We start from the raw sequence: 144,179 nt of genomic DNA, 5'->3' as shown, positions 1-144,179 counted from the left end.
CCATTTGAGAGGTCTGTGGTCAGTTTGAACTAGGAAGTGAGTCCCAAAGAGGTATGGTCTCAGCTTCTTCAGGGACCAAACCACAGCAAAGGCCTCCCTCTCAATGGCACTCCAACGCTGCTCCCTGGGGAGTAACCTCCTGCTAATGAAAGCAACAGGCTGGTCAAGGCCATCATCATTTGTTTGGGACAAAACTGCCCCTATCCCATGTTCAGAGGCATCAGTCTGCACAATGAACTGCTTAGAATAATCTGGAGCTTTGAGAACTGGTGCTGAGCACATTGCCTGTTTCAGGGTGTCAAAGGCCTGTTGGCATTCCACAGTCCAGTTCACTTTCTTGGGCATTTTCTTGGAGGTGAGTTCAGTGAGGGCTGTCACAATGGATCCATATCCCTTCACAAACCTCCTGTAATACCCAGTCAAGCCAAGGAATGCCCTGACTTGAGTCTGGGTTTTTGGAGCTACCCAGTCCAGAATAGTCTGGATCTTGGGTTGGAGTGGCTGAACTTGGCCTCCACCTACAAGGTGGCCCAAGTAAACCACAGTTCCCTGCCCTATCTGGCATTTGGATGCCTTGATAGAGAGGCCTGCAGATTGCAGAGCCTTCAAAACCTTCCTCAGGTGGACCAGGTGATCCTGCCAGGTGGAGCTAAAGACAGCAATATCATCAAGATAAGCTGTGCTAAAGGACTCCAAGCCAGCAAGGACTTGATTCACCAACCTTTGGAAGGTGGCAGGGGCATTCTTTAAACCAAAGGGCATAACAGTAAACTGATAATGCCCATCAGGTGTGGAGAATGCTGTTTTCTCTTTTGCTCCAGGTGCCATTTTTATTTGCCAGTACCCTGCTGTCAAGTCAAAGGTACTTAGGAATTTGGCAGCACCTAATTTGTCTATGAGCTCATCAGCTCTTGGAATTGGATGAGCATCTGTCTTGGTGACAGAATTGAGCCCTCTGTAGTCCACACAAAACCTCATCTCTTTCTTTCCATCTTTGGTGTGAGGTTTGGGGACTAAGACCACTGGGCTAGCCCAGGGGCTGTCAGAGCGCTCAATCACTCCCAATTCCAGCATCTTGTGGACTTCCACCTTGATGCTTTCCTTAACATGGTCAGACTGTCTAAAGATTTTGTTCTTGACAGGCATGCTGTCTCCTGTGTCCACATCATGGGTACACAGGTGTGTCTGACCAGGGGTTAAGGAGAAGAGTTCAGGAAACTGTTGTAGGACTCTCCTACAATCAGCTTGCTGTTGGCCAGAGAGGGTGTCTGAGTAGATCACTCCATCTACTGTACCATCTTTTGGGTCTGATGACAGAAGATCAGGGAGAGGTTCACTCTCTGCCTCCTGATCCTCATCTGTTACCATCAACAGATTGACATCAGCCCTGTCGTGGAAGAGCTTAAGGCGGTTTACATGGATCACCCTCTTGGGGCTCCTGCTTGTGCCCAGGTCCACCAGGTAGGTGACCTGACTCTTCCTTTCTAGTACTGGGTAAGGGCCACTCCATTTGTCCTGGAGTGCCCTGGGAGCCACAGGCTCCAGAACCCAGACTTTCTGCCCTGGTTGGAACTCAACCAGTGCAGCCTTTTGGTCATACCAAAACTTCTGGAGCTGTTGGCTGGCCTCAAGGTTTTTGGTTGCCTTTTCCATGTACTCTGCCATTCTAGAGCGAAGGCCAAGTACATAGTCCACTATGTCCTGTTTAGGCTCATGGAGAGGTCTCTCCCAGCCTTCTTTAACAAGGGCAAGTGGTCCCCTTACAGGATGACCAAACAGAAGTTCAAAGGGTGAGAATCCTACTCCCTTCTGTGGCACCTCTCTGTAAGCGAAAAGCAGGCATGGCAAGAGGACATCCCATCTCCTTTTGAGTTTTTCTGGGAGCCCCATGATCATGCCTTTTAATGTCTTGTTGAATCTCTCAACCAAGCCATTAGTTTGTGGATGGTATGGTGTAGTGAATTTATAAGTCACTCCACACTCATTCCACATGTGCTTTAGGTATGCTGACATGAAGTTGGTACCTCTGTCAGACACCACCTCCTTAGGGAAACCCACTCTGGTAAAGATACCAATGAGGGCCTTGGCTACTGCAGGGGCAGTAGTCGACCTAAGGGGAATAGCTTCAGGATACCTGGTAGCATGATCCACTACTACCAGGATATACATATTTCCTGAGGCTGTGGGAGGTTCTAGTGGACCAACTATGTCCACACCCACTCTTTCAAAGGGCACCCCCACCACTGGAAGTGGAATGAGGGGGGCCTTTGGATGCCCACCTGTCTTACCACTGGCTTGACAGGTGGGGCAGGAGAGGCAAAACTCCTTAACCATGTTGGACATATTGGGCCAGTAGAAGTGGTTGACTAACCTCTCCCACGTCTTGGTTTGTCCCAAATGTCCAGCAAGGGGAATGTCATGGGCCAATGTTAGGATGAACTCTCTGAACAGCTGAGGCACTACCACTCTCCTAGTGGCACCAGGTTTGGGGTCTCTGGCCTCAGTGTACAGGAGTCCATCCTCCCAATAGACCCTATGCGTTCCATTCTTCTTGCCTTTGGACTCTTCAGCAGCTTGCTGCCTAAGGCCTTCAAGAGAGGGACAGGTTTCTTGTCCCTTACACAGCTCCTCCCTTGAGGGTCCCCCTGGGCCCAAGAGCTCAACCTGATAAGGTTCAAGCTCCAAAGGCTCAGTTCCCTCAGAGGGCAGAACTTCTTCCTGAGAAGAGAGGTTCCCTTTCTTTGGCTGTGTTGCAGTTGGTTTCCCAACTGACTTTCCTGTTCTCTTGGTAGGCTGGGCCATTCTTCCAGACTCCAGCTCTACTTGTTCACCCTGTGCCTTGCACTGTGCTCTTGTTTTCACACACACCAGTTCAGGGATACCCAGCATTGCTGCATGGGTTTTTAGCTCTACCTCAGCCCATGCTGAGGACTCCAGGTCATTTCCAAGCAGACAGTCCACTGGGATATTTGAGGAGACCACCACCTGTTTCAGGCCATTGACCCCTCCCCATTCTAAAGTAACCATTGCCATGGGATGTACTTTTCTCTGATTGTCAGCGTTGGTGACTGTGTAAGTTTTTCCAGTCAGGTATTGGCCAGGGGAAACCAGTTTCTCTGTCACCATGGTGACACTGGCACCTGTATCCCTCAGGCCCTCTATTCTAGTCCCATTAATTAAGAGTTGCTGTCTGTATTTTTGCATGTTAGGCGGCCAGACAGCTAGTGTGGCTAAATCCACCCCACCCTCAGAAACTAGAGTAGCTTCAGTGTGGACCCTGATTTGCTCTGGGCACACTGTTGATCCCACTTGGAGACTAGCCATACCAGTGTTACCTGGATGGGAGTTTGGAGTGGAACCTTTCTTGGGACAGGCCTTGTCTCCAGTTTGGTGTCCATGCTGTTTACAGCTATGACACCAGGCCTTTTTGGGATCAAAGTTTTTACCCTTGTACCCATTGTTCTGTGAAGAGGCTCTGGGCCCACCCTCCTGTGCAGGTTTTTGGGGGCCTGTAGAAGACTCTTTACTATTTTTAGTTTTGGTTGTCTCATCACCCTTCCCCTGGGGAGTCTTTGTGACCCCTTTCTTTTGGTCACCCCCTGTTGAAGTCTTGGACACCCTTGTCTTGACCCAATGGTCCGCCTTCTTTCCCAATTCTTGGGGAGAAATTGGTCCTAGGTCTACCAGATGCTGATGCAGTTTATCATTGAAACAATTACTCAATAGGTGTTCTTTCACAAATAAATTGTACAGCCCATCATAATTACTTACACCACTGCCTTGAATCCAACCATCTAGTGTTTTCACTGAGTAGTCTACAAAGTCAACCCAGGTCTGGCTCGAGGATTTTTGAGCCCCCCTGAATCTAATCCTATACTCCTCAGTGGAGAATCCAAAGCCCTCAATCAGGGTACCCTTCATGAGGTCATAAGATTCTGCATCTGGTCCAGAGAGTGTGAGGAGTCTATCCCTACACTTTCCTGTGAACATTTCCCAAAGGAGAGCACCCCAGTGAGATCTGTTCACTTTTCTGGTTACACAAGCCCTCTCAAAAGCTGTGAACCATTTGGTGATGTCATCACCATCTTCATATTTAGTTACAATCCCTTTAGGGATTTTCAACATGTCAGGAGAATCTCTGACCCTATTTATGTTGCTGCCACCATTGATGGGTCCTAGGCCCATCTCTTGTCTTTCCCTCTCTATGGCTAGGATCTGTCTTTCCAAAGCCAATCTTTTGGCCATCCTGGCTAACTGGATGTCCTCTTCACTGGGGCTATCCTCAGTGATTTCAGAGGTGTTGGTCTCTCCTGTGAGGGAACCAGCATCTCTGACTATTATTTTTGGAGTCAGGGTTTGAGGGACCCTGTTCTCCCTAGATAGGATTGGTAGGGGGGAATTGTCCTCCAAGTCACTATCCTCTTCCTCTGAGTTGCCACCCTCAGAGGGGTTGGCCTTTTCAAACTCTGCCAAAAGCTCCTGGAGCTGTATTTTGGTAGGTTTGGGGCCCATTGTTATTTTCTTTATTTTACAGAGTGACCTTAGCTCCCTCATCTTAAGATGGAGGTAAGGTGTGGTGTCGAGTTCCACCACCGTCACATCTGTGCTAGACATTTTGCTTCTAAAAGTTGGAATACTTTTTAAGAATCTACAACTGGTTCTAGAATCTAATTCAAACTTTTACAAACTTTTAAACTCTAAAAAGAAATGCTAAACAGGATCTAACACAAGGCCCTAGCAGGTCTTTTAAGAATTTAGAAAACTTTTCAAATTGCAAAAATCAATTTCTAATGACAATTTTGGAATTTGTCGTGTGATCAGGTATTGGCTGAGTAGTCCAGCAAATGCAAAGTCTTGTACCCCACCGCTGATCCACCAATGTAGGAAGTTGGCTCTGTATGTGCTATTTCAAAGTAAGGAATAGCATGCACAGAGTCCAAGGGTTCCCCTTAGAGGTAAAATAGTGGTAAAAATAGATAATACTAATGCTCTATTTTGTGGTAGTGTGGTCGAGCAGTAGGCTTATCCAAGGAGTAGTGTTAAGCATTTGTTGTACATACACATAGACAATAAATGAGGTACACACACTCAGAGACAAATCCAGCCAATAGGTTTTTATATAGAAAAATATCTTTTCTTAGTTTATTTTAAGAACCACAGGTTCAAATTCTACATGTAATATCTCATTCGAAAGGTATTGCAGGTAAGTATTTTAGGAACTTCAAATCGTCAAAATTGCATGTATACTTTTCAAGTTATTCACAAATAGCTGTTTTAAAAGTGGACACTTAGTGCAATTTTCACAGTTCCTAGGAGAGGTAAGTATTTGTTAGGTTAACCAGGTAAGTAAGACACTTACAGGGCTTAGTTCTTGGTCCAAGGTAGCCCACCGTTGGGGGTTCAGAGCAACCCCAAAGTCACCACACCAGCAGCTCAGGGCCGGTCAGGTGCAGAGTTCAAAGTGGTGCCCAAAACACATAGGCTAGAATGGAGAGAAGGGGGTGCCCCGGTTCCGGTCTGCTTGCAGGTAAGTACCCGCGTCTTCGGAGGGCAGACCAGGGGGGTTTTGTAGGGCACCGGGGGGGACACAAGTCCACACAGAAATTTCACCCTCAGCAGCGCGGGGGCGGCCGGGTGCAGTGTAGAAACAAGCGTCGGGTTCGCAATGTTAGTCTATGAGAGATCTCGGGATCTCTTCAGCGCTGCAGGCAGGCAAGGGGGGGATTCCTCGGGGAAACCTCCACTTGGGCAAGGGCGAGGGACTCCTGGGGGTCACTTCTCCAGTGAAAGTCCGGTCCTTCAGGTCCTGGGGGCTGCGGGTGCAGGGTCTCTCCCAGGCGTCGGGACTTTAGGTTCAAAGAGTCGCGGTCAGGGGAAGCCTCGGGATTCCCTCTGCAGGCGGCGCTGTGGGGGCTCAGGGGGGACAGGTTTTGGTACTCACAGTATCAGAGTAGTCCTGGGGTCCCTCCTGAGGTATTGGATCGCCACCAGCCGAGTCGGGGTCGCCGGGTGCAGTGTTGCAAGTCTCACGCTTCTTGCGGGGAGCTTGCAGGGTTCTTTAAAGTTGCTGGAAACAAAGTTGCAGCTTTTCTTGGAGCAGGTCCGCTGTCCTCGGGAGTTTCTTGTCTTTTCGAAGCAGGGGCAGTCCTCAGAGGATGTCGAGGTCGCTGGTCCCTTTGGAAGGCGTCGCTGGAGCAGGATCTTTGGAAGGCAGGAGACAGGCCGGTGAGTTTCTGGAGCCAAGGCAGTTGTCGTCTTCTGGTCTTCCGCTGCAGGGGTTTTCAGCTGGGCAGTCCTTCTTCTTGTAGTTGCAGGACTCTAATTTTCTAGGGTTCAGGGTAGCCCTTAAATACTAAATTTAAGGGCGTGTTTAGGTCTGGGGGGTTAGTAGCCAATGGCTACTAGCCCTGAGGGTGGGTACACCCTCTTTGTGCCTCCTCCCAAGGGGAGGGGGTCACAATCCTAACCCTATTGGGGGAATCCTCCATCTGCAAGATGGAGGATTTCTAAAAGTTAGAGTCACTTCAGCTCAGGACACCTTAGGGGCTGTCCTGACTGGCCAGTGACTCCTCCTTGTTTTTCTCATTATTTTCTCCGGCCTTGCCGCCAAAAGTGGGGCCTGGCCGGAGGGGGCGGGCAACTCCACTAGCTGGAGTGTCCTGCTGGGTTGGCACAAAGGAGGTGAGCCTTTGAGGCTCACCGCCAGGTGTGACAATTCCTGCCTGGGAGAGGTGTTAGCATCTCCACCCAGTGCAGGCTTTGTTACTGGCCTCAGAGTGACAAAGGCACTCTCCCCATGGGGCCAGCAACATGTCTCGGTTTGTGGCAGGCTGCTGAAACTAGTCAGCCTACACAGATAGTCGGTTAAGTTTCAGGGGGCACCTCTAAGGTGCCCTCTGTGGTGTATTTTTCAATAAAATGTACACTGGCATCAGTATGCATTTATTGTGCTGAGAAGTTTGATACCAAACTTCCCAGTTTTCAGTGTAGCCATTATGGTGCTGTGGAGTTCGTGTTTGACAGACTCCCAGACCATATACTCTTATGGCTACCCTGCACTTACAATGTCTAAGGTTTTGTTTAGACACTGTAGGGGTACCATGCTCATGCACTGGTACCCTCACCCATGGTATAGTGCACCCTGCCTTAGGGCTGTAAGGCCTGCTAGAGGGGTGTCTTACCTATACTGCATAGGCAGTGAGAGGCTGGCATGGCACCCTGAGGGGAGTGCCATGTCGACTTACTCGTTTTGTCCTCACTAGCACACACAAGCTGGCAAGCAGGGTGTCTGTGCTGAGTGAGAGGTCTCCAGGGTGGCATAAGACATGCTGCGGCCCTTAGAGACCTTCCTTGGCATCAGGGCCCTTGGTACTAGAAGTACCAGTTACAAGGGACTTATCTGGATGCCAGGGTCTGCCAATTGTGGATACAAAAGTACAGGTTAGGGAAAGAACACTGGTGCTGGGGCCTGGTTAGCAGGCCTCAGCACACTTTCAATTGTAAACATAGCATCAGCAAGGGCAAAAAGTCAGGGGGCAACCATGCCAAGGAGGCATTTCCTTACAAGAGTGAAATGTTGTGCGAAGCAATGAATAACAAAGTTCTGCAGAGAAGGACAATAGATAAGACTAATAAAACATCTCCTCTAAAATGATGCCTCGCTAAAATAATTAAAGGAATAAAATGCCAAGTGACTCGGTGAAGGGTCACAAGCCTCAGGCCAAAACTAAACTAAGCAAAATAAGTGTGAGGATGTGCCGAACAACTAGACTCAAGACAATATTTCCAGAGTTTTTTTATATGTTCTAGACTGAGCATGAAAGACACCACAAGAGTAGAATATACATTTTATGGAATATACAGCATACTGCATGGTGATCTATTACATAGAAATATTTGGATAACATCTACAGTTGAAGGTATCTCTGAAGTTTAAATGGAAATTGCCATAGTTCTGAATTGGTATAGTAATTGCACAAAGGAAGGAACATTTAAACATGTTTGGCATCGATGTAGAAATTGCTGATCCAGTATTATTATCACAGGCAGTGTTTGGGCAAAATTTAGAACATCTTGACAGTTTTGGCACTATTTAGTGGACACAATGGCGGTCATTATGACATTGGCGGTAAAAGCCACTTACTGCCGTGCAGAAGACCGCCACCACACCGCCGCGGAATTCCGCCACAGCTATTATGACCCACAGCTCGGAATCCGGCAAAATTCAGACACCCACACAAGTCTGCCACACCAAAGGTCAGCGATAAACTGGCGATAACAAAACCTCCACTGTCACGCCAACAGAAATACGCCCACACTATCACGACCCACGAATCCACGCGGCGGTCTTTCAACCGCGGTATTTCATTGGCGGTACACACCGCCGCGCTCTAAATACACACACATATACAAAACACAGCCACATTGGACAATTCGAAATACACACACCTGATACACATACACACACCACTCCCACACACTCAATACAATATAAAACACACACCCACATCACCCACAAACCCTTATGACAACAAATCACGAACGAAAGCCAGAGAGAGACACCACCAGCAACAACACTAGCATCCACAGGCACACAACACCATCACCCACATAACTTCCACGCACCTCACACATCACCCCAATACATATCAGCACACTTATCACCCCACACACCTCCCCACACATCACCCACACCACCCCATGGCACGGCAAAGACACCCCAGGTTCTCGGAGGAGGAGCTCAGGGTCATGGTGGAGGAAATCGTCCAGGTAGAGCCACAGCTATTCGGATCACAGGTGCAGCACACCTCCATTGCAAGGAAGATGGAGCTATTGCGAAGAATAGTGGTCAGGGTCAACGCAGTGGTACAGCACCCAAGAAATCGGGAGGACATCAGGAAGAGGTGGAACGACCTACGGGGGAAGGTGCGTTCCGTGGTCTCCAGACACCACCTGGCGGTTCAGAGGACTGGCGGCGGACCCCCACCTCCTCCCCCACAACTAACAACATGAGAGGAGCAGGTCTTGGCGATTCTGCATCCTGAGGGCCTCGCAGGAGTAGGTGGAGGAATAGACTCTGGTAAGTCAAAGCTTTACTATTACATCCCTCACCCTACTTGCATGCTATCACATACCCCCAACCTCGCCCTCACCCCCATCACTCCTGCTCCTCACAAATGTCCCAACATCACAAACCACACATCCCAACACCAAGCCCTGCATGCAACACCAAAGCATGGACACCCATCACTAAAGCATGCCCACTGCACATACCCATACACCCCCCTAAACCATCACCACACAAGGTCCCACACAGGAATGCTAGCACTGGGGTACACGGTCACCCACCCATTGCACACCTTGACACACACAGATGCAATAATCATGCCTTTATACCCCTGCAGGACCCCTACCAAACGTCACCGGACAGGAGGGTCCACACATGTCCACACCACCAACAGAAGAGGCCCACAGTGATGACAGCACCTCTGTCCAACTGGATCTAGATGACCAGCCCGGCCCATCGGGGACCTCGGGACAGTCGGTTCCCCATACACAGTCACAGGCCAGTACAGAGTTTCCCCCCTCTGGAAATACCAGCACAGCACCTACCCAGCGGGCCCATACCTCCGTCCCCAGGACACGTCAATCAGCAGTGTGTCCACCACTACAGGGAACCCAGGCTAACCCACCACCCTAACAACAACAGGGACCTGGGGGAAGTGGTAGTGGGCACACGGTCCAGGGGACGGAGGCCCAGGAACACAGGGGAACTGGGAGGGCTGTTGTGCGATAGGGGGCGGACAGGCCCAGGGAACCCACTCTCCACGAGGCCCTCTCCTCCATCATGGGAGCCTACCACCACTCCCAGGAGACAATGGCAACGGTACTGGCCAAGTTTCAGGAGACCCAGCGCCTGCAGGAGGAACAGTATATGGGTTTCAGGGAGGAATTCAGAACCATCAATTCCACCCTGGGCACCATCGTAGGGGTGCTGAAGGAAGTACTCAACACCAGGAGGGACACTGTGGCACTACAAGGGGCCCCTGACACTAGCCTGGACGATGAACTGCCCACCACCTCCGCCGGTGCTAGTGGACAGGAGGCACTGCCACAGGACAACCACACCAGCACCCCAGCCCCTGCAGAGGGAGAACCACCTCGCAAACGGTCCCTGAGATCCAGGAACAAGACAGAGAACGATGCCAAGACCCCCGCCAAGAAATGAGACCACCCTGATTGTCATCCTACTGTCCCACTTTGTCACCCTGTCCATACTTAAACTGCCCCAGCTCCACTTCCTATGCCCATTTGGGCAATGCGCCTGAGAGACTAATAGACTGGACTCTGCCATGGACATTCCTCCGCCATCACCCCTCACCATTTTGCTACCCCCTCCAATTTTGAGCAATAAAATAAACACCCTTAAAGCACAAAACAATCTGGAGTCAGTCTGTGATTTCGGAATACTGTATTAGTAATAACTGTGGCAAAAAGCTCTTTCATTTGTAATGTCAACATACCTATGTCACACAGCTCTAGTCCATGAGGAATCAAAGCAGATGTCACACTGTGGGACCCAGATCTGTGAAATCGTAAGGGAAAGTGACAACTCAGTGACCATACACTGGGTGAAAAAGACAGACAGTAGAGAGGCAGTAGTGTTTAAGTACATGTAGTAGGCAGGTTTGTATCCTTACCTGTGTTTCACTGGAAATATTGCTGGATCACTGAGTCCCTGTTGTCCATGTCTTATTCCTCTGCTTCCTCGTCTTCACTGTCCACAGGCTCCACAGCTGCAACAACACCGCCATCTGGACCATCCTCCTGCAGAAAGGGCACCTGTCGTCGCAAAGCCAAGTTGTGAAGCATACAGCAGGCCACGATGATCTGGCACACCTTCTTTGGTGAGTAGAATAGGGATCCACCTGTCATATGGAGGCACCTGAACCTCGCCTTCAGGAGGCCGAAGGTCCGCTCGATCACCCTCCTAGTTCGCCCATGGGCCTCATTGTAGCGTTCCTCTGCCCTTGTCCTGGGATTCCTCACTGGGGTCAGTAGCCATGACAGGTTGGGGTAACCAGAGTCACCTGCAAATGGCGAGGGCCAACTGTTAGACACACACTAACCTGGAGGGATATCCCCAGACCCAGACAACCATTCCCACTGACTTGCTTCCAGGTGCTCACCTAATAGCCACACACGGTGCCTCTGGAGTTGACCCATCACATAAGGGATGCTGCTATTCCGCAGGATGTAAGCGTCATGCACTGAGCCAGGGAACATGGCATTCACATGGGAGATGTGCTGGTCTGCCAAACATACCATCTGTACATTCATCGAATGATAACTCTTCCGGTTTCTGTACACCTGTTCACTCCTGTGGGGGGGGACCAAAGCCACATGGGTCCCATCAACGGCACCTATGATGTTGGGGATATGTCCCAGGGCATAGAAATCACCTTTCACTGTAGGCAAATCCTCCACCTGAGGGAAAACGATGTAGCTCCGCATGTATTTCAGCAGGGCAGACAACTCTCTGGAAAACAAGTTGGAAAACATAGGCTGGGACATCCCTGATGCTATGGCCACTGTTGATTGAAAGGAACCACTTGCAAGGAAATGGAGCACTGACAGCACCTGCACTTGAGGGGGGATTCCTGTGGCGGATAGCTGACATCAGGTCTGGCTCCAACTGGGTACACAGTTCCTGGATTGTGGCACGGTCAAGCCTGTATGTGATTATAACATGTCTTTCCTCCATTGTCTACAGGTCCACCAACGGTCGGTACACGGGAGGATGCCGCCATCTCCTCACATGTCCCAGCGGACGGTGCCTATGAAGGACAACAGCGAGCACAGAGTCAAACAACTCAGAGGCACGTACCCACAGCTTACACAGAACACCATTTATACTCAAAAAGTGGCCTGTATGTGTGTTGAGTCTAGGCCTAGGTATGTGTGATGCAGTTGAAAATGAAGCAATGTGGGCCCCTGAAATGGCAGCTGCCTGACCTCTAAAGTGGGACAATGGGATGTGAGGTAACTGCGCTGGCGTTGTACACCGTCACGGTAGGCGGTCGAAGACCGCGGCGCAATGCTGCATTGGTTAACATTGGACCCTATGGGTCCCAGGAGCCGATGACGATGTACACCGGTGGTGACGGTACGCACCGCCGCGGACGTGACCGCCATTTTCTATCTGTTCAATCACTCGATACCTGATCTTCGACAGCAGAGGACCCACACTGCAAGTGCTGCTGTGACCTCGGTCTGGAAGAGACAATTGTTCGAGTGTCTGCGGAAAGGGGCCCTGCCTTCACATCCGAGGAGTTGGAGAAACTCGTGGACGGGGTCCTCCCCCCAGTACACGCTACTCTACGGTCCTCCAGACAAACAGGTAAGTACACTGGGAGAATGATGTATGGGCTATGCCTGTGTGGAGAGGGGTGGATGTAAGAAGGAAGGGAGGAGAGTGCGGCGTGCATGAAACGACGGTGAGTGCATGTGCCACATGGCAAGGGTAGGGATGGGGGCCAATCACTTTGACGGTGCAGTTGGTAATAACTTTCTCTTTCCCCTGTGCAAATCATGTAGGTCAGCGCCCACCAGAAAAAACATATTTGTCGTGCCATCGCCAAGGACGTCTGGACCCTGGGGGTCTACCACAGACGGAGCACCCACTGCCGGAAAAGATGGGAGGACATTCGCCGCTGGAGCAAGAAGACGGCGGAGGCTCAGCTGGGGATGGCCTCCCAACGTGGGAGGGGTGCCCGTCGCACCATGACCCCCCTGATGTTCAGGATCCTGGCGGTGGCGTACCCAGAGTTGGATGGGCGCTTGAGGGCATCACAGCAGCCACAAGGGGGTGAGTACACTCCCATTCTGCTGACTTTGCTCGCAGTGGAGGGGTCTGGGTGGGGGAGGTGGGCTGTGGGTTTCCCTAGGCCAGGGCGAGTTCCGTAGGCAAGGTCCCTCCGTAAGGCAGGCCATGTGGCACCCCACCCCACCTCTGTAGAGTGACAACTACACCTAGTCATGCCCCTGTGTCATCTATGTGTGCAGATGTCGTCCATAGCTTTGTAGGCCATTACCCAGGAATTGAACAGTGGAGCCCAAGAGCGCTGTGTAGTGGAGGGGGCTTCTGTGTCTGTCGTGTCCGCCAACGGTAGCGGTAATGCATGCACTCAACATGTCTTTCTTCTGTCCCCCCCCACTTTTCTGGTCTCCCTGTTCTTGTGTGCATTAGCATCATCAGGCGGAGGAGCAGTGGCACTGGAGCACCAGGGGGCTGCATCCCACATGGCCATGGAGGGCCACACTATGGAATCGGACTTCACCAGTGGGACGGAGGGCGAGGGGAGCTCCACGGCGGGGACAGGAGCTGAGACCAGTGACACAGACTCGTCCTCTGATGGGAGCTCCATTGTGGTGGTGGCAACATCTGTGCCCCCCAATCTACAGGTACAGCCGCCACCCCCCCTTCCAGCACCGTCCTCCCAGCAGCCCCTCAGCCTCCGCCCCGTGCCCGCTCACCCGGGAGGGTGGGCATCACCTTCGCCCCAGGCACCTCAGGCCCTGCCCCGGTCACCCCTGCTGCCCTCAGTGAGGAGGCCATTGACCTCCTCAGGTCCCTCACTGTTGGGCAGTCTACCATTTTCAATGCCATCCAGGGTGTAGAAAGGCAGTTGCAACAAACAAATGCATTCCTGGAGGGCATTCATTCTGGTCAGACGGCCCTCCAGCGAGCTTTTCAGACTCTGACCTCAGCACTGATGGCAGCCATTGTCCCTGTCTCTAGCCTCCCCCCTCCAACTCCCTCCACCCCGACCCAATCCCCTGTACCTCAGCCTATCCCAAGCACACCCACAGACCAGCATGCACACACCTCAACACACAAGGGAAGCTCAGGCACACATAAGCACCACTCATCCAACAGGCACTCACGCAAGCATCACACACATGCAGACATACCAACATCCACTGCCTCCACCGTGTCCCCCTCCTCCTCGTCTCCCTCCTCCCTCCCAGTCTCGTCTACACTCACACCTGCATGCACTACCTCTACAGCCACTATGTCCCTCTCCAGCACACCCACCACCACACCCCGCTCACGTGCAGTCACCACCCCCACTACCATTCACACGTCCCCTGTGTCCTCTCCCAGTGTGTCTGTGATGCCCCCTCCGAAGATACACAAACGCAGGCACCCACCCACCTAACAGCCATCCACCTCACAACAGCCTCCAGCGCATGCACCTTCACCCAAAGTCAGCAAACGAACACCTCCTACAACCAGAAACCTGGCAAGTCTGGGAAGAGCAGCACGGTGGAGAAGACCGCCATCATCCACGCCGCCCAGGAGTCCACCGCCAGCACCAGCCCAGCTGCCCAGGACAGGACCGCCAGCACCAGCCCAGCTGCCCAGGACAGGACCGCCAGCACCAGCCCAGCTGCCCAGGACAGGACCGCCAGCACCAGCCCAGCTGCCCAGGAGGCCACCGCCAGCACCAGCCCAGCTGCCCAGGAGGCCACTGCCAGCACCAGCCCAGCTGCCCAGGAGGCCACCACCAGCACCAGCCCGGCTGGGCCATGAAGGACCACCACCACCAGCCCCCCTGGGCCATGAAGGACCGCCAGCACCAGCCCCGCTGTGCCATGAAGGACCGCCAGAACTAGCCCCGCTGGGCCATGAAGGACCGCCAGCAAAAGCCTCGCTGGGCCATGAAGGACCGCCACAGCTGAGTCCCTGCAATGGAGACCGCCGCCTCAAGCACCGCTGAACAGGGCACCACCGTCTCAAGCACCGCTGAACAGGGCACCGACGTCTCAAGCACCGCTGAACAGGGCACCGCCGTCTCAAGCACTGCTGAACAGGGCACCACCATCTCAAGCACCGCTGAACAGGGCACTGCCGTCTCCAGCACCGCTGAACAGGGCACCGCCGTCTGAAGCACCGCTGAACAGGGCACCGCCGTCTCAAACACCGCTGGCCCATGAGCGGCATGGGCACTGACACTACTGAGTCCGTCACGGGGAGAATGAAGCACTCTGGGCACCATGCCCCCTCCAGAACCAGTGGAGAATCACATCCACTACCTCTGTCCTTAGCAGGATGAAGCACTCTGGGCACAAGGCCCCCTCCAGAACCAGTGGAGAAAGGCATCCACTACCTCAGTCCTTAGCAGGATGAAGCACTCTGGGCACAAGGCCCCCTCCAGAACCAGTGGAGTATTACATCCACTAGCTCTGTCCTTAGCAAGATGAAGCACTCTGGGCACAAGGCCCCCTCCAGAACCAGTGGAGTATCAAATCAACTACCTCTGTCCTTAGCAGGATGAAGCCCTCTGGGCACAAGGCCCCCTCCAGAACCAGTGGAGAAAGGCATCCACTACAGATACTGTGGCTTTGCACTCCCAGGACGGAACAGTGGGCAAGCCAGCCACTGTAGAGACTTGAGAGAATGTGGCTTTGTACTCCCCAGGATAATGCAGTGGGCAGCCCACCCACTGTAGAGACTTGATAGACTGTGGCTTTGCACTCCCCAGGATGGAACAGTGGCCAAGCCACCCACTGTAGAGACTTGAGAGACTGTGGCTTTGCACTCCCCAGGATGGAACAGTGGGCAAGCCACCCACTGTAGAGAATTGAGAGACTGTGGCTTTGCACTCCCCAGGATAATGCAGTGGGCAACCCACCCATTGTAGAGACTTGAGGGACTGTGGCTTTACACTCCCCAGGATGTAACAGTGGGCATGTGGCCCCCTCATGGATCTGGCGTTGTGCACTCAACTGGCTGAGGTGCCCCCTCTTTCCCTCCCTCTGAGGTGCCTGTTTAGTTGCTCTCTGATGCCCCTGCAGTGTTCTCTCCGTCATGGTCGGGGATCTTGTGTGGGCCTCGCCCATACCGTGTGGGCCCAGTGTTCCATGGACTTAATTGGAGCACTACCTGCACTACTATGCTTGGTATATATTTTGTAAATGGTGTATATATATATTTCTGCCTACTTGATTTTAATATATTACAATGGTTACACTCATTTTCTATTGTCTTTGCATTCTTCCGGTGGGTTTGGGGGGTGTACCTGTGATGTATTAATATGCATTAGTGTGTGTGTGTTGTAGGGGGTGGGGGTGGGGGTGTTGTGTGTTGCGTGTGTGTGTCCCTGTTTTTTGCCTCCCCCCTCCCCTGTGTCATAGGTGCAGTACTCACTGTGGTCTTCGACGCCGGCGTTCGTGCTCCTGGTAGAGGAGCAGGAAGACTATCGCTGGTAGAATTTGGAGTTCCGGGTCCATGGTGTCCTCGTTCCTCGTGGGGTGTGTAGAGATGAGCGTTTTCCCTTCGGAATTCCTGTTTCCGCCGTGTTTTTATCCACGGTGAATCCGCCCCGGAAAAGGTGGTGGATTGGCCTGTCATAATAGTGTGGGCTGTACATTGTCTCCCGCCTGTCTGTTGGCGGTGACCGCCGCGGTGTTTGTTTGTACCGCCGTGGTGGTCGGAGTGTTACAGTGGCTGTCTTTGTTGGCGGTTTCTGCCACGGTCGTAATTGCAAATTTTTTACTGCCGGCCTGTTGGCGGTCTTACCGCCGCTTTAACACCGTCCGCCAGGGTTGTAATGACCACCAATGTCTCCACCAGTTATTACTGGAACTGAACTCTGGCACAAACATACTGCATAATCTATGTTTTATTATCTCCAGGGGGAGTCTTGTATTGCTATGGCATCAGCCATTATCACTGGTATAGGAAAGTTTAATTTGCTCTAACAAGGTGGAAATGTACTGTAAAGAAGGCAATGGCGGCACCACATATGATCTCTCCTCCTCCTCCTCGTCCCATGTCTATCTATCTATCTATCTATCTATCTATCTATCTATCTATCTATCTATCTATCTATCTATCTATCTATCTATCTATCTATTTTTACATATATAGGTATAAATATATGTACATATGTATGTACACACACACACACACACATATATATTACCTAGTCGGCACTAAGCAGGTATAGTTAACACCTAGTTTCTATAGAAAAATCATATTTTATTTTGCTAATAACTTTGGTTCGATTTGATGTATATTCGCAAAATTTCCAAACAATTATGACGCTCACTCTAGTGTCTGTCTGGAAAGTGTGGGGGTGATCTGTCAAGCGGGGGCCAAGAAAAAGGGGTGTTTCAAAATGTTTTTCCCATGCATTTTTCCATGGGGATTTTGAACAGGCATAGCGCCAGAACCTTTGGACCGAATGACACCAAATTTGGAAGAAAGGTAGCTCTTGGTCCAGAAAGTGACCTTTTTGTTAATTGGTATAACTCTGTTCAGTAGTTTTGGAGACATTAAAGAAAAACAAAGAAAAAAAACAAATTTGTATCTATAGGGATGCAAAGGCTCCTTGAACCCTTTTGATCTCGTACTGAGATCTGATTGGTTAGAAAAGGGGCTAGGGTAGGTACAACCTGATCCCTTAGCACTGGTGCTGGGGTCCCACAGAGTTAAAAAACATGTTTTTTAAAAGATTCGTCGAGAGTTGTAGCGGATCCATTACAAATATATATGTAAAAAAAAAAACAAGTGCGGTCTCCCAGGCTTGTTTAGATGAAGCCCCTAGGTGGGCCTGGTCCTGGGGACAGAATATGCGGGCAGCTGCCTGGCCACCCCACAGCCCTGGGGCCCGCCACCTCCCTGGGACTAACATCTAATGAAATGCGTGGGTGCCCAGCCTCCCTGAAGCCCTGGGGACCGCCACCTCACCGGGGCAGAATGTATAATGAAATGCGGGTTGGCCACACCAGGGCTAAATAAATAAGATAGGGTGTCCAATTTGGACCCCCACCCCAGGGACCACAACCTCTCTGGGGCAAATGCAACATTTGAAGGGGGCTGCATGGCCCCCGTCGTGGAGCTAACAATGACCCTCGGGACTGCCACCTCCCCTTCCCCCAGGCCAGCTTGTGCTATGTCTCAGGGTGCCCACCCCCAGGACATTTCTGTTTGCTCTCACTTGGTGGGAGCTTTGACAGCTCTTGTCATGTCAAAGCAAACAGTCCTCTTTCTGCAAGTGAGAGCTCTCTAACAGCTCTTGCTTGTGGAAAGCTGAATTTTCATCTGTTTCCCTGCACATTAATGTGCATGCAGGGAAACAGATGAAAACATTGCTCCCACAAGCAGGTTTAATACAGCTACCTGCTTGTGGGAGCAATGCCGGCTCCTTCAGCAGGTGGGGAGCCGGCTAGCATCGCGGGGTCCTTGAGGCTTCCCCGTGGTCCTGTCACTCTCTCTTCCATTCCAGAACGGGATGGAAAAGGGAAAGAGCGATTGTTATTATAATGGTCTTTCCCTACAATGACTTCAAAGAGTTGGACTAGCAAGATTTTTGGTAAGAATGTTATTGTTACAATTTGTTTGACAGCAGCCCATGGTCACTTCCGGCCTAATGGTAAAGCTCTTAGACTGTCATCAGTAGGCTAAAGATTCACATTATTTTATGGCAGTGTGTCTGTTTATTTTCCAATGTTTTGATTGTTAAACATTCCTAGTGATGTAACATTGAAGTTTTTTTCCACTCAAAATCTTTGGGTTCAATGTCATAGCTAGGTCTGGACACCACATGCTAAGGAGTCACTTTTGGCTTAGTAGTTGGTCTCAGACCCTTACACTGAAGTTTGAGGGTTCAATTGTATGTGTGTCTGTGGTAATTTCCCAGGGTCAAAATCAGCTGGGATGGGAGCGGGGGTGTCATGTGACCTCCCCTCCCCCCAACACGTTTTTAGGAGGCCGGGCCCCAGGGGAAGGGGTCCTCATACCAAAATCGGCTGGGAGACATGCAGTTCTGTTGTCAACTCCTGCTGCTCAAAGGCCTTGCACAGCTTTTGGTGGTGTGGTTAGGGGGTTTGGCTGCAGGGCCTGGCCAGGTCCTGCGGCCAACCGCACCACGTATGGCCAGCCGCCACCATATACAGCCAAAGGCGGTGGTTGGATAAACGTATAGTAATGAAATAAAAATATGTTAAAACAACATTGAAATTCACCTAAAAAACAAAGGTTACAGATGGTATGGTTAGGCTCACATTTTAAATATACAAAACCATAGAAATTCACCTGTTGTAGATAGAGCTACCCTAAGTAACTATAACTCGTGCCCTCGCCATGCACTGCTAATTGCCCCACAAATTACGGCACTCATGACATCTTTGATAACATCATTGATATCTTTGCCACTGTTTGACGAATCTTCACAAAATTCTCTAAAAAAGTGTCCTATAGGTTCTTGTTGCACATGAAATCTTTTGGGATGATCTGTCAAGCGGAAGCCAAGAAAAAGGAGGGAGGTAAAAAAATGCATTTCTAATGTTAATTTCTATAGAGTCTTTAGACACGACTACACCGCGAACCCCTGAACAGAATAACACCAAATTTGGTAAGAAGCTAGATTTTGGTGCACACATCGTGATTTGTGTGATTTAGTGTAAATCCGTTCAGTATTTTTAGAGATATTAAAGGTTAAAAATATAGAAATCCAGGGACATGGAGGATACATGGATCTAACTGTCCCTGGGTTGTTGGCAGCCATTATGGGACTCAGCTTCAGCTGACACCAACGGCCATGCGTGGAGGAGGGTTGGGTGGTTACAGGGGTTTGACCCTGTGAGCAGTCTCTGCTGGCAACGGCTAAAGTCTGTATGTGGCGTGAGGTTGGTGTGGTTAAAGGGGGTGGTCTGCAGGGCCAGACCCTGCGGCCAACCCCCGCTGCGCATGGCCAAAGGCCGGGTGTGGTGCGGGGTTTGGTGGTTATAGGGGTTTGGCCTGCAGCTAGCTCCTGCAGCGTGCTTGGTTGGGGTAATAGGGGATTCACGTAATTGTAGCTCTTGCCCTAATGTTACTATGACTCACGCTCTCACCATAGACTGCTAATTACCCCAGATATTACAGCACTTATGACATCTTTGAGACTGCTGACCACATCCCACTCTGTGATGAAGTGTCACTAATTAACACCCAGCCCTGGGCCCATCAGGGCTTAAATCTGAATTGCCCAGGTTGGACGCAGTAAGCGACACTACCCTTCATCACCCAAGGGGAGGGCCTCAAGGACCTTTGCTGAGCTGAGAAGGTAACACCCACTGAGCTGTGACCTCGTCTGCCAAGCAAGTTCAACTCAGACAGCCAGGAGCCTGCACAAATAGCACATGTCTAGCTTCTGGCTGCCTGACCTGAAAATGAAGAGTGTCTTTCAGACTGACCATTGCTCAGCCTGACAGACACTCTTCTTGAGGGGCAAAAGGCAAGGGGGCATGGTCCCTTAGCCCCAAAGGACAGATGTGTCTGCCCCTCAAGCCTCTGGGCCCCAGTGCCAATGCACCTTCAGTAAAATTGATAGCTACACCTTTATCCATGCACACAATAACAATTACACTATTACTGATCTGCCTTTCCACTGTCCTGACCTCCTGCCTTGTCATTAGGAACGATTTATGACAGAGTTTACATTTTCAAAACATAAAGGGGTATCATTGAGTTCATCAGGCTTTGATCTTGGGATGTATAGTGATCTTATTCTCCATTAACATGGTGGGATAAGGCCATGCCACCAACGAGCATGGAGCCAGAGTGCCAGCGCATGGTGACAGGTTATATTGTCCTGGGGGCACCATTATGTGTCCAGGAGATATTTTGAAGATTTAAATATTCCTCGAGTTTCTTTTGCTCAAATTGTAAACCCTTTCTACTGCTGCTGACCGTAGAAATGAGGGATCTTCAATAGTCATATTTTTGGTGTAGATCCTTAAAATTAATGCAGAATAATAACACAAATAATTCATAATATCATGGGTACCATTATATCAAAGGTTTGAACATTGATGGAAAGTGTATTGCTTTTCTTTTTTCTAAAGATAGTATTGAAGTTTTAAATAACTATTACTTTAATATTGTGTTTTGTTAATAATGATTACGTTTGTTATTTTTATAGTACCTTAATTTTTTTTAATTCTTTGAAAAGTTTTATTAGTTTATTTTTTAATTTTTAATTTTGATTACATTTGTAAGTGTAATGTTTTTGGATTGTTGGCTTCTGTACAGACTTTGGGTGGTTAGTGTTTGAAGTGAATATTTTAAATGTATTTTTTTATTAAACAAATTGTATTATTTTTATAGCTTTAATTACATTTCCAAAAATATATAGGTGGTCATTATGACATTGGCCGTAAAAGCCGCTTACCGCCGTGCAGAAGACCGCCACCACACCGCCGCGGAATTCCGCCACAGCGATTATGACCCACAGCTCGGAATCCGCCAAAATTCAGACACCCACACAAGTCCGCCACACCAAAGGTCAGTGATAAACTGGCGATAACAAAACCTCCACTGTCACGCCAACAGAAATATGCCCACACTATCATGACCCACGAATCCACGCAGCGGTCTTTCAACTGCGGTATTCCATTGGCGGTATACACCGCTGCGCTCAAAATACACACACATACACAAAACACAGCCACATTGGACAATTCGAAATACACACACCTGATACACATACACACACCACTCCCACACACTTAATACAATAGAAAACACATACCCACATCACACACAAACCCTTACGACAACAAATCCCGAACGAAAGCCAGAGAGAGACACCACCAGCATCAACACTAGCATCCACAGGCACACAACACCATCACCCACATAACTTCCACGCACCTCACACAACACCCCACTACATATCAGCACACTTATCACCCCACACGCCACCCCACACATCACCCACACTACCCCATGGCACAGCAAAGACACCCCAGGTTCTCGAAGGAGGAGCTCAGGGTCATGGTGGAGGAAATCGTCCGGGTAGAGCCACAGCTATTCGGCTCACAGGTGCAGCACACCTCCATTGCAAGGAAGGTGGAGCTATGGCGAAGAATAGTGGACAGGGTCAACACAGTGGGACAGCACCCAAGAAATCAGGAGGACATCAGGAAGAGGTGGAACGACCTACGGGGGAAGGTGCGTTCCGTGGTCTCCAGACACCCCCTGGCGGTTCAGAGGACTGACGGCGGACCCCCACCTCCTCCCCCACAACTAACAACCTGGGAGGAGCAGGTCTTGGCGATTCTGCATCCTGAGGGCCTCGCAGGAGTAGGTGGAGGAATGGACTGGTGAGTCAAAGCTTTACTATTACATCCCCCACCCTACTTGCATGCTATCACATACCCCCACCCTCGCCCTCACCCCCATCACTCCTACTCCTCACAAATGTCCCAGCATCACAAACCACACATCCCAACACCAACCCCTGCATGCAACACCAAAGCATGGACACCCATCACTAAAGCATGCCCACTGCACATACCCATACACCCCCCTAAACCATCATCACACAAGGTCCCACACAGGAATGCTAGCACTGGTGTACACGGTCACCCACCCATTGCACACCTTGACACACACAGATGCAATAATCATGCCTTAATACCCCTGCAGGACCCCTACCCAGCGTCACCGGACAGGAGGGTCCAAACATGTCCACACCACCAACAGAAGAGGCCCACAGTGATGACAGCACCTCTGTCCAACTGGATCTAGATGACCAGCCCGGCCCATCTGGAACCTCGGGACATTCGGTTCCCCACACCCAGTCACAGGCCACTACAGAGCTTCCCCCCTCTGGAAACACCAGCACAGCACCCACCCAGCGGGCCCATACCTCCGTCCCCAGGACACATCAATCAGCAGTGTGTCCACCACTACAGGGAACCCAGGCTAACCCACCACCCCAACAACAACAGGGACCTGGGGGCAGTGGTACTGGGCACACGGTCCAGGGGACGGAGGCCCAGGAACAAAGGGGAACTGGGAGGGCTGCTGTGCGACAGGGGGCGGACAGGCCCAGGGAACCCACTCTCCACGAGGCCCTCTCCTCCATCATGGGAGCCTACCACCACTCCCAGGAGACGATGGCAACGGTACTGGCCAAGTTTCAGGAGACCCAGCGCCTGCAGGAGGAATAGTATATGGGCTTCAGGGAGGAACTCAGAACCATCGATTCCACCCTGGGCACCATCGTAGGGGTGCTGAAGGAAGTACTCAACACCGGGAGGGACACTGTGGCACTACAAGAGGCCCCTGACACTAGCCTGGACGATGAACTGCCCACCACCTCCGCCGGCGCTAGTGGAGAGGAGGCACCACCACAGGACCACCACACCACACCAGCACCCCACCCCCTGCACAGGGAGAACCACCTCGCAAACGGTCCCTGAGATCCAGGAACAAGACAGAGAACTATGCCAAGACCCCGCCAAGAAATGAGACCATCCTGATTGTCATCCTACTGTCCCACTTTGTCACCTTGTCCATACTTAAACTGCCCCAGCTCCACTTCCTATGCCCATTTGGGCAATGCACCTGTGAGACTAATAGACTGGACTCTGCCATGGACATTCCTCCGCGATCACCCCTCACCATTTTGCTACCCCCTCCAATTTTGAGCACTAAAATAAACACCCTTACAGCACAAAACAATCTGGAGTCAGTCTGTGATTTCGGAATACTGTATTAGTAATAACTGTGGCAAAAAGCTCTTTCATTTGTAATATCAACATACCTATGTCACACAGCTCTAGTCCATGAAGAATCAAAGCAGATGTCACACTGTGGGACCCAGATCTGTGAAATCGTAAGGGAAAGTGACAACTCAGTGACCATACACTGGGTGAAAAAGACAGACAGTAGAGAGGCAGTAGTGTTTAAGTACATGTAGTAGGCAGGTTTGTATCCTTACCTGTGTTTCACTGGAAATATTGCTAGATCACTGAGTCCCTGTTGTCCATGTCTTCTTCCTCTGCTTCCTCGTCTTCACTGTCCACAGGCTCCACAGCTGCAACAACACCGCCATCTGGACCATCCTCCTGCAGAAAGGGCACCTGTTGTCGCAAAGCCAAGTTGTGAAGCATACAGTAGGCCACCCTCCTAGTTCGCCCATGGGCCTCATTGTAGCATTCCTCTGCCCTTGTCCTGGGATTCCTCACTGGGGTCAGTAGCCATGACAGGTTGGGGTAACCAGAGTCACCTGCAAATGGTGAGGGACAACTGTTAGACACACACTAACCTGGAGGGATATCCCCAGACCCAGACAACCATTCCCACTGACTTGCTTCCAGGTGCTCACCTAATAGCCACACACGGTGCCTCTGGCGTTGACCCATCACATAAGGGATGCTGCTATTCCACAGGATGTAAGCGTCATACACTGAGCCAGGGAACATGGCATTCACATGGGAGATGTACTGGTCTGCCAAACATACCATCTGTACATTCATCGAATGATAACTCTTCCGGTTTCTGTACACCTGTTCACTCCTGTGGGGGGGACCAAAGCCACATGGGTCCCATCAATGGCACCTATGATGTTGGGGATATGTCCCAGGGCATAGAAATCACCTTTCACTGTAGGCAAATCCTCCACTTGAGGGAAAACGATGTAGCTCCGCATGTGTTTCAGCAGGGCAGACAACACTCTGGACAACACGTTGGAAAACATAGGCTGGGACATCCCTGATGCTATGGCCACTGTTGTTGAAAAGGAACCACTTGCAAGGAAATGGAGCACTGACAGCACCTGCACTTGAGGGGGGATTCCTGTGGGATGGCGGATAGCTGACATCAGGTCTGGCTCCAACTGGGTACACAGTTCCTGGATTGTGGCACAGTCAATGGCACAGTCAAGCCTGTATCTGATTATAACATGTCTTTCCTCCATTGTCGACAGGTCCACCAACGCTCTGTACACCGGAGGATGCCGCCATCTCCTCACATGTCCCAACCGACGGTGCCTATGAAGGACAACAGCGAGCACAGAGTCAAACAACTCAGAGGTACATACCCACAGCTTACACAGAACACCATTTATACTCAAAAAGTGGCCTGTATGTGTGTTGAGTCTAGGCCTAGGTATGTGTGACGCAGTTGAAAATGAAGCCATGTGGGCCCCGGAAATGGCGGCTGCCTGACCTCTAAAGTGGGACAATGGGATGTGAGGTAACTGCGCTGGCGCTGTACACCGTCGCGGTAGGTGGTCGAAGACCGCGGCGCAATGCTGCATTGGTTAACATTGGACCCTATGGGTCCCAGGAGCCAATGACGATGTACGCCGGCGGTGACGGTACGCACCGCCGCGGACGTGACTGTCATTTTCTATCTGTTCAATCACTCTATACCTGATCTGTGACAGGAGAGGACCTACACTGCAAGTGCTGCTGTGACCTTGGTCTGGAAGAGACAATGGCTCGAGTGCCTGGGGAAAGGGCCCCTGCCTTCACATCGGAGGAGTTGGAGAAACTTGTGGACGGGGTCCTCTCCCAGTACACGCTACTCTACGGTCCTCCAGACAAACAGGTAAGTACACTGGGAGCAGGATGTATGGGCTATGCCTGTGTGGAGAGGGGTGAATGGAAGAAGGAAGGGGGGAGAGTGCGGCGTGCATGAAACGACGGTGAGTGCATGTGCCACATGGCAAGGGTAGGGATGGGGGCCAATCACTTTGACGGTGCAGTTGACAATAACTTTCTCTTTCCCCTGTACAAATCATGTAGGTCAGTGCCCACCAGAAAAAACATATTTGGCGTGCCATCGCCAAGGACGTCCGGACCCTGGGGGTCTATCACAGACGGAGCACCCACTGCCGGAAAAGATGGGAGGACATTCGCCGCTGGAGCAAGAAGACGGCGGAGGCTCAGCTGGGGATGGCCTCCCAACGTGGGAGGGGTGCCCGTCGCACCATGACCCCCCTGATGTTCAGGATCCTGGCAGTGGCGTACCCGGAGTTGGATGGGCGCTTGAGGGCATCACAGCAGCCACAAGGGGGCGAGTACACTTGCATTCTGCTGACTTTGCGTGCAGTGGAGGGGTCTGGGTGGGGGAGGTGGGCTGTGGGTTTCCCTAGGCCAGGGCGAGTTCCGTAGGCAAGGTCCCTCCGTAAGGCAGGCCATGTGGCACCCCACCCCACCTCTGTAGAGTGACAACTACACCTAGTCATGCCCCTGTGTCATCTATGTGTGCAGATGTCGTCCATAGCCTTGTAGGCCATTTCGCAGGAATTGAACAGGGGAGGCCAAGAGCGCGGCGTAGTGCAGGGGGCTTCTGTGTCTGTCGTGTCTGCCAACAGTAGCGGTAATGCATGCACTCAACATGTCTTTCTTCTGTTGTCCCCCCCCCTTTTTGTGGTCTCTCTGTTCTTGTGTGCAATAGCATCATCAGGCGGAGGAGCAGTGGCACCGGAGCACCAGGGGGCTGCATCCCACATGGCCATCGAGGGCCACACTACGGAATCAGACTTCACCAGTGGGACAGAGGGCTAGGGGAGCTCCACGGCGGGGACAGGAGCTTAGACCAGTGACACAGACTCGTCCTCTGATGGGAGCTCCCTTGTGGTGGTAGCAACATTTGTGCCTCCCCATCTACAGGTACAGCCGCCACCCCCCCTTCCAGCACCGCCCTCCCAGCAGCACCTCAGCCTTCGCCCCGTGCACGCTCACCCGGGAGGGTGGGCATCACCTTCGCCCCAGGCACCTCAGGCCCTGCCCCAGTCACCCCTGCTGCCCTCAGTGAGGAGGCCATTGACCTCCTCAGGTCCCTCACTGTTGGGCAGTCTACCATTTTGAATGCCATCCAGGGTGTAGAAAGGCAGTTGCAACAAACAAATGCATTCCTGGAGGGCATTCCTTCTGGTCAGGCGGCTCTTCAGTGAGCTTTTCAGACTCTGGCCTCAGCACTGATGGCAGCCATTATCCCTGTCTCTAGCCTCCCCCCTCCAACTTCCTCCACCCCGACCCAATCCCCTGTACCTCAGCCTTTCCCAAGCACACCTACAGACCAGCATGCACACACCTCAACACACAAGGGAAGCTCAGGCAAACTTAAGGACCACACATCCAACAGGCACTCACGCAAGCATCACACACATGCAGACATACCAACATCCACTGTCTCCACTGTGTCCCCCTCCTCCTCGTCTCCCTCCTCCCTCCCAGTCTCGTCTACACTCACACCTGCATGCACTACCTCTACAGCCACTACGTCCCTCTCCAGCACACCCACCACCCCACCCCGCTCACGTGCAGTCACCACCCCCACTACCATTCACACGTCCCCTGTGTCCTCTCCCAGTGTGTCTGTGACGCCCCCTCCGAAGATACACAAACGCAGGCACACACCCACCCAACAGCTATCCACCTCACGACAGCCTCCAGCGCATGCACCTTCACCCAAAGTCAGCAAACGAACACCTCCTACAACCACAACCTCTTCCTCCACTCCCAAACCCCCTCCAGCTACCCGTCCCAGTTTGTCAAAAAAACTTTTCCTGTCCAACCTTGACCTCTTTCCCACACCTCCACCACCCCGTCCGTCTCCTAGGTCCCGAACTAGCACCTCAGCCACAACATCTCCGGGACCAGTGGTGCCTGTAGTCACCGGAATCTGGAGTGCACCGGCCACCAGGGCAGCCAGTGTGGCACGGAGCCACAGCACAGACAGTCCCCCACCTGTGAAGCATCAGAAGTTGGCCAGTGCCCGGCGGGAGAAGGGGAAGACTCCAGCAGCCAAAGCCGCTCCCAGGGGTCCCGGTGGGAGTGTGGAGTCAGCTGTGACACCTTCCAAGGTGGGGAAGGGCCACAAGAAACCTGGCAAGTCTGGGAAGAGCAGCACGGCGGAGAAGACCGCCATCATCCCCGCTGCCCAGGAGGCCAGCACCAGCCCAGCTCCCCAGGACAGGACCGCCAGCACCAGCCCAGCTGCCCAGGAGAGGACCGCCAGCACCAGCCCAGCTGCCCAGGACAGGACCGCCAGCCCAGCTGCCCAGGACAGGACCGCCAGCACCAGCCCAGCTGCCCAGGACAGGACCGACAGCACCAGCCCAGCTGCCCAGGACAGGACCGCCAGCACCAGCCCAGCTGCCCAGGAGGCCACCGCCAGCACAAGCCCAGCTGCCCAGGAGGCCACCACCAGCACCAGCCCAGCTGCCCAGGCGGCCACCGCCAGCCCCGCTGGACCATGAAGGACCGCCAGCACCAGCCCCGCTGTGCCATGAAGGACCGCCAGCACCAGCCCCGCTGGGCCATGAAGGACCGCCAGCACCAGCCCCGCTGGGCCATGAAGGACCGTCAGCAAAGCCCCGCTGGGCCATGAAAGGCTGCCAGCCCCGCTGGGCCATGAAGGACTGCCAGCAAAAGCCCCGCTGGGCCATGAAGGACCGCCAGCAGCTGAGTCCCTGCAATGGAGACCGCCGCCTCAAGCACCGCTGAACAGGGCACCGCCGTCTCAAGCACCGCTGAACAGGGCACCGCCGTCTCAAGCACCGCTGAACAGGGCACCGCCGTCTCCAGCACCGTTGAACAGGGCACCACCGTCTCAAGCACCGCTGAACAGGGCACCGCCATCTCAAGCACCACTGAACAGGTCACCGCCGTCTCAAGCACCGCTGGCCCATGAGCGCCAAGGGTACTGACGCTAGTGAGTCCATCACGGGGAGAATAAAGCACTTGGGCACCACGCCCCCTCCAGAACCAGTGGAGAATCACATCCACTACCTCTGTTCTTAGCAGGATGAAGCACTCTGGGCACAAGGTCCCCTCCAGAACCAGTGGAGTATCACATCCACTACCTCTGTCCTTAGCAGGATGAAGCACTCTGGGCACAAGGTCCCCTCCAGAACCAGTGGAGAAAGGCATCCACTACCTCAGTCCTTAGCAGGATGAAGCACTCTGGGCACAAGGCCCCCTCCAGAAACAGTGGAGTATCACATCCACTACCTCTGTCCTTAGCAGGATGAAGCACTCTGGGCACAAGGTCCCCTCCAGAACCAGTGGAGTATCACATCCACTACCTCTGTCCTTAGCAGGAGGAAGCACTTTGGGCACAAGGCCCCCTCCAGAACCAGTGGGGAAAGGCATCCACTACAGAGACTGTGGCTTTGCACTCTCCAGAACGGAACAGTGGGCAAGCCACCCACTGTAGACACTTGAGAGACTGTGGCTTTGCACTCCCCAGGATAATGCAGTGGCCAAGCCACCCACTGTAGAGACTTGAGAGACTGTGGCTTTGCACTCCCCAGGATGAAACAGTGGGCAAGCCACCCACTGTAGAGACTTGAGAGACTGTGGCTTTGCACTCCCCAGGATAATGCAGTGGGCAACCCACCCACTGTAGAGACTTGAGATACTGTGGCTTTGCACTCCCCAGGATAATGCAGTGGGCAAGCCACCCACTGTAGAAACTTGAGAGACTGTGACTTTGCACTCCCCAGGATGGAACAGTGGGCAAGCCACCCACTGTAGAGACTTGAGAGACTGTGGCTTTGCACTCCCCAGGATGGAACAGTGGGCAAGCCACCCACTGTAGAGACTTGAGAGACTGTGGCTTTGCACTCCCCAGAATAATGCAGTGGGCAACCCACCCACTGTAGAGACTTGAGAGACTGTGGCTTTGCACTCCCCAGGATGTAACAGTGGGCATGTGGCCCCCTCGTGGATTTGGCGTCGTGCACTCAACCGGCTGAGGTGCCCCCCCTTTCCCTCCCCCTGAGGTGCCTGTTTAGTTGCTCTCTGATGCCCCTGCAGTGTTCTCTCCATCATGGTCGGGGATCTTGTGTGGGCCTCGCCCATACCATGTGGGCCCAGTGTTACACGGACTTAATTGGAGCACTACCTGGAATACTATGCTTGGTATATATTTTGTAAATGGTGTATATATATATTTCTTCCTACTTGATTTTAATATATTACAATGGTTACACTCATTTTCTATTGTCTTTGCATTCTTCCGGGGGGTTTGGGGGGTGTAACTGTGATGTATTAATATGCATTAGTGTGTGTGTTGTAGTGGGTGGGGGTGTTGTGTGTTGCATGTGTGTGTCCCTGTTTTCTGCCTCCCCCCTCCCCTGTGTCGTAGGTGCAGTACTCACCGTGGTCTTCGCTGCCGGCGTTCGTGCTCCTGGTAGAGGAGCAGGAAGACTATCGCTGGTAGAATTTGGAGTTCCGGGTCCATGGTGTCCTCTTTCCTCGTGGGGTGTGTAGAGGTGAGCGTTTTCCCTTCGGAATTCCTGTTTCCGCCTTGTTTTTATCCGCGGTGAATCCGCCCCGGAAAAGGTGGCGGATTGGCCTGTCATAATAGTGTGGGCGGTACATTGTCTCCCGCCTGTCTGTTGGCGGTGACCGCCACGCTGTTTGTTTGTACCGCCGTGGTGGTCCGAGTGTTAAAGTGGCTGTCTTTGTTGGCGGTTTCCGACACGGTCGTAATTGCAAATTGTTTACCGCCGGCCTGTTGGCGGTCTTACTGCCGCTTTAACACCGTCCGCCAGGGTTGTAATGACCACCATAGTTTTAAGCTTGATGTTATTTGTTTTTCAGAATGTTGGGTTTTTCAGTGATTTGTGGGGAGTAAATTTTTTTTTTTTCGAGAATCTGTTTATTATTCTTTTACAACCATGCTGTAACATTTGACTTTTACATCAGCACTAATATAATAAGTCTGTGCAATTACCAATCATATATATAATTATATCAGGAGAAAGTAGGCATCAAAACAGTCGACAGCTAGACTACCAAGCGGAGTTCTCGAATGCGCTCTGCCGGATCTTAAATAGAGCAGGATTTATTGATACATGACTGCAAAAGAAAATGACCGTGCATTGAAATTTTTAGACTCATGTATAACCTGGAGGACGCTAGATGCCCCACTAAGTCAAACAATAGATAACAACAAGAACAAGTTCAAACGCTGGAGTGCTGTTTCTACAGGTAATAGACTTTGAATTGAGCGCGTCTTAGTGTGTGCAGAAACCCCCCTGCTGCACCCGTTCGTACCAATATACGACGAGAACACATCCAAACTGCAGACACCCGCCGCCTGTATAGGACCCAGCCACACTCTCAAAAGCAGAGACTGAGCAAACAACCCGTGCTCAGGCACGCTCTGCCTCGCGTTCCCACGTCTGGATTGGGGGCACTCCCACCACAGCTGCTAGACTAATTCCTCCACACCTGAGTCCGATCCTGAGCCCTTTAAGCATGCCATCATCGTCTCCCAGCTGTCTGACAACGGATACCTGCGCAAACCTAGTGCATCCTCCCGTCTTAATGCCACTCCCTCCGCACTCGCCCAAATCTCGAATGAGTACTTCCAGGCCCGCTCAGTTGGCGGATCCGCCGACTTCCACCTGCGGGTTATCAGCCGCTTAGCTGTTATCAAGCCTAGATCCAGAAATCTCGCAGCAGCTCTATGTCGCGTGCCCCTGGGAAAGAGACTGAGCACACAGACCTCCCATGTAAACTGAACCGAGCGCTCCGTGCACTCCGACAAGCAGTCTACCACTGCTCTCCAGAAACAATGTAAGGATGGACAGGACCATAGCGTGTGAATCATATCTGCATTAATGTAGTAACAACGGGGGCAAGCTGCATCGCAACGAGAAAAATATCTGTTAATGCGAGCTGGAGTGAGGTATGCCCTATGAATGATATAGAATTGTATCAGGCGAAATCTGGAGTTACGTGGTATGTTAATGTGGCTGGAGAGAACAGAATTCCATTGCGCATCTGTGAATGAGGTGGTCGCATCTGTGTCCCAGGCCGCACGCAGTGTGGCGCACTCTAGGTCTGTGTGCGTGCGTAACGCGTCAGTGAACCACCTAATCAGGTGCCGTCCCTGCCCCATCACCTGTATGTACTGTACCAGCAGATGTGTTGGGGGAGCAGTTGACAGGTCCCCCCATTTAGATGCTAAAGACCTCAACAGCGAATTATATAGTAGAAACTGTCCTGCAGGCAGGCCTGTCTCCTGAACCAGTTCGGGGAACGTGATCAGTTTAGCATCATGTACAGGTCACCCAGCGTATACAACTCCACCACATGCCACGCATGTAGTTCGGGACCTGACATAACTTTGGGGCTGCGAGGAGTACCCAACAGTGCCAAAGCTGGGGCATACGGGACAGTTCCCCCTGTAAGGCGCAGGGACCTTTGGTAACAGCTGTAGGCCACCCTGAGGAAGATCTGCCCCGGCAACGCCGCTCGTGTGAGCAGATGAAATAAATGGGACACCTGCATGAGGGACCAGGGGGCCTCAGTGATCACCGTGTCTGTAAGGTGAAGGCCTGCTAGCCATTTGGACACTCACTGGAGCAGAGAGGCCAAGTAGTACTGCTCCAGGTTAGGGGCCGACAAGCCACCCTTCTCCAACGACATATGCAATTTTCTCGGCGCAACTCTGCAGCGCCCCCATTCCAAATAAATTCCCTCAGCATGGGCTCCAGGCTCTTGAAGAAACTGGCTGGGATATAGTGCAGGAGGTTGGAAAAGTAATATAATAGGCGCGGTAAGACTATCATTTTTAGCAGTGCTATCCTACCCGCCACCGACAGCGGTAGCAGCCGCCAGAAGGCCATCTGGGATTTAATGGAAGACACCATTCTCTTAATCTTCCCATCAATTAGGTCTCCCTCATGGTGGTAAATACAGATGCCTAAGTATCTGAATGTGTGAGGTTGCCAAGGAACAGTATTTCCAGAGAGACAAAGCTCTGGGTTCGAAAGCACGGGGTTAAAAGGGAAGAGGCATGACTTAGACCAATTAACCTTGAGGCCAGACAGCAAGGCAAACTGCTGCAGCAAAGTCCCAACCTCTGGGGGAATTCGCGTGACATCCCTAAAATACAGCAAAAGGACATCGGCATACAGCGATACCACGTGCAGGTCATCTCCCAGGGCAATTCCCCAACAGGAGCCCCTGTCGCGCAGAACTGCCGCCACCGGCTCCATGGCGAGGGAAAAAAGCAGCGGGGAAAGGGGTCAACCCTGCCTTGTACCTCTGCACACATTTACTGGCTCTGATATAATGCCCCCCAGCTTGACCCGGAACTGAGGATTAGCGTATAGAAGCTTAACCATACTAATAAAAAGGGGCCCAATGCCGAACCGCTGTAAGACCCCGAAGAGGTAAGGCCTCTCTAAGGAATCAAAAGCCTTCTCCAGGTCGAGGACAAGGCATCCCGCCCATGGCCAGTCCCGTCTCGCGTAGCGAATGACACGGAACAACCACCTAATGTTGTGTGATGTATCTCTCGCAGGTACAAACCCATTTTGATCCGGGTGCACCAGTCCCGGCGTCATAGGCGCTAGTCGCGTTGCTAGGGTTTTGGCCAGTATTTTAAAATCCGTGTTGAGCAGTGCCAACGGTCTGTACGAGCCCAACTCTGCCGGATCTTTGCCAGGCTTGGGAAGGGACACAAGCATCGCCTCGTTCTGGGATGCCGACAAAAATCCCCTCTGCACTGCCTCCTCATAGACACGGAGTAGCCTGGGTGCAAGGATTGAAGCAAATGCCTTGTAGAAGTCGGCTGGCAGACCATCTGTGCCCGGTGTCTTGCCAGCTGACAGCTCACTGATACTGGCCTGAATCTCAGTGAGGTTGAGAGACTCCTCCAGCGCATTCCTCTGGTCAGCCATCAGGCAAGGAAGCTCCACCCCAGTGAGGAACTCAGCGCAGGACCGCTCGGAGGAAGTCGCAGCTGAGACGTACAACATCCTAAAATGCTGCGTAAACGCAGAGTGTATTTCCACGGGTGTGTGAAGCAGGCGACCAGATTCTGAGCGAATCTCCATAATTGGGCCGTGATAGCTTCTGCCCGACTTGTCTGCTGAAGTGTGCGTTTGCACCGAGTGAGCAGCATAATTCAAGCAACACAGCCGCTCGAGTAGGGATAAGCGCTCGGCGCAGACCTTGGACAACAGGGCCACTTCTGTGGGGCTTCGAGCAGCCTCCCTCTCTGGGCGTAGCAAGCCTCGTTCTATATGGGCAAGGTCATGCTCTATTGAGCGGCGCAGATTCCACTGGGTCCCCATACAGTGGCCTCTGATGAAGACCTTAAAGGCATCCCATTCTAACAGGCCCGAGGAGGCAGTGCCGTCATTATGTTAAAAAAATTCAGGGATCGCCGCATCTAGCAATGCTTTAAATGCTGCATCCTCCAGGAGTTCAGGTCTGAGTTTCCAAGTAGGGACAGCTGGAGAGGAAATATCCCAGCCCAACCGCACAGTCTGTGGGTTGTGGTTGGAGTGCGTGCGTCCTAAATAGTCCGCGTCCACGATCGCAGAGGTCAAGTTTTGTGTACAGAGTATTCTGTCAAGACACACATGCAGGGAGTGCGGGGCAGAATAGTACGAGTAAACTCTGTTTGTGACATTCCGTTGCTGCCATATATCTATCAGGCGCCAGTTTTGGGTCCAGGTGGCCAGCCCCCGCGCAGCTGCCACGGTAGGCGATGTAGGCAATGGGGGGAAGGAAAGATCTAAGTCAATATCTAGCACACTGTTGAAATCCCCTCCAAGTAACCAAGGGTATTCAATCCAACCCGACAATTGATGAGACAAAGGCCCTCATTCCAACCCTGGCGGTCTCTGACCGACAGGGCGGAGGGCAGCGGAAGCACCGCCAACAGGCTGGCGGTGCTTCCAGGGCTATTCTGACCGCGGCGGTAAAGCCGCGGTCAGAAAAGGGGAACCGGCAGTTTCCCGCCGGTTTTCCCCTGGCCCAGGGAATCCTCCATGGCGGCGCTGCTTGCAGCGCCGCCATGGGGATTCCGACCCCCTTCCCGCCAGCCTGTTTCTGGCGGTTTCCGCCAGAACCAGGAAGGCGGGAACGGGTGTCGTGGGGCCCCTGGGGGCCCCTGCACTGCCCATGCCACTGGCATGGGCAGTGCAGGGGCCCCCTAACAGGGCCCCATACATATTTTCACTGTCTGCTCTGCAGACAGTGAAAATCGCGACGGGTGCCACTGCACCCGTCGCACCCCTGCAACTCCGCCGGCTCCATTCGGAGCCAGCTTCCTCGTTGCAGGGGCTTTCCCGCTGGGCCGGCGGGCGGCCTTTTAGCGGTCACCCGCCGGCCCAGCGGGAAAGCCAGAATGGCCTCCATGGTCTCCTGACCGCGGAGCGGCCATTCAGCGGTAACCGCATGGCGGGCGGCGACTGCCGCCCGCCGCGGTCAGAATGACCGCCAAAGTGTGCAGGAAGGAGCTCTGATCCACATTTGGGGCGTACATAGATCCTAGCACTATGGCCCGGCCCGCAAGCCACCCATGCACCAGGGCGAATCTCCCTTGAATATTTATGATTTGGTCTTCTGCTACAAAGGGGACACCCGGCTTGATCCAGACTAGGGCTCCCCTGGCGTAGGTAGAGTGGCCTGTTGCATATAATTGCCCTCTCCAACGCGCTGCAAGCGAGGAAGCTCCGAGAGCGCCAAATGGGTCTCCTGCAGAAAGGCTATGTGGACCGAGTGCCTTTTAAGATATGAATAAATGGAATACCTGCACTTAGCCGTGTGTATGCCGCGCACGTTCCAAGTAATCGCAATATATAGGTTCATGGCAGCATCAGGTCAGCGTGCCTATGCATTACCCGCCCTGCCCTTAAGCGTAAGACTGTGCATTCAATGGCAGATTCCCAGCACCCAGTCAGACATCCTATGTATAGCCTCCAAGATAACCATAACAAAACCAATACCATCAGAGCAGATGAACAACCGGTTCCTGCCCAAACCCAACAACTCTTACAGTCAACAAAATAATCACACATATTAATTCTCCGCTTGTAGGAGAGTGGGGTAGGCCACGTCACACAAAAATGAGCGCGCACTAAGCCAGTCACCCGGCTAAAGTGGATAACAGAGTGGGGGGGCCGGCGGCGAGCTGCGCTCTTAAATAGTGATCTAAAACAATTACGATACTGGCGAAAGCTGCACAGTATGCCCGCTAAGTATCCCATGCTTTAGCAGTCGCGCCATCTGTCATATTGAATAGCATTTCATCTCTATCGACCAGACGCACTGCTCATGCCAAGCGAAGAGTTACATCATTTCCGGCCCGTTCAGGTAGGCTCCTGCAGGGCCTAAAAAAGGTAATACGCAGTACCAGGGGTCACAGCCGGACACTCCGGAAAACCCAGTTCAGAGAGCCGGTCCGGCGTGGCAGAGCGATCGCTGGGAGGCTGTGAAATTTCAGTTTCCGATTCCGCCACCGCCGAAGAAGCATTAATAGCCACCACTGACTGCAGCACCTCGCGCCGCTCCTGTATAAGCTGCTTCAGGTCAGGAGCGTGCGTTGCAGCCTCAGTGGTCACACCGCCTCCCCTACGGCCACGCCTCGCCCGGTTGCGCCTACTCTTCGATGCAGGTGGGTTCCTCTCCGCCTCGCGGCCCGTTGACTCCAGCCATTCCAACGCCGCTTCAGGCGTGGTAAAGAAGTGAGATTTGTTCTCGGCTATGATGCGTAGTTTGGCTGGGAATAAGAGAGAGTACTCCAAGCGCAGCACCCGGAGTCTACGCTCCAAGGGGAGGTAGGAGGCCCGGTCTCTTTGCACCGCCAGAGTGTAGTCCGGAAACAGCATTATTTACGCATCATCCACTCGAGGTGGCGGGGAGGATCTTACAGTATTGAGAATGATATCTCGGTCTGCATAGTGGAGCAAGCGAATTATAAAGGGACGAGGGCCGCTTCCCGGAGGCCTTGGTCACATAGGGATTCGATGAGCCCGGTCCACCGAGAAGAATGGGGTCAGTGTACCTTCCGGCACTAACCCCCGAAGCCAGCTCTCGGAATAGGCCACCGCATCACGGCCCTCCGCACCTTCTGATAATCCAACCACCCGTATGTTATTTCGTCTGGTGCGGCCTTCCACGTCTTCAACACGGCGTTCCAACTCTCCTATGCGTGTCAGCGCGTCCCCCATTTTGGTCTCTAGGCGAGATGTCACCGGAGTCAGCTCATCCACTCGCCCTCTATCCTACTTGTCTTGTCCGCCAGGTTGAGGTGGTCAGCGTGCAGTAGGACAAGGTCACTAGCCACCTTGTCTATCTTGGTTTCCAGGGATGTGTGAGCTCGCTCCAGTCACTGATGTGCTCCACTGCGGCCAGCACAGCATCCAGCTTCTGGCTGTCCTGTGCCGCAGCGTCCTGCGACCTCCTGGCTCCAGTGCGAGAGCGAAGGCGGCCCGTTCCCGCCATATTAAGAATCTATGTGGTCTCCAACTGGCACCACTCCACTAACCAGACGACACACAGCCAGCGTCGCCACTCGGGGGCCCACCTGCGCACCCAGCCAGATCAGGAGGACCAAGCCAGGAAAGCAGCACAACAAGCGTGGCAGTCGTGTGGCAGAACGGGCCTCCCAGGTCAGCCCTCGGCCCTTCTCAGTCAGTCAGATCAATGGCCCAATCTCGCAACACCGCAGTGCAGCGGGGACCAGCTCCTCGCCACCAGCGCCAAAACCAGCAACAAGTCCGCCCTTAGGTCACTCTGGACGCCGTCCGAGTCAATGCTCCACCAGCTCGACGAAGGCTGGGCCCGCTTGCTTGCGCCCCCAGGATGGCGCCGCGCAGCAGCACGAGCAGCTCGAACAACGATGGCCCCGCACACCGCCTCCTTTCGCCGGACTCCGGGCTGCAGTCCTCCAAAATGAGGCCCCCAGGTGCCTCAGGTCGATGCACTGTCCTGAGGCACGCAGCACGATCCAGGCCGCGCGGCGGGTAGGCCCAGGCCCCTCTACCACCATCATAGCGCCCTGTCCAGGAGGCCGTCCCCGCTGCCGCGCTGCGTAAGGCTCCCCAGGCTCTGCGTCGTCCCCAGGGGGGCAGCGGTCCCCCAGACGCTTCCTCTCAACAGGCCTGGCCACCGGGCCTCACCCGCACTCCAGCCGCACGCCACGCCAAGCCTGCGCCTGCCGCTCACCTGAACCCCGCAGGCCGCAGACTCTCGCAGGCCCGGCCCGGTGCAACTCCGCGCCGCCCAAGGGAGCCGGTGCCCAAGATCACGCCGATCCGGGGTGCCGCAGCGCTTCAGCACACCTGCCGTATGGGCGCCGCTGGATGCTGCCGGATGAGCTGGGCAGGACGCGGACCTCTCCTAGCTTGCATCCGCCATCATTGCCGGCTTGGCCATGCCCCCCGTGGGAAGTAATTTAATATAATGCTTTTACATTTCTTTGAAGTTAATAACATTGTTAATATGACTTACACATTTTGTATTTACTAATCAAAAATATATATTTTTTGGTATTTTTTGGGCTGTTGGGTTTCAGGGAGGTTGGTTAGGAAGTGTTAAACTCTATATTATTTTAATTTTTTCGTTTTAAGTATTTGTCTAAATATTTTGTTTGTTACAACTATTTTATGTGTGTTTTTTTTATAATTTTTGTGTTTAATTTTTGTATAAGTAATTTATTCTTAAATGTTAAATTACATTTTGAAAATGAAAACTGTTAGACCTGACAGCCTAGGGTGGTCATCCCCCTTGCCTGCCTCCCTCCAATTTTCTGACACTGTTTTTGCTGGTTTTAGGACTCTGCACACCGCTAAGCAGTGCTAAAGTACATAGGTTGGCTCCCTGAAACATTGTTAAAAGGAAATCTGTTAATAAAATAAGACAGATCAATTTGACAAAGTAATATAGGTTTAATCGATTTTCAGCTGGGAACGACAGGCAGTCTCAACATAGAGGCCATGACTGAAGTTCAAAGTTCTAGTTCAAAAACAGTGGTATTTATACTGTAAAAACCACACAAAAAACTACGGTTACAAGTTCAGCATTGACGTAAGCAAGAACAAGCAGTACAGATAAGATAATAGGGGAGAGGCACTTCTTGACAAGAGCACATGCACGATTACTGGTCCCCTCATGGGTGGGTAAGTAACATTGACGTCATTTAGCATCTCTATCTTTTCTGCACAAGTGAATACATGGTACATGATGCTCACGGTAGCCCTGCCTTGTGCAAATACTTATCTGACCCTTACACAGTTCCTCTCACCAAGATATGAATGACTTGTGGTTTTTAGGACCCTTGCACTAAGGCAGGATACACACTTTTGTTCCACCTTGTTCATGCTAATTGAAGATTTTGAAAGCAACAGTTGGTGCAGCTTTAAAGAAAAACTCTCATTCTAATGTGGCTTGGGCCTCTTGTGTGTTTCAGCACAGCTAACTTAACAATGCAGCATGTGTATAAGTTTTCTAAATAATAATTGTTTGTTTGTCCTAAATATGACCTGCCTTTTCTATTGAACCCACAGTCTGTCTTTTTTTAGCATGCCACGTATTAAGCCTTTCACTACTTACCTTGGTTTACAACTATCCCTAGCCTAAAATGTTTGTATTGGGGTTTGGGTGTATGTATGTGATGTATATGATGTGTTCCTATTCTTCCTACATCATTCCCCCCTCTAGTTGATTATTCAACTACTTTTCCTACCTTCCCATCTACTAATGAAACTAGGGGAATCACCACATACCCACTACTCTGTCCCTCCCAATTTAGCTGTCATCCTTTTGCAACATGCTATTATTACCTGAAAAATAAGACACATCAAGAACATCAACACGATCAAAGGCAACAAGGCCTTGAACAACCCCAACATCCAGGACGGCACCCATTCAAATCAGCCCTCGAACCACCCATCAGGGGCACCCCCCCTCATCGATCATTTTCTTTTGTAGATCATGCAATGTCTGAATGGCGTGAGTTAATGTCCCATTGTCAGCATCGTTGGCTGGCACATAAGTACAACAGGGCAGTCCAATCTTCTTACACACCCCTCCTTCCATAGCCATCATTAAATCAAGTACATATCTGTGTTGCATTACCATCAGCCTAAGGGCTTGGAGTTCTTCCTTGATAGCATTGAACTCATCTTCGGTTGCATTTGTGGTCTTCATCAATTCAAAGTGCGTGTTCTGCAGCCAGCGTGCAGTTGCTTTTGACTGAATAAATGGTAGGATGCTACCAAAAAAGATTTGGGCATCATTAAATAGTCTATGTTCCTGTGGAACGTCTTTCCACACTGCAGTACCAAAATACTCAGCAGCTCTTTTTGTCCGGTAATGGTGAAGCAAGGTTGTTGGACGGCTCATGGGATGGTCATGTAACTGGGAGATGTCCACACCTGGTATCACCAGGGAGGGGTGCGCAAAGTCACTAGGTAGCAGAGGCCATTCCAGTTCGGGGGTAGTTGTATGTGGAGCCGGACTCCACACATCCAGTAGTGATCCATCAGGCTTGAGGTGCTGCCCTGCATATCAGTGTTGTAGGTGGTAATGTTGCAGTCGAGGTTACTCCCCACCTTCACTGTCCCATTCCCTCTGAAACAAAGAGAAAACTGTGTTAATTTAATTGCTATTCTAGGGTGTATGGTAGTTCCTGTCCATGTATATCTCTGTATGTTTGCATCCCATATTTCCTGACATTGGACTATTATTTTAATACAACTTAGTGGACCTTGTGTCTCGGTGCCATTCCATAATGATATTGCTCTACTTGCTCTACATATGACCTTGGCCTCAGTATGCCATTTATCATGGGCAAATACTGATCCTGCGATACTAAGAACTGGCCTGCCTGTGCAATCAGGGGGCAGAGGTTTAGCTAAATAGTTACTACATTCAGATGATGGGTAAGACCTTCCAAAAATACCTTGACGTAATACCCCTTTTTCCCAATCTGGGTGAGACCTTTTTTGCCCTGCATTCTTCATTTTTGATATCTCCTCCATTATCTCTTGTTTTTCTGTCAGGATTTGTAGGACTTCTGGAGTGGTGTCAAATCTAGTTGTGTTAACCAGTGCAGAAACAGGACTAACGTGAGTTGGTTGTAGCTGTGCTCTCATTCTGCATAAAAATAGGTGCAGGAGACAATGTGTAATGTTTGGGGATACCCCTTTTGGGAGATGCAATCTATCTACTCCAGCAGCATGGGGGATTAGAGAGCATACATAACAACTGGTGTTGGACATGGATGTGCCTATACTATGCATGTGCTGGTACCACATATTATCAAACAAAGCAGTATGGAGAGGGTGGTGGTCAATATCATTATCAAAAGTTCTACGCATGCGTGTAATAATTAATATAGGATAAAAAAAATATATATATCCAAGGGCTAAAAACATCAATATCAGTGCACAGAGGAGGAAAAACAAACATAAAATACATAACTGTAAAGAAGAATTGTCTAATATTGGAGCTTTAGAGGGAGGCTTTACTACGGTTGCTTCTCCTGTTCTCCCCCCTCTATTTCCTGCTCAGTGTCCAAAGGAATGGATGGCATGGTCGGGCCAGGCGGATGTCCTGGAGGTGGTACCATGGTTTGTGGCCTTGGACTTTCACTGCTGTAGTCGTGCTGTCTGTCACTGGGAAGGGTCCATTGAATTTGCAGTCCTTCCATTTCCTTACAAAATTTGGAATATATACTAAAGTTCCCGAAGGTGATGGTGTTTGCTGATTGTTTACAGGAGATGCGTGGGCGCGCTTATTGGCTGCACATGTAACCTGTTTAGAGAAGAACTTTGCAACTTTGGTTAGCTCAGACATGTATTCATTCATTTCAGTTTGTACAACTTCAGGTGCACTCTCAGACTCCAACTTATGTCTAGTTGATGGCACAAATGTGCTCATTGTTCTACCTGTCACTATTTGATGAGGAGTCAAATGGTGATCTGATCCTGGGGTATTTCTCAAAGCAAAGAGTGCTAATGGGAGGCAGTATAGCCATTTCTTTTTCAATGTCACACATAGTTTACTTATTGTGTTCTTGAGGAGGCCATAAAGGCGCTCCACAATTCCATTGCTTTGCGGATGTTAAGCTGAGGACAATTTGTGTGTTATTCCTAACAAGGTGGTGAGGTGAGAAAAGATATTATTGACGAAGTGGGTGCCTTTGTCGGATCTGATCCCCTCAGGGACACCCCACAGCGGTATTACCTCACGATCAAAAAATTAGCAGCAGACTTGGCATCACAGTGAACACAAGGTTCTGCTTCAATCCACCTTGAGAATGGGCAGACTACAACTATAAGATAGCGATAACGATTGCATCTGTCAATTATATCAATGTAATCAATGTGCAGTTCCTTAAAGGGACCTTGTGGGCGAAGTATTGTGGAAGCTATTACCTTAGAGGTGGGACTTGGTGAATACTGCTGGCACACTGTGCAGGTGTGTATAAACATTGTAATCAGCTCATGTAAGTTAGGGACAAACCAATCCTGACGTATTTGGAGGGACATGTTGTCTCTAGGAGTATGTGAAGGAAGATGTAGCTGGTTTAGAGCTATCAGTAGCAATGCTTGGGACATGACAGGCTTCCCTGTTGACATTTGTCTGTATATTAAATCTGTTCCTGTCTGTGTGCATCCTCTGGCTTCCCACAACTGTTTCTCATGCTCTGGGGCATTTTCTTGTATCTCTCTTATATGCAGATGAGCTGTCTCTGTGTAATGTCTGGATGTATTCAAAGGGTCTGAAGGTGTCAATGTTTCACTAGCTAACAAAACTGTGGTATGTGTGTCACTAAGAGGGAGTGTTGCTGCATCATTGGCTGCCCAATCAGCCAGGGCATTTCCACGGGACACAAAATCCTGACCATTAGTGTCGGCTGCGCATTTCACTACTGCAACTGCATGTGGCAGTGTTAAAGCTTGTCTCAAGTCCTCTAAAAGGGGGCGGTGCATGACAGGGCTTCCATCAGACTTGAGAAATCCACGTCTGTTTCACCGCATAATGCTGGAATGCACTGTTGTAGTGACATAGGCTGAGAGTATACTGTTATTGTTTCTCCTTCCCCTTGTTTGAGGGCTGCCACTAAAGCTACTAATTCAGCAGCCTGGGCTGAATATTTAGATGGCAAAGTTATCTGTTCGGTTATCTGCAGTGTGTCTGAAGAGTTGTGCTGCATCGCTCTGACCACTGCAGCACCTGTATGTCTTACCCCTGTGTCCTGATCTATTGTGGAAGACCCATCCACAAAATATACAACACTACCTGGAATGGGATCTTCTGCTGCTTGGCTACACTCATCTGGAGTATATGTGGCACAATCATGGGCATCATCGTCAGTGTCTTAAATGGGGTGTGCAAAGAAGGTAGGATTAACTATGTGGCATTTAACCACCTACAAGGATGGTAATGATAATATTATCTTGTAGCCTTATACTGTCCGTGTTGTTAGTGTTGTTTTAGCTTTCTGAATTATTGCAAATACAGCATGTTCAGCATACAGTGTCAGAGGTGCACCCATGACAATTTTCTCTACTGCAAAGGCTGCTGTGGCTAGTGCTTGTTCACAAGGGTAATGGCTTTTCATGACAGAATCAAGTAGGCCTCTAAAATATGCAATTGGTTTGTGGCCTAAAGGATACTTTTGGGTGAGGACAGCCGTCTTCACCTAGCCATTACAGTGGCAAAAAAGAAAAAACTATTTGTTGTAGTCTGGTGTTCCTAACACTGGTGCATTTGTAATCTCTGTTTTTAGCTTACTGAAGGTTTGTTCCATCTCCGTATTCCATGGTATCCTGTCTTTCTGTGTTTTCGCCTGTTTGATAGATGCAAGCAGTGGGGATATTAAAGTACTGTAGTCAAAAACCCATTGTCTGACATAATTACATAAGCCTACTGCATTCCTTTCACAGTCTCAGGCTCTGTCATCTGCCGAATGGATTCTGCTCTCCCGGGCATAATTCGGCGGCTTGATGCTGATAGTAGTTGCCCAAAGTATTGAACTTCTTCCTGGCAGTACTGTAATTTGTCCCTGTCCACCTTGTAACCTCTTTGAGCAAGGGTACACAACAGGGACACAGTGTCCTTTCTACACTGCTCCTCTGCTGGACTACAGATCAGTAGGTTATTGACATACTGCAACACTGTGCTGTCACATTGAAAATTGGTGAGGTCATTCTTGACCGTCCTGTTAAAGACACTAGGGGACTCACAGTACCCTTAAGGTAATCAGGAATGAAGGTACTGTGAACCGCGATAGGAAAATGCAGTCAAATAGTGATTGTCTTGGTGCAGGGGAATGCTGAAAAATGCATTCTTCAAGTCTATGACTGAAAAGTATTTAGCATCTTGGGGTATGTTGGTTAGGATGATGGAAGGGTCAGGTACTACAGGGAATTCTGGTATCACTATGTCATTAAGGGGGCACAGGTCTTGAATCATGCGCCACAAATTTCCCTTGGCCTTCCTTATAGGGTAAATTGGGGTGTTGCAGGGGGATACACCTGGGTATATGACTCCCTGCTCCACCAATGCCTGTATAACAGGTGCAATGCCCTCCTCTTCTTCTATGGATAGAGGGCATTGTCTCACTCTCGGCAGAATTGCTCCTTCCTTCAAAATTATTCTGAATGGTACTGCTGTGCGGACGAGGCCTACATCATAAGGGCCTTTTGTCCACAATTTGGAGAGTACCTGCGCAAGGTCATTATCTTTGATAGGACTGGAGACATTTATTGGTATGACAGGCCTTGTCTCCAGTGTGGTGTGTAGAGGTATACTGTTTTGAAAAACAATCGCTGTCCTTCTCAGTTCATCAGCAAAGAAATGGTCATCTGATATGTCATCCACCTGCATGTTTGGATCATAAAAGATGACACATGCCCACATCGCACCAGTGTGGTCACTTGCCATCAGTGTCCCATAGGTGGGGGACACTTCTAGATTCCAGAATTAGGTCTTTGTCTAATATTTCAAAATAGGGGCCCTGTCGTCTAAAGAGAAAGCTCTTGGGTAATTCAACTAGCTTCCCTGTCATTTCCGGTGTTTCTGCTATGAAGGTGTACACTGCTCTAGTAAAGGCTAAAATGTCTACAGGTCTGGCTCTAACTTGGTTACCATCTGGGGAGTGTGTAACCATTGTCATGATGCATGTACTAGATACTCCAGGTGTTGAACAGATCATAGTCCCATCGTCTTCAAAGTGAATAGTCATGTTCAATTTTGCCATGAGATCACGTCCTAGCAGATTAGCTGGTGCATTTGGGGAGAATAAGAAACATCCATCAACATACCTCCCCCCTATTTCCATCTCCACAGGTTTAGTGAATGTAACCCCCATTACAGTCCCAGAGAACCCTGTGTGTCCATTGATAAATTTGACAATGGCAGTCCCCTCTCATGGATACACGACCTAGTGGCCCCAGTGTCGATGAGAAAGGTGTACTCCTTGTCATTTATGGCTACCATCACAGTGGGTTCCTCGTCTGACCTGTGGGTTACCGATAAGACTGGACACATGAGACTTCTCCTTGGGCACTTTCATTGGGAATATCCTCCCATGTAGTTTTTCTGGAATGGGTTCCCTCCCCTGACAGTTACCCCTCCTTGTAAGTTCAGGTGCTGCAAGGTGGGCTGCACTGTCTGCTATGGCCCATACTGTATTTGGGGCACTGATTGCTGTAACTGCTGAGGCTGTATCTGTGGTAGAGGCTGCAGTTGTAATTGGGGCTGTGGGAGATATATCACTTTGGGACTCGTGGCAGGTTGTGCTACCTACAATGCTACCAGGCGGTGCCATTTGTTGGCCACAATTTGCACTTGTCTGGTTGCTAAGTTCATCTTCCTTTTTAAACCTATAGTCTCTAATGAAATGTCCTGTCATCTTGCAATAGTAGCATGTCTGTCCACTCTGGAATGTGTTTACTCTATTTCCCCCAAACCTTCCTTACCCTCCTCTTCCATTATTCCTGTTATTGCTTCTCTGAGCATACTGGTAGGGTTCCATTGGGGTGCCTGAAGGAGGCACTCCCAGGGACACTGCATCTAACTAGGTGGTGGCAGTGGCAATTCCTTCCTCTGTTTTCTTAGCCAGTTTCTGCTGGACAAATTTAGCTGCTGCTTTCTCTATTTTATCTTTCTCGCTCTTTTCCTTTTCTTATCACTTCTTACAAAAATGTATTATGTGTGCTTGTGTCTCTATCCATGGTTTGGCCTCAAAGGCCACTATATTATCTAATTTATCCTGCACTTCAGCTAGGCGGACCCTTTTTCACTATATTGTAAAATAGTATTGCATTCTGTCCCGTTACATCCCAACTCTCCCCCACTTCCTGTGTCAATTTTTCCTTCATTCTGCTAAGGAATTGGGCTGGGTCCTCATTTGGCTGCATTGTTTGTGCCATAAGGGACCCAATGTCTAGCCTGTCTGGCTACATTTTCCTCAGTTGTTTCCAAACAATTCCCCTTACTCTATTAAAGGGTGCCCCATCACATTTTGGGTTGGTCAATGTCACAACCTTTACTACTGCCTTTGTGAACAGTAGGTCTGTCTCATCTCCTGTAAGGGAACTTAGTAAACTCTTAATGTCCCCTATTGCAAGAGTACTCCCTGTGGTATGTTTTTCCAGAGCTGCTATCCATTTCCCAGCACCCTCAGCAAGTTGTGGCAACTGTTTTTTAAGATTTTCTTTGTCCATCTGGGGCCATGGTATATACCGAGGTGCCTCTGGGCCCTTGAATATCAAGGGCAGTTGTGATAGGACTGTAGTCCTATTGCCAGAAGTGTGACGAGACTCATACTTACGAGCATATTTCTGCCACACTCCTAGACTTTTCTGCAAAGAGGGATAATCCCAGTAAGGATCCCCTGTGCCCTGAAAAATGCACATTTCTGCATTAGCCATGTCTCGGGGTTCAAAGGAACCCTCTTGCGGCCAAGGTGTCATCTGTGATGCCAATCCTTCTGTCCAAGCGGCTAGGTTGTCTGTAAAAGGGACATTATACCAACTATTTTCATACTGAGCTACTATTTCATTGGGCGTCAAATTATTGCCAGGGCATATAGGGAATGCATGTGCCATGTCTTTCCTCAGTGTCATTTTTCCTGCCATATCAAATGTTCCCTTTCTCTCACATGGGCGTGCATGCGCCCCATCAAATACTAATCTCTGTAATTCTCTTGGCTTCTTTTGTAAAGTCTATCCTGTCTTATTGTTTTTTTCCCCTCACAGGCAGATTATGACTGTTCCCTGTTATGGTCCTCAAGAATGGACATTCTTTTAACATGTTCAGTGATATCATCTAATGCCCCCTCTGATCCTTTGTAGGATTTTTCTGAACCCAGATCTTCTTCACCTAAGCTGCTATGTGTGGAGACTGTGTCCTCTAGACCTTCTTGTTCAATCATTTGTGGCCCAGTGAGGGCCCTTGACTGCTTCAAGGACCCTTCCTCCTTTTCCCAAGTCGCTCTTTGGTCTACCCGTCCATCTTCCTGCACTGTGGCCCCCTTGCCTACACTATTCTCCTCTGCTCCTGGGTGCATGAACCTCCAGCACTCTGTGGGAGGACTTTCTGGTGTGTAAGCTAACCTCATTTTTAATGTTGGTACTTGGTTTTTGCAAAACACCTTTCTTTTTTCTAGCCCCATCCATTCTCTGTGCCTCTTTTGACCCCTCATTAGGTATACCTTCATTTGTTCGAATGGGGGACATCTCGTCCTCCAAATGAAGTGTAAATGTGGCATCTACTGTCCCTTTGTATTTAGTACTGTCCCCACCTAACATTTCCCGTGGTGTACTGGCCATTTGAGGACATGGAGATGGGTGGACATATTCTCTATGTTCAGAAAAAGATTCTAATGGTGGGCTATACTCGGGGTCTGTATATCCCACAGCAGAGGAATGTGAAGAGGTGGGTAGTGAGTGTGGGGTACCAGGTTGCATCGTATACATGTCCTGTACCTTTGCACTGCCCAACCTTAATTGCACGTCTTTATAGGGAGGTGGAGGAGCAGAAGGGAGGGTCTGAGGCTTTGTGTTTGACTCATTCATGTGTGTTTCACAAAAGACCCTCCATAGATCTAGTGTGATCTTCCTTTTCTCTAGTTTATTTCCCTTGAATTTACGCTGTAGGAAGGTGGCCATGTGTTCAATTGTTTCATTATCAAATGTGCCCTCTTGGGCCACGCATGCGCAAGTTTTAATGTTGCTTTGTGCCATTCCTTACAGTATTTTCCTATCCTGTCCTTGTCTCCTGAGAACACTTTAACCATGTGTTCTAAAGGAGACCCCATGTCTGTTTAGTGAACTTAATCCTTTGTACTATATGGTTTACACTCTAAATGGACTTCTATTTACTTCCTAAGGTATTTCCAGACTTCACATAAACTATCAGTAGGCTGTGAAGGTGAACATCATATATATATATATATATATATATATATATATATATATATATATATATATATATCCCTAAACTCTGAAAGACTTTGTTCATATATATATATATATATATATATATATATATATATATATATATATATATATTAGGTAGGTGCATTTATGTGTGGTCTAAGTGATTTGTTTGCCTGACACAACAAACAATAATGTTATTGTGATATATATACATGTTTATAAGTTACTCATATCCTAAATTCCACACTGGGAGGTCCCTAATAAATGCATACAGTAGGAGGTCTAATGCTAAATATGAGTCTGTTATTATTGCAGGGAATTTACGTGACTGTTGCCCACGGTTCCACTGACAAATTGCAGTGACTTCAATATATTCACTTTCTGGCCACAAGGTGGCACCACTGTCACACATGAAAAATTTAATGGAATATTTAAGAGGCCTTCAAAGGGGTGCCTCACTCTTGGAAAGACAACTGCAACAGGTTTTGTAGATTTCAAAACAAACTCTTTTATTCTAATTATGCGAAGATCCTGTTCACATCTATCTGAAAGGTAGTTAAATATATTTTTATGTATAGTAGCTGATAATTCTTCTTCTATTTGTATACCCTCAAGATATGTGTATATGTCCCAGTCTATACTGTTTGATAATTCATCTTGCCTCCAATCTTGAGGCTCTATAGTTTCATAATGAGGATAATAGTTAGTAGTGTCAGTATTTGATATGGGGTTCATGAGGCTACTACACTACATTTAACTTGGAGGACAATGTTCTTATATTAGTTCTTTGAATAATTATTTGTAATTGTCTAACGGGCATTTCTCTTATGTCAATGTAGTTTGTTTTAAGGCCTAGAGGTGATATACTATAAATACCTAGGCATTCATAAACTTCTGGCTTAAAAAAAATTGATTCTATGATATTGATATTGCAGGCCTACTAAGGTCAGTTCTGTTGCAGAGGGCGACAGCCTGACCGTTATAAAAATGAATAATTAATTCAGGGATGTGGAATTAATTAGTTTACTTTTTTGGGACATTTGCTCAATCCAGTCAATTACTTTACTTTTGAGTATACTGTTATAACTTAACCTTCATAAGAATAGGAGGTCTAATACTTATTCCTAAATTATACACTAAATAACATAAACTTATCTATTGACATTATTATGTGGCCACTTTTCTATCTATACATGCATATACATACACAGTAATTCTTAATTTCATACTAGGGCAAACAAAATACTACTGGTCACTTCCCTCTGGATTCATAGAGGGGACAACTTTTCACTATTTGCAACTACAAATAGAAACTTCCAGACTTAAGGTCTGGGTTAGGTTGACTTGAGTGTTCTTTCGAACATACACTGATTGCTCAGCCCCAAGTCCAACACTACTCTTGACCACTTTTGACTACTTAGTCAAGCTTCCTGTATCTTCCGGACTTACCACTGGGATCCCTTAATATTGTATCAATTCATACACAACCTTGCATGCAAACACCAAAATTATATACATTACAGTGTCAAAATTGTAAATGTCCTTATAAAATAAAAGGAACAGACGTCGTACTTTGTCCACCTTAACTGCCAAACACCTGAGTACCATCCATCCCCATGAAATCAGAGATTTTTACTTAAATGTTGGCATCTCCCTTACCTCTTTAAAAAGTGCGCAAATCACCTTGTGGAGACAGGCAGGGCCCCCAGTCCAGAAGTTGGTGGGATCAAAGTAGAGCTCCTGGCTTAGCTGGCTAATATTTTAGAGGAAATATGTTAATAAAATAAGACGGATCAATTTGACAAAGTTATATAGGTTTAATCGATTTTCAGCTGGAAACAACAGGCAGTCTCAACATAGAGGCCATGACTGAAGTTCAAAGTTCTAGTTCACAAGCAGTGGTATTTATACTGTAAAAACCACAAAAAACTACAGTTACAAGTTCAGCATTGATGTAAGCAAGAACAAGTAGTACAGATAAGATAATAGGGGAGAGGTACCTCTTGACAAGAGCACATGCACGATTATTGGTTGCCTCATGGGTGGGTAAGTAAAATTGACATCATTCAGCATCTCTATCTTTTCTGCACAATAAGTGATTATATGTTACATGATGCTCACAGTAGCCCTGTCTTGTGCAAATGTTAAACTGACCCTTACACAGTTCTCCTCACCAAGATATGAATGACTTGTGGTTTTTAGGATCCTTGTGCTAAGGCAGGATACACCCTTTTGTTCCACCTTGTTCGTGCTAAGTGAAGATTTTGAAAGCAACAGTTGGTGCAGCTTTAAAGAAAAACTCTCATTCTTATGTGGCTTGGGCCTCTTGTGTGTTTCAGCACAGCTAACTTAACAATGCAGCATGTGTATAAGTTTCCTAAATTTTAAGTGTTTGTATGTCCTAAATATGACCTGCCTTTTCTATTGAACCCACAGTCTGTCTTTTTTTTAGCATGTCATGTATTAAGCCTTTCACTACTTACATTGGTTTACAACTATCCCTAGCCTAAAATGTTTGAATTGGGGCTTGGGAACTTATGTTTGTATGTATGTGAAGTATATGATGTGTTCCTATTCTTCCTACATCAACATGGTAACATTTGTTCATCTCCAATTGACATATTTGATTTACTTGTAAGCCCCTAGTAGAGTACATTACATGTGCCCAGGGCCTGTACATTAAATGCTACTAGTGGGCCTGCAACACTGATTGTTCCACCTACATAAGTAGCCCCTTAACCATGTCTCAGGCCTGCCATTGCAAGGCTGTGTGTGCAGTTTCACTGCCACTTTGACTTGGCATTTGAAAGTACTTGCCAAGCCTTAACCCCCCCCTTTTTCTACATATAAGTCACCCCTAAGGTAGGACCTAGGTAATCCATAGGGCAGGGTGCTATGTAGATAAAAGACAGGACGTGTACATATGTCTTTTATATGTCATGGTAGTGGAAAACGCCTAAATTCATTTTCCACTACTGTGAGGCCTGTTCCTTTCATAGACTAGCATTAAGACTGCCCCATACACTTTTTGAGCGGAAGATTCTGATCTAAATGGGGTAACCAGGTCACATTTAGTAATGCCAGAATAGTAATAGAACATCCTGCTTATTGGTGAGGTTGGATTTTATATTAATATTTTAGAAATGCCACTTTTAGAAAGTGAGCATTTCTTCGCACTTAAAACCATCTGTGCCTTACAGCCTGTTTCCAATCAACGTCTGGTCTGTGCTGGTTGACAGCTCCTTTGTGCATTTCACCCAGACAACCACAAACACAGGACACTCAGTCACGTCTGCATTAGTCTGCATACTGAATGGGTCTTCCTGGGCTGGAAGGGAGGAAGGCCTGACACTTACATTTCAAAGGCCAGTGGCCTCCCTTACACAAAGGACTGATAAACCCCCACAAGGACCCTGGCAGACAGGATTGGGCTTAAAAGGGAACGTGTGCACTTCAACACCACTCGTTGAAGTCTCCCCCACTTCAAAGGCATTTTTGGGTATATGAATTGAGTTTCTGACCCCACCAACTCAGACGCTTCTGGACCTACACCTGCATTCTGACAAAGGAGCTGCTTCACTGCCCAAAGGATTAATCTGGACTGCTTTGCTGAGAAGGACTGACTGCTGCCCTGCTGTTACCCTGCTGCCCAGCTGTCCTCTGACTTTGCTAGGAGGACTCTGCCTTCCCCAAAAGTGCTCTCCAAGAGCTTGGATTGAGCTTGCCTCCTGTTTCTGAAGTCTCAAGGCCAACAAAGACTTCACCTCTACAAGAAATTCCTTGTGCGTCGAAAAATCGATGCACCGTATGCATAAATCGATGCAAAGCCTGCATTGCGGCCATGAAATCGCCGCACAGCTGACCGGAATGATGCAGCCCCGACTTCCTGACTGTAAATTCAACACAGCACCTACCTTACGACTGAAAATTCAACACATTGCCTACCGGATCGACGCAGCACCTGTCCCTTCTTCCTGTGCATGATGAATTTTCAGCGCATCATCCCTGGGCAACAAAATATCCCTGCATTGCAGTGAGGAACCAAGACTGTGCGCTGAAAAACTACGCAAACCCTTTGCAGCGTGGAAAAAAATTACGCATCATCTGTGCCGCATCGGATAATCCAACACCTTATTTTTCCATGCATCTCTTCCTCTGTAGTCTTCATGCGTCATTATTTTTGAGGCCGAATAAGTACTGTGTATGACAAAGAGACAGCTGCTTATTTCTATAGATGGAGACTCTTTTAAACCTTTTAAAAGTGATATTTCAAAATGTGCTTATTGTATCTTTGTCGTTTTGACCTTATGTTATTCAGATAAATGTTATCTATTTTTCTAAACCTGTGTGGTGTACGTTTGTGGTATTTTCACTGTAGTACTGTATGATTTATTGCAAATACTTTACACATTGATTTCTAAGTTACGCCTGACTGCTCAATGCCAAGCTACCAGAGAGTGGGCACAGGATAATTTGGATTGTGTTGTGATTTACCCTGACTAGGATTGCGGTCCCTACTTGGACAAGGGTGTATACCTCTGCCAACCTGAGACCGCATTTCTGACAAAACATTCTCTCAATCTAAATGAATATATGAGGTATGAATATTTGTTTAAATATTTAGATTGATTTTATTTTTTAAATAATTTAATTATGATGTTTTTAACTTTAATAAGTAATACATACCTGAGTATTTAATGTGTTTTGTTTTACATTTATTTACATACATTCTTCCATTTTTTGCTTTAATGTTGAATAGTTTGGGGTGTGGCAATACGAGGGTGCTTGCAGCGGGACCATTGCCATAAGCAATACCGGGGGCCCCCTTTGGGGCCCTCCACCTGTTTTCCGCAAACCTTTTCATGGAGGTGAAACCGCCATGAAAAGGCTGGCGAAGAACTAGGTTATAATCAGCAGGGCTGTGCTGACTTCAGCGCCACCCTGACTGATTCCAACCTGCACTACCGTCAGCCCATCGGGTTTCGAAGATCCCGGCGAGATGGCGGAAGGTTTGCGGGGGTCCAAAGTCCGCCGCACTAGTAATCAGGCCCTAAATCTGACCCAACACAGTCCAGCTCTTCATCAATTGCTGCGTAGTTTGGAGTGGAACTAGTAAATCTGACCCTCTTCCACTGACAATACATGTTAATTTATTTTATTTTAATTTCATAGATTCATGTGAAATTATTTAATATTTTTGAAAATGTAATAACATATTTATTTGTGAAGACATTGAATGGTATTTGTATTTTCATGTAAATAAATGTTTACAAACAATATTTTATTTCTTTTAATTGGTTGTGTTCTCTAAATGTAATTATATTTAGTGTGAAAAAGTTTTTTTTTACCTGTAAATTAAAACATTTCTAAAGAATAATTGCAAAATAAATTAATTTTAATATATAAACTATAGATTTAAAAAGTACTGCATCTTAATTTAAAAATAATTTTAAGTAGGTAAATTTAATAGATGTGCTAGTTATAAAATTTATATTTATTACATTATGTTTTGTTTTTCAATATTGTGAATTCTAATGTTAATTATTGAAAGTAAGTATTGTTGTAGTCTATATTGTGTAGTCAGCATTTATGAACTCTAAATATTTTTATAGGACAATATTTTGGAATCAATTTGTTTGATATTTTATTTATAAGCATAGGGTTTCAAATATTTTGGAGGTCAATATTTTGACCTCAATATTTTGGTGGGTCCATATTTTTGTGGTAGATACTCAGGATTACAATCCACTTTTTTTTTATTGTACCTGTCAATAGCATCCAGTCATTTTACTTTATGTATGAGTAGCGGTTCCCCTTTTCTGATGCCAATTTCTGTTGTTATCCAACTGCTTCAGTTCCATCCTGGTCTGGCTTGGGTGGAGAGCCACCAAATGAGATTTCTAGGGCTGAACGCGGTCACTACTCTTACAATGGTACTGGGTAGCATGAGGCCAAGGTATGGAGAGTAGCTTTATACTGCCATGCAAAAAGAGACCTTTGTGCCTTCAGTGAAGTTGCAGCTGAAGCACTTTCACTGAAGGCACTGGTGTTTGTGGGTGCCCATGTCTGAGTAGCCTGATTGGCAGTTTTCTGTTTTTCAATAAGAAACTCCTAAAGTGGCAGATTATTATTTAAAATAAAAAATGTTTGGCTTTGACACATTGGGAGTTTTCTCACAACATGTGTGGAGGTCTTTCTCTTGTTTTCTGTTTGGGAACAACAGGCCTTCTCTTGATCTAGGCATTTTAGCAGACAAGCTGTCAATCAAAGGTGTCCGCTGTTGGGCCATCTCAGACTCTGCCGTTAAAAACATGTTACTTCCCTTGACCTTAGGATGTGGGAATTGGGACTTTGACATGGATGGAACACCATCATTTTACAATGCTGCTCTGTTAAGCTCTAAGAACCTGATTCACAAAGGTAACTTACACTTTTGAGTAATTTCCACTTTTGTGGAGGTTTAATTCTTTTTGCTTTTCCACAAAATCCAAGTGTATGGTTACAATGAATAAAATAGTAGTAGGTCCAGCACCACACATGGCCAACCACTGGTACTGCATCACCCTCCTATAGAAAATAATTGAGTAAGGACTTAAAATAAAACCCCATAGGAAATCATGTTAAGTTAAATTATTTAAAATAGTTACAGATGTAAATAAATATATTTTAATGTTGAAAATATACATAAATAGTACATATTTCTTAAAATATTTTAATATATGCTGAATATAAAAAGTAATCTAACACTAATTGTATTAAATATGAGAAAATTAATTGTAATTAATTCTATATATCACTTTCAGTGATTATTAATGCATATTATTTTTTGCTTTAGGTGACAATTTATTCATTAATTATTACTTCAGAAAAATAAGTAGTCGTAATTTAATATATTTCCATTTATCATTTTTATTTAAAACTAAGGTGATAGTGTTGTAGCATTATTTTAAATGTGTTCTACCCTTAAAATATATTAAATACATGTATACTCATTTTTAACATAAGATCATTTAACTATCTATTTTTATATGAAATAAACATTTTGTATTTTTACCTATACCTTACCTCAGACAAGCTCTGCAGTCAGGGTAAAGATCTCCTAGTCAAACACCTGGGGGTGTCCTAGGAGCAGGGGTGTGAAACAGAACTTCTCCAACCTTGAGAAATAGTCTACCTATGTCCTATGTCCTCTGTCTCGCTGTGAATTTTTCCTCTGTCTGTGCTAGGTTATGCCTTAGAAGTTCCATCAGTAGGAGGTGCTATAGTTTGTTAAACCATAAAGCAACAGGTTGGGATTCCTGCTTTTTCCAAGATAGTGCTATAAACTCTCCTGGCGGCCAAACTTGCAGTACCAGAGACCAATTGTGTGAGGTCCTACCCCCTAGCTAGTACACACTCATGCTAAAGATAGTGAGTCTTAGTTCTCTTGGAATGGGAAAGCCCATGATCCTTTTGGTGTATCTCAAGACTTCCTTCTAAAAGTCTGGTTGAAAGCTCAAGACCACCAGGTGTGAATGAGAGTTTCTCTATCCCTGATATTTCTCGGTCATGTCTCTATTGCTTAGGGAAAGGTGCTGTGAAGATGCACACAGTCTTGTAGCACTGGTACATTAATTATCTTATATGCTAGCTTCCGCTGGAGGATGCTTTGGAAAGTCTTAGGAGTGCCAACCTATAAATTCCTCATCTGTGACGGTCCCCTCAGATCAGCTTCACATTTGCTAGTAGGGTTAACTCTCAAATAATGTTTTTCTAGGCTGTAAGGTCCTATAAATGTTGGAAATCAAGCCCCTGGTACCTATATAGTTGCAGACTTGCTTTTTAAAGTGGATCAGAGATCTGGTGGCTGTGTTTGCACTGGGAAGATGAAGAGCCCAGTGTTGTGGCTGGCAGTACTGGATCAGGTATTGTTCAAGAATGTCCTATACTGTTTTGAATTGCTCAAAGGACTTAGGGCCTGATTACGAGTTTGGAGGTCTTGGAACCACCATGGTGGCAGCGATGGATACCCCGCCGCAGTGTTGGTGGTCCGACCACCATGCAGTTGCACAAAAGACTGCCGTGGTCCCACCTACACTGCCAGCAACCCTAGACTGAGGCGTTGGCGAGATATGCCAATGCATCTGTCGGAAGGTGGACCACCAGTGTTACCGCCGGACCAATTACAAAGTCGCTTCCTGTCGATGTGACTGTGGCTATCCAACCACCACATCTGAGCTGGTGGAAAGGGAGGGATATTAGGCTGAAACTCACCTGTACTCAGCTTCAAACATCCTATGACACCATGGAGCCAATCATACACGTACTTCCACTGCTTGCGCTGCTCGATGATGCCCAAAATCAATGCTGTCGTGGACACAACCAACGGTAAGCTAAACACTTACCCATTTTTTAATCAACCCCACAGCAAATAGATGCCCCGCCATGACCCTGGCATGGGGTCTCTGATCTGTGGGCCAAACTTATTTTGTGGGCCCCTGTTCGGAGTTGTACTCAATGTATGGCCCAATCACAGCTCTATGATGCCCTCTTTGGCCAGGTCACTGACAGTACACAGCCGTACTCTACAAAAGTTGATATGTTTGCATAACACATTATCAGGGATAATGATGTGTCTATTAAATTGTGTCACACAACAGCAACTCCTCATCAATATCACACCTATTAATCTAAGTGACACCCTCACATTGCTCACATTCCATGGCCTGTTGTGATATAAAAATAGATCTGTACGGATAAGTCATTGAACTGAAACACTCCTTCTCTGCTAAATCTCTGTAATGCACTTCCACATATCACCAACATTTCAAGGTATTGTTAGATAAATGGGATGCAAAATAATTGGTGTGAGAAACATTCAAAGGTCACAATGTAAAGAAACCCTGCAGAATAGGTATGCCTCTACCAGGGGGGGCTAGAAGGCTGGTGCCCTGGGCTAAATTCCACTTTGCACATGCCTCAGAAACCATTATTTGCACAGAAGCTCTGGCTTGATGTATATCACGCACAACCAATAGTATAACCAAGTGCTATGCATATGTTGGAAATTTGTGAGCGCAAGTGATGAAAGCAAATACAGCAGTAACAGCATGGGTCACACATTTAGATAAAGTAGGTGTAAGGTACACACATGAATATGGACACATGCCCTTTAAAATGTATACAAAGGTATGACAACTGAACACCCTCCATGTGTGGAGAAACAAATCTTCAGCTTGCACACATTAAACAAATGTCACATCACAGGGAGAAATGTAACCCAATAGATGTTGACATTGGCCAAGCGAAGATGAAACACTTACCATATAAAATACCACACAATGCAATGTCAGCCCCAATTGGATTACATCCCATCTATCCATCCATTGAACATTTCAACTTGTCCTGGATGACTCCAGCACTGGTTCCAAGGTCAGATCATACCAACCACATCCAATGGATCATCAATCAGGGTGAAACAAACACAACTATTGTCATACATCCCAAAGTATCCATGAACATCGAAATGTGCACGAAAACTAGCAAAAAAAAATTAATTGAAAAAAATAAACACATAGTGAAGGCCAATGGGCAGTCCAATATGCAGTCTAGGACACTGCCATGCCACTAAATGTGTGTCTCAGAACACTGCTGTGGGAACCTCCCCAGGAAGGGGCATCTAGTGGGCAGTCCAGGCACCTCAATGATGTCCTTTGGGAGCAGTAGGGTCGGTTTTGGGATGTGCGAGTTTGGTTTTTGGAGGGGTGGGCCTGACTTTGGGAGGGGTGTCCTCTTTTTTTGGTTTCTTTAGGGTAAGGCTGGATTCAGTGGGGGTTCAGGTTTCACAGGTGAGGACTTGAATGTGGAAGGGATGGGTTGTGGTGTGGACGAAGTCCCTTTGGCTTTGGGAGGGGATGGTTCTGACAGGGGTAAGGGCAAGGGCAAACAATAAGCTCTGGGAAAATGGGTAGGGTGTCCAGGAGGGATGAGGGGTTGGGAGATGAGGGGTTGGGACATGAGGGGTGGAAGTGTCAAGTGTGGGTGTGTGTATTGTTGGTGCTGCTGTCTGTGTGTCTGAAGTTTGATGTTTTTGTTTTGTAGTTGTCTGTTGTGTGGGTGACTGTGGATGTTTGCTTTTATCGGTGGTGTGATCTGGGTGTGCTGGGTATGCTGGGGTGGTGTATGGGTTTCTTGGTGTAGGTGTGGAGTCTGGGGGTGGATGGGTCTGTGGGTGTGGTATCTGGGGGTAATGTGGGGGTGGTGGATGGGTCTGTGGGCGTGATGTATGGGGACATGGTGGGGTGGTAGATGGTTCTGTGGGTATGGTTCCTGGGGGTATGTTGAGGGTGGTGGATGGGTCTGTGGGTAGGGGTGTGGTGTCTGGGGGTATGGTGGGGGTAGTGTTGGTTGTGAGGGGGTAAGTTTCTGGTGAGTGTTTTGTGGTGTTTCTGTTTTTGTGTGCCACTTGGGGTTGTTGAGGTTTGTGCATGCTTCTGTGTGTGTGCTTGGGACAGGTAAGGTAAGGGATATTGGATGGGGAAGAGGCAGGTGGTGGGGTGGAACTTTGGGATGGGTGGAAGGCTGCCAAGAGGGAGGAGGCCAGATCCTGAAAAGATCTCGCTAGGGCAAACAAAGAACTGTGGATGCCTTCTAGGCACGCCACCATCTGTTGTAGATGGATGGCATTCAGTAGTGCTGTCTGATCCACAGAGATGTTTCTGAGGAGGTCAAAAGCCTCCTCACTCATGGCAGTGGGGGGACCAGGGGCTGGGGGTGAGATCCCAGGAGCGAATGAGGTGGCTCCCCTCTTGGGTAAGGGGGCCCGGCCAACTGTGTGGGGTGCAACAGGGAGGGTGGAGAGGGAAGTATAGGTGGCAGACAAGGATGGCGTGGGAACTGGTCCTGTATATCCCACCACCACTAGGGAGTGTCCACTGGAGCTTGATGATGTTGAGTCTGTGTCCTCCCTGGCACTCCTCACCCTCTGGGCCACTGGGTCCCTCCGTATCTGTAGTGTCACAACAGGAGGTACCGTGGCCAGCTGCTTCACCACAAATGTTGGCCCTGTCTCCTCCGCTTGCCTGGGATGATGCTGAAAGGAAAATACAAATAGGTTAATTGCATGTGCCAGAACACACTTGACCAACAGCTTTGATCACATGACATTACTATAAGGTACAATAGGCCCCAGCTACAAGGTCCATCAAAGTGGCTCCAACATTAGCAATGTCACATGCATGTATGCTACATGACCTGTAAACAGTTGCCCACAGTAAAATCAAAATCACAAAGAACACCAATTGTAACACATAAACTGAATACCCATCACATATATCTATTTTCCAATACATTTTTGCATACACACATATGTGATGGAATCAGATATCATCCTATGAGGACAGGTTGATCATGTTTGAAACAGTAATGTAAATGATACTGCAAAAGGGAAAGATACATGTGGCAACATGTAGGCACAAATACTGATGACATCAGTGATGTTTGCTAACTCATGTAACTGTAAATTCCCCACTTATCAAGGGGAAGTATTGCTCAGTCACTGCACCCAAAGTGCACTGAATGCTATGTCACATGTAAGAGGGCCACCATCACATGAGACACAGTAGTGAGGTAGCATCACTCTTGACACACTGAAGACAAGTGGCCTGTTGGGTACAAAGGCCAAAATACTCTCTTGAGCAGATACTTGGCTGAGTACAGTGATTAATCAGCTCATGTTGTTTGATGTTGTGGATGACACACCGAAGACAAGTGGCCTTTTGGGTAGAACTGTCACCCACAACATCAATGAGCTGATGTATCTCTATATTCAGCCATGTGTCTGCTCAGGAGAGTATACTGGTAGTGGACATGACTCTGCTGTGTTCGTGGTCATGAGAACAATAGGTAAGGCACATCAGCATGCACCTACTACCAGACCTACACAAGCAATTACTCTTTTTGTGCTTCGCACATGGGCCACCACCAATATTGATGGAGAGATGCCTTTCTCTAACACACAAAGTTGGCAATGTGTAACATGTATGATTCTGCCCAGGACTCACCCCCTTGTAGCTGCTGCGATTCCCTCAACCATCCATCAAGCTCTGGGTAGGCCACCGCCAGTATGCGGGCCATTTGGGAGTCATAAATGCCAAATAACTGCGGTGCACTGTACACTGCTGGTGACGGTATTTTGGGAGGACAAAACATACGTTTCAATATCAAGGTCTACATGAGGAACATTTAGATGTATGATGTGCACATGTATGTTGTAGACACGTGTGTAGACAACAATGGGGATTATAGTTGGATTTTGGGTAGTAGACAATTGTATTATGAAATATGTATAATGGTTTTTCAGCCAGTAATTTTTGGTCACATGACTTTTGGGTTACTCCTCATATATGTTGCTCTGGACACTGTGACTAATGCTCCAACGTATTTGATTCCACACATAGGTACCCTGGCAGAGGGAGGAGGTGACAACCTCCAGTCTACTGTCCATTTCCAGATCTTCAGACAGTGGAAGAAAGGGATGTTATAAAGAAGTTTCTTCTGAATAGGCAAACAATACAAGACTTATGTAGTTAATTGGAGCCTGATCTCATGCCTCAAAACTAAAATCCAACATGTATAGCACCTATTGTGAGACTCATGGCAGTATTACACTTTCCGGCCACAGGATCTTTTCTATATACAGTGGCTATATCTGGTGGTATGTCACAACCTATGTTCAGTGGTGTATTAAAAGATGTGCTATCAGCAATAATGAAAAACATTGAAAGCTATATCAGGTTCCTCAGACGTGAGGATTTAGCCAAAGTGAAGGTTGACTTCTATGGACTTGGTCACTTCCCACGAGATGGGAGCCACTGATGGCACCTATATTGCATTAATACCACTGCATGCCAGTGAACAAGTCTATCAAAACAGGAAGCACTTCCATTCTATCAACGTACAAGTTGTCTGCTTGCCAGATTTTTACATTTCGGTAGAATCACGGTTCCCAGGTTCAGCCCATGATTCGTTTGTAATTTGGAACAGCAACATACCCCAGCTGATGTCACAACTACAACTGGAGAGGGCCTGGCTGGTTGGTAAATAACATCTGTCCTAACTTTGTGCAATGTCAGGTGCTATAATCAGGAAGTGTGTGACTCATCATAGCACTTATGTCTCATCACAAAACAGGAGACTCAGCATATCCCAAACGTCCTTGGTTGTTAACACCATTGAGGAATCCAACTACCCCAGGGGAAGTCTGCTTCAATGAACCCCATGAAGAACATGGCGGCCAGTGGAGCGAGCTACTGGGCTCCTGAAGGCCGGATTTCGCTGTTTGGACAAGACTGGGGGGAGACCTCCTCTATTCACCCGGAAAGGTGTGTCAAATCACTGTGGCCTTCTGTAACGGAAGATCTCCATAACATCACCCTGCGACGAAACATCTCATACATCACAGAGGAGGGAGAGCCCGAGATGCCACCGGGTGAGAATCCTGAAATGCCAAATGATGATGATAGGGGTGAAGAGGAAAGAGCTTACTTGCGACAAGATATCATCAACAGCTTCTTCTCATGAGTGTAAGTATGTCATGAGATGTCATGACTTTGACTGTACAATGAACTCTTGTTGTGATGATGTAAAGAGTATGTCATTGAAAATGTTGGGAAGTTGAAACTCTGGCAAAATCTGGCAAAGGGTGTTTGGTGAGGAAGGTTTTGACACATTCTCATTTTGTTAATCTTGCTTTGTTTATGTCAGAATTTTGTCATTTCACTGCGTCCTCCAGATGTTTGCTATGCAAACTGTCATATGTATGGTTTTATAGCTAAATTCTTTGTTTTTGTGTTTATTTAGGTACCTTCACCGTGGTACCTTCATTTGGACATTTCAGAGTTGTAACATTAGCAGATATATGATGCTATTGGGACATAAAAAGAGGACATGGATTGTTCATGAGAATGTATGTCACAGACTTTAGGTGTACAAGCCCCGTGCCAAAGCAGCTTGCACAGTGATAGGATGTAAGCTAAGGAGACTCCATTAGACTTGTTCCTTGTCGTATGGTGACCATGATGCATTATATGTGCCATCATGTGCTCAGACAATATGTAGTTGTAGGCTGAATTCATGTTAGTTTCTCTTTTTGTATGAACTGTATGTTGATATGCTTCATCATTGTAAGCCAAAGTGCCTGTAACACATAACTGACATTTGTTTTTGTCATACCACCAGATGCAGAAGCACTGGAATGTAATGACCCTGTGATTGGGAACTGGTGTACTGCCATCTGTCTGAATATTACATTATATGATGTTGGATTCCTCTTGTGAGATAGGCGATATGGCTCCAGCTGATGACACCAACCAATTTCATGTTTGCCTATTCTGTCTTATACATCCCTACCTTCCATTTTCTGGAGGTCTGTATCTGAAAATTTGATCACTTACACAGTATGATTCAATCATGTATTATTTGCTATGTTTCTGACATCTTGCCAGCCTATGATTTGAACAAGGTAATACAAATATTCATGGGCAGGATACTTGTATGTATGTGTTGGTGAGGCATGGTTGTGATCCTGAGCTAAACATTGTGTCTGTGCTTAGACAGGTAGCTTGTTTTGTCATTGTATAGTTCATATGGTATTACATACCTACATTTCTAAATGTGAAATTTACTACAGCAGACAATGAGTTTGTGACTTGTGAATTTATTAAAGTGGTAAAAATGAAGACATACTTGGAGCAAAAACAAACAAAAAAGATAAGTGAAGTAGTCAGTCATGGTGAATGAAACCAAAGATGTAGATGACAAATCATCTGAAAACCAAAGTCCAGACTACTACTCCCATCAGAAATGGAATAGCGTCCAGAATTAGTCCACAGAGTGGATGTGTGACACACAAAAGAGGAAATTAAGGTTGAGGTTTCTTGCTGGCAGTGGTAGGTGTCATGCCATCTACATCTCCTGGATAGTTACATTGATGTCCCCACTTGTGAGGGCAGGGGGGATCAGCTGCTGCAGAGGCAGGGGTATCTGAAAGTGTTTCTTCCTCTGGCAGGGCCTCCCTTCCTGTGGCTGCCACAGATGTAGATGGGCTTGATGTAGTTGTATTACAGGAAGGGGTAGAGGGCCCTCTCCAAATGGGCCCTCGTCCCTCTGTGTCAGGGCTGGTGATTTACACTTCAGGATTCAGGACTGTGGGGGGGCGGGCCGGCACAAGATTGTACTAACTGTGCTAGATAAGCAGGTTGGGGGGAATGTTGTTGGCTGAGATGTTGCAGATGGGGTGGGAGGTGTTGCTGTGGGCACAGTGAAATTCACTGTTGCTGTCTGACAAGATGTGCCAGGTCTGTCATCCCCATCCACATGTCCAGGAGTGTTGTCATCCCTGAGGGCTTTATCTGGGGGTGGGATGGGAGTCTGTTCGGTGTACAATCTCTGCCCAGGTGCTGTGCCAGATCGCCCTGTTTTTAAATAGAGTACATTGTTATTGGTAGAAGTGTGGAATCTACATCCAATGTTTTGTGTCACAGTAAGCAGAGACCTAGGAAACTGTTAACAGGTAGGGTTTCCTATTGTGATATATTTCTATGGTATTAAAGTTGTGGACAAGACATTTGTAGTGGTTGCAAAAACTGTATTAGAATTGAGCGGCCCATTAGATGTGCTGATAAGTTGCATTTTAGATCAAGGAATAAACATGACATCTAACAAACAGTTAAGCCAACACAGTGGAGAAGTAACATGAATTTGACCATTACAAGGCCTATTAGTGTACGAAACAGGCAAACACACAACTTGATTGTATATGTAGCAGTAGTCATCAATTGATCAGTGCAGAGTCAATGGGTTACCTGCCACTTCTAATCGGCTGAAGCAGATTAATGCCTTAAAAATAATTGATGTACACACTTGGTAAGGCGTCATTCATGTCATCAGTAGTTTCATTTGTGGATACCAGGACAACATCAAGCTAAGTAGGCAGACATGTCTCTGAGTTAAGCATGAGATGTAGATTGTTCAGTCCATGATGAGTGAACATCAGTTGTGACATGGCAAACAAGTGAAGATGGGTAAGAGCACATTAGCCTCTTGTTTTGAGTTAGAGAAACAGGGCCTTGTGGTTGTTGTAGTTGTGTCACTTTCTGACTCCCAATACTAGACAAATGGTAAACTCCATGATGAGTGAACATCAGTTGTGGAATGGGAAACAAATGAATGTGGGCAAGAGCACAATGGCCTCTTCTTTTGAGTTACAGAAACAGGATCTCATGGTAGTTGTAGTCATGTCACTGTCTAACTCTCAACACTAGACAAATGTAGACTTCAAGATGAGTGAACATCAGTTGTGACATGGGAAAGTAGTGAAGGGCAAGAGCACAATAGCATCTTGTTTTGAGTTACAGAAACAGGGCCTCATGATAGTTGTAATCATGTCACTTTCTAACTCACAACACTAGACAAATGGTAAACTCCATGATGAGTGAACATCAGTTGTGATAGGAAACAAGTGAATATGGGCAAGAGCACAATGGCCTCTTGCTTTGAATTACAGAAACAGGGCTTCATGGTAGCTGTAGTCTTGTCACTTTCTCTACTTCCCAACACTTGACAAAGGGTTAGTCTTACATACTTTTTGCCACGCTTCAGTTAGGTTGGACCATACATTGCATATTGACACATACCATGGGTTCAGGGATGATATTTCACTAGTAACATACTTACAGACCCCATTCCAACATGTGGTATGTAATGGAGATTGATACATGTGATGTTATGAACAACAATACACATTGACAATCTAACAACTCTGATACTTTGGATAATTGTATATTAGGAAAGTAGATTGACAACACAATTGTAAAAACTGAGATGTGAGCTTACAGGACCTTAAAGGTTTGTGACAGCTATTGTGGTGTAACTTACCAGTCTCAGCTCCCCCAGCTATTCCTATCAAGCACTCAGGATGCAGGATGGCCAAGACCTTCTACTCCCAGGGAAAGAGTTGTAATGGGGTGCTATGAGGACCACCACCAGTCTTCTTGGACTCCATGTGTTGCCTGGAGGCCAGGAAACCCACCCTCCCCCACAGGTCATTTAATATTTTCCTAATATCCTGCTTGATGCACAAGGTGGTGCCTACAGCATTAACTCTGTTGACTATCTTTTGCCATATCTCTATTTTCCCACTGAGAGGGGTAAGTTGGTCTTAGGCTCCAAAAAATTGTGATTCTCTTATGATTTCAGCCACCATGACTCTCATCTCATCCTGAGAAAAATGTGAATTGTTAGAACGTGACATGACTGTAAATTAGAGTGGGTGACAAGGACAAAAAACACGACAAGTGATATTGGGAAGCAATAAGTAGAAGGGTATGGAAAGTGTTAAATGGAATGGAAAAAGGGCTGCCTTACCTCACAAAAATGAAGCAATGATGTGTGATCTCTATCTTGCTGTGCTGCAGCGGAGAGGCAAAGGATCATGGTCTGGGATAGGGTGTGTTTTATAGTGTGATTTGCAGTTGTGTCCACTTGGCCAATGGGTGTCAGCTGTGTTGTTTTGGAATCCATCCAATAAGCACTGTTCTGGTGCTTTGTTGACAGCGTACCGCGACGGCCTACCCCAATCAGGTAACTGCCGCAAGGGAACTGCCAGTTCAATTATGCCTTTGTAATTGGCTCGGTGGTTAGCCGCGCCCATGATGGTGATGGAGTACGCACCTTCAACATTGCAGCCCGCCGTGCCGCTGGCAGGTAGCACTCGGTCGATGCGGTCAGTGGTTCGGCCTGCATACATTGTACTACGGCAGGTGGAAGACCTGCGGCACAGCGGTCTTCTTGGGACTGCCACCATGACAGACTGGCGAGCCAACCGCCAAACTCATAATTGGGCCCTTGATCTTGCACTGGCTGAAGAGACAGGTTCGTGTTTTGTAGTCCCCCCTCCTCATTGATAGAACCTCATAGCTCCCCTCCAATCCTCTAGTACAGCTGGAGTGAATGGTGGATTTTGACCGATAAGTGTGTTCAGAGACAGGAAAGTGAGGAGGTGCCATCTTTCTACTATGTGGTTCCATACCTCCAGCACCTTCTTTATTGGGATAGCCAAGGAGGAGTCATGCTGTCTTTTTGTCCATTCTCACAAAGAATTACTCATTATTTGGTCCATAAGGAGACACTCTGAGATGATGTGAATAGGTGCCACCCTGTAGTGTCAGATTGGGACTGTGCATGCTAGTTCTCCCCTCTCGCTAACTGCCATCAAGATTTTCTTGGAGAAGCAAGGCTTCCCTTCAGTGCGAACAAAGTGCAGTAGCCGATTCAACATTTCACGTATGTCTAAAATGAGAATGCTTACTGGAAGGGAATCAAAGAGGTAGAGGATTCCAGGGAGTATAGCCATTTTAAGACCCAAGTTTGAAATGTAGAGGGCGTGCAAACTCCTGGAGTCCTTGTATATTTGCCTCTACATCATTGGTTAGGTTCAGGCAAGCCCAGGTATCAGATCGAATAATTGCTCACCTAAAAGGGGAGGACTGTTGTTGGACATGGAAAGCTGCTGGGTGGAGGCCAGATAGGTTAAGAGTAACCGGTTTTCTTTGCAGATCTTGAACCCAGAAACTGTCTCCAATTGTTCAAGCTCCTCCACAACTGCCAAAAGGGGCCCTCTTGTGTCAGCAAAAGGGCAAAGCTTGTGTTCCACTTTCTCAAAATAAAGGCTGCTGGTGTCACCATGGGAACTGATTATTATTGATAGTTGCTCTGCCACAAAGCACATACAAACTATAGCGGAAGGTTGACATCCCTACCTCATGACCCTGTGGTGGGAAAGATGACAGATCCCAACTCATTTACTCTAATGGAGGTTGTGGGAGACCTGTATCCTGCAAGGATTCAGTCTCTGCTGAACCACAATCTATCTAGAACATCTTCAAGGAAACACCATCCTACCCAGTCAGTGCCTTTTTGGCATTATGAGAAGATAATAAAGATGGAAGTTTCTTTCTGATGGCCTTTCTGTTTAGGTAGTCCAATTGTCTAATCTTGCTGCTTCATTGCCTCTGTTTCATAAAGCCCATTTACTTTACCAGAGGCTGTGGGAGACCTGTATCCTACAAGGGTTCAGTTCTTGCTGAACCACAATCTATCTAGAATACCTTAACGGAAACAATTAACCCAGGCAGTGCCTTTTAGGCATTGAGGGAATGAAATAAAGATGGAAGATTCTTTCTGCCAGCCTTTCCTTTTAGGGGGGCAAGTTGTTTAATCTTGCTACTTCCTTGCCTCTGTTTCATAAAACCCACTTGGTTTGGGTCTTGTAGTTGGGACAGGAGAGCTTAAAGTTGGTTGGTCAGGATCTTTGTGAAGATCTTTGCATCAGTCTTAATGGTGTTATGGCCCTGTAGGAGCGCAATCATGTGGGTACTTCTCATGTTTGTGCATTATTGTGATGTATGCCATATACATAGAGGTGGTAGGGCCTGAGGTGCATATGGACATTTTGAAGAGGATAGTCATTGGTTCTCTTAGTTGTGGAAATCATGATTTTACAAAAGGATATCTGAACACTAGCTGGCACCAGGTTCATGCTAGGCTGCAAGGTATGGGAGGCCTCTCAGAGCTTCAAGAGCTTCAAGCGCTTCAAGGCTTCTTTTCAGCTTTTGTGGAATTATCCCACCTTCCCCCTGTATTCCTGCCTCTTAATATAACGTTTTTTTAAAGAAATTCCTAAGAGTTTTTCATGTTTGTCCTGCTCCCTAGTCACTAATATTCTGTCTATGGTCTTCATGTTAGTGGTTTCTGTTTATCTAAAGCTGCTAATGCCCAAAGCTCTGAAGTGGCATTGTTTTACACTGGCCATGCTGGGGAGTATGTACCAGAAGTATTAGTGTTAAGGAATTTGCTTCTTGCTTTTGTCATCAAAGCTTTGTGGACAGTGTCTCAAACAGTTCCCACCTGCAGCCTCCACATTGTCGCTCCTGATGGACGTACCCCTTGTTCACATGACATTTCTGCATGGCTGTGATTGTTAATGGAACCATCAGACATGGTCACTCGCATGAGGGACTGTATCATGGAGTGTGAAATCGGCAGACACTTTATAAATCAGTATGTTGTGTGTGTTTAGGAGTAGTCCCTCACTTCTGGGTGACAGTATCTCAAGATGTCCACTAGGTCCATGAGTGTTACTTCTTTCTTTAGTTTCCCTGCATTTCTGTCCCTATCCAGCTCAGGATCCTAGGTTAATTGAAATTTCTTCCATCAGGTCTCCCTTTGTATCCCTCAGCTGGTCCTGCAGAAGTTTCTGGAAAAATGATTACTGATCTGTGTTGGGGACACAGCGAGTAAGGAAGGTGTAGGTTTTATTGTGTAATTCCAGTTGAAGTTTGGTTTCGGTCCCCTCACCATCCAACCTGACTATAATATTTATGCTCTCTACATGATTTTTGCAAAGAATGGTTACATCACCTGTTTTTGTGGTCTTTGATGCTCAAAATTGGTTTGGGTAGTTTCTGTGCTGCATTTGGAATGGATAGCAATGCATTGGGTGGTTTCTTGTAAAAGACCATGCCCGGGTTGTGCTTGACTATGTACCTCCACAATTGTTGATGCTTCCTTCTATAGTTCAGCCATTTTTCATTAAATAAAGTAACTTGAATGATCAGGTGGGATTTAAGAAGGTGGGACTTCTCTCACTATTCTAGAAGTCTGTGCTCTTGACTTTCAATATCCTCCTTTGGGCCTCTCCTCTGTCTGTTATAACACAAGAAGAGATTATTGGGAGTGTTTCAACCCCACACAAACGTCCGTACCCAAGGAACTAGAACACAAAGTGTGTGGGGGATATCAAGAACAGGTCTCTTGTGGCCTATTTAGGCTGAGAGTACGCCAGTTACGCGATCTCCTTCATGAGCATGGGAAGTGAAAGTGGCAGTTGGGTGTATGAGGGAGTTCCCTTTACGGACTAGGTGGTCTCACACACATTATAGTGTCATGCTTCATCATGTGACCACCTAGCCCCACCCAGGTAAGATAATATACCTGGGCGGACTCAACCGCGTTGTTAAATGAACTGTTAGGGAGTGCTGAAATTTTATCTTCCAGGATAAGTCAAGGGATCCTGTTGAAAAGTGAGATAGATAATAAAATTACATTACAAATCACCTATTAGAAATAATATTTTAATGGAGGTGTTTGTAGGTAAGATTAAAAAGAACAGTAGGGACAAATTTGAATATAATGATTCAAAATGTCTACAAAAAATGGGGAACAACATGTTTCTGCCCTCTCTAAGAGCCAAAGTGGTCTGGAGTATTCTTCAGGGTCAAGGATCCCTAAAATATAAGGGGCTAGATAGATATGCTAGACAGTGAGCAGATAATTTAAAATGCACACGGGCCTACCTGGTTAGACTGTAGAGGTAGGGCCCTATGGAGACAAGGCAGTTAGCCTGAAGTCTGGAAACATGCAGAGGGGAGTTGCCCCTTATAGTCACAATTACTCCAAAGGCGGCATCTTGTTGATACACCTAAGCATTCCGCGTCTCAGCTGCTTGCTCCACTGTAATGTGTATGAGACCACCTAGTCCGTAAAGGGAACTCCCTCATACACCTAACTGCCACTTTCACTTCCCATGCTCATGAAGGAGATCGCCTAACTGGCGTACTCTCACCCTAAATAGGCCACAAGAGACCTGTCCTTGATATCCCCTACACACTTTGTGTTCTAGTTCCTCTCCTCTGTCTGCCCTTGTGCAAAAAATAACAAGATGGAACTGGCCAAATGAGTCCAACAGGAATTCCTTTGGTAGCTACCTGAAATGCTCTTGTGCTTGGCATCGGAGGGTAGGACCCCATGATCTATAGTCCCTCCTCTTTGAAAAAATGCACTCACATCAAGATGTCAGGGGGATTCCTTAGGGTTCTCTTGCATATATACATGATTTGTCCGATCCAGCTTGATCAGAGGAGTGTCTTGTAGGTCCCTCATGGGGTATATGAGGTCTTGAACAATTGTAGGAGTGTTGCAACTTGCACGAACCTATGGACTCCCATGATTTTAATGTTGTTGCACCATGCATGATTTTCTAGGTCTTCTCACTTGCTTTGGAGTTTTATATTTTCCTCCTTGTGGGCCAGAGTTGGGCCTACTTCTCAGACCTGTCATCCACTACTTGCTTCAGATCATCAGTTCCCCCTCTTTCCCCAGTTTAATGATTTTTCTCCTCATCTCATGAATGCAGGTCTTCAGGTCGGTTCTAATCTGCCCACCTTAGACCGAATTTCTTTTAGAAAGTGTTTTAAGTAGTCCTAGTTCATCTTGGGACAGTCCTGGTGATTCATTTTAAAGGAGTTTATTAGGATCCAGCATTCCAGATTCTGCTACATCTTTTTTGAGGTTGAGTGTGCCTACATTTCAGCTACCAAATGGTCTTTCAGATTCTTACCTCAGACCATGCCTCCTTCACCTGGGTGAAAGTGATTCGTAGGATCAGAGGCTCCCCAGTTGATCCCCAGCTGCCTGACTCAGTGGACTTGTCATGCAGATATGTGTGCTTTGTTAGTTTGAGGTTCTCTATGCTTTTTGGGCCCCCTTCTGAGGTGCTCCCCCATGTTGCCCATCCTCTGGTCCCATGATCGCCCAAAATGGTGCGGGCGTTATCAGCTATAGTTAACCTCCCAGGTACTACTCTATTCTCCTTCCAGGCAGGGGCCATACTGTAGGTGTAGTACCACCTGGGTCCCAGTCTGTGTTCCAGTTGGGACCTGGGGGTACTTACAGGCCTGTGGTGGAGTCTATTAAGATACTTAATGGGAGTAGTGTTCTGTCTTGTATAGGCCTCCAGGTCCAGTTGCCTCTCCCATGGGGTGAATTTATGGGCAATGTTTGGCACACTTCTCACGCTTACTGTCTGCTAGGCCTGGCCTGCTCTACTGCATCTCCGTCTTGTGGGAACCATGGCCTCTCCTTTCAGGATGGGTTTGTTCTCACCCCCCACCCTCACCACATGTGATTGCTTCCACCACTTGCAGTCCCTTCGGAGGTCTTCCCCAGTTGTGTTTTGAAGCCTTCCATTTCCCAGGACTTCCCTCACTCTTCGGGGCCCGGCTTTTTCCTTGACTGTACATGCCAGACTTAATTAAGCTGGGCTCATTTGCCTCCAGTCCCAGTCTTGACTCTACATGATAGGTAGTACTTAGAAGACCTGTCTGATAAGATGGATGCACAATGGCACCAATTTGGTAGAAATTATATAATTCTGACCCAGGCAGAGCCCTCTGTGCTAAATTCACGAATCCTGCCCTTCTGTAACAAACGATCTACAGTATCAATGTGAATAGATAGGTCCAAAAGGACCAAGGCTACTGCCCTTCCGGGATTCTCCAAATGGGAGTTGATCAACATTGAGCGGCTGGGCGACATCTGGAGAGACCAGATGCTCATGCCATTTGAGTCCCTTTGAGTCTCCTTCGAAAGAGTATGACCTGGCAGATGCTACAAATACCTTCAACTTGACCATGCCTTGCGCTGCCACATTATAGAAGGGGAACAATTACCATCCGCCAACCCCTCTGGAGGACAGACTGCTTACTGAGCCCATACCTCACAAGTCAATCTCAATAATCTGTAGGAAACTCATAAACAATTCCCCAGATCTGTTGGGGTCCCTCAGGGAGGCGTGGTCCCATAACCTTGGAGAGCTAGATGATGATGACAGGTTAGAAGCACTGCAGAGCCCAAGAGAGATAGCTATCTGGGCAATGTTTCGCCTGATACACCTAAGACTCTTGCACAGATCCTACTTCTCTAGAATCCTCCTATACAAGATTCGTAAAGCAGATAGACCTCTGTGTCTCAGGGGTTGTGGACAGGAGGGATCTTTTTTCCATACCCTATGTGATTCAAATCTACTGGAGGGACGTTACCAACAAGATATCTTGGATCCTGGAAACCGCAAACTGATAAATGGATTTTGTTGCAAATAACAGGGGAAGATCAGCTGCCAAAATATCCCAAGTTTTGGTCACTTCTAGCGATTGGGGTGGCCAAACGTAACATAGCCAGGGCATGGGGCAAACCACACCTCCAACTTTAGAATGGTGGGAATCAGACCTGAACTGGTGTCAAAGGGCAGAAAAGGTGCTATACAAGAGTCGGGCTGCCCCAAAAAATGGAAAAAAATCTGGGCGACCCTGGTGTAGGCCCAGAGGAGGCATAAATACTGGATCATAACAGTGTTCATCCACACAAAAAAGGGAAGACATAACATGGATGCCACGTTCCAAATGTTATGAATCCCCGTAAAAGCACCTTCTATTGATGGTCTGTCTCTTGAAACGGTTGATAACAAATGTCACTGTCATAACTATTCTGTGTCCATCTGTAATATGAACATGTGTATATTGTTTCATGAGCACAGTTTAAAAGGAGTTTTATTTAAAAAAACAGACTGCTGCACCTCCTTTGTCTGCGTCCATTCCTCTTTCGTTTGCTTCCATTTATTTAGAGGATAGATAGAATCCACAATGGATATGTTTCCTTCGTTGTAGAAAAAAGTAGCAGAAAATAAAGTGCCTGCTATGGAATTTATGCTGGTTTCCTCAACCCTGTGTCGGGTTCATGAGGAGAGAGAAGCGTGCCCCTCGACTTTAGATAATATTTCTGTAAAGTTCAATTGCGCATCCAATGTAGCCAGTGTGTCTCTCTTTGCAAAGTATTACCTTCACCATAAGGTTATTCAACATGAACCAAATTCGTTATTGCATATTTCACATTTAACTCTTCAGCTCATCAGTCATACAAATTCTTCTTTATTCATTCTCCTTTTTTTAAAATGATGTGTTAGACCTAAAATTGAACAAATATGCTAAAAACGTGAAATATATACTAACTAAACTAGATCAAGCTCAATGTGTCCTATGATGAAAGTAATGCTTTGCGCAGTAGACACATTTACAGCTCTGGGTGTGCATCTTCATAATATGTTACAATGAGCAGCAAGGTTGAAGGGATAGATTATCTCTGCATGCCAAAAACATTCAAGACGAATTGAATATCACCTTAAAAAAAGGGTGAACATATTGAGGTCTTACAATATGTATTATTTATTAAGAGATGGACCAGCTGGGGCCAACACATGTAGATACCTGAGAGGGAAGACTACACATGATGCACACTGGTGGAAAAAAAGCAACAAAATATGTCATATGAAAAGTCTAGTAGAGAAAGGATGGCACGCAAAAACAAGAGTTACTGTCTCCATCAGCACAAAGGCAAGGTTTAGGGCTCAAAATCCAGAAACTAAATACAAACCAACAACAAGGCAAATGTGCTCAGTTCTCTCCACAGAATGTTACTGAATTTTCCAGTGTCTGGGCACATTGGTGACCACAGTTATGACCCTTGTAGAAGATATGCTGACACTAAGATACGAAGTGGATGTGAGGCATGCTGTGCAGGTTAGAGGCACAGGCAGTGGCTGATTTCATGGAAGGATCTGTAGGGTAACAGTTTATGCGCCGGTACAGAGACCCTCAGAAACTATGCTATGAGGTCAGAGTGTAAGGGGCTGAGATACAACTTTGAATGTCTCAGAGGCACACTCTCTAGGTCTCTGGGGAACCTCACTCAGGTAGACAGGGTTTCTCATTGGCTGAGCCTATGCAGCTGTAGAATTCACCTTTAAGCCTCTCTGTGGGGAGGGGATAAAGGGAATCATTTTAATTGTCCAGTAAGACATAGTATTGGGGCTCTGTGGAGGTGGTGTAGGGTCAGCGAGGATGGATTGTATTATTTTCGAGGAGTTACTGTTCTCTAGGTTCCCAGCATTAAGGACAAATGTGTAAGAAGAAATGGGCAGCCTAAAGGTTTCTTTCCCTCCCACCTCTGGCTGCATTTGGTGAAATATAGCCAAGCCTTTCAGACATAGTATTAACAGCTGCTGTTTCTGGGTCTCCCCTACAAGGAATTTAGCATGAGAAGTGAAAGAACCATTGGCAACAAGGTCCTCTTTATACCTTCTTGCCACCAGAGACAACTTTCAACAGTCCTGCCTCTATTTTTCTTTTTTCCAGAACATTACAATAAGATCAGCAGCCACGTTTCTGGGTGATCTGCCTTTGTTCTAGAAGAGTCGCATGAAGTCATCAGACCACCTGCCTCTGCAAGCCAAACCACTGCAAGCAGGTAGTCCTTCTTCTCTGTCCACGCTGAGAATGAGGAACGTCCTAGCAGCTTCTCGGTCCACTATGACACCAGGGATTTTCCTAGAATAGTAGCTTATCCACTGAGCAGTAATGCTCGTCCCCTGGTCTCCATCCAGCGGAATCAGGATAGTCCTCCAGCGTGTACATCCTTCTCCAGTACAGTGGCGAGTCTCCCCAGTCCCAACCATAGCTGGCAGGAAGGGCTCCAGAGTAGACTCCATGGTGGGGGCAGCACACTCCCCTCGGCCTGTGGATGGCAGTCAAGTTACTGAGGAGAGATGGAGTCTACAGCTGGCAAAGGTAAGACAGCCCCCTTGTGGCCTCTAAGGTCCCCTTGCAAAGGGTCAACCCCAGACAAGGAAAAAGGAGACATATGTTTCTGTTCTATGAATAGTCTGCAGGAAACCCAAAAAGGTAAAGTAAAATGTACTAAACACTAAAAATAACCTTTCCCCTCTCACGCACCTCTTCTAGATTTTCGAATGCTATTGAAGTAACTTCCTTTTTCTTGTGTCAACTCCCTCCTAAATTGTTACAAATGATCCCTGCGCAGCAGTCACCAAGCAATTTTGAAAAACAAACATTAACTTCTGCTGGACTAACCTCTACGCCCACATGGAGAGGAAACACACATCATTCCCAGCTCCACAGAAAAGAATGGATTGAGGATTTTAGTAGGGCTGAATAGCCATTCAGATCTGGGTGCAAATGCTATAAAAAAAAACGGGTAAAACTGACTTTGCGCACATTTTAGCCCTTGTTCACGCTACGAGATGAGTGCAAACACAACAAAAGACAGTCTAGTTCTGAACTTTACATCATGACCATGTATCTGTTTGCGCTGTTTCCTTCCCGGGAGCAACGCCCCTTGAGTGCACTACTTTGTGTCCCTTTGTGTCCCATCGGGATTTAAACTTTCTTCCACTTATGAGAGATAATTCGTACTCTTCATCAATGGATTTTCAAAAAGTTTTTTCTTTATCAAAACATGTTTCATTGCAAACATATGTAAACATCCATCCTTAAGTGCATGGTATTAATTCACCCAGATGTGTCATTGATCATATATGTATAAACACTTAATGATCCCGATGCATTTCGGGCAAACACCCTTCTTCAGCGGATATATTTCCTAAAAGGCAAACAAAAACGACTAATAAACAGAAATGGAGTCCTTAGAACTGTAAAAATGATATACGAGGGTAAGAAACCATTGGCGAGCTTAGGTTGGGTCATCCCCACTCGTTGCTCATGTTCGTAAAAATACGACACCGCACTTAATTGCATATTGTGCGTATTAGTGAGAAACTGATGATCGTGTCTTGTTAACTGTGAAATGAAAGCTAGGGTCTCAACTCGAGAGTGCTCGGGCAGCAAGGTGGTGCAAGGTAGGGGCGCAAGAAATTGAAGGGTGCAGTGTCCCCATTTGCCACTTAAGTAAAACATGTACAAGGTGCAATGGGCTCACATGCCGGAGCGGTACGAAGTGTTGATTGATCATGCCATTCAAACTTTGTGATGGTAGTAAATAAACTGACATCCAAATACTGGTGTAATACAGAATGCCGTATTAATGAAGAGTATTCATAATGCATGTGGAGTCACGTTCCGTGTTGATAAGACGTATGCCCCGATCGTACCATTCAGACAAAGTGGCAAAGCAAAGTACTTGAAAGTGAACTGACGTCTCGGTGTTGCCGTTCACTCACCGCGGTGTGATTCGTCCATAACGCGACGACCGCCATGTTAGTGCAGCCTTAATACTTTAAGCCATTGCAAATGTAAGAGGACTAGATTCTCCCTAAAACCCATGGGCGTAGGAACTGTGGGGATTTATCCCCCGCCCCCCAGATTTTGGAATTGAGGGGACGCAGAGGGGCATGGGTGAGGGGGGGAGGTGGGGGGAGGGCGGGGCACGGGGACAAATGATCCTGAATTTTGAAAAGAGCTGATGCAGTCCCTGCCTAAACTTTATTCGTTTTTCAGTGTATTAAAACCAACAGACTGAAACTGAGTGAAATTTAAATCGGGCTGCTGTCTCCAAGCTGGCAAAGCCCATTGCCCCGGCTGCTGCAGCTTCCATGACACAGAGGTTTATCTGACCTGTGTGCTGGACTCTTGTACTTAAGTCATTCAAAGGCCTTTCACATGTAGAAGAGGCTTTGTGTTTTTTTATTGCTTCTTTTGCCCCCTGCATTATTACACTCTTTCCAGCCCACTTTCAAGGTGTCATTTAAAGACTTGGTGGGGCAGATAAACAGGGATAAATGGCTCTAAATATACTGCAGAAGTACCTTGTCTCACACTAATCTTCTACAAAGGAGTGGTTATCAAGTTTCCTTTAAAATACAAATGAGCAAGACATTACAATGACATTATATTATTATATTGGTATTTCTATAGCGCTTTTCTATTCCTAGTGAGTCCCAAAGAGCTGTAACATAAATATTTGACAGAATATAAAAGTTAGTCTTTTTTTTTATTTTCTTAGTACCTTGAAACCATTCATAACAAGACACTATTTAATCAGAATATTTAATAAAAAAAATAAGTTATATTTTGTCATCAGGTTTTATAACTGATTTTATTTAATGGCCCAGCCTTTGATGTTCATCCACTCTTTCCTTATTAGTAATTGTTGCGTATAGCAAAGAGTACTATCAGTGCTTTAGGTCCTGTTGCACTGTCAAGTCATGTCATTTTCTAAGGAATATGCTTTTAGGGATTTGGGTTAACTCCTCATTGGCCTTTTAACTGCATAAAACACTGGGTTTGCGCCTCTGAAGGTTGGTACCCTTCATCTCATACCAAAATAGTCCAAACATAGGCCCCAAGTCACTCATACTCTTCCATCCATACATTAGAATCAGCCGAGATCAACCTGTCTTCACCCCTTTTAACCTCACATGCATGCATAAGAGCAGCAAAACCACAATATAGGAACACAACTCTGATCACCACATACAACATATATGCAACATGGGGGCGTTAAACCTTTACTAATGAGATTAAACTATTGCCCATACAGTATTAGGATGCTACAAATTGTAATATAATGAAGTAATACCATCACAAAAAGTGTGACATTATGCAGCACAATTTGCTTTTTACTGCAGCATAAATTAGTCAATACTGTCACATAATTTGATCCTCTCTAATCTGTGGGCAATCATTTGTTCTGTGAGTAAACCTCAGTTGGTTAATTTGGAGGTGGGCGAGCCAACACATTAACAGGGAGAGCCGAGCGAGAGCCGAGCCAAGTGTCTGGCTCGCATCTTACAGCCGGTGCATGAGCCAAGCCTTGAAAATATATGCTACGTAAATTATACAACAAACATCAGATAAAATATAAAAAGTCTCTTCACAATTGTGTATTTCTTTAAAATGCAAACATTCTAACTATAATAGGGAGCATTATAACACTCCACCGGGAAGTACTCGTTAAAAGTGATAGTTTTCTACCACTTGTACTCCAAAGTCACATATTTGAATGTGCTCTCATTGGCGATAATGAAGGAAAAAGAGTTTTGGTGAAATTATTTGCCTACGATTACACATTTTATGCAGGGAAGCCATGATTTATTCAAGTGTGTAAATAGGTATCTTTTTGTTCATCCTTATGTTGAGGCTTCATTTTGACCTCTCAGTGCATTTTTCTGCAGTTTTTGAAGTATGAGGCAAAGTCAACCCAAAGGTATTGGAGCGCTTTATGTGAGCATCAGTTACATTATAGAAGGCCACATGCATTTTTCCTGGCATGGGAAGATTAAGTGATTGGCCCAGAATCACAGGAGGTTGAGCCTATGCGAGACTTGAACCTAGTTCCCCAGTCCCACAGTCGGCAGCTCTGACTGTAATGCCACATATTGGGTAAAAGGAGGGTGTCAGGCATAAGCCAATGCTCAGTTCATCATGGGCTCGAGGTAACAACAGGATCTTGAGCTGAGCCAGAGTCAGGCTTCCAGCTCGAGCCTGGCTTGAACTTTCAGTGGCTCGCCCACCTTTAATTTCCATACAACCATCCATGGTTTTGGATGCAAGTCTTATTTCCTAAAAAAAAAGGGGTATATAGAACCTTGTGCCAAAAATTTGCACCTCCTAGCGGCAGGCATAAAAAATAAGTAACATTTTATTTTCTCTAAACATTAGAAACTTTATATATGTACAGCACTTTACAGCATACACACAGTGGTCAAAATATTACACTGTTAAAGCATCGTTTTTGTACAGAAGGGTATTCTTCCGCTACAAAAACCTATGCTTGACATCAAGCACACACTCCCATGCATCAAAGTGCATAGCTGTATGCATTGGCGCAAGGCAGACAATTGGGCGCCAGCACAGGGACAGACAACACTGGTGTCATATCTTAGTAGATATGGTGCAGTTCTACTCTCTCCTATTGATGCAGGAAAGTCATTTTGCTCAAATGTATCAAAAGTTACAAATTTGCCGCTCAATGTTTAATTGCTCACAGTGCTTTCAAACATATTTTATTATCACAACATATTTGGACTGTACCTAGTGCACACCTTTCCTGGAATGGTAATAATTTTAGAGTGCTTTTCAGAAAAGAATAACTCTCTGACACCATGAAGCTTCAAATGATTCTATGAACTAAAGCCTTTACCTTAGATTTGCTTATGAACAAAGCATCACTCACCCTCATCTCGTTTGGCATATTTTACTATACTGAATTTCTGTGAGCATCTCACAAGATGGTGCCACATTTCTCATTATTTTAAAGTATCTCACGACATATGGTATACTGTGTCTCACACAATAAGCGTTATCTGTTTGTATGACCGGTCTCTCACACACACTCCATCTCGTTTTTGTGAACATATCTCACACACACACACTCACACACACACACACTCACTCTCTCTCTCTCTATAGTTTTTGAAGGCATCTCACATACTAGGTTTTATATATCTCTTTCTTACACATCAGGCTTTTCAAATTTGTAAAGCATCTATCTCCAATACATACGCACTGTGCATCTCATACAGAAGGCATATTCATGTCACATTTATCTGCATCTTCAGCTTTTTAGTTTGTGATCACTCTACACTCATGCCATCCATCTGCACTAATTGTTCCAGCAGATTAGACAGAAAAGGTTAAAGTTTTTTTATTGTGTTTTATATTTTCTGCTGCGTTGAGTGCATACAGTGCCTCGATCTCCACTTTGCGGCCACAGAAGAGCAAGCAATACAGTTCAGCTGTCTGTGGTAGTATCCTCACTCCCCCTCCTGTGTAATGATAAAGCAAATGGCAGCAGAGTTATACGTTGAAAATATGTTTGACTATGAGCACACAATTTTGTAGTGGGGAGGCTGTGAATAATTATTTTTCCTGGTTACACATTCCCCACAGCACTGTAGTTATGGTGTGGTAGGTTCGGATGAAAACACCCAGAGATTGCTCTTGTGGACAAATGCCGCTGTTGGGAGCATTGTGCAGATTTGAATGCAGTGCTTATTACTTCATACTTTTATTTAAAAAGGAGAAGCTGGAATTAGACATCTTAGAGTTCTTTGGGTAAACATACACACAGGACCACATTTAATGGAGTGGTGCTGTCTCCTAATGCTAGTGAACTGCCGACTGGAGATCTGGTCAAGGAATTTTTAATAGCATTGTTTGTGAGTGCTTTTATTCTTTGACAAGCCTCTTCTAGAGGCCTGGGGTAGTAGATGGTTATTGTACGATGGATACTGTAAGAAATTGGGTTTTTGATTGAGTGGAGTGAATATCCTTCTCAAGCAACAAACACAGTCTTGATCAGGGTGAACCACAGACTTCACTAAATTAACCTGTGCCTAAACCTCCTGTAGCTTGACGCAAAAGCAGTCAGGGGCACTGTGTTAAGTATTTATGCAGCACTCAAACTCCAGTAAAGTGAAAACACAACACAAGAAAAAAAAAAACACCAGTTTAGAAAACAGAGTAAAATTTAATAAATAAAATGATACAAAAATGACACAAATCCAATCAGTAGCACTGAAGTATATGCTGTTAAAAGTCTAAGTAAAAATAGCACCAAGAAGCCGAAAGCTCTAACTGTGGCTATCTGGTCAGTAGACCGGGACAAAGTCAAACATTCAGACTCAACACAATGGAGTGTGGGCCGGATACATGGACCAGGTTAGTCCTTCTAAAAAAGGTTACCTCCTCGAAGTCATGCACGCAGAGTTCAAAGAATCAGGATTTCACAGGAGGAGCTCAGCTAATGCCAGCCAAGGGTCCAGGACTTGGGGTGGGAGATGGAGGGGAACCTCTTTGGGATCAGGAACTCATTCCAGCAGAGATCAGCAGGGAGCAGGCAGGTCCAGTTGCAGGTCCAGGAAGGGCCAACTACAGCAGGTCAGCTGGGCAGATGCAATGAGGCCCCTGGAGCTTGCTGTGTCCCTGTAGCCCATAAAGTGAGGGCAGCCACCTGACCATTGGAGTCACTCTGGTAGTCCTTGATTCAAAGAAATGGTCCTCCCTCTTTCAAGCAACAAGGCAGGCCTCAAGAAGAAGGACAATCTTCTCAAGAACAAGGCAGGTCTAAAGCAGCAGCGCAGTCCTCTGAGAAACAAAGCATACCTAAAGTAGCAAGGTAGTACCCTGGTGTACAAGGCAGTCCTTCGGTAGTTTTCTGCAGGTCCAGGAGTGTATTGAAGTGTTGATCTGAGAGTTCAATATTTATAACTGGTGCCAGCCTTTGAAGTGGGAGACTCTTCTAGATTTCTCCCACATCAAGTTCTGGAATTCCTCCCTTCCCCTGCCAAACTTCAAGGGATCTGGGGTGACAACAGATTGGTGTCAAGTTCTTGGTGAGTCTGCTGAGACAACCCATTAGAAATGTAATTGGGCCAGGGAACAGCTCCGTCCCTCCCATCCTGCCAACACCTAACCTCATCTTGTCTTACTGTCTGAGAGGAATACACACAGCAGCCGCAGCCCATCCTTTAGGGCGGAGGGGCCACGCTCCCCCACCTTTTGCCCCTCATGAAGAGTGTCTGTCAGGCTGAGCAAAGGTCAGCCTGACAGACACTCTTCATGTTCAGATCAGGCAGCCAGGAGCAAGACATGCGCGATTTGCGCAAACTCCTGGCTGCCTGAGCTGAACTTTGCTGGGCTGAAGAGGGCACAGCTCCTACGGGCGTGACTTCCTCAGCTCAGCAAAGGTGTCTGAGGCCCTTCCCCTTGGTGACGAGGGGAAGTGTCACCGATTGACTTAGACCTGGGTGCTTCAGGTTTAAGCCCTGAAGCGCCCAGGGCGAGTGTCAATCAGTGACACCTCGTCACAGAGTGGAGTGGGGTCAGAAGTCTCACTGCCCCATCCCACTCTGTGACGAAGTTGGGACTGCTGCCTTCCCTCTAAAAGAGGGAAGGCAGCAGTCCCAACCCTCCTGGGAACTCTGATCTGAAGGTAAGTGTGTGTGCGCATTTTTTAAATGAATGTTTGGTGCTTTCGTGTATGTTTGAATGTTGATGAGTGTTGTGAATGGATGTGCATGCATGAATGAATAAGTGTGAGTTTGAGTGTGCTTCCCGCCCATCCCCCTCCCAAATTACCGGCTGCCACTGACACAAAGGCCAACTACATCCCAGAAAAGACTGAATCATGCCATATGCAACATATATAAAGAGTTGATGGAATCATTTGACATACAGACAACAGCAAAAGAATCTGCCCTCCATACTGAATGGCACAAGAAAGTATTTGGTTTTTCAGATATAAGTGCAGGATTTTATTATAACTGTCTGCAGGAAAAATAATGGTTTCTGATTAATCTAGTTGCATTTTGAGGTTTATGAATGTCGCTAAGAAAATTTTGTTTATTCTTCCCTTTTTTTCTCTCCCATCCTTGTTGCTCAGTGCATAAAGAAGCAAGGATCATGTTTTTTCCCCAAATGTTCTAATTGCTTTCTAGAATGTAAATTAACAATAAAGCATAGTTACAGACTGTGACTACATGCCCTACTTTCTTGCTATTGAACTTCAGAGCTGCACAACTGTATACATTTATGGAAGCCTGTGGCTCCTAGACAACGGGCACCTTCTATAGGGTCAATGAGAATTCCCCAAAGTTGTCCCTGTCCACCCAGAAATTTAGGTTCTCCTACACCCCTGCTCAAACCCGTATGGATAACTCAGTGCCATGACTGCGTGGCACATTTAGATGTAACAATAGATTGCCTGGGACAAAATGGGTCGTGATTCTACATCCAGATGTGAAAGTTAAAGATTGATAAAAATGGGATTACACGGCACATTAAATATAGAGAGACTGTGATGAAGTGAAAGAATGATCTTAAAATAACCCCCCCTCCCCATGCAATAGATTACTAAAGGAAATCACAACCCTTATGATTATCATCTGAACTACATATCCATAAAACGTTATGGTGTCTGACTCGCTCACCAGCATGAAATAGAGTCAGATTTTATAGGTGTCAACATGTTAACACTTCATTGAATGCAGAAAAAAGTTGTGATGTGAGTGTAAAGAAATAGAACTAAATCTAGGAAAATGGAATGTGGGACAAAGGATGACTCCAAAGGATAAAACACTACTCATGTTGAAAACTGCTCAAAGTACATGAGACAGAGTAAAGCTTTATGGGCGTCAACATGTTGACTCTGGTTCGAATACAAAAGCGTGTGTGGGTATAAGTATAAAGAGCAATGAATTAAACAAAGGACAAAGTAGAATGCTTCTCAAGTAGACCCTAATTGCGATGCAAAGGAAGTGTGGATTGATATTTGATAGTGAATATAACTAAGTATATGTATGTAAGGAAGATAAAATATGTAATAAAACCAGAAACATAGTGTCAGTCAGCAACTATATAACTATAAGAAACAACTAAATTATAATTTATCATTAAGCCCTCTAGGAGCCAAGGTGTCAAGTCTTTTGATCCAGTAAATCTCCCTCTGCATTCACTTTTTCTCAATGTCAGTCCCTTCTCTTGTTCGAACCATTTCCAGTGCGGTGAATCTCAGTTGACTGACAGTGTGACCGTGGTTGTAAAAGTGCAAAGCCACCTCTGATTTCTCATTCCTAGCTCGGATGCTGCTCTTGCGTTCAGCTATTCTTATCTTAATTGTTCATTCTACCTAGGCTGAGACGCACGGGCATTTTAAAGATAAACAACATTTTAGCATCACATGTAGCTGTGGTATCCAGTTTAATTTGAGTTCCTTTCTGTGGGTGCGTGATGGTATTCTCTTTGATAATGTTATTACAGTTGCAACAATTTAAGTATCCGACTGTCCCTTTGTAAGTGTTAGTGTCATCTAAGCTGGTAGGTTGTTCAAGAAGTTCTTTGCGGTTCTTAGACCTTTTGTTGGCAAAGAGTGGAAGTTGGTTTAAAAGCCCACAGAAATCTTTTATTTGGAGCATAGGCCATTACATTAATGTAGCTCCTGTGAGTCTGATGCTTCTGGTAGAATATTTCACTGTTCAGTTCTTGTAGTATTCTGGATAATTCCTCCACGATACGTAAAATCAGATCCAGAGAGCATTTATTCAAAATAGCACACCGCCATACAACAAATCTAGAATTATTCTTGCAAAGTGTAGGTTTCAATGAAATTCTTAACCCCCTTGGGATTTGTTGGACTCTGTGGTACTCAGTTGTGGCTCGCTTCGCTCATAAGGAGTGGAGCGGGGCGGGTGTGGCGCGCGGGGGCGCCCAAGACTGCCGGCCAAACATACATGCTCACTGAGGGCACTGCTCGTCACCCCTATGGCCCCACCGCTTTCACAACGAAGGGCTAATATACATAGTTTATTGTCCCTTCGTTGTGAAAGGTTGTGCAGCTTCTGCTGCTGGTGGAGGGGGGGAACGCGCGTCTGCCCTAAAAGAGGAGCCGCCCCTAGTGGTACTTAAGGATTACATGGTAAACATATTCTTTCAGCAGGGGTACCCAGACGCAATAATTGAGAAAGCGTTGGAAAGTGTTCAGAACAGAGACAGAGCGCAACTCCTGACCTCCGAGAAAATTGTGAGCGAAACCAGCAGGATGGTATACATCTCAAAATATTCTAACAAGCTTCAGTAATGAACTGACAAAGCAACCGTGGACAATAAGGAATTAATAGTTATATTGGGCTAGTGAAAATAACGACATTTAGTTGTAAGGCACGGAAACTAGAGCGGTTAAATGTGCAAACCTCAGAATAATATGCCAAGCTATGTCACAAATGCCTAAATGTTTCAGAAGATAACATTGCACCAAATAGCCGCACCGGGAATCTTTCCTACATCATAAAATCTCCTACATAACATAACATAACTTGACGTTTACCGGCCCAAGTTACATGCGAAACCGTGATTATTACATCACAGTCAGAAAACTCTAATTGGTTGCATCTCACTGTGAGCGAAGAATAGTGGATAGGGGGCTTTCTCACATTCCACTGATTTCTACTGCCCTCAAGAATGACCAATTCATTGAAATCAGACATGCTAACACTCTAAAGTGGCTGTATGGTGACAATAAAAGGAATGCCCCCTCTTTCTATATATTTCAGTAATGCCTTTGTGCAAGTATTTATTCAAGATTTTTAGATTGCATGGAATAGTCACACATTAGGTATCTTTGAGATACTACTAGGAGACAGAGCTATGTAGCAATGAAATAATGTAATGTATTGCGACTGGATTTAAAACTGTTTATATCATGAAGAAATAAATACAGAACGACATTATTGTGTAATTTGATGTGGGCTATACAGAGGGTTGTATTTAGCAGTACCTACACTGAATTGCATTAACTTTATTTGAGATATATATTGAAAATGGAAGCATTTCTTTTTTACCTTGTAATTTATCCCGACCCCAGTGCTTGTATTGGGGGTTCTCTCCTTTTTGGAAGCGTGGCTGCAAATTGATAAACAGCTCTGCAAAACCTTCTACTGTAAATGAATAAATTAATACCAGGAATTCGTCGATGCCATAGTCTGCTGGTTTCCGTAATTTAAAAAATGTGATCTCCCTCACTATCGGCACCTGAAGCCCCCTGTTTTAATGGACAGGCGTCCACTTCTTACTGACAGCTGAAGCATAGTTCTATAAGCATCAGTAAACATGTAAAGCAAAAAAACAAAACAACTAAACTCCCCCCCCCCAAAAAAAAACAACAACATATGGCTGACGATTAGTGGCCTTTCCCGGTGATTTGCCATTGACGTCAACATAGCAAGCTTTGTGTGTTTACATACATTGTCAAGCCATTACTCGTAACCTTCTGCTTCGTCACTTCCTCTGACCGAGATTAGATGCACACTCCGGATTCCATCCCTAAATCCTGAGGTGGCGTCGGCACGCTGTTAGGACTGAGAGTTAGTATCCACAGGTGAAGGGTGGGATATCATTTCAGACGAATCAAGATGTTGTCGTGCGATAATATTCAGATATTTACCGGGTGAGCTGCAGCGACTTCCTGAACAATACAGTTGCTAATTACACATAGTTCAGTGACGCAGGCAGCGGAAATGTTTGTCTTCCTGGCAGTCCGGTGCAAACTGTCCGCAGGTGTGAGATGCTGCAGCTGTGAGAAGTAAAACATAATTTACGATCTCCCACTCCCCACCGTAAATCGGGTGACATCGTTGATAGAGCTGCTCAACAATACATGAAATCCCACACAGTTAACATTCCTCATTTCAAGTATTTGGTAGAGAGGACATACATACCCCAACACATCTTCTCACCCTTCTGTAGGGACGACATACCTTAAACATTTTTTAATTTTAAACATTCTGTGGATTCAGAGTCACATAAGTTTAACTTTTCAACTCTTTTAATTAGGTGATAGTTTTTTAAAAAAATCTATTCCTCTGTTTTTGTTTTGTTTTAGGCAACTTGCAAAAAAGAGAACATTTAAAAAAGAGCATAGCATTTTTCATCTAGGCCAAAAACAAACATGCTTTGTGAAATGGTTCCGTCGTTTGTAGCCTGCAATGAAATGCAACTGGGTGATGCATTGTGCATTCACTTAGAAATCAGCATGGCAATGGTATGTTTATGTATCCATTAACAGATGTACTTCCTTTCTCTGGCTCATACTGCACATAATGAAGGACTACACCTATTGAATGTGCTTCTTGTCACTGAAGGCAAGCAATGTGTTCCCAGGTAAAGCCTCAAAACATAGTTCTTCTGAGTTATCCATGCATCCACTTCTCCCGTCCAGGAAGCGGCTTGAGTTACTAGGTACTACTTTGTTCTTTAATGTATTGTTGTGACCAACAGAATCGCAAAGCATGCACATGTGTATCATCATTATAACAATATTGACCTGTAACAGTGATGTTTAATAATGTTGCACAAAGTTTAGGGCTATGCAGGACTTGAAGTTCTTTGCCAACGTTATGGACTTCAGGACACAATAAAGTTGATGAGAGACCAAAGGCTGCAGTGACAAAACCAGCAATTGGATGTGGTCCGATCACTTATATAGAGAGGAAGTGCTGAAATCCATAGAGACTTTGTTTGCCGTACTACTGTCAACAATAACGTTTCTACATAGAGTATACAGAGAGGAAATGTTTGTTCAGTTACACCCACAACTCATAGTCTTGCAGGCATTACAAGCATATGGAAGGCTGCAGTGACACCATCAGCAACACAAGAAATACTTGGGCAAGTATGTTTACAGCTAACCGATAGCCTCACACACATTTTATGCAGCACGTGGGTGTGAGCAGCATGGTGCTGGATACATGTGGGGGTATGGCTGCAGGGCACGCTGCCAACCCCCTGATGCGTTAAAAAAGGCCATAAAAATTTATTGAAACAAACAAAAGTTACAGGGACATTAAAGTTAGAAATTAGCATTTAAAAAATCTTTCAAAAAACAAAAGTTACAGGAACATTATAGATAGATTCTGAATTTACACGCACAAACCATATAAATGAATTCAAGTAACTATAACTCATGCCATAAGGTAACTTAACTCACGCTCTCCCCATGCACAGTTAATTACCCCACATATTACATCATTCCTGACATCTACTATGGCATCATTGGTATTATCACCGCAAGATTTGCAATAAAATTATTGATGAGAAAACTGTACAGGGCGGTGGTGCATGTTATAGGTACCTTAGGGCACGAGTTATAGTTACTTGAAATAACTCTGAGGATAACAGTTTTGTGCGTGAAAATTCAGAACCTAACTATAACGTCCCTGTAACCTTTGTTTTTTTCAATGAATATATATATATATATATATATATGTGTAAGTTCACTCATTCAATCCAACAAGAGATCAAGACACCAAACGAATAGTTCCAAAATATATTGTAAAAAAGAAGAAAGAAATGGTATTCCTCCCAACGCGTTTCAGCCGGAGCCTTATTCACGGGTGGGGGTGTGTGACAAACAACAACTATAAATACATAATCACAAACACAAAAGAAGGACTCCAAAGTATATATACAAGTCCTTCTAGAAAACCATGAGTGCCATCTTGTAGAAGTATATAAGGCGAAACGTATACCAAAAAACATCATGTACGTATAAAAAAGCTATTCTTTAACCAATACGTGTGAATTTACACATCATTAATATCTCGGCTGATATATAAACATAACCATAAATTTTCTATATTCAATGTCATGTTAATTAAGTACCTGATATTACAGTATGCATTTGTTATTACCGTCTAGTCCTACTCCCTTCATCCTGGTTAGACACTCATAATTACATAACACTTACAAAAATGTGAAAATAGAAGCTCGAAGACTAGAACATTACTGAAATCCGAATCATATTAACTACCAAGGTGGGTGTATATACACATACATACACACAACCAAAGCTAACAAGTATTACCAGCCACCAGAAAAGAAGGGGCAAGAATCCTTTTCAGGAACACGCAACACTAGACGTATAAAGAAAAGAGAGCATTTCTTTATAAATGACCCTTACCCACTGTAGTAGTGGCACGCTTCATCCTCAGGTCCGCCTGGCCCCTAAAAGCCGAGGTGGGCTCAACCGTTATTCAGATAGATGGGAAATCTAAAAATAAAAATACCTATTGCAGACCAAAGGTATCTTTTTATTAGCGACCTAGGATGGTATACTTAAAAAATGGAGGGATGTTCTAATGGTCCAAAGACCCTCACCTACACCATCAACACATTTCAGCCCAATACTGGCCTACACAGGGTCCTGGGCTTTCATCAGGATGTATTAAATATCCAATGGCCCTGGTATCACCACATGAACAAATATGCTATGTGTGAAGGCATGCAGTGCTAGCATCTTGCATGCTGGGAGTACATAGATTTACCTGATACATTTGCTAACAGGATGTCAGTACCTAACTAGGGTTGTTATTTATACCTCACAGGGGGTGGGGTGGCATGGGTGGCATGGTCCTGCCAGGATCCAGGAGTGAGCAGGGCACAAGTAGGTGAGGCAGCGGCATGTTACCCTTGATGACTGTGTGACTACAGAGCCATGCCACCCAGCCCCTGGTGAGTGAAGTGCAAGATGCCTGGTCAAGTCGGGACTGCCCGCCCATTCTGGCATAGTTGCAGACTTCCATGTGCCATGAGGGAGCACAATGAAACAAAGGCTGTCACCCTTGTGTCAGCGAAAGTGGTGATGCCTGTGTGCCATGAGGTGGACACTGTCAAACTAGGGCTGTCACCCTTGTTTAAGGGAAGTTGGTGAACCCCATGTGCCAGGAGGGTGCTATCATCAAGAAGGGGCTGTTGACTGGATCACTGTATGAAGGCTGTTATGAAGAACACTTACCGATTACCAAAGGAGCTGCTAAGAGGACTTATGACATAAACGTGCACCATCCAAACACTGAGAAGGCCGGATTCATTATCAGGAAAATATTGCAAGAGATCACAGACCCTCCAAATTGGGATACTGTAGCCAATAATGACAGGCTTAGATCCTTTCACACTTGTTGTCTGCCATTGGGTTGGTAAGAAGGTTTGAAGCCGTAAGGCTTGCTGGGGACTAGCACTAACTTAGTGCCATAGTGCAGTCAAAGTTGACTCTTAAGTCTAAGCATAGACTTTGTTGTGTGGGGACTAGTGTATGCCACATCTGAAAATCACCTCTATTATCAAATGGGGAATACCCAGCTCTACCAGAAGGTACAAGGAGACTCAGGAATACCGTCCAGGGCAACTTTAAGAGACTGTGGATGTTATGTAATAGTTTGCCTAAATGCTTTGTGTGCTTACAGTACTCCTTTTTCATAAAAGCAAGTATTAGACTGGACAATCAGCTTACTGCAGTTACTGTTTCTTACTACTGTGCATGCCTCACCCCCACCACCCAGTCTAGCAGGTTTGGAATGCTTGACCCATGCTACCAAAGAGAGTCAAGTGCTAAAATGGGTAATACTTGGTGATACTTGGCCCAGTTCCTCAGGACCCATAATAGCTTGGGCCCTGGGAAATCCAGAACAAAAAGTAACAACTCCCATGCTTGGGCCCAGTATCCTTTGCTTGCCTGTGGCCCTCTCAAATGGGGTTGACACCCCTGCCATTAATATCTGAATAGTTGCCTCAAGTTTGTAAGGCTGTAAGTTACAATAAGTTGATTTTGAGATTCGCTTATCACTTGATTAATGTAGATGAGGATGATGAATGGAGGACAGCCTTTAGATAGATGTGTGATCTGTTTGACTAATGATGAGATTCTGGCTCTGTAACACTTCTGCAACTTTTCAAGTTTTCATTAATCAAGTCCTGAGTGAGTAGACATATGTGTTCTGGTTTACATTCATCATGTCCTAATGTACTATAATTCTGAGGTAAAGCAACTAGAATTTGTAAAAGCCATTGTGCTATTGTTGTGGACTATATGTCACAGTTGCAAATGGTCAGCATTTCATCCATGCAAAAATTTGGAGAGGTCATTCAGACTGTTCTACAGATATCAAAGTCAGTGTGCACTTGGCAAGAACTGCACATTATATTTGACAGTTATCTTGAACTATCTGTGAAAGAATGTGAAAGAATCAGACAAATGTCTAAAAGTGGAACAATTGACCTTGCCTGCATCAAAAATTTGACACCTATACCTGTGTAAATTCTGGTCATCAACCTCAAACAAGATGAACTTGGAGATGTTAACTAACCAAAACATTGCTGATGCTTTAGCGAACATTGAATTTCCAATTAATGTAAGTGGAATGTTTGTCAATGAAGAGTTGGTGCCTGCAGAGATATATTCAAAAGGTATGGGCCATATTGTTTAAGAACTTAACAGCAAAATGGAAGAAGCTGACCTTCGTGTTGTGCTGCATGTTGAATGGGCTGTTCGAAGTGGTTCCAATCGAATCATTGTACTGTCAAATGACACATATGTTATTATTGTGCTACTTTGCTGGAATGTGCATAAGTCAAGGATTGTCAGAGTTATGGATACGTTATGGAACAGGCAAGAAAAGACACCTAGGGGGTCATTATGAACACGGCGGGTTTCCCCGCCGTGTTCATTCTGTCGGTCTAAACACAGACCGGCAGCCCGTTGAAGACCCCGCCGGCCCAGTAATAAACATTCCACTGGGCCAGTGGGCGGAAACAGTGTTGGGCCTGGATATTGATGATGGCTCCACATGGAGCCGTCGTCAATGCTGCAGTGCAGCGGGTGCAGCAGCACCTGTCACGCATATCACTGCCCGTAATTCGGGCAGTGACCTGTGCAATGGGGCTGTGCACAGGGGGCCCCAGATCACCCTTTCCCCCAGCCTTTCCCTGGTGGGGGAAACCACCAGGGAAAGGCTGGAGGGACACAGGTTCTTTATTTGGAGGGCAGCGCTGCTTGCAGTGCTGCCCTGTCAGATAGAGAACTCCACCATCGTCAGGCTGCCCAGGCGGTGGTGGAAGGCCGCCTATGGCGGTCCCCCAGTGTTTGTAATATGGCAGTTAACCGCCATGCCAGTGGCGGTAATTTCCACCATCGCCGCCATGTTCATAACGAGGGCCCTAATCCCGCTTCTTTTTCTGTACAAGAAACATGATGCAGAGATGCCAAGTGTTCTTTTCAAGTCACATATTCTTAACGGGTGATGAGCAAATTTGAAATAAAGCTTGGAGCTTTAACTGCTGAACCTGCAAAGTTTCTCAAAAGATTTTCTGAGACAGAAGAATGTGACTTTAAAGACGTAGAAAAATACTTTGTGTGTGTGTGGAAAATGAGTTCTGACGATCACACATTTGATGATTTTTTGTACAGAGAGTTCAAGAGATCAGTTCTGTTAAGGAACCTTCCACTGACATCAATTTCTGTGCATGGACACATTAAAAGAGCGTTCTACTTGATTAGAAGATGTGTAAATGTTTTGGATCATGCATATGTAGAGAAAGATCCGTGTGAATTTGGTTAGGAAGATATTGATAGGTTGCTAAAACCTACGAAATTTCTAAAGCCTCTACCCACAGAACTTAAACGTACATGTACTTGGAAAACCTGTGTTACAAAAATATGTCTCTGTCGATATGCTCTTCTCATATGTCCAACTTTCTGCAAATGTGCCTTGAGCCATTGCCTAAAAAAATAAATACATTGAACAATGAAAATGTGTCTAAAACAGAAGTGATAAACATTATTATTTTTTCATATTCAGATCATAAACATTGATTGGTATCTATATAAAAGGATTAAAAACCATTATTATTTGTTTTATTTCTATATATGTCTCTTCTTCCTCTTTTATATCTGCCATTTCTGGAAATGGTGGAAGGGTTGCTCAGAGGAGTTATTTTCTGTCTCTATAAGACTACTTGACCCCTCAACCTATGTTTTGGCACCAAAGTGAAGTATATAGGTCTCAAGGTGCCTGAAATATTACATCATCACCGCAATACATCTGCCATTTTTAAAAATATCATCCATAAAAATTCAACTGGGATCAGAAATGTCTACCCAAACTAAATTACTTCTCTAATGATACAAAAACACAAATCAAAAATGAAAATCTCTGGACAACATTTACTTTTACGGAGGTATGTCAAAGGGTCAGGACTACTTTTAGAAATTAAAAAAATAGTTTTTTCCAGTGCATCCACTTTACATCATCCACACACTAGTCAACCACTTTTTGGTGGAAGCTGAAGAATCTCACGTGGCAATAGGATGAGTTTTATCTCAATGAGATATTCATTCTGGAGTACTTCATAGAGTAGCATTTTTCTCTTAGAAATTGCCTTCTCGGGAGGGTAATTATTCAGTGACCTATAAAGAACCATTGGCCATTAAAATTGTTTTTGAAGAATCGGACATTATTTATTGAAAGCTCTACATCCTGTAAGAATTTTGACTGATCATCGTAACTTACAGTTTCGAAAGTCTATACAGCCACTTTCAGCTCATGATTTACGATAGTCATATTTCGTTAATCAAAATGAGTTTGTAATACACTTTTATCCAGGGAAAAAGAATGAGAAGATCAATACTTTTATTCTGTTATGGTTTTTAAAGTAAAAGTTTTCCTCCTTTTCCAACTTTAGTCTTCTCTACAGAAAATTTTGTTGGAGCTGACTTACAAGATTTTTACGAAATGTTACAAAAAGCATATTAAATCGTACACACACACATTGATTATTAATCCAAAGAGGTCAATTTGAAAACAACGTATGGTTGGTTCAAGGGAAAGTCTACATACCAAATAATGAGTAAAGAATCAAAAACTGTCTTTATGCCAAGCATCCCTATCACCAGGACATCCTCATGCTACTAAAACCCATTCTGTTTTACCAAAAATATTTTTGGTTGCGCTGTGAGCAAAAATACAAAATATTTTGTCACTAAGTGTGATATTTGTGCTAGGAGTAAATGTTAGCAACAAAGTCCCATGGGGTTCTTATTGATTTAAGATAAGGGAAAGCAACTGCCTGAGGGTTCACCTCTATTTTTTTAACAAGATGTGTCATGTGACATTGATAAAAGGAAAACCTCTTTCTGGCTGGCTGTATTTGCATACAACAATTCTCATTTCGCATTGGGGTTTTCACATTTTTGCTGTTCACATAACAACAGGAGAAGTCAATGTTCAAAATATTCCCTAAAGAGCAATATATTTTTTTAAAAGATCAAAACATTTCTAAACAATCCAAACAAAATCTGGAGTATGCAAAGAGACAATATAAATAAGTAGAATATAAACACTGGAGACCAGCTTCTAATCATAGAGTAGGTGATCAAGTTTGTTTGTCAAATAGAAATATAAAATTGAAGGAAAACACTAAATTACAACCTATATAAATTGGACCATATACCATTTGTAAAATCATCAATCCAGGGGCAATGAGACTTGATCTCATTACAGCTTACATATTTATTCAGCATTTCACGTATCATTGTTGAAACCAATCACACAAGGAACTGAAATTACTCCTTCACCAATTGTAATTGATAATAACCTGGAATATGAGGATGGGGCTATTTGGGGCTCAAATGTGTGAAGAAGAAATTATTGTATGTCATTGATTGGAAGGATTTTGGTCATGGGAACCAGTTAGTAATGTCAATACTCCATGACGGATCAAACAGTTCCATAAGAGGTACCCAATGGAACTGAAGCTGTGAGGTGACTTTTAGGAATGGTGTACTGTCACGATTAGCAAAGCAAAGCTTCATTTATATCACACAAGAATGCAAGTTGCACGGAGATCAGGCAACAGGAAAAAAACAGTAATAGACCTGTGCATTCTTGCCGTTCAGTCTTCATGACCCTTCTTAGACAAAGTACATAGCAAACCAAGCTGCTCTCGTTTTGCATCGCCTCGCCCTTCTCTAAACTCTGCCTGGAGTAATCTTGTCTTCCTGCATGCTGCAGCATATGGATACTTAGTTTCAGTTTACATTACCTCGTCTCTGTGGTGTGTGTTGGATAGACTGGCGTTATCCTGTCTGTCTGACTCTTTTTGTTGGATAGACTGCTGTTGTCTTGTCTGTTTGACTCTTTGCATCTTCACGGCATGCACCAGATAAAATGCTGCCCTTGTCTTACCTCTTCATCTTCTGTCCATCCAGTTTCCTTTTTACCCACTGGGATAATCACGTTTTCACCATTATAAAATTGTGAACACATGTTTAGACAGTCTTGGGTATCTGGAAATTAATTGCCAAGTTTTGGAACCATATTAACACTTAGGCTTAACATGCAGGTGGATGTATTTTCTACGTTCTTGACATGGCTGAAATTTCCATAGTCCAGGCTAGATTGAACGAGCCATAGCTTTCTGGCAATGCAGAGAAAGGAGATGACATTATTTTTACAAAGAAGACAAACAAAATAGAAGCAATCAGAGGAGACCATATGTATATGAGTTGAGAAAGATAGGACTGAATCAAAGTAGAACCCAAGGATCTTACCAGCATCCCTAGGAGTGGGTGTTGTACCTAGATCAGAGGGTCACCAAGCAGAAGATCAAACTGAAGGCTTCTCACCACTAGGACAACAGTTTTCTCTGAGTTAAGTTTTAACTATTTGTTTTCCATCCAAACGACAGTCTTAGGTAAGCAGTCATGAAACTGAAGCTAAGATGTTAGATAGAGCTACTAAATCATTAACATTAAAAAAAAGTTTAGTATTATCTGCACAAGACATTAACATGTATTTCTCAGAGTGGATGAGAGGGAGTGACTGATAAAAAGAGTGGTCATGAGGAAATCCACATGACAGAACCCAAAACTCAAAGCGAAAAGGGGGAAAATGAATAATCTGAGACCTTGAATCCGTAAAAGAGAACAGCAATGCCTTACAATTTCCCTGTACCTTGCAAAACTTAGACCATATCAACCGTGACATTGTATCAAAGACAGGGGGCAGATCAAAGAAGATCATGGCATGGCAGACGTCCTGATTTATCTGTATTCTAAGGTAATCTGTAACAGCAAGTAAAGCTGGCTTTATGTTGCGGAAAGAATGAAAGCCATGTTAAGAAGGCCCCCAGAAGTGATTGAGAGTTAATGTGGCAAGATAGATGAGTATTAATAAGTTTCACTTGAAGCTTTGTAGGTAATGGAAGGAGAGGAAAAGGGGGAACATTGGCAAGGACTCTAGAGTCAACAGAGGGTTAATTTAGAAAAGGTATGGCCCACACTTTTTTTTTGTCATCCGGAACTGTAGCTTCCATAATAAACATATTACATAAGTATGATTGGACAGTGCTAACAACAAAGGCTTCTTTATGTATCACCAAAGGAAGGCAAGGATCTAAAGGACACCAAAGTTGGTACTAAGCAGAAGAGCTTGCGTTCTGGAGGGAGTTAATAGAGAAAGCTCAAATAGAAACCTGGGAACTACGGTGCCCAAGGGGCATATGGCCTCAAAAGAAACATCAATAGCAAGCTCCTTGAATTTACAAGCAATTTTATCAATTTCTTCATAGAAAAATTTAAATAATGAAAACCAAAAATTAGCAGATGGCTGTACAGTGGATTTCTCACAAGAGTAGGAGGTTGATAACTGGAAAAAACCTCTAAAGCAGAAGTGGAGGAGGCCTTTGTTTTGTTACATGGTATGCAAATCCTGCAACTCAAATTTGTTTTATGTAATTTTTCATGACTGCCTCACATAAGAGCTGTTTTTTGGTGACTTAGGTATGTCTCCACGTTCTTGAAGACAATAGCAATTGTGATTGAATTGTTGAGTTCAGATGTAAACCATGAGAATGAAAGACATGAGCAACCCTGTTTCTGTGACTTAGCTTGACACAATCTTGGCTTTCTCACCCCCTACGCTGCAGGGGTTATATTTTTGCAAGGATTCAGTTGATGGCACCAAAACAAGCTTTGAAATCCAGTTGTAGTATAACCCATAAACATCCCACTGAGCAGTACTGTGAAGTACTGTGTGGGTTGGATTTCCAATCTCCTTGTGGGTAAGTACTCAGTTCAGTGCACCCATGCGAATAAAAAATCCTGTTAGACTATGACCCACTGAGCAACACTGAGTAGTAAGTGTTTTCTGGTCACAATGAAACCCACTAACTAAGTTCAGGGACTCAGTGGAACTCCTACTCCTCTTTTATAAATGAATAATACACTAAAAATATCACTTTGAAACAGGGGATGAACTTTAAGAGGTTTATTTCTAAAACCCAAATCGAATTAATAAAATATGAATGGCAACCATACAGAATGCACAAATGAATCCAGCAGTGCATAATGTGGCCAATGAAAACGATATTAACATTCCTCTATGTGTTAATATATTCTTAGTATCCCGACACCCTAGATCACTATAGGTAAGCTCTGGGCTAAATTTTAGAATAAGCAGAAAATAGCAAGCCTATAAATTGAGGTTCTTAAGATGGATCACACAGCATACCTTCTCTCTGTGTAAAATAGCTGTTTAGCTATTCTCTATAACAGCTTTTGCCTGGGAATGACAAGCTGTGCAAGGCTGAGGATCACTTCTCTGCACTGCTTCTGGCACAGCCCGACCAATGCTTTTGTCGCTGTAAACCAGTGATTTTATCTCATGTTTATAAAATATAACAGTACTTGCAGACACTGAAGCATCAACAAGACTGAATAATTATGGTGATAAACACATAGGGGGTCATTACAACCCCGGCGGACGGTGTTAAAGCGGCAGTAAGACCGCCAACAGGCTGGCAGTCTTTTTTTTTAGTACTATGACCATGGCGGTTACCGCCATGATCATCCGCTGCTTCTCCGTTCCGCCCGCGAGGGCGGAGACGACTGCTGGCTGGAGACCTGGGCCGTCACAATACCGCCACCGGTATTTTGACCTGGCTTTCCGCTGTGGATTTCCAGCGGTAGGAACCGCCATGAAATCCATGGCGGTAAGCACTATCAGTGCCAGGGAATTGCTTCCCTGGCACTGATAGGGGTCTCCACCACCCCCCACCACCCCTGCCACCCCCCAAAGGTGGCAGGGCCCCCCTCCCCACCCCGTCCCCCAACATCACATAACTCACACACACACGACACGCACTCTGGCACCACCAACACACACACGCACACACACCGACATACATGCCTACATCCACACACTCAGTCAGACACGCACACCCATATACAGACATACACGCACACATCCATACAGACATACATACAGACATACACGCACTCATTCCCAAAACACTCAACACACCCGTAAGCATACATGCACTCACACACCCCTCTACATACACACACCCCCATGCACCCACACAACACACAACACCCTCCCACCCCCCTCCCCTAATGGACAATCAACTTATCTGTTCCGTCGATCCTCCGGGAGGGGACGGGAGCCATGGGGGCTGCTCCGCCAACACCACACCGCTAACAGAACACCGCCGTGCCGAATCACAGGACGTGATTCGCTGGGCAGTGTTCTGTTGGCGTGGCGGTGGAGGTGGAGCAACCTCCACTTCCCCGCCGCCCTCCAGTATGGCTGTTGGCGGCTCTCCGTCGGAAAAAGGACGGAGAGCAGCCAACAGTCAAAATACGCCGAACGGCAAACCGCCACTACTGGCGGTCTTCCGCACTGCGGTCCCTCGGCGGTCTTGTAAAAAGACAGACGAGGTTGTAATGACCCCCATAATCTTTATCATCTTGATTTGCATGTAGATAATATGCTCCTTTAACTAAAACAGTAAAGATATGTTCCATTGTACGTGTTCATGATGTTATGGCTGTGCACATAGCAAAAGCAATAAAAAACATGTCAGCCTGCTTCTGCATGTGTCAAAAGGTTCACGATTTCTACTAAAAGAGATAAAAGAATCTGCAAACAAGCACAAGATAAAAATAAAAGAGGTCTATATGGGCCTTATCACAGCCTTAACAATAGGCTTCAGTAAGTGGGTGACTGGCCGGACCCCTTCTGTGTCTCCCTCTGATGTCTGAAGTATTTTGGTCCTGCCTCATGTAAAGGATTTGATGCTGTTGTTTCCCCTTTGTGGCAGAGGGGCCATAGCAATCAATGGGATGTCAACTTTTTCCATGTCTTGTCCACAAAGGGTATGGCTGTCAATATTCAAGCTGGTACTGGTTAACACCTTCCACTGATGGTATTGTTTCTCTCCAACAAAAAGGTAAAGTTGTGCGCAGGTTTGCTGAATGATAATTCAACCCATGGTTCTCTGCCACATTTGTAGACAGCCCTAGAGCAGTCTTCTTCCCTACCAACATTGATTGACCCTACCTGCGATCACTGGTCACTGAAATAAGCTGAACAAGTGTACCTTTATTCATGTGGCTATCTGCCAGGTTCTTTTGGGACTACTTTGACTGTTCAGGGTGAGCACAGGCGGGTTGCTCACATTTGACTCCCAATGAGCCCTGACTTTCAGGGAGGGCTGTATTGGCGAGATGCACCAGAAAATCCACCATTCCCTGAATTTGCCTGGTGCATGAGTGACCAAAAATCTATAAAGTTTGAAAGGATAAAATTACCAAAGCACTCTGTGATTACTATTCTCATTGGGAGCTAGCCATTTCAAGTAAGATTGGCTTATCACTTTTGTTAAATTTGTTCACAAAAGGTAATACCTAAGGGCCCCAACTGCCCATCAAACTGGAAGGCATTGTTTTTCAATAGTGGCATAGGCGATTTCATGCTGTAATAGGATGTTCTCCATCATCAAAAGTTTGACACAGTGCTTCTCCAGTCCAAATCCTCATGTATCTGTCTGTAGGGTGAAGGGTTTATCAAAGACCACACATCAGAGAACATTTCAACATATGAAAGCGTTTTGTAGGGTCATGAAAGCCAGTTCTTGTGCTGCCTCTCATGGGACATGGATTGGGACTGACTTCTGCAATATAGAGGTGAGAAGTTTGGCTACGAAAAGTAAGCGAGGAATGAACTTTCTATACTATCCTATAAAGCAGAGCTATGACTGTACTTGTTTCTTAGTCTTGGGACTATGGCTCCAAGAGGGTATTGTAATATGTATGGCCAATATTGTATCCATCTCAGCCTTTACTCCCTCCAATCATGCCTCATGAATTCAGTAAGGGCATACCCTGATCTGGTCCTCAGGAGTTGTTTCTATAGCAGATTTAATGAGATCAGTGCATCTGGGAAGAGGGGAAAAGACATGACCCACCCTTTCTATCAACACGTGTAACTCTTGCTTTACTGATTTAATAGATTTTTTCGCTAATAACTCCTGCCTTGGTGACGGGCTTCTTATTGGATGCATATGTTCATCGGGAGTGGGAGAAGTTGTTATCATTTTCACAAAACCAGGATTTTTTGCTTCCACTCATTTTTAAAAGATTATGGCCCACATTATGACAATGGTGGTATGAGTCGCCTACTGCCGTGGTGACTGCTGCCGAAAGACCGTCACTGTGGCTACCATCCGTTAGCCAGATTATGACCATAGCCGGAATTCCGCCACAATAAGGGCGGAAATCCGGCTGTGGCCATACTGGCGGATGGTGGTAAGGAGGTGCTGCTACCACCAGCACCGCCACGACAGAAGACCGCAGCCAGCCGTATCATGACACATGAGACGACCTGGCGGTGTTCTGCTGGCGGGCGCTGCTGGTGGTAGCAGCACCCCGTCCCATTCCCTGATGGAAGACCCCCTGGATGCAGGTAAGTTGGACTTCTGACAGGGGAGGGAGGTGGTGGGTGTTGTGTGTGTGTGGGTTGTGTGCATGAACGTGTGAGTGTGTGCGTGAATGTGACCTTGTGTGTAATGTTGTTTGCATGGGTGTATGCATGTGTGAGAATGCGTGTACAGATGGAAATGTGAATGCATGTCTGCATGTCAGTGTGAATGTGTGTACAGATGTGTGCTAGAATGAATGGATGCATGCATGAATGAATGCGAGTATGCCAGTGTGTGTATGAGTGGTGCGTGTCTGCAAGTGTGTGCGTGTATGGGAGGAGTGGGGGATTGGAAGGGGGGAGGGTGGATGGAGAGGGTGTGTCTGGGGAGTGTTTGGGGTGGTGGGTGAGCCTCCTACCAGTAACAGAGAATTAATTCCCAGTCACTGGTAGGGCCTACCGCCATGGTTGTCATGGCGTTGCGAACACCACAAAAACCATGGCGCTAGGCAGGCTCAAAATTCCACTGGCGGTACAATAGTGGCCTCTGGGCTGGAGATTGTTATCTCCGGCAGCTGCTACCGCCATGGTGGTAGGAATGGTAAATTGGCAGGTTGGCTGCAGCCAACCCGCCAATGTCATAATGTGGCGGCATGTACCGCCAGCCTGTTGACGATACTACCTCCACATTATCACCTACTGTTAGGGTCATAATGACTCTCTATGTGTGATGGGTGTCTGCAGTCCAGTTGGGCTGATTAATAAGTCAACTGTCCCACTTTCATGAGAACTTCATATTAGCCGTGGCATTAAGGCAGAAGTTGTTTTCGCAAGTGGGAAGTAGTACTAGAGCTTTGTCATCTATTTCTAGAGTACGCTGTCAGTATGCTTTATTATATTGGTCTTGTTGCGTCCTGCTGTGAACTTCATGCAGGAATAAGGCATTTATCTTAAGAATAGCCCCTAAGTGGTCTTGCCATGGCTTCATCAGCTAGGGTAACAGTTTGTTCATCCTTTCCTGTCCAGTCCTACAATGCCATGTCTTAAATGGATGATTTGATGACTAAATACTAACTCAAATGGAGAAACCCAAATGCATACCTGAAGGAGTCCCCACAATGTGAGCAAGTATAATGGAAGGACTTTAACATAATATTTCCCTATCTGGTCCTACAGCTTTCTTTAAACACTATTTGATTGTCTGCTTGAATCTCTCTAGCTGTCTGTCTGGGGATGGTACACTGATGTCCAAATACGATCAATTAGTAACTGTTTACAAACCTGAGTGAGTAGATAGTACATGAAGTAAGTCCATATGTCAATGCTCGAACTTTAAATACAATTCAGAAGCAGAATAATTCTTTGAGAGCAAAGTTTTATTCAGCTGAATGACATGGGAACTCCAGGACCGCCATCAAAATGTCTGACAAAAACTCTAAAGACAGCAGTTTTACTCTTGTCCAGCAATAGAAATTCACTCAACAGTTCAGTTCTCAGATCTGGCAAATAGATATTGTATTTGTATAACAATTATGTATAAAACTTTGTACAACAATTTCATCCGGGTGTATTGAAAATATTTGTTAAACCGTGCACTCTTCCCACTGTAGTTGCAACCTTCAGAGTCACTTGCAAATGTGAGAACAAGAACATAATATTTTACTCCCTAGTCATCCAGGGCTGTGCTCTGCAAACTCTCCCTTAATTATTAGTTGTGTATTAGTGCTGTAGCAATGCATTCTCATAACATAAGCTGAATGGAGTTGATTTAGTTTAGGTAAGAACACAACGATCAACAGTCCTGGAAAGCCTATGATCCACTTTCCTCGATTCCGTAGTTGATCACCAATCTATTTCCAAAATCATGGATTGCCCATCTCATGCTCTTTGGAAGAAAGCTTTGAAATATCAAATATAAGATCTTTCATGTTCCGTGCACTGACAGAGATAAAAGTGTAACACTGTTTCGATTACCTTGCAGACCCCACCCTCCTTCACTAAAATCAAATCTAAAGCCATTCAGTTCTGCAAAATCTTGCTGCACGTTAAGATAATTTCCTCAGTAATGTTAGATAAAACAGCTGCAGTCCATTAGCCAGCCTTTCTATTAATTGAGCTTGCTTCCTCATTTTTACTGCATTTAATGATGCCCCTACTGAATTACTGCTGACAAAATATATAAAGTTCCTTTAGCTGTCTTTCTATTTTGGTGGTAGAAATGGGTGTTGTTTAGTGTGATGTATAAATGGGGACACTAAAGTCAGATAACAGGAGCCATCCCAGCCAACTGGTAAGGAAAATTAAGCCTTTGTGTCAGACTTGTACCTTCGGCAGGAGAGAAACAGACACAATGCAGTTCTCAGCCTCCCTGCAAGATAAGCAGACCTCTACCCAGGTATGCCTGTCCCACCGGGATGAAGGACAAACTGAGACCAGGTCCAGACTAATTCTTCTGCACTTAGTGGCGTTGGATTTCATTCTAACAAAGAAAACAGAAAAACGCTCTTTAGATATCTCACAATTCATAATAACGGATCTATTATGTCAAAACTGAGTTAATTCTCATTTAATACCTTTTGTTCCTTCTCCCCTTTCTGAGGAATGTTTTGTTTACTCAATTATCTAAGAACAAGCAAAAAGTCTTACGATTATTATCCCCAGCAAACTATATGGATGTATGTAAATTCTCATAATTCAGATTACACATAACCAGTAAAAATAGAAGAGGATGCACCAGTCCATGTTTCACAGTTCATGCTTTCTAAAGTAGCACTAATTCTTATTCTGAAATTAGAATGTATAAAGGCATTAGGTAACATTCAAGAAATGCTTGACTGTTCATTAATGTCTCAAAATACCTCAACATGAGTTTTTTAGAAAAGAAGAAATGTTTGTTGAAGAACAATATTATTAATGTATTGTCTTTTCTTATCTTTTTTAGATTAAACTGTATGAAAAAGGCCATGATTACTCTCACCACGTTTGCCATTTCAGTTAATGTCAGATAAGTAATCTTTCACAGCTTTTAATATAATGTAATCAAACACAGTATCCACTGTGGACATCTCCTGCATTCCTGATATTTGGATTCTTTTTCTTTCATTCCAGAATCCTTGTTGTGACAATTCAGAAGAAAGCAAGAGAAACGCAGAAATAAACGAAACAAAAATGAGAGGCCCGACAAAAAGGACCGGATCGAGCACTCGGAGAACGCCAAGATCCAGAAGTGCAGGTGAGTTTAAGGGGGGGAGTGGAAACTGACACAAGCAGTCGTCATGGTGCAGTGCGCAGCCTTAAGGGCTACACGCTCCAACATACGGAAGCTGCCCCACTCCCTGTCTTAAAGGGACTACAGCGGTCAAGCAAGCAGTCTGACAGTACACGCTCTCCCAAGCCATCCCCCACTGGCCTGGGCTTATCAGGGTACCGCTGATGGAAAAGGCGCAATAGGCGGGGAGCGTGCACAATACAAGCTGGTTCCCAGGTGCGATCTTCAGGTCTATATCCTTTCCAATGGATCAAATAAGATAGTCTGTGTTGTATACGTTTGGAATCCAGAATTGCTACCACCTCATATTCAGGTTCATCTTCTATTAACACTGCTGGGGGTTTCACAGACAAAGTGGTACCAGGGGCAACAGGTTACAATAATGACACATGAAAAACAGGATGCAGTTGCAAGTGTGTTGGTAACTCCAGCTTCATGGCCACATCATTGATGCGTTTGAGAATCAGATAAGGAGCTATGTATTGGGGCTGGAACTTTCATGGTCCTTTGAACTTCATATATTTGGTGGGTAACCAGACCTGTTTTCCTACCAGATAACCACGACTGGCTCTACGGTGAGTATCCGCATTTGCCTTATAAAGTAACTTGGCTTGATCCAAATTATCATGTGCTGTTTGTTGAATGTTAAGTAATTGTCTATATAGTATTGAACATTGGGTACCTCAGTACTACATACAGAGGATAATGAGAGGAAACGAGAATGCAAGCTATAGTTACATTGAAAAGGAGTCACTTTAGTAGAATTATCTTATGCATTAATATAAGTGAATTCAGAAGCCCAAATACAGGATCCTCATTATGTGGAATCACGTAATACTTGACACCTTCACCCTTTTTGTTTGACCACCTCATTGTGGGTGATAACCAGTTGATAAATGTCTGTCTGTAAAACATTGCACAAAGCTTTCCAAAACTTAGAAACAAATTGGGGGCCCCGATCGGACACATCAACGGAGGACAAAACATGCAAATGGATTATTGGTTGTAAAGAGACATCCCCAAGTGTTTTACAGGTGGGTAGACCTGTTAAGGCTGTGAAATGAGCCATTTTGGTAAACATATCTACTAAAACCATAGCGTTAGTATAACCTTGATTTGTCTTAGGCAGTTCCACTGTTCCACTATGAAATCTAGAGAAAGGGTATGCCAAGGGTGTGGAGGAGTGGGTAAGAGGTGTAATAATCCAGCAGGGTCCTGATGGGAGTTCTTATTTTGAGCACAATTTTCACATCTTTGTACAAATCATTTTGTGTCCCTTACCAATATAGTCCACCAACAGCACCATCTAATCAATTCTAAGGTATTTTTCCCCCGGATCCCCTGTCTTCATGTGAGTATAATACCCCAATAATGCTTGCTGCTGTAAGCATGGAGTAGGAGTAAACAATTTGTCCTGTACATAATGCAAACGATTTACCACTGCTGTCTTTTGTCCTTGCAGGATTTCTTGAGCTTCCTTGCTGAGCTGGGTGGCAGCTACATCTGCCAAAAATGTTTTTCTGATATCACTGCCCCTAAAAAAATAGCCTGATGGTATTATATAAGGGGTTTCTAGTTCATGTTCCTCAGTTTTATGACTAAAATGGGACAGAGCATCTGCTTACCGATGCTGCCAACCCACTTGAAATTGGATCACAAAGTAATAGGCAGTGAAGAATGTGTCCAACACAACTGTCTCATATACAAGGCCTTGGATGATTTGAGAAATGTAAGGTTTCTGTGGTCAGTAATTACTGTTACCATATGCAAAGCACGCATTAGAAAATGACGCCACTCCTCCCAAAACTTTTTTGTTGCCAATAATTCTTTATCTCCAATGGTGTAGTTCATTTTAGCAGGACTAAGCTTATGAGAATATTGAACTACTGGATGTAATTTGCCTGTCTCCTTATTCCACTCTCCCCCCAATAGCCATAAGGGAAGCATCCGTCTCTACTCAAAAAGACTGTGCTGTGTCAAGGTGTTGTGGAGTTGGGCCTTTTATAAACATCTCTTTCAACTGTTGAAAAACCTGTTCTGCAGCTTTAGACAAATGAAATACCATGCCTTTCTTTAGTAAGTGAGTTATAGGGGATATCGATGTGAAAAAATATTATATAAATACCAATGTGGAAAAATGATATATAATTCTCCTGTCAAATCTGGCAAAACTGAGAAAACTCTGGAACTCCTTCCCTGTCTTTTGAGACTTCCATTGTACAATAGCTTTTACCTTCTGTGGGTTCATACTAATGCTGTGTGAAGACAGAACATAACCCAAAAAGGTAACTTCAGAAGCATGAAATTAACATTTCTCCAACTTGACAAAGAGCTGGCTCTTACCTAATCTTTGTAATACAGCCCTGATATGTTTCTCATGCTCAGACATGGAGGGAGAATAAATTAATATATCATTTAGATATACCACCGCACACACATCTAGAAAGTCCCTCAAAACCTTGTTTATACAAAACTGGAAGGCAGCAGGGGTGTTCCTCATGCTCAGACATGGAGGGGCAATACATTTATATATCATTCAGGTATACCGCCACACACACACATCAAGAAAGTCCCTCACAACCCTGTTTATAAAAAACTGGAAGGCAGCAGGGGTGTTACATAATCCAAAGGGCATCACCAAATATTCATACAATCTAAATATGGTGCAAAAAGCTGTTTTCCAGTCATCTCCCTCTCCTACTCTCATTAAATGATAAGCTCCTCTCAGATCTAACTTAGTAAACACCCAAGCTTCTTTTACTTGATCAATAAGACTGGAAATGAGAGATGGGGAGAATGTTACCTTCTGTTGTTTCCAATCTATGGCAGTATTGTGAGTCTCCAACCATGGAATGCCTAAAATAGCTTGGAATTAGGGTGCTTGTATCGAATCAAACTGTATTTGTTCAAAATGGGATTCCTGTATAGTTAGTCCCAAGGCAACAGTGGCATGAGTGATGAAACCTGATTGTAAAGCATTGCCTCTATGGTTTGAACTTTTTCAGCCTGTTTCTTAGATTCACAAGGGATACCATATAATGTAGTTAAAGTTTGATCCATGAAATCCCATGCAACTTCTGAGTCTGGGTTAACTAATAACTGGAAAGTAATTGAGACCCCGTTCGAGGACACTTCAGCTGTTATGTAAAAATGACGGTAATGATGAATACAAGATATTTGTGCTAGGGTTTTAGAATCTAAACTAAGTTATTCACCCAAAACACTTGCTTTATCAGATTTTGGGTGTTCTAGTTTCCCGCCACATATTTCTTACTTGTTTTTTTAGGACAGTCATGTAACAAATTACCCTTGTCTCCAGCTTACAGGCAGAGGCGTAATATTCTACTCCTCTGCTGTTCTTCCTAACTTAAGGGCCCCCTTATTTTGCCAATCTGCATAGGTTGTGGTTCATCACTTTTTTTCTGGCTCTGCCTTTCTTTCTTTGTATACAATTATTTTAAGTTCTGTTTGGCCTTTCATCTACGTTCAGCTAAACGATGATCTAACTTCACCGTCAACTGTATAAGTCCACTACAAGTTTCTGGGGGATTCACCACTTGAGCCAGTAAGTTTTTCAAATCCTCACGTAATCCTTCATAGAATAAAGAGCTCTTTTTACTCTCTGGCCACCCTGATTCTGCTTCTAAGTGATTGAAGGTAGTGATATAGGTTATTAAAACTTTACTAATGCAGTATCTACTGATTGAAAAAGGTATGGTGATCAAATAATTTTCTCAGTTAAGCTTTAAATGCGGGATAATTTTACAATAAGGGATCATCTCTTTCAACAATAAGAATGGACCATGTCATGGATACACCTCCCAAATAAGGCAGTATAAAGGCCACTTTGGATTGATCATTGGGAAAACAAGCTGGTTTATGAATAAAATGTAGCTGATATTGATTAGTAAATGTAGAAAATGTGGAGGGTTCTGCAGAAAAATGTTTAGGAGGAGCCAAGAGAATAGCTGGAGTAGTAGTAACATGTATTATTGGTGTACCTGTACCATGGCTGGATCCAGCCCCCTTATACTGTGAAAACATTCCTCCTAAAGCTTCCTGCCCATGGTCCGTGCCTGAGGCAGAAGATGTAGCAAAGACTTTTTCTTGAAGAGCACCTACCCTTTGTGCAAGTGTTTGTGTCTCTTTTTGCAATTTGCCAACCATATTAGTTAAATTGGCCAATGTAACCTCTCGCATCTCCATTTCACTCCGGCGGAACGTGGGCTTGTCGTACTGTTAGATTTGTAAATTTTTTCTGCAGGAGTGAAACGGGCACGATGCAGTTCCCAGCACCCCTGCGAGACAAGCGGACCTGTAACCAGGTATGCCTGTCCTACCAGGACGAAGGGAGGAACTGAGACCAGGTCCAGACCAATTCTTCCTCACTTAGTGGCGTTGGATTTCTTTCTAACAAAGAAAACAGAAAAATGCTATTTAGATATCTCACAATTCGTAATAACGTATCTATTATGTCAGAAATCTGTTATTTCCCAATAAATACCTTATGTCCCTTGTTCCTTACTTTTCAGGACCTGGTTCCTTGGGCCTGTTTTGTTTACTCAATTATCTAAGAACGAACAAAAGTCATAAGATTGTATTCCCCAGCATACAATACGGGTGTGTGTAAATACTCAAATATTCACATTGGGGGCTTGGGGGGAGTCAGGCATGCCTGGTCTCCCCCTGGGCTTATTGGGCTGGTGGAACAGGCTACAGAGGGATCGGGTTAATCCTATTGGGTGTTTAGCAGGAAGGGGTGGTGTCTCTGGGGTGGGTATATAAGGTGTGGGTTGGGTGTGGGCGGCCTCTTTGGCCGTGGTTCACACCCAGGAGGCGGTACTCAGCTAGATTTTGGGCGTTTCTAGGCCAGAGTTTTCTTTGTTGGCAAGTCTTTGTTATTTGGTTGCTATGGAGGCTAATAAGGTTGTGCAGGCTTTGAAGGTATTGCAGGAAGCGGGGAGGGAGCATTTAATTAAAGAAGGTGTCTTAGAACAGGCGTGGGTGGGGCTGAAGAGACCGAAGAGGTCTTCAGCTGACAGGGTATCTGCTGCTGTTTTAGCATGCAAATCCCCTGAGTCAAGTCCTAAGAAGTGTAAAAAATTTAGGGCTAAGAGTTTTGCTGGGCGTAAGGTCTCCGTTTCACCGGAGCGCGAGGAATTGACGGAGATGTATGTGGAGGGCTTACCTGGTGTCTCTTCTGTCAGGGGGAGTGGAGCGCGTTTTCCCCGAAGATCTGGGGCTTCGTTGCGGCAGCGCGTGGTGGCGGCCGGTAGAGGGGCAGTTTCTTGGCAGGCTCAGGGTGGAGCGGGCCAGACGTTGGTGCGTGCTTAAAAGCATGCGCACTGTGCAGGGCGAGGCGGCCGCAGGCTGGGGGAGTTGGTTGTGCACGCGGGCGTTTCAAAACGCGCGCGTGCGCATAAGGGAGCCGCGCAGCAAGCCCCACTCGCTGTAGAAACGCTGTGTGTCGGTTTTTGACGAAAGGCAGTTAGGAGGGGCAGCCAATATGGCCACGCCCTCGGAAATAACAGCCTTGGACATCGGAGAGGCTGGAATTGGACAGTTGGAGGAAAGGCAGATGATTTTGTCAGGGCAGGTTCGTGAGGAGGTAATTGTTATTGATTCTGAGGAGGTGTCTGGTGAGGGTGGTAGTGGCAGTAATAGGCAGGTAGGTATGGGGTTAGTGGTCCAAAGTGGTGGGTTGGGGCAGCAGCTTCCTAAGGCGGTTACTCCTGTAGTGCATGGGGTGCAAGAGTGGGATGTGGCTAACCAAGCAGTTTTTCGAGCAGGAGAGCAAGTGGTTTTTAGGGATGAGCAGGGTTTGGTTTTGAAGGGTACTATTTGTGGTTTGTCCAGTGAGGATGGTAGAGCAGGTTTGGCGCAGGTAAGACTGGATTTTTGGAATCAGGAACCGAGGGCGTACCTTCCTGGGTGTGTGGCCCCTCATGTTTCTAGCGGACATGGGGTGACATCGGTGCATCAGCGGTTGGGGCGGCCGGCTGGTGGTCCAGTTTCGGTGGGGGTCAGGGCACCTCCAGGACACCGATTAGAAGAGAGGGCGCAATCCGGAGCGGTTCGCCCGACATCGAGAGAGGTAGTGTCTTTGGAGGCCAGATCTTTGGACCCGAATCTCAGAGTGCGGGAGCCACGCTTGGATAGCCGGAGCGCTATGTTGGGTATTAATGAAGAAGAGGAGTTGGATTATGAAGAGGAGACCCTGGGGGCTGGTGAGCAGGTGGTTGCAGTCCCTCAAGCGTCAACGAGTGGGCAGGCGTTCCAGGGCGATCGGCTGTCTCGGCGAGAGGTTGCTGCTAATTTATCTAGAGGTGAGGTATGTGACAAACACGATGGGGGGTTGGCAATTGGTGGGGGTACTAGGTCGGGGGTTCGAGCGATAAAGAATGTGGATGTGGCAATTCAAGCAGGTGAAGAGGGGAAGGAGAGTAAGGCGGAGGGTTCTTCGGGTATTGTGCAGGAGGTTGCAGGTAAGTCTGGGGTAGAGCAGGATGGTGCCACTAGTCAAGGAGGGGGTAAGGGAAAGAAGTTGCCGTACATGGGAGTGTCGATGCCTTTGGGGGCGCATCTCACTCAAAGTTTAAAGGAGAAAATATGGAAAGGAGAGTTTGTGGATGTTTTTAAGTTACTTCATAGAGAGGGTCAGGCTATGGAGGGATCTAAGGAGGAGGAGTGGGAGTTGGCTCGCAGTCTGAAGGTGCCTACGACAATTGAGAATTGGACGTCCGCATTTTTGATTTATGCAAGTGTTTTGTGCGAACGTTTCCCGGATTGCTGTGTGGCTCTTTTTAAGTATATGGACGTGGTGAGAAGGGCCCAGATGGATTATGGAGGTTTTGGCTGGTTCCGTTATGACGAGGAATTTAGAGCACGGAAAGCGGTTTATCCGGAAAAAGTTTGGGGCGAGATTGATAATGAATTATGGATGCAGTGGTTAAGAACTGCTAGGAATGCCCCAGTAACGCACACGGCTAGTGGTTAACCGGTTGAGTACAAGCCCTTTCAGGGGCGTCCCACCCATTTTGGGGTGGGGTTTGGACAAAGAGGTCAATTTCCACATAATGGGGCCTGCTGGTCATTCAACAGTGGCCTGTGCACAAGGCAACACTGTAAATTTCGGCATGACTGTTCCAACTGCGGGGGCAGGCATCCGGTTTACCAATGTTTTGGAGGATTCAATTGGGCTGGGCAAGGAGTGCAGGGTAGGGGTGCAGACAGGGGAAGAGGGCAGGGTCAGCAGTTGGCAGGTAAGGGGCCCTACTCCTATTAACATTGAGGCTGTCACGTATTGGTTACAATTTTACCAGCGGTTGGAGGATGCAAAGGTCTTGAGTCGGGGCTTTCGCAAAGGTTTTAAGTTATGCTACCAAGGTCCAAGGGTGAGGAGATGGGCTAACAATTTGAGGTCAGCGAGGCAGTGCCCGGATGTTGTCAAGGCTAAGCTGCAGAAGGAAGTGGAGCTGGGTAGGATTGTAGGCCCCTTTTTCAGTTGGCCGTTATCGAATTTGACGATTTCCCCTCTTGGGGTTGTGCCAAAAAAGCAGGTGGGGGAGTTTCGCCTTATCCATCATCTGTCTTGGCCGGCGGGTGCGTCGGTTAATGATTTTATTGCTCCTGAGGACTCGGTGGTTCATTATGCATCAGTTGATCATGCGATTTCTTTAGTGCGGAGATGCGGACGTGGTGCTGAAATGGCCAAATCAGATATTCAGTCGGCCTTTCGGCTTTTGCCAGTGCACCCGGAGGATTTTTCATTGTTGGGTATGCAATTTGAGGATGCCATTTATGTGGATAGGATGTTGCCAATGGGTTGTTCTGTTTCTTGTTCTCTTTTTGAGATGTTTAGCACCTTTTTGCAATGGTTTTTACAGCATCAGGGTGGAATAAAGTTCGTTACGCATTACCTGGATGATTTTCTATTCATGGGAAGGCCCCAGTCTGGCGAAGGTGGTCAGGCGTTGGAGACTTTTGAGAGGTTCATGGCAGAGTTTGGGGTTCCATTGGCTCAGGACAAAACTGAAGGGCCGTCTACTTGCTTGAGTTTTCTGGGAATTGAGTTTGATTTAGAAAAGTTGGAAGTTCGTTTGCTGCGTGAAAAAGTGCAACAATTGATTTCCCTGTTGGGGGATGCGGTTAAGAAGCCAAAAGTGGAATTACGTCAGGCGCAGAGCATTTTGGGTCATTTGAATTTTGCATGTAAGGTTGTTCGAGTGGGCAGAGCTTTTTGTCAGCGCTTAGGTTTTGCAATGAAGGGTGCAGTTTTGCCGCACCAGCATATTCGGATTCATGCGAGTGTTAAGGAAGATTTGAGGATGTGGATCGGGTTTTTGGAGCAGTTTAATGGTGTTAGCATGTTGGTGGATGAGTATGATTGGCATTGGCAGATCCAAATATTTTCTGATGCAGCTGGAGCACATGGATTTGGCCTTTTTTGGGATGGACACTGGGCGGCAGAGAGTTGGCCTTTGAGCTGGAAAAAGGCGAAACATAGCATTGCATTTTTGGAATTTTTTCCTTTGGTGGTGGCTTTGACGGTTTGGGGTTCGAATCTTACGAATCGGAATGTGGTTTTTAATGTAGATAACCAATCAGTTGTCAATTTAGTGAATTCAAAAAGGGCGAAGGACAAGAAGGTGTTGAGGCTTCTGAGGGTCTTGTTGTTAAAATGTCTGCAATGGAATGTGATGTTTAGGGCAAAATATGTTCCTGGTGTGAATAACGATATTGCTGATGCGCTGTCTCGTTTCCAGTGGCAGAGGTTCCGCGGGCTTGCACCGGGAGCGGATGCGCAGAAGACGGCGGTTCCCAGGGAATTATGGGAATTAGGAGAGTGAGAATTTTGCAGCTGGTTCAACAATCAGTAGCCCTGTCTACTCAGAAGAGTTATGAGTAGGCCTGGTTGGAGTTTTTAAGGTCAGGTGCTGTTAGACGAAAAGGGGGTGTGGAAGTTTATGACAGGCGGAGGGAAGATGCGGTTCAATTTATTATGCAACAAATAGAGCTGGGATTATCGGCTGTGACTATTTCAGGTAAGTTGTCAGGGATATCCTTTTTTGGTAAATATTTTTGGGGATATGACCCAGTAGAGGGCGAGCGTTGCAGACGTTTGATTGCGGGTTGGGCTAGGGAGGGTGGGGCGAGAAAGGATCGTCGTAGACCTATTACTTCAGGATTATTACAAGATCTTCTGGGTTTTTCTGGGTGAGGTTTGTTTTTCTCCTTGGTAATGTAAATTTTTGTCACTCTGTATGTCTTGGCTTTTCATGGAGCTTTTAGGGTTTCTGAGCTTTTAGGTGTCAAGGGACAGGAGGGGATTTTGCGGTCGGATGTGCAGGTAAGGAGCGGGGCTGTGGTGGTTTGGTTGAGGGCATCAAAAAATGATCGTTTGGGGAGGGGTCAAGAAGTATTTTTGAAGGGTACTGGGTTGTCCACCTGCCCCGTCGGGCTGTGGGTGTCCTTCGTAGGAGGGTTACCAGAGGCATCAAGGTTTGTATTCATGCATGAGGATGGTTCATTTTTGACGGCTCATCAACTGCTTGTGGTTTTGAGACGGACTTTGGGTTGGTTGGGCATGGATTATCATTGTTATGGGACACATTCCTTTCGAATTGGAGCGGCCACGGAAGCAAGGGCTGGAGGTAAATCTGATGTTGCAATAATGGGGTTGGGGAGGTGGAAATCTCAATGTTTTAAGGGTTATGTCCGTCAATTTCAATAATGCTTTGACATCAGCTGCGGAGCGGATGTGGGTGGGTGGGACAGGATCTGTCTTGGGGGTCAGTGGCTTGGGTTCTTTTGTGTTTCTTTTCAGGCTTTTCTGTTTTTGCAGTTTTTTCCTTCTTTTTTGCTGTCACTTGTTATTTGGCGTATTGAGTAGTAAGTATTTTATGTCTTTTTTCGTTGTTCTCTCGTAGGTTGCGTCGGTGGCCCTGAGGGATGCTGTAACGTTTGGATTGTCGGGCACTCCTTTGTGCGTTGGGCAGAAAAGCAAGCAGCATTTTGGGAAGCAGTTGGGGTTAGATGGGATGAGAATTAAAGTTAGTTGGGTCGGTAAGAGTGGCATGAGGTGGGGTGAGCTCTTATCAGTTTTGTCCCGAAGGATGGAGAGGTGGGTTTGTCTGGATCTTTTAGTGATTCATCTTGGGGAGAATGATTTGGTTTCCTAATCAGGTATTGGTTTGTTAAAGACAATGAAGATGGATTTGTTGAGGATAAAGGAACGTTGAGCTGGCGCGCATGTTGTGTGGACTTGTTTGGTACCTCGTAGGATTTGGAGAGGGGCGTATTCGATATCATGTATAGAAAGGCAGAGGAGGAAGGTAAATAGGGAAATGAGAAATTTTTGGCAGGAAAAAGGGTTTTTGACTTTGCGGCATGAGAATTTGGTGGTTTCAGAGGGTGGATTGTTTCGGCAGGATGGGGTGCATTTGTTCTTCATGGGGAATGAGCTGTATTTACTGGAGTTGAGGATGCTCATTGCGGATTTGTTGGGGGAAAGGTTGTGGGATCGTTAGTGTGTGAGGGGGCTGTGGGGTGGGGGCAGGAAAACACTGGGCGGTTTTCCTGCGTGGCGGGGGGATTTGCACATAAAGCCGTTGGGGGGGACGGGATGATGCGGACAGTTTGAGGTCAGGGAGGTTGTAGCAAGGGTCACAAGGGATGAAAGGCAAGGGAAATACAGAAGGGGGGCAGTAAGACAGATGGGGAAGGGTTTGATTAAAGGTTACTGGGAAGGGGCAATTTTAGAGGGTGGGGGAGGGGCTAGGAGGAAACTTTGTTTAGTGAGGTCATAGTTTTGTGAGGCTTATTGCCAAGGTTATTGTTATACCGGACCTGTTCTATTAAAGCGGCCTTTTACCCCTTAAGACGATGTTGTGTGGTCTGTTCCTCCTTTTTAGCCCGATGGGGGTTTAGGGGGAGTCAGGCATGCCTGCTCTCCCCCCGGGTTTATCGGGCTGGTGGAACAGGCTACAGAGGGATCGGGTTAATCCTATTGGGTGTTTAGCAGGAAGGGGTGGTGTCTCTGGGGTGGCTATATAAGGTGTGGGTTGGGTGTGGGCGGCCTCTTTGGCCGTGGTTCACACCCAGGAGGCGGTACTCAGCTAGTTTTTGGCCCACCCACCATCCGTTTGTTTTTTGTGTTTCACGGGCTTTTTGTTTAGTAGCGTTTGTTTCGGTGGCAAATTTTGCTATTTTGGGCTTAAAAAGGCTTTAAGAGGACAGGTATTTTGTTCTCGAATTGGGTTTGTATGTTGATGTTTTGTCAAGTTAGTATGCCGCTGGTAGGCAGGTCTGGTCAGGGCGGGGGGATTTGCACATAAAGCCGTTGGGGGGGACGGAATGATGCAGAAAGTTTGAGGTCAGGGAGGTTGTAGCTAGGGTCACAAGGGATGAAAGGCAAGGGAAATACAGAAGGGGGGCAGTAAGACAGATGGGGAAGGGTTTGATTAAAGGTTACTGGGAAGGGGCAATTTTAGAGGGTGGGGGAGGGGCTAGGAGGAAACTTTGTTTAATGAGGTCATAGTTTTGTGAGGCTTATTGCCAAGGTTATTGTGAAACCGGACCTGTTCTATTAAAGCGGCTTTTTACCCCTTAAGACGATGTCGTGTGGTCTGTTCCTCCTTTTTAGCCCGATGCACATACCAAGTATAAAATAGAAGAGGAAACACCAGTCCAGGTTTCACAGTTCACGCTTTCTAAAGTATCACTAATTCTTATTCTGAATTTAAAATGTATAAACATTAGAATGTATAAACTTTCAAGAAATGCTTGTATTATGTATTTATAACTGTATTGATTATTGTCTCAAAATACTTCAGCATTAGTCTTTTATTTAAAAAAAAATGTTTGTTGAAGAACAATATTCTCAATGTTTTGTCTTTTCATATTTGTTTTTAGATTAAGCAGTATGCAAAAAGGCCTTGGTTACTCTCACCAAGATTGCCATTTCAGTTCAAGTCAGATAAGTAATCCTTCGCAGCTTTTAATATAAATAATCAAACCTAGTATCCACTGTGGACAGCTTTCCTGATATTTGTATTATTTTTCTTTCATTCCAGAATCCTTGTTGCGAAGATCCAGAAGAGAGCAAGAGAAACGTGGCAAAAATATTAAACAAAAACAAGAGGCCTGACGAAAAGGACCGAACAGCGAACGCTCGGAGAACGCCAAGATCCGGAAGTGCAGATGAGTACCAGGGAGGAGTGGGAACTGGGGACGAGTAGTCGTCATGGTGCAGCGCGCAGCCTTAAAGGCTATGCGTCCACCATATGGAAGCCGCTGTGCTCCCTTAAAGGGACCACACCGGTCAGGCGAGCGGCCTGGCACTTTGTCCCACAAACATGATGCATATTCCGGTAACTTTTCCTCTAATAGTAATGCGGAAATTGCTCGGGCATGTTAAAAGTATGTTTTGCAATTACTTTCACCCACTTTTAAGTTTCCCTTGGAGGTTATGCAAAGCATCCCTGTCCTTTCTTGCCACAATTTTAAGCCGGACACAGAAGTAGCCATACGTTTTCCCTAATGTAGGTCCATTATTGAAACTTAACATCCCCTTTTAGATACCCAAGTAATTCCTAGTATTGTTTTAGTATGCCCTTCAGACAATGTGCATTCTACATCATTACATCGTTAGGCATTATGAATTTCAGTTCTTTTGATATCTCATCTAACCCTTTAAATGTTTGGTTCTGTGCAAAATATCCCAGATACCAGGGTGTAAAAAAAGAGGTAACTAATGCATGACAATGGAAAAGAGAGCTGTCTTTCTCATATGTAACTCCTTGAGTGAAAGAGGTGGGCATGTGGATGCCCATCCAACAGTCAAACACGTTCATAAATGAATTGTAGCAGTCCCCACAGTATAGATACTCGGGAGAGGTATGTTTGGTTTTACGGTAAGTGTTTTTATTGGTTATTGAAAAAGGTACTATGGATATTTCAGTTAGATGGTTTAAGTTCTGTTTCTCCTTTGGGTGATGCGTTTCTCCCCTCTAATGGTATGTCCCTCTTCTTCTTCTCCTTTGGCACTGTGTGTGGTCGTCCTCGTAGGATCCCACCGTCAACCATAAAGGGAAAAGGAACAAATATCTTCTGTAAGTGGGATGACCACATGCATTCACGTCCTTTCTTAGTCTAACTACTGGGGAATGGGATACTGGGGGGGGGTGATTCTGTGTCCGTGAGGATTGGAAGGTAAGTGCTTATTATCTTGTTCACTCGTGCGCAGTGGAGTTTTGTGGTTTCCACGTGCTCTTCAGGTGTCCCTTAGTTCCCTCCCTGTCCTCCCCTCACCCTTCCTCCCTCCCTTCCCCAGCTCTCTTCTATTAAAGTGCCCCTCCTTTTGCCCACAAGGACCGTACCTTCCAGAGCCACGACCCTCCGGGGTCGTGGCTGGCTCTGGGGAGTTCCTCGCGTCGGTCTCCGGTATGGTTGCCGATCGGTCCAGGCTTCCCGTCTTCGAGACCGGATCTGCTCCTCCGAGGTCCGCTGTCTTCGTCCTGGGTTTCTTGGGGCTTTTCTCCTCTCCGATAGTTTTCTCCGTCTCTCTGCTTCTCCTCGCCGCCGCCGCCACCTCGCATTCCTTCCTTCCCCTTCTCTCGGGAATTCCGCCCCTTTTGGCCTCCTTCCTCTCCTCCTGGCCAATCCGAACTGTCTTCGTCATAGGAGGTTGCCCCGGCAACCTCCCGATGCGTGCCTCGCTGTGAACGCGTTCCCAAGGCGACGTGGGAACGCGGAAGTGATGTTCCGGCCTCCTCCGGCATGGGGGAGGCTTCTCGATCCGACACGGAGATCGGGGCCACCCGGTCACACACCCTTCCCCAAGAACTGTCCTGTTCCAGGACAGGAGACGACAGGGGAAACCGAGACAGATAATCCGCGGGGGCCTGCTGGGATCCCGGAACATGGCGAACCTGGAAGGAGAATGGCTGAAGTTCAAGGAACCATCTGAGTATCCTAGAATTCGAATCCTTATGGGCAGCTAGCCAAGTGAGGGGAGCATGATCTGTGAATAGTATAAAAGGCCGACCCAGTAGATAGTATTGTAAACAGTCCACGGCCCACTTGATGGCCAGGCACTCTCTCTCGATGATGGGATAGCTACGTTCTCTCGGAAATAACTTTCTACTGATGTAGACAATGGGATGGTCCAGCCCCTCGCTATCCGGTTGAGTCAGAACCCCCCCAAGCCCAACATCCGAGGCGTCCGTATAAAGGTGGAAAGGTTTTGAGAAATCAGGACAGTGGAGGATGGGGCCGGAGGTTAATGAGGCTCTCAACCGTTCAAAACTTGCGTTCTGTGATTCAGAAAAAGGTAAAAGCCGATTGGGATGGTGTTTCATAAGGAGATCCGTAAGAGGGGCTGCGCAGGTGGAGTAATGGGGAATGAACCGCCGATAATAGCCCACTAGCCCTAAAAATGAGCGCAACTCCTTTTTAGTGTGGGGAAGAGGTGCATGTAAAATGGCATCAACCTTCCGCGTTTGTGGTTGTAGGGTACCTTGTTTTATGCGATACCCTAGATAAGAGATGTCGGTTTTCCCTATAATACATTTCTTTGGATTGGCAGTTAAGCCGGCTGTCGTGAGAGTCTGGAATATGTGCTGTAGATGTACTAGATGGTCTTCCCAGGTCTCACTGAAAATCACCACATCATCTAGGTATGCAGCCGAGAATGTAGGATAGGGTTTTAAAATCCTATCCATGAGTCTTTGAAAGGTTGCTGGTGCTCCGTGAAGCCCAAATGGCAATACGGTGAATTGATACAACCCGGATTGGGTGGAAAATGCCGTTTTTTCTTTATCTTGGGTAGCTAGGGGAATCTGCCAATACCCTTTTGTTAAGTCAATTGTGGACATGTATTTTGCTTTCCCTAGTTTTTCAAGAACGTCATCTACCCTGGGAATGGGATAGGTGTCGAACAGAGAATTTGAGTTAAGTTTGCGAAAATCTATGCAAAACCTGACAGTACCGTCAGGTTTGGGTACTAGGACTACCGGTGAACACCAGGGACTAGTGGATGGTTCTATTACTCCTAAGGATAACATTTTTTTTATTTCTTCCTCGATTATTTGTTTTCGGGCTTCGGGAATGCGATATGGTCTTACTCTAGTGATAGTATTGGGGTTGGTTCGGATGTTATGGTGTATCAGGAAAGTTTTGCCTGGTTTTTCTGAAAACAATCTTTGCCATTGTTTTAATACCTTATGTGCTTGCCGTTGTTTATCCTCAGTTAAAGTTTCGTCAATTGAGGGTAGATCATCTTTCGGGGCTGGTGTGGTAGGGCAGAATTCAATGTCTAGTGTCTTGTTGGTGCATAGAAACTGGCCCATTCCTACGTTATGGTTTGGTTGTTCGGGTGCCTCCCATTTTTTAAGTATGTTCACATGATATATTTGGGTTTTCTGTGGACGGGATGATATTTCAACCAGGTAGGTGACGGGGGAAATTGCTTTGACTATCCGATAGGGACCTTGCCATTTTGCCAGGAGTTTGTGTTCAGAGGTGGGTCTCATTAGTAAGACTTGATCCTCAGGTTGAAATACCCGTAATTTACTTCCCCTGTCATAGTGGGACTTTTGGGTTTGTTGTGCCTGTTCCATGTTTTCATGTACTTCCGTCCATAATCTGTGTAGGTGTGTTCTTAACTTTTGGGCATATTCTAGCAAAGGAGTCCCCCCTTCCTCCGCCTCTGCCTCCCAGGTTTCCACAGCCATGTCTAACAGGGACCTAGGTTGGCGTCCAAACACCAACTCAAACGGGCTATGACCGGTGGATGATTGTTCATGGGTTCGTATTGCGTATAATACTAACGGCAACTTTTGATCCCAGTCTTTCCCGGTTTCATGGATAATCTTCCTGAGTAGCGTTTTAATAGTTCGGTTATACCGTTCGACCAGTCCATCCGTTTGAGGATGGTAAGCGGAGGTTCTTATCTGAGCAATACCTAACGTTTTGCAGACCTGTTTCATTAAGGTGGACATAAAAGGGGTACCCTGGTCTGTAAGAATCTCGTGGGGAAACCCAAGACGAGCGAAAACATTAATCATAGCCTGTGCAACTGTTTTGGTAGTCATGCTGGTGAGGGGAATGGCCTCGGGGTATCTGGTGGCGTAGTCCACAATAACTAGAATATAGGTGTGTCCCTTTGATGAAGGAATCAAGGGTCCGATTAAGTCCATTCCTATTCTTTTAAAAGGGACATCGATAATCGGAAGGGGCATAAGAGGTGCCTTCTTAGGCCTTCCAGGTTCGGTTAACTGACATCGTGGACATTGTGTGCAATATCTTCGTATGTGTGCGTATATTCCCGGCCAATAAAACCGCCTGAGCAAATACTCTTCGTTTTTTTCTCTTCCGAAGTGTCCCCCCCCTGGTTGATTATGAGCTAAGGTGAGAACATGTTCTCTATAGGCTGTAGGTACTAGAAGTTGGTGTTTACGTACTCCCGACCTGGTGGTAGTCACCCGATATAACAGGTTTTTCTGTATAAAAAAATAGGGACCCACCTCCTCACTCTCTTCTGTTACCGCCGACCTCCAAGCATGGGTAAGGGAGGGGTCCTCTCTTTGTTGTTGGCAAAAGCTACTAGGAGCCTCATGTAGTTCTGCCACTATCTCTTCGATGGGCTTGGCACCTGATACCTTCCGGTATTGCTCTCTCTCTTGTCGTTTTTCTCTTCTGGATAACTTTCTGCGGTCTACTGAACATTCAATGTTGCTATCGGAAAAAGGGGCCTCTATCCACCAGTCCTGGGATACCTTGTTATCTCTGACGTGGTCTAACAACTCTTGGAAGTGTATATAGTCCGTTCCAATGATACACTCCTCGATTAATTGTTGCATTATTCCCACCTGCAGGAAATCTCGATAAGGACCCCACCCGATCTGGAGTACCTTTAGGGGATATTGGGCCTTATCCCCGTGTATACAGCAGATAGACACCCATTGTTTCACTTCTGTGTCATCGTCGACCAGTTCTTTTCTAATTACCGATTGGCTACAGCCTGAATCCACAAGGGTATACACATTCTTCTCATTAACTGTTATCATTGTCTTGAACTTCAGTGCCCCTCTTCCTGTACACAGTACCCTACGTCTTGTCATTCCTATTTCCATTGGTTCCCCAGTTTCTTGTTTCTGGGGACATATACGTGCAATGTGTCCCCATTCCCCACAATTATAACATTGGGGTCCCGTTGTAGGTGGTGCTTCAGGAAATCTACGAGTGGCTAGCTGATCGTGTGGGTTTTTCGCAAAGGTCTTTGGATTCGATAGGACCGGTTTAAGGGTGGACCGAGTTGGGAGGTTCCTGATATCTGTAGAACGATGAAAAGCGCAAGCTAAATCGATAGCTGTCTCAGTATCTACTTTTGGGTGTTGCCTGATCCAGTGTTTTGTGGACGGTGGTAGTCCTTCAAGATATTGTTCTAATATAATAGTCGTGATAACCTCCTCTCGGCTACTCCCAATATGGCCTAGCCACTTCAGTGCTAAGTCTTTGACCCGAAAATAAAAGGTCCGTGGATCTTCGTTGGTGCCCCATTTAACTTTACGAAATCTAACCTGGTAGTACTCGGTATCGTGTCCTACCCTTTCGAGTATGCTGGTTTTTATATCCCTATAAGGTGTGAGACCTCCTGGATTCGCGGCTTGGTATGCTGATTGTAGGAGACCGGTCAACAAGGGGGCGACATACTGTCCCCATTTATCTTCCGGCCATAGGGCAGAGGATGCCACTCTTTCAAAGTTTGTAAAGAAGGGTTCTGGGTCCTCTCCCTCTTGATACTTCTGTAGCACCGAACTGGGAACATTTGGGTGCACTTTGCTAGCGGCAATAGTCTCCGTGAGCTTTTTCATAGCCGTTTCATGTACTAGCTGATTATTCGCAAGTATGGTTGCCTGACTCTTTAAAGCAGATTGTAGGGCTTCTCGATCCTCTTTGGCTTCTCGCTGTTGGGCTTCCCATACCAGTTGTAAGTGTCTTTGCCCTTCTGCTAATTGCTTGACCATGGTCTCTAATGACGGATTTTTACTCATTGTGTATACTGTTTGGACTGTTAAGGCAGGGTAGGTAATTCTATCCCACTGCTGACACCACTGTAGCAGTCCCCACAGTATAGATACTCGGGAGAGGTATGTTTGGTTTTACGGTAAGTGTTTTTATTGGTTATTGAAAAAGGTACTATGGATATTTCAGTTAGATGGTTTAAGTTCTGTTTTTCCTTTGGGTGATGCGTTTCTCCCCTCTAATGGTATGTCCCTCTTCTTCTTCTCCTTTGGCACTGTGTGTGGTCGTCCTCGTAGGATCCCACCGTCAACCATAAAGGGAAAAGGAACAAATATCTTCTGTAAGTGGGATGACCACATGCATTCACGTCCTTTCTTAGTCTAACTACTGGGGAATGGGATACTGGGGGGGGGGTGATTCTGTGTCCGTGAGGATTGGAAGGTAAGTGCTTATTATCTTGTTCACTCGTGCGCAGTGGAGTTTTGTGGTTTCCGCGTGCTCTTCAGGTGTCCCTTAGTTCCCTCCCTGTCCTCCCCTCACCCTTCCTCCCTCCCTTCCCCAGCTCTCTTCTATTAAAGTGCCCCTCCTTTTGCCCACAAGGACCGTACCTTCCAGAGCCACGACCCTCCGGGGTCGTGGCTGGCTCTGGGGAGTTCCTCGCGTCGGTCTCCGGTATGGTTGCCGATCGGTCCAGGCTTCCCGTCTTCGAGACCGGATCTGCTCCTCCGAGGTCCGCTGTCTTCGTCCTGGGTTTCTTGGGGCTTTTCTCCTCTCCGATAGTTTTCTCCGTCTCTCTGCTTCTCCTCGCCGCCGCCGCCACCTCGCATTCCTTCCTTCCCCTTCTCTCGGGAATTCCGCCCCTTTTGGCCTCCTTCCTCTCCTCCTGGCCAATCCGAACTGTCTTCGTCATAGGAGGTTGCCCCGGCAACCTCCCGATGCGTGCCTCGCTGTGAACGCGTTCCCAAGGCGACGTGGGAACGCGGAAGTGATGTTCCGGCCTCCTCCGGCATGGGGGAGGCTTCTCGATCCGACACGGAGATCGGGGCCACCCGGTCATATGAATATTAGGTTTAAATCAGTTGGACATATGTGTTTGCTCGATACTCATGGTTAGATGTGAACATATTTTTCACAATTTTCTCTCATTTTTGGAAGCATTGGTGAGAATCTATCATTTTTCGTTGAACTGATCATTTGCATTACCAACACCAGCATCATTCTGACTGTGCAGGTGGTAATGCAGCCCCCATGATGATCAGAATTATCTCTACCCCTGACTCTTCACTGTTTTCTTCATTGGCTTGTTTCAAATTCCCCTTTTTGTCTGCTTATTGTGTTTTGGCCTCCTGCCTGGCATTTTGTTTCTGGCAGTGACCACTTACTGGGATAGTTCACCCTTGGGGTATCAGGGTATTTGTCAACATTTTCTTGTGCTCTCACTTTTTTACCATGGGATGCTGGTACACAAGCTGGCTGTTACCATTAGGACCTGGTAGAGTCCCTTCCAGAGGGGCTGAAAGGTGATCTTCTGGATGTGGGTCTTGACTAGAACTCAGTCGCCAGGCTCCAGACTATGACAGGCAGTAGTCAAAAGTAATGTGGTTGCTTATTGTACCTGTAGAGACCCAGAGCTTACCACATCAGGAGGTTATTTGCAATAGTCCATGGTCAAGTCATCAATTATTGACAGCAACGCAGTTACAGACATTCTGGGAATCCTCAATGGCCGTCCCGTTAAGATCACCTGGGGAACAGAATTGTCTCTTTATTTGGTGTGCAACAGATATGTATTAGCTCCAGAGGTAGGGCATCAGGCCATTTTAAAGTGATGGATGTGCACAACTTCACCAGCTTGTTTTTTTATGGTACCGTGAAGGCACTCCACCAAAGATTGAGATTGATAAGCGCAAAGCGGTCTCTGTGGGATGCCCACAGCCTCTTATATTAGTTTCATGAGTTTATGTTTTTAATGTCCACCCTGATCAATCTCTAGGTGTATTGATACTCCATACAACAGAATCAGTTCTTAGGGCAACAGCTTTGCCACAATTTTAACATCGCACCTGCACATTGCATAGGCCTCCACCCATCTTGGGAACATGCAAATCACTGGCAGTATATAACTGTAGCTTCTGCAAGGTGGCATCTCTACAAATGCAGTCTGCAATCTCAAAAATAGTCCATAAGCTAAAGGGGAATGACTCATGCTACCCACCGTTCTGCCCCCCCTGTTATTTTTCTGATAAACCAAATACTTTGAGCAGTAGTGCTGGGCATAATTTTGGAAGTGCCCATTCACCCATATTCCCTCATAGTTTGCCATTATTGCATATCTACCTGAATGTGTGGGTCCATGAAATAACTTCACCATTTGTGATAACAGAGAATTTGGCAACAAAACTCTCATCTCCACATTGTTTGCATGACAATATGCTCTTGTGAGAAAAATCAATTCTTTGACTTGTTCTGACCATACACTTGCTAAAGAAGAGGCTTCAATCACGTTTTCTGTGATGTACACAGCATATGCAGTGCTTAAATTTCCTGCATTGCCTCTTAAGCATGCCGCATCCACGAACACTACATTAGCACAATGTTCCAAAGTTGCAACTTTGATGTCTGGATGAGGATTTGTGCACAATTCTGCCACCTGTATACAATCATGATCTTTTTCATCATCTTGCTTGCAAAGGCAAAGACAACAATGCAGCAGTATTCAAAACTTCACACCTTTACTGATATGGTTGAAATAGCAAGGGAGGTTGTTTTATAATATGTAAGGCGGGCATCTTTCAAATATTGTGCTTTTTCATAATATTGACACAATTTCAACTGAACGGGGTACATATGATGTTAACAGGATACCTCACACAATATCATCGGACTGCTCCACTGCTACAGTTGCTGCGGAAATAGCTCTCAAACACTCTGGGAATGCTGCTGCTACAGGATCCAAGGTAGCAGAAAAATATGCAACTTGGCGCTGTTAATAACTAAACTTTTATGTCAGCATAGACAAGGAGCACCCCTCCCGCTCCATACAGTACAGGAAAAATACTATAACATAATCTGGCATACCCAGGACTGGGTGTTCAAACAATGCCTGTTAAAGTTCTAAGAATGACTTTTGACATTTGTCCTACCGGGGCACTTGATTGGAGATATCCTTTCCTGTCAACTGCTGAAAGGGTTGGGTTACGAGGGTGAAATTTGAAATCCACTACCTATAATACCGCACCATACCAAGCTATCCCCTCACCTATTTCTGTGTATGAGGGCTCATCTGTAACACAGTTTCCATCCTATCCAGAAACTGCTTCCTTGTACCTTTCACTAATTCATGCTCTAAATAGATTTTTTTTAGACTGACAATATTGGAGGTTTTGCAAGACTGGCCTTGTGTCGCCGTGAGCCAAATGATTCATCAAAGCAATAGAGTTCTGTTTACATGCCTACCCTTATAAGTGAAGTGACCAACAATTAACCAGTGTACTGAACCAACGCAGATCCTTGGTCAAGAGACAAATATTCTACATCTTTGTGAAAGGCTTGAGAGAAAATAGATGGCGATTCGTTATACCCTTGTGGACTTCTCTGCCAACAAAACACCATATTTTTTAATGTGAAAGTGAATACGTATTGAGTGTATTCCTACAATGATACTCATAACAATGTGGAACATAGATCTATGACAGTAAACCGATTTGCCATGACATGGATCTGGGACATAATCACAGTAGGGTTTGGGACAATGGAGAAACTGTGGCTCACTATATTATTAATCGCTCATAAATCTTGGACCATCCTCCAAGATGCTCTGTCAGCTGTGCGTACAGGGAGAAGGAGATATTACATGGGCTGGATTCCATTCATCTAGTAATGTCTTGCCTCAATAAGTCTTGTATTATGGGCTCAATTCCTGCCTCTACTTCCTGTGACAATTTATATTGGGGCTTTTATGGTAATCTCATACCTTCCTTCATCCTTGCATGTATGTTACCTATTTCACTCCACCCTTCGCTACCCAGAGTCAGGCAGAACTGTATTGCACAAATCTTCAGGTATTTTGTTTACTTCTGGAGAAGTCACATTTTGGATGATCATCAAAGTCATCACCTTAAAAGCACTTCTTTGTATGCACACCACATCAGCGGTGCAATACACAATACAATTAATTTTGCACAATAAATCCCTCTTCAAAAAATTCATTGAGCAGGTATAACTAACCAAAAATACATGTGGTTCTGTGATGAGACCTATTGTCACCGGTAAGGCATTCAAAATGGGATGACCGATAACAGAATTGGAAATGCCAACTGTCTGCACTAATTTTCCAGATGCAAATGGGGTAATTCTGTAAGTCTCATAGTAGAACATGCAGTCCAAATATCAACAAAGAAATCCACAAGGTGTACAGTCACTCTCTCTTTCATGTAGGGGCCTTTTTGATCTACTTGGAGCAAAGGGACCTAAAAACAGTCATCCCTTTCAGGAAGGAGGGATAGAGCTAGGGCCTGTCAGGACCCCCTGATGTATCAGTTAAATGGGGAAAGGCATTGCTTATTACCAACATATGCTGAGCCGCAGGCATCGTGGCAGAGTGAGGAGGAGCTGTCAGATAAAACTAAGAAGGTGCTATATTTGGGGGGAACATGAACAGCAAGTGGGGGAGGGGCAGTTGGCATAGCTGATGTATTGGTTCTGTGGGACTAACCTGGGGCATTACCCCCAGTTGCTCTGGACCATTTGCTTCTCACTGCTAAAACATATGTTTCTTTTTCCTTCCACCATCCCTGTACCCTCTCCCTCTTTCATTTCCTCAACTACTTTGGCCTGTTCTTCTGTGCTGGGTTGCCTGCACATGCACCCCCATTGACTGCAGTGCAGGCGGCACCTGTTGATAAAACTCAATTTCTGCTAACATCAATTTATCCTCATCCTTCTGTTTCTAGATATTCATAACAACACAGTGCATGTGCCAGCATTTCCTCTTTTGTTTTAACTTATTAACACATAATAGACTATTGCTTCTGAGTGCTAATATTGGGCTGTAACCCCATCACAAAAGCTGAAACCAGGGCTGGTGTCTCCCGCTCACCTGCAGCCTCCATCCACTACACTGCTTGTACACTTGCAGTTATTCCTCCTAATAAGCATATATGCATTAATCTTTTTTCTGTGTAGTTTGCATACATTTTCCCAAATTACACATTGTGGTGGCATCCTTTCCTTCAAGTACTACATCACCTCTTTGTACTTTTCCATCACTACTTATGAGGGTTCAAACTTTGGACGAACACGCAAAGGTTCTGCATCTTGTCACTGCAGAGACAAGTCTTTTGACACTACAATAGCAAGCAATGCATCGAAATTGCTCTACAATATTTTTGACAACTTTGTTATCCTTTCAACTTAAGTCTCCCACTTTTTGGGTGCTTTTCACAAACTTGGATAGTCCTTACTGTATGACCATAAATCATACTGGTACACAGCACATGAGTGTGTACCGGTTGTCTGTCTGCCCCGGCACCTCTTTCAATGGAAATTCCTCTATGAATTAAAGTGAATGCATTTCTAGAATGACATTGTGAGCCTTACCCACCTGACTCCTCACTATACTCTCTTTTCAGACTATCTACATCCTCCCATGTTATGTTTCTCAAGCCAATGCCGCATCATCACCAATTACTCCTTCTTCACCTCAAACATATTCCATTTTCAAGCAGGGTATATCCTTTTTTCTGTAAATCCACTACTAACTGCCCAGCTGTTACAAGAAACTGGTGCTATGCCGCTCTTGCTGGACTACAAAGCTGTACTGTGAAATTAATGAAATCATTCCTGCCTAATCCTTCCCATGCTGTCCCCCTCCTTAACCATTTAACATAAGATTCCAATGGTTTCTTTTGCTCTTCCTGGAGTTTCTCCAACACTCCTTTTGGTACATAGGGTGGAGATGGTGAGCAAACATTCAGCAAATCTTCAAGAGGACAATACTTATCTTTCTTGGGTCCTTCAGAAGCCAAAGGCACCATCAAAGAGTGATATAACTCAGTCTCTTTTTTTGACACTCTCACGCTAACACTCTTTTCCACTGCTGTAAAGCTCCATTTTTATACAGCCAACACCTTGAACCGCTATTCCTTTATCTTGTTCTCATTGGCCTTATGTTCCCCTTTATTCTTCAATCTCTGCTGATCAAGGGGATTTCTTGTATTCTTTGATTCTGTCATGTATCTTTGCAAATTCTGCAGATATCGTATTTCAAATGAACCAATCTATGTAAATTGCAATTTTGGGTCCTCCTTAGTGAGCTTGTTCTTTCAACCACATACTAAGCATACTCTATTTTATTAACATTTTGCTCACTAGCATTGCCACGGGCTACTCGTCGTTTATGTCTTTGGCCCACTGGAACTGCAGAAGGGTCTTGATTCTTGTAGGTTCTGCCTTGACTAAGGTAAGGGTGTCCCTTTCTGGTAGTCATGGTGCTGCCAACGAAGGAATGCCAAAAAGCAGTCCGTGCCCTCCATAAGGAGTCCCAGAGGAAACAAAAACCAAAGGGAAAAACCTCTATAGCAGGAACTTCCTGGAACAAAAAGAAGGGAAAAAGGAGAGTCTTCCAACAGGAAAAAACAATACTGGAAGAAGCTGGAACAAGCAAGGTAAATAACTGGAGAAAACATAACAGGAGCGAAGATCACCACCAAAGGAAGTGTTGCAGCGCAAGAAGAACAGGAATCACTCACCTTATATACCCTAAAACAGGAAATGACCAACAGGAAGAAGAAAGTCACCATATTGGATTGGGAAAGAATCACAGGAACATATAGAGAAAAGACGCTATTTTGAAAAAGGGTCCTAAGGCATGCAGGGCAAAAGAAAGGCATGCTGGGAGAAAGAAAGAACATGGCTGCAACATGTGGACGTAAAAACAAGAGGAAAAGAAGAAAAAAGAGAAAAAAGAAGAAAAAGAAGAAAAGGACAGGCTCATCAGGTAAGTGAGGGGTAGGGGGGAAGGTGCGCACAGTTAATATTGAGGGCGTGCCGCACCCAAGACTCACCGAGGCCCCGTGCCCACTTTGGGGCCCCATGCTAGGAAGTAAAGAAGAGAAGGGGCGCAGCTCGCCCAGCCACCAGGAACCGTGGCTGCGCCCGAGCCGAATGCTCAGCTCGCACCGATGTCCGCAAGGCGCGACAAGCATTCCCTCGGGGACAGCAACGGTGCATCAAGCAGCCTGCATTTACTGTTAGACTAAGGGCCTCATTACGATTTTGGCAGTCTCCCCAAGTGTATTACAATGTTTTCGCTGGGCTTACCGGCGGGAACATTGTATTACGCATTCCTGCCGGGTTGACCAGCGGGAACAGTGCTACGATATTGACCTCGGCTTCTTTCAGGGAGCCAAAGCCAATATCGTACCAAACCAGAACCATCAGAGTGCACAATGTCTGCAGTGCAGACAGTGCACATTAGATGGTGCTGGGCAGGGGGACCCTGGCATTGGCTTTCAGTCAGCCTTTCCATGGAAGGGTTCCCGCCATGGAAAGGCTGGCAGAAAGCTGAGTTGTAATCAGCCAGGCGCCTCTGAGTTCAGCGCCGCCCTGGCTGAGTACAACTCTGACCGCTGTCACCCCATTGGTAACCATGTTCCTGGTGGGGATGGAGGTTTCCTGGCGGGTCCACCCTCCAGGTTTGTAATGTGGCGGTCGGACTGCCATAGTTGCAGCAGTCCAGGTTTGTAATGTGGCGGTCGGACTGCCATAGTTGCAGCAGTCCGATCATCACTGCGAGGCTGGCGGTCCTTGGACTGCCAGGCTCATAATCAGGCCTTAGTCAATACTTTAGGCAGGAAATCTACCACTCATATACCTGGAGGGGAACCGCCCCTCCTAAAGTATTTCACACTTATAGATGGAGGAGAACTGCTCCTCGTAATGCAGCTCCACACTAACAACCCACTAATGGAGAAACCTGCCACAGTTACCATCTCCTCCATCTGTGACATCACATGGATAAAGTTATGGTTTATATCCTATGGAACTCGTAATACGGCTGGTGGTATATCCGTCACTTTACCGTCACTTTTGGGACGGATTAACACTCCTCCAAAGTTGGAATAACCCCCTCAGTGTTGACAGCATGCCCACACGTCTCCACCCCAATGGTCAATGCTCAAACATTAAATAAAACCCCTAAGCTGAATCGTTCTTCAAGAGCAAAGTTTTATTCAATTGAATGACATGGGAGCCCCTGGAGTTCCAACAAGATGTCTGACAAAAAACACTAAACCCAGGTAGTTATGCCTTTATTCAGCAATGGAAATTTTCTCAGTGGTTCAGTTCTCAGTTATGACAAACAGAGGTGCATTTGTTGTTTGTGTAATAACTTCTTCCTGGTACATTGGTACCATTTGTCAAACCGTGACCCCTGCAGCTACAACCTTGAGAGTTACATAAAACTGCCAGAACACGAACATCATTTTTTACTCCCTAATCTTACCATGTCATCCAGAGCTGTGCAAACTACCCTTGACTATTAGTCATTGAGGGTGTGAAAGCTCAAGCGTGTATTATTTCTGTAGCAATGTTTTCATGTGACACAAGGAAGATGGAGTTGGTTTAGTTTTTGCGTTTGTGGTCAAGGCACCCACACCTTTATTTATTAAGATCTCCACAGGAAGGCATATATGGGCAAAGTATAGATGTGCTGCTGTGGTTCCCCTAAAAGGATAATCTTCAGGATAGGGCATGGTTTAATAAACCACAATTAAATATGTTGATGTCCCTGTCCGGAAGGCTGCATAGGCCTTCCAAGGTCCTTCACTATTTGCTGAAAGGGTTGTAGTTGTGACTGGTAAAGGCTATTAGGGAGCCTTAAGCATATGCCCAGGATTAAGTAGCTGACAGTGCTGACACTGTTTACATTAGTGGTTTGTTTCAGTGGAAATTCCTTGCCAAGAAACCTCTGTAGAATGTTTTGTTGGGTTTTCTCGGCACCAAAAGATCCTCCCAACAAATGACTGGTACTCATTTTAGGACAGCTTCTCTTTGGGGTTCTGGTACCAGGACCTGTCATAAGATACCTCCTATGGATACCACCCAAAATACTAAGCCTGTGCAGGGACAAGCTGGCTCAGTATAAGTTTTCCCGTTTTCACCAGCCCTTTACAGGATGAGGGATAATTGGGCTCCTACTGTTGTTCCTGCCTGAAAGATGCTCTGGATTCACTATTCCAGTCTACCTAAGGCTTCTCCCTTTGTTTCTGTTTCCTGGTTTTACAAACCTTGTATCCAGCTATTTCTAATTCTAATTCTATCATGGAATATGGTGTTGTGTCACCCAAGGCCCCCAGGACTTTCTGGAAAAATATCTCTTTAAACTGTGGTATGTCAGTGCTTAGAACCAACACCTCCAGTATATTAGGTAGAATGCCTATTGTTATGGGAATCTCATGAGCACCATCTTTAAAAGAGATGCATACTGTGGGATTACGTTTTTGTACTTCCATGAATAAATGTGATCAGTACCTTTCCTCTAGGTTGGCCTAGAAATCATTCTGGGCTAATTACTGTTTGTCCTCATCTGCTATTGACATGAACCCTTAATGTTTGCCCATGAATACCTACTTCCCGGTTGAAAATTCAAGTTGGGTTACTTGGTTCCTCAGGATGGACCCATGCTAGCCCAATATCCATAGGTTTTATCAGGTATTTGTGAGGATACAGTCAAGCAATGTGCCCCCACTCACAGCACTCAAAACATTGTAGACAGAAGGGGGAATGATAAACCTTCCTATCATTTCCTTGGGTGCTAAGGCAGTTAATCATGTACAAGAGCAGTTCTTCAGTTCCTCTGGACTTGCTCTTCTTCATAGAACCATTGGTTGTGGCATATTTTTTTAAACTGAAAACCCTCTGAATTTTTGGCAGTTGAGCCTGCTGAGAAGCAGGACCCAAGTCAACGGTTTCTTCTAAAGACAGGTTGGAATGCTGCCACACCCATCGCAGCATAGGGGGCAGAGCCTTTATGATGTGTTCCTTTATAAATGTATACTGTATTTGTTCCGTGGTGTTAGTAATGGTATTGAGCCATTAACTGATTGTGTTGTAATATAGCTGGTGCAGTGTTTCTATGAGTTTGAGATGGATGTTCTGGAACTGCTTACGGTAAGTGTCCTCAACATATTCCATTTGGTCCAGAACTGTCTTCTCTCTTTTTTCTCATATCCACTATTGCCATCTGGGTTTGTGTTTTGATAGGCAGCTTTCATATTCCTGGAAAAAAAGGTTACATAGTGAGTTCCCTCTTCTAGGCTGCAAGCAGCATTATGTGCCACCTTCTCAAAGATGATGAAAAAGTATGCCAGATTATCTCCCAGTAATAATTATTGTAGGACTGCAGTGGGTACATTTGGAATGCTTTGTGAAGCATTGAGTGTGAAATGGTTTTTCTCCTGGGCTGCTGTTTGTCTGTTGCATTGTACTGGGAGGTCTTGATGTAAGGCCTTTATATGTTCCTAGTAGACACATAGGGTTTGAGGTAGGTGATTTTGACCTTTCATTAGTTGTTGGAATAAGGCTTTCATCATAGTGGAATTTGTTTATTCTACTTTTGACATGATCTGTCACAAATTCGACACACTGGTATGATGTTGACGAAAGATTATTTTTTATTATGCCCTTCAATCTTCTTATTGGAAATAAGCTAGCTAAACAATAGTAGTACTTTTTCTAACCTTAAATGCCCTCTCAAGTTCTAAAGTTTCTGTGTTCCCTAATTCCCTAATAAGAGAGCTACTTTTAGTGGTTCATGGGTTGCCATTTCTTGTCATAGCCTTTCTCAAATGATGTCAGCCCCTATGCTGTCTGAGTAATTATTATCTTTCAATTCATTTACTTTAGATATCATCCTAGTATCCTCCTATAAGCAACTTCCACTGAATAAATAAGGGAGATGCATAAAAGCTTGATTTTTGTTCCCACCATAATGGTAACCCCTTTTCTGTTGAGTGCTTCCCCACAACATTTTGCTTTCAAGACTTGCGAGGAAGAAACAAGGCAGAGGCAGCATGGCTCAATTTCAGTTTGAAGAGTAACCACCAGGTTACTGAGAAGTGAACCTTCAGATTCACGCCTTTCCTGAGACTGGGTCCCACTAGTTGGTTAGCTGGCTTGACCCTTTCTCTGTGTTCCTCTAATTGGCTGAAGCATTTTTGGACCTGCTCCCTATAAAAGGTTTGGAGCCTCAATTCTTCTCCATATCGGAGAAACAATGGCAACCCATAGGATGCCAATTTCTACCATGTCTTGACCACAGAGATTATGGTTGCTGATATTCCAGAAAGTCCTCTTTTGCTCCTTACACTGCTGATAGCATTTTCCTCCGATAAAGAGTTAATGTGGCGCTATCATTTGGGGAATAGGCAGTTTGACCTATTGTCTTCTGCCCACTTTGGAGATAGCACAGGAGGGCTCACCAAAATAATCGGACCGGGTGACCCTTATACATGTGATTATATGCTGTGTTCTGTTTTAACATACTTTGACTCTTGAAAGTGAACATGGACCAACTGTTCAAAAAGTGATTTGTAGATTTCGGATGCAGCCATTAGGACACATAAATTGAAGCTTTTTTAGAAATATATATATGGTTTTACATGACAGAAGCTATTTTCAGAACAAAGAACATTAACTTCTCTATTTGGCATCAGATGTATCTTTGGCCACTCCCCATGTGTTAAGGAATTGGCAGCCTGCACCCATGATCTTACCTCTTTGAGGTTGTAGTGGCAGCTGAGGTCCCTTTCTCCCTGGGAAAGGTGCAATTGCACTTGGATGGCTGGAGATGACTTGCGGTTGTCATGATGTACTCCCGGCATCACCAGTTGAATGTGTGCTCTGCGGGGGCTAAATCATGTTTTTTCGTTTCCTCTTCTTTTTGGAGACTTAAGGCGCTGTACACTTATTCCTGATGCGCTGCAATGCTTCTGATATTCTTTTTTTTCTATCAGGATTGTCAACCATTGTTCTGCTATTTTTGGCACTGTGATTTGTGGCCCTTTTGGCCATATTTATGTCCTCTGCTCTAATCTGCCTTAGACTCTGGACCAGTTCTCTTTTTGTACTGCCTTAGGACGTTCTAATTGTGTTATTGGTTCGTTCTCAAATATTTACTTCAATATAGCCATCTGTCCCGAGGAATTTTAAGGTTTTCCCTCATATACCTGTACTCTGTTTTTATGGAATAAATGCTAAAGTAGATAGCCCTTGCCTCAGGCCTAACAGAAACTGGTTCACTGACAGAATATTGGAACCAAAATTTTGGTGTGGACAGAATGTTGTGTCAAAAGTATTGAGTTCCAGAATATCAAGAAGGTAAGTATAGTTTTACTATCCTTAACTCCACATCTACATACCTTGAAGATATATATACATCATCAAGGTACATTTATGTGGAGTTATTTATAGTAAAACAATACTTACCTGTAGGAAAGTACCTTCACAGTGTTTTTGTCCTGATATTCTTGACACAATATTTTGTCCCACCATATTTTTGGTTCCGATATTCTGTGTAAACACCAGAGAAGTACACTGTTCCTAACTCTAGGGTGAACAATTAAAGTTTAGAAGCTAGAGCCCTCACACACCCAAAGGGTGTCATGCTTCATCATCGGGAAGCTCCTCGTCAGACCGGCAGGTGCAATGTCTGACGGGCTCCCCTTTCGGGGGCTCTTTGCCGGAGATCTTTTTATGTATGGTGGCTGCCGTTGAATCAAGAAGGTCAGGCACTCAATATGGCAGGAGAGTAGAGAAAATATTAAGATTGATTAGGGACCCCTCAACTGGTCTGTTTACTGGCAATATAAAGGGGTCACGATCAAGATTAAAAACATAGTTAAGTGGACAATGAGAATAATGCTCAACCACTTAAAAAAGCCTGGAGTACTGGGAAATTGTCACCTGACCCCTAGGGTCTGGTCAACATGTTTCGCGTAAATGTGGTCATTAAAGATCCTCTAACGCTTCATCAGGACCTATATCAAATTAGACTTCTCCTGGCTATATATAGATGAACTCACTAACCTATTATGTATGTGAGAAAAATTAGGTATCAGTCACTTACATTTTGAGTAAACTGTCCCGTCAAAAGTCTCAAACAAAAAACGGGTCGCCCCGCCCTCTTCGTGTGGGGGGCCCCTTGGGAAGTAGCACGGTCCAGCCTATTAATTTTGAGTAAACTGTCCGGTCAAAAGTCTCAAACAAAAAACGGGTCGCCCCGCCCTCTTCGTGTGGGGGGCCCCTTGGGAAGTAGCACGGTCCAGCCTATTATTTTAAATAGGCGTCCTCGATTCGGGAAACCTACCCTCGGCGCGCTCTCCCCGGAGTTAGGAACAGTGTACTTTTTGCATTGATTTATCATATTGGGAGTACGTACACTGGACCTATAATTCTCCCGATCCCTCCTTTTTGTTGATAAACACCAGAGAAACCTGGTGAACAAATGACCATTACATCCAGACTTTCAGCTCATGACCACAGAACACACAGCACTGTTCCCTTCCTCCCATAGGCTACTGTGCACCAGTCTTTCCTTTAGTTAAGTCTCTGCTGATGGCTTAGGCAGTGTGCAGTTGGCCATGGCTGGTTCCCAGAATGAGCTGCATTCAGCCTTTAGATGTGCATAGCAACCTCTAGAAACCAGGGTTGGCCTTCAGCCACAGCCTACACCTAACCTCCTTCTCACAAAGTCTCAGCACACATTTTTGGCCATGTGCAAGTTATGATAGTTCGCCAAACCCTACCTCTTGGTTTATGCAGCCGAACCTACTGCACATGTTATTTACTGAAGCACAGCAGATACACAGTGTAGGGTGTGGCCTTGTAATCTATTTGTGCACTTTTTCTAAGCAGTTGTTTATAATACAACTTCAAGTTTAAAGAAGCTCTGTTTGAATGAATACAGCAAAGGTACATCGTAATAAGCATGTCTAGTATTTAAATCAAAAAGATAAACAAAACCTAGTACAGGAGCATAAATTGTAGACTAGGCAATAATAAACAGGAAGATAATGCATTATAGAACTATAGACCAATAAAAGGAACTATATAAAAGAGTACTTTAGTAATTACACAATTTATGTTTTCATTTTTGTGGGAAGGAGGCGAGAGAAAAGAAAGAGGGAAAAGAAGGAGCAAAAGAGTAGAAAAGAGATAATCTAGTTATAGCATCTTAAAAATAACAGGCATTATTTTGGTTCTCAAAAAGTTAATACAAGTAAGTTACATTACAGTGCTATAGACAAAAAGGAAGAAGAAGAAGTCTTGGCAGCTGAAATACAATATTTCTGTACTTCATCTGAGAGGTGTTGTTAGACAGATATGTTGTAAGAGGTGTCCAAAAGTTATCTTTAAGAAGACGTTGTTGTGTAAAGGTTACAGATACTCTTCAATGATGATGACAGAGTAACTTCCACCATCTGGTAAATGTAACCTTAGTAGCATCTTTCCAGTTAGATGTGATTATTTGAAAGGCTACAGCAATAAGCAAATCTACAAATTTACCAACTTTGCGGATGCCAATCCAAATATGAGAAAAACGTCCCAAAAAATAAATTTAATCTCAAAAGGAAAAGTAATAAAACATATTGATGGAATTATTCTACATATCTTTATCCAAAAAGATGTAATAGGTGGGTAGTGAAAAAACATATGCATAAATGTGCTTGGGTTGTAGTTACAGAGAGAAGTTGGAGTTAAAAACAACATACAAAGGAAGTAATATACAGTTTGAATAGTGCAGGCATTGCAAGAGGTGTGGTGGATTTTTGTCCAAATTGAGTTCCAGGTTTGTAAGGAAAATGTGTATTGTAATTCTGATTCCCATAATGTTTCTTGCTTAGATGCGGGATGATTTGGGACTGTATAGTGAAGATATTTGTATATGTAAGAGGCTTTAATAGATGAGGAGAAATTTAGTGGTTCCAGAAGCGAGGTTGAAGTGGGAGAAGGCTTCAGTGAGACGGTGGATCTGTGTTGTATAACAACATTTATTATTGATTCGTATTGTAGAGTGCAGGCAAAGGAGAGGTCAAATTTACATTGAACTTCGGATGAGGAGAGGAGATGCACACCCTGCAACAGCTGTTTAACCTACATTATTCCTTTAGCTACCCTGTTTCTCCAACAAATTGTATGGTCTGACAATTTAATATGTTTATTAAGCCATACTGAAGAATCCAGGAACAACTGCAATTGCGACAGAGATTTCATAAGAACTGGAAATATTAGTGATATGGAATATTTTATGGTGGGAGATACGAAAGATCTTGGAAGGTGTGAAAAGTGAGACAGAGAATGAAAAGAGAAAGGTGAAATCAAAGAATCTTCCAATTTGCACCATATGGTTGAGAGTGTTTCCATGATGGTGAGGAATTGAGGTAAAACTTTATCGTGAATGAAGAATGATATTGTCGAAAATTAGGGAAATTAACCACTCCCATATCTTTGGGTTCGCACAAGGAATACAGTGATACATGAACTTTCTGTCTATTCCATAAAAATCTTCCCAACAAACTATTGAGGGATTTGAAGAATTTTAGAGGAAGCTTCACTGGCAACATAGATAAATAAAAATTAATAACTGGCAGCATCATCATTTTAATCATGTCTAGCCTACCCCACCAAGATGAGTATAGAGGGTACCACTTTTCTGACATTTGTAGAATTCTTTGATGAGCATCATCCATATTTATCTGGATGGTTTTGGATGGAAGAGGAACATTTGATCTTGAAACATTTAACATAGTTAGAGTTCCATTTAAAACCATTATCTGGGAACATGTCTTTCAAACAAAATTTATTTAAAGGAAGTACCTCAGATTTAGTGAAGTTTAGTTTGTATGCGGACAAGTTGGAATGTGTGGTTAATAGATGTGCACAGGTAGGTATGTTCATTTGTGGATCTGAGACGTATATGACAATGTCATCAGCATAAGCTGTGAATTTAATTTCAGTGTCTTTATGTTGAAAACCATGAAAGGAAGGCGAATGCCATATGGTACGAAGAAACTGTTCCACAGACAGTATTGAAAGTAACAGTGATAGTGGGCAGCCTTGTCGGGTACTCTGTAAGAGGGGAAAGTATGAAGATTGGATGCCATTAACGAATATTGATGTTGTTGGGGAACAGTAAAGCAGACTGATATATTTTTTAAAAACAGGTCCAAAGCCATACCATTAACGAGTAAGCATCATTATATGTCAGTGTACAGGATCAAATGTTTTTTCTGCATCTGCCTGTAACAGCAGCGATAGGTGTAGGACTGTTTGACGCAAGATATAGGATGTCCAAAAAAGTTCTAGAATTATCAACCATGTATCTTCCCTTTAGAAACCCAGTTTGTTCTAAACCAATCAGATCCAGGATATATATACTGATTAAGTCGGAGGACTAGAGTTTTCGCAAACATTTTGCAATCCAAATTTCTGAGAGAAATGTGCCTATAATTTGCAGACTTTTGTCTTTTTTGGGCTCAATCAATGCATTGCTTCCATAAAAGTACCATAGGTTTCATTATTGGAAAAAACGCATTGATACAAACAGAGCTAAGGAGGACGTAGGATGTGTGAGAAATGTGAATACAATTTAGCTGTAAAGCCATCCGGACCATGGGCCTTATACTTAGGTAATTTAGTGAATGCTGCCTTTAACTCAGATATGGATACATCTTTCTCAAGAGGGGAAAAGTCCTGAGGAACATGGTGGAAGAGAATCAAACAAATGATCTAAGGCTTGATCTGAAGGAGATTGTTCTGATGTATGTAGGTTGTGATAGAAATCTGTAAAGCATTTCAAAATTTCAGCATCCCTGAAATGATACCATTGTCATCTATAATGTTGACAATTTTGGACTTCTGGGATTTGACTTTGAGATAATTGGCAAGCGGTTTCCATGCTCTATTACACCCTCCATAAGACATAGGGGGTGATTCTAACCCTGGCGGTCGGTGATAAAGCGGCGGCCAACCCGCCAACAGTCCGGCGGTCCAAAAAATGGAATTCTGACCCTGGCGGCAACCGCCAACACAGCCCGCCACATTAACACTCCAACCGCCACCGCGGTACAGACAAACAGCGCGGCGGTCACCGCCAACAGGCAGGCGGCAGACAATGTACCGCCCACACTATCACAACTCACCAATCCGCCACCTTTTCCGGGGCGGGAGCCCCGCCGATAAAAACACGGCGGAAACAGACTACGGATGGGAAAACGCGCACCAAAACACACTCCACGAGTACGGAGGACAGCATGGAACCCGAATTAAACATCCTACCTGCACTCGTCTACCTGCTCATCTACCACGAGTACGAACTCCGGCGCAGACGACAACGGTGAGTACTGCACCTACGACACACGGGAGGGGGGAGGAGGAAAGCTTACGGGCACACACATATGCGACCCCCACCCCCCCAAACTATGTACACACCAATGCAGAGCAACAATGCACAGTGACACCACCCAAACCCCCCTGAAAAATGCAAAGACATAATTAAATTGTGAACCAAATTTTTATATAAAAAATAGACTCTGAGATGTATCGGCAACTATGCAAAATATCCCTAACAAAATAATACTATACACACTGCCATGGAGAACCGAGGCAATTAGTCCGCTACATCAAAGTCAAATGGAACAGTCCGTGGGCTACAGTGTAGCGACACAAGGGCAAAGCCCACACAGGAGACCTGAGTCCTTTGGAGAGAACACTGCAGGGGCATCTGATGAAAATACTACAGGCACCTCAGGGGGAAGGGAAGGGGGGGGCACCACAGCCACATGAGTCCACGACGCAAGATCCACGAAGGGGCCACCATGCCCACTGTGCCATCCTGGGGAGTGCAAAGCCACAGTCTCTCAAGTCTCTACAGTGGGTGGGTTGCCCACTCTGCCATCCTGGGGAGTGCAAAGCCACAGTCTCTCAAGTCTCTACAGTGGGTGGCTTGCCCACTGTGCCATCCTGGGGAGTGCAAAGCCACAGTCTCTCAAGTGGATAACAGTCTCCACTGGTCAAGGAGGAGGCATGGTGGGCACAGTGAACCATAGACAGTGCTTGAGACGGCGGGGCCCAGCGGAGCGGTGCTTGAGATGAAGGGGCCCAGCGGAGCGGTGCTTGAGACGGCGGGGCCCAGCGGAGCGGTGCTTGAGATGAAGGGGCCCAGCGGAGCGGTGCTTGAGATGAAGGGGCCCAGCGGAGCGGTGCTTGAGATGAAGGGGCCCAGCGGAGCGGTGCTTGAGATGAAGGGGCCCAGCGGAGCGGTGCTTGAGACGGCGGGGCCCAGCGGAGCGGTGCTTGAGACGGCGGGGCCCAGCGGAGCGGTGCTTGAGATGAAGGGGCCCAGCGGAGCGGTGCTTGAGATGGCGGGGCCCAGCGGAGCGGTGCTTGAGACGGCGGGGCCCAGCGGAGCGGTGCTTGAGACGGCGGGGCCCAGCGGAGCGGTGCTTGAGACGGCGGGGCCCAGCGGAGCGGTGCTTGAGACGGCGGGGCCCAGCAGAGCGGTGCTTGAGACGGTGGGGCCCAGCGGAGCGGTGCTTGAGATGAATTGGCCCAGCGGAGCGGTGCTTGAGACGGCGGGGCCCAGCGGAGCGGTGCTTGAGATGAAGGGGCCCAGCGGAGCGGTGCTTGAGACGGCGGGGCCCAGAGGAGCGGTGCTTGAGATGAAGGGGCCCAGCGGAGCGGTGCTTGAGACGGCGGGGCCCAGCGGAGCGGTGCTTGAGACGGCGGGGCCCAGCGGAGCGGTGCTTGAGATGAAGGGGCCCAGCAGAGCGGTGCTTGAGACGGCGGGGCCCAGCGGAGCGGTGCTTGAGACGGCGGGGCCCAGCGGAGCGGTGCTTGAGACGGCGGGGCCCTGTTCAGCGGTGCCTATCTTCATGGCGGGCCCTGTTCAGCGGTGCTCTTCTGCACGGCGGGCCCTGTTCAGCGGTGCTCTTCTGCACGGCGGGCCCTGTTCAGCGGTGCCTATCTTCACGGCGGGGCCCTGTTCAGCGGTGCTCTTCTGCACGGCGGGCCCTGTTCAGCGGTGCCTATCTTCACGGCGGGCCCTGTTCAGCGGTGCTCTTCTGCATGGCGGGCCCTGTTCAGCGGTGCCTATCTTCACGGCGGGGCCCTGTTCAGCGGTGCTCTTCTGCACGGCGGGCCCTGTTCAGCGGTGCCTATCTTCACGGCGGGGCCCTGTTCAGCGGTGCTCTTCTGCACGGCGGGCCCTGTTCAGCGGTGCCTATCTTCACGGCGGGCCCTGTTCAGCGGTGCACATCCAGTAGGTTCAAGGGAGCCAGACCTGGCCTGGACTCCGTGCTCAGACGCCCTCCGGCCGTGATGTTCCTGGGCCCTTCGGTGACGGAGTCCTGGGCCCTTTGGTGTCCTCCTTTACAGCTGGGATGTGGCATGTGGGGCCCACCTGCTCCGCGCTCCTGCTGGCTGACGTCTCCGCCCTGCTGCCCTTACGCTCCTTAGATGGGGCTCTCGGGCCCTTGCCTCCCCTAGACGTTGTGACTGGTGAAGTGGGCGAACTCTGCTCCTTGGGGGCAGCCGTGTCAGTCTTCGCACGGCGGCCCTTGTGTTTCCTGGTCCTCTTGCCGGGGGGGGGGGGGCTGGATGTGTCCTTGCTGCTGATGGTGGTGTCACTGCTGGCAAAGGGTGGGCTCCAGAACCCATGCACAACAGTGACACCCGAAGTTGGGCTGGTGGTGGCTGTGGTGCTCTTGGGACTCTTTGCAGATGGAGGGGGTAGGTCATCGGAGGGGAAGAGGTCAAGATTAGCCAGGAAAACTTTTTTAGGGCCAAGGTAAAAGGTAGGAGAAGTGGAGATGGAAGTGGAGGAAGAGGATGTGGTTGTAGGAGAGTCAGGTGTGCTGTCATTGAGTGAAGGTGCAGGTGCTGTAGGCTGTTGTGAGGTGGATGTCTGTTGGGTGGGTGTCTGCCTGCGTTTGTGTGTCTTGGAAGGGGTGGTGACAGACACAGTGGGAGAGGACACAGGGGACGTGTAAATGGCAGTGGGGGTGGTGACTGCACGCGTGCGGACTGTACAGGAGGGTGTGGTGGTGATGGAAGCACTGGCTGATGTTGGTGTGCATGCAGGTGTGAGTGGAGACGTCACAGGGAGGGAGGAGGGAGACGAGGAGGAGGGGGACACAGGGGTGGTAGTGACTGATGGGATGTCTGCATCTGTGTGTTGCTTGGGTGAGTGTTTGTGGGATCTGTGGTGCTTGCGTCTGGATGAGCTGCCCTTGGGTGTTGAGGTGTGTGCAGGCTGGTCAGATGGTGTGGATGGGATAGGCTGAGGAACAGGAGACAGAGACAGGGTGGAGGCAGTCAGAAGAGGGAGGCTGGAAACAGGAACAATGGCTGCCGTCAGTGCTGAGGCCAGAGCATTGAACGATCGTTGATGGGCAGCCTGACCCGAATGAATGCCCTCCAGGTAGGCATTGCTCCAATGCACCTCCCTTTCTACCCCCTGGATGGCATTCAAAAGGGTAGTCTGCCCAACAATGAGTGTCCTGAGGAGATCAATGACCTCCTCACTGAGGGCAGCAGGGGTAACAGGGGCAGGGGCTGAGGTGCCTGGGGTGAAGGAGACGCCCGCCTTCCTGGGTGAGCGGGCACGGAGCGTAGGCTGAGGGGCTGCTGGGAGGGCGGGGCTGGTGCGCTGGGTGGCGGCTGTACCTGTAGAGGCGGGGGGCCCGGATGTTGCCGCCACCGCTAGGGAGCTCCAATCCGAGGACGTGTCGCTGTCGCTGCTCTCACCAGCGGTCCCCGTCGTGGTGCTCCCCTCGCCCTCCGGCTCACTTGGGCCCTCGGTGTCTGTTCCTGTGCCCACCGGGGCCTTGTGGCTTGCAGCTCCCTCGTGCTCCGATGCCAAATCTCCTCCGCCTGATGATGCTAATGCACACATGCACAAGAGAAAGAGAAGACCTGGTTGAGTGCATGCAATGTCAACACCGTTGGCGGAGAGGACAGACACAGGAGCTGCATGCACTAAGCCGCGCATTCGGGGCACACTACTCAGTACTTCTGACTCGGACAACAGGTCAGGAGACGACTAACGCGCACATGTGTGAGGCTGGACCATCAATAGCTGGACTTGTCACCCTACGGAGGTGGGGGCCGGGAGCACAGGGCCATGCCTAAGGGAGAGGACTACACTACAGAAAGCACCCTGGCCTAATGTCACCCCCAACCCTCCTCCCCACCCAGACGCCTCCACTGCGCAGAAAGATAGCTGAATGTGCTGATACTCACCCCCTTGTGTCTGCTGTGATGCTCTCAAGCGCCCATCCAAATCAGGGTAGGCCACCGCCAGGATCCGGGACATCAGGGGGGTCAGGGTACGACTGGCACCCCTCCTAGGTTGGGAGGCCATCCCCAGCAGTGACTCAGCGGTCTTTCTGGTTCCGCGGCGGTTGTCCTCCCACCTCTTGCGGCAGTGGGTGCCCCGTCTGACGTGGACCCCCAGGGCCCGGACTTCCTTGGCGATGGCACGCCAAATCTCGACTTTCTGATGGGCGCTGACCTATGTGACATGTACAGGGTGGGAAGGAAACATTCATCAACTTACTGCATGTTAGATGTGATTGGCCCCCCTCCCCAACCTTGCAATATAGCACATGCTCTCATCTGTCGTGCGTTGCACTCCTCATTCGCCCCCCACCCCACCAACTTACATCCACCCCACTCCACACAGGCATCGCCCATTCCATGTGCACCCGGTGTACTCACCTGTTGGTCTGGAGGACCGTAGAGTAAGGCATACTGGGGGAGGACCCCATCCACGAGCTTCTCCAACTCTTCAGACGTGAAGGCAGGGGCCCTTTCCCCAGTCGCAGCAGCCATTGTCACTTCCAGACCGAGTTCACAGCAGCACTTGCAGTATAGGTCCTCTCCTGTGGATGATCAGGTCTCGAGTGAATAAGCACATAGAAAATGGCGGTCACGCCCGCGGCGGTGCGTACCGCGGCGGTGCGTACCGCGACCGCCGGCGCACATCGTCATTGGCTCCTGAAACCCATAGGCTTCAATGTTGTCCAATGCGGCTCTGTATAGCGGTCTTCGACCGCCTACCGCCACGGTGTGCCCCGCCAGCGCAGTGACCTCACATCCCATTGTCCCACTTCACAGGTCAGGCAGCCGCCATTTCAAGGGCCCACATGGCATAATCTCTACTGCGACACACAGGCCTAGGCCTGGCATTGCCACACATACACGCCTTTCAATACCTAGATAACCGTGTGCCATGCAAGCAGTGGTGAACGTACCAGTGATTATCTTGACTCTGTGCTCCATGTTGTCCTTCCTAGGCACCGTCCGCTGGGATTTGCGAGGAGAAGGATGAATCCTCGCGTGTACCGACCGCTGGTGGACCTGTCGACAATGGAAGAACGCCACATCATACTACGATACCGACTTGACCGTGCCACTATCCATGAACTGTGTGCCCAGCTGGAGCCAGCCCTGATGTCCCCCATCCGCCAACCCACAGGAATTCCCCCTCTGGTGCAGGTGCTGTCAGTCCTCCATTTTCTTGCAAGTGGCTCATTCCAGACAACAGTGGCCATGTCATCTGGAATGTCTCAGCCAATGTTTTCTAAGGTTTTGTCTAGAGTGTTGTCTGCCCTGACGAAACACATGCGGAGATACATCATATTCCCAGAGGAGGTTGATTTGCCCACTGTGAAGGGTGATTTTTATGCCCTTGGACATATTCCCAACATAATTGGTGCCATTGATGGGACCCATGTAGCCTTAGTCCCCCCAAAAGACGATGAGCAGGTGTACAGAAACAGGAAGAGTTACCATTCTATGAACGTCCAGGTGGTCTGTTTGGCTGACCAGTACATCTCCCATGTGAATGCAATGTTCCCTGGTTCAGTGCATGACGCGTATGTGATGCGTAATAGCAGCATCCCTTATGTGATGGAACAGCTACAGAGACACCGTGTGTGGCTAATAGGTGACTCTGGTTACCCCAACCTGCCTTGGCTATTGACCCCAGTGAGGAATCCCCGGACCAGGGCTGAGGAACGGTACAATGAGGCCCATGGGCGAACTAGGAGGATCATAGAAAGGACCTTTGGGGTTCTGAAGGCCAGGTTTAGGTGTCTGCATATGA

The sequence above is a fragment of the Pleurodeles waltl genome, chromosome 1_2 (assembly GCF_031143425.1).
Source record: "Pleurodeles waltl isolate 20211129_DDA chromosome 1_2, aPleWal1.hap1.20221129, whole genome shotgun sequence".
NCBI lineage: Eukaryota > Metazoa > Chordata > Amphibia > Caudata > Salamandridae > Pleurodeles > Pleurodeles waltl.
The sequence above is the reverse complement of the archived record's forward strand: the minus strand, read 5'-3'. Positions refer to the sequence as shown.